Here is a 144,179-nt window from a genome sequence, read left to right as displayed (position 1 = left end):
GCCTGGTTTGGACCATCTTCCTTGAATGTTTACTTCTCTTCAAAGCCTGCCACGGGCCGTGGCCAGCAATGTCCTCTCCGAAAGGGTGCGCAGAGCCAGGATAACCTTTACCCCGTGGGCCCCAGTCTGAGAAATCTACCCTCCGCCCCATGCACAGGCCTTGTGCCTGTGGGGTCGTCCTGCGGGCCTTGGCCGGGCCCTGGCTCCAGGTGGTGGCCTCGTGATCTGATCGTTCCAGGCTCCAGGGATCAGAATAGGCCGCCAGAATGGGGCCAGTGTGCTGATTTGAAGTGACCCTGAGTCACGCTGGGCACAGGAGGGGTTTAATGCTGTGCCGGGGGCTTAAGCCGCGCGTGTGGCCCAGGCGTCCCCACAGCCTACAAGAGGGTGGGGATGGTGCACGCGCCCTTAGCCAGTGCTCCCCGCCTGTGGGCCCCATCGGTCACTGATCCCTCCGCAGGCGTCTCACCACCTCAGGCAGTCATGGGGGTGGCCGTTTACCTCCTCTGAGGGGCCCTGGGCGGGCTTTCCTCTCTCTCCCCGAGTGGTAATGACGGCGTGAGCTCGCACGTGGATTTTAAGCGGGGCGGGACTAGGGCCTGCTCCTCTCGGCCCCCCGCGGCCCTCTTCGCTGACCTGTGCGGTGAACCCGGAACTAGATCGGTCCTAGGCGTGCAGTAAGTGCCACCTGAAGCGTTCAGGAGAAGACCTGATTGGAAGAGGTCTGGTTCAGGTTAATGCTACGTAAGATTCCGAAGTGGAAACTTAGCAGCAGCAGAAAATTCATCAGCATTCACGTTTTCCTGCATACTCGGGGTAAGACTAGTATTTGTAGTCACATGATCTGGGCAGCGCTGTGATGACCCCTGAGAGCGTCATGGGAAGCCAGCCTTGCTGGGTACGATGGATGAGGCAGCTGACGAAGAGTGATGCAACCAGCACTAACTACAAGGTACTAGGGAGCTGCGATGACAAGGTGAGTATTGTTTCAGTACAGACAGGTTTTGAAGAGCCCTGGCACTGAGGCTTTTTCTTGCAGGAGATTTGACATTTTTCTTATAAATAGATAAATTATACTTCACATGGGTCCATGAATTTTGCCGTGCGTTTTTTAATTAGTTGTCTGTAGAGACACAGCCCATTGCCATTGAGCCGATAGCCCCGGTGGCACAATGGTTAAGAGCTCAGGTTCTTAACCATCCTGTCACTTATTAAATGTTCCACAAAAGCAGGAACTATTTGTCTTTTAGAAATAATAATTTCCTGTGATGTATGATAGGTATGGCGTGTGTTATGGATTGAATTGTGTTCCCCCAAAATATGTGTTGTAAACCCTAACCCCCATCCCTGTAGTTATAATCCACCAGCCGCTCCTTGGAAACCCTACCGGGCAGTTCCACTCTGTCCTATAGGACCGCTGAGTTGAAATGGATGCGATGGCAACGGGTTTGGTTTTATAAAGACGTGGACCTCACACAAAAATAGAGAGTCCCACACACTCCAGGGATGGCACTGCTTCAAGCAGCTTATGTCAAGGGTTTGGGATTAAAGGGTTGACAGGTAGTGTTATTTTGTTGTTGTTGTTTCGGTTTAACTTGCTGTTGATACACAGGATTACCACATTCGGCTTTCATTAGTCTAATCCCTTCCCAATTTTAGGGTTACTGCATCTATTCTTGGATAGTCTTTAAAAGTGTAAATATTTATTACGCTATTACCTTCTCTTCTGCCAAATGTAATAACTTAATATGGAGCAATGCCAGACACACATTGGGTGGTCAATAAATTATTTAGCAGTAATGAAATAGTGTGCCATATGCATTCACAAATACAAGAATGCCTAGTCTGTTAGTTTTAGCTTCTTCTACTTATATATTTTTTCTACATCATTGATGGTGATGGGAAGATGCTTCCTCTCCCTAAACAAACATATCTCAATACGTATCTGTTATGAATTGTGTGGTGTACCCCAAAAAGATATGTTGAAGTTCTAATACCCAGGACCTGTGAACATGACCTTGTTTAGAAATAAGGTCTTTAAAGATGTTATCAGTTAACATAAAGTCATATAGGAGTAAGGTAGTCCTTAATCCAATCTGAGTGCTGTCCTTATAAAAGAAAAGAAGAGACACAGAGAGACACACAGAGGGAAGAAGGCCATGTAAAGATGGAAGCAGAGATTGGAATGTCAAGAGTTGTCACAGTCACCAGAAGCTAGGAGAAAGGCATGGAACAGATTCTTCCTCAGAGTCCTCAGAAAGAATCCACACGGCCAACATCCTAATTTTTGACCACTAGCCTTCAGAGGTGTGAGACAATAAATTTCTGTTCTTATAACCCCCGCAGTTTGTGGTACTTTGTTGCCGCAGCTCTAGGAAACTAATACAACCCTATAACTCAATACTGTACATCTCTCTCTATTTTTTTTCTCCTTTTCCTCTGGATTCAAAAAAAAAAAAAAAAACCACAGTAAGAAGGCTAGTTTAAAATTCAGAGACACCAGTAATCTCAAGAGTTTCAATACCATTAGTGGAATGGGAAAGGAAAACTTCTGGGGATTAATTGATGCCAAAAAGATGTTCTACTTGGTTGATTTATCTGAGTTCACTAGTTTTTGCACCTGTTAAGCAGTCCATCTCAGTTTTAGCTCTGTTTAAAACTGAACGAATTTGGTATGAATTGCTACTCTTAAACTTGCATAGTCTGAATGCTTGATGACTTTGGAGAGTAGAGTAACTGTGAGTTATTTGGAGGGATTGCCTGGCATTATTGCAAGGGGACATATTTTCTGTAATTTGAATGTCAAAGCTTGTCACTGTGGATCCTGGAAATGGAAGTGGAATGCTCTAGAAACATCCTGCATGGTTGGCTATATGACTACATGACTCTATGTTTTAGACCCTGAGGGATGGAAATATTTCTCCTTGCCTCTGCTAAATATTCTGGGTCCTTGCCTTTCTGCCATCTCCCATAGGCCCAGCTCCAAGCAACATACTCGCTCATTGTATGTGTATTGTACGGAGTTTTTTCTATGACTATCCCTACACTTAGAATGCTCTCTGAAGTGCATATTCTCCATTCCCCACTCCAGTTCCACTTAGTCTCCCTGCTTTGTGCCCTAAGAGGCATCAGCGGACTCCTTGGCCTTGATTTCTGGTTGGGTTCTGCCAACAGGAGGCACCATCAGCAGATCAGAATGCAGAAGGGAGGCTGGGATGCTCATTATCTGGATACCTCCCCAGCAGGATGCTAGGGCTTCTGTCAAGAGTGACATGGTTACAGCCATCTCCAGTAACTGCTGTCCCCTTTGTCTTCAGACCTAGGAGTGGCCATGGCTTTGCACTATTGCTGTTTCAAGGTGCTTCATCAGCTCTTGTGGACTCTGCTTAATACCACATGGGTAGATAAGTAGCACTTTCCTTAAACTCTCTCAATCACCCTTTTTGAATGTGCCATCTCATTTGGGCTAGGACTCCTCCTTTGATTTCCCCCAATTCTTCAAGGTGCAGATGGTTTCTAACTCTTATAAAAGAGCAGGTCCTGGACTGGCCTCAGACTGCCACATGAATGCTTTTCTCTTGTCCACTTTCTTCATCTTATCCCTAGAGCATCCTATCACTGATTAAATGTTCCAAAAAAGCAGGAACTATTTGTCTTTTAGAAATAATAATTTCCTGTGATGTATGATACATATGGTAGGATTAGGTATGGCGTGTGTTATGGATTGAGTTGTGTTTCCCAAAAATATGTGTTGTAAATCCTAACCCCTATACCTGTAATTATAATCCTATTTGAGAATGGGTTCTCTTTGTTATGATAATTAGATAATAGTCATGTAAAATGTGTCTTAAAGTAGTCTGTTTTGGGATATGACAGAGCAGGTTAGGCATAGAGAAGCAGGCAGAGGTGGGGGAAGATAGATGCAAAGCCACATGAAGATCACCAAGGAACAAGGACCTTCCCCTAGAGCCGCCAGAAAGAGAAAGCCTTCTCCTAGAGCTGGCAGCCTGAATTCAGACTTCTAGCCTCCAAACTGTGACAAAATAAATTTCTGTTTGTTAAAGTCACCCACCTGTGGTTTTTCTGTTATAGCATTACTAGATTTGGGTTTTAGATAACTAAGACAGTGTATAATAGAAAAAGCTGTAATAATGTTTTCTTAAAAAAGATAAAAACTCATTTTTCTTTCACATGGAGGAAGTTGAAATGTAGATGCCCAAAGCAGTTATGGAGATCCCATGAAGGCATCAGGGACCCAGGCTCTTTTCTTTCACTACTCCACCAATCTGAGTAGCTCCAAAGTGACTGCTAAATTTCTGGGCAAAGTATCTGTCTCAAAGTGGAAGAAAGGGGAAAGGACAAGGTTGGGGCTTGTCCCTTCCCTATTTAGAAATCATCCTGGAGGTACCACAGAAGCTGATTACTTTCATTGCCAGAATTTAGTCACGTGGATAGAATTAGTTGCAAGGAAAGCTGGGAAATGTAGTCTAGCATTAGGCTCACCGTATGCTCATCTACTAACTAGAGTTTTGGTATTAAGGGAAGGATGGCTATTGGGAGACAATATTTAGTCTTGGTCAAAATGGCACCTGCCGTGGTCTAGTGAATTGGTGAGCCTTTTGACATCTTTCCTTGCTCCTGACTGTGCATATCAGATAGAGAGAAGAACTTTGGCGCTAGTGACTTCTTTGATTACTTGCTATTTCTTGTTTATTTAATTTGGACTGACTTGTCACTCTTCACTGACTCCTTTTCTTTCCTACAGATTTCTTTATTAGCCCTATAGAATGTTATTTTTTTATATTTATTTATTTTGAAGAGTAAATATATAACAAATATTTGCCATTGCAATGTTTTTATATGTACAAGTCAGTGATATTACTTTCATTATATTGTGCAACCACTGCCACTATGCATTTCCAATTTTTTTCTTCACCCCTAATAGAAGTTCAGTATCCCCAAGTAATGACTCCCCTTTTTCCCCCTCCCTGCTTCCCCTGGTAACCACTGATAGACTTTGTATAAACTGGCCTTTTTTAGATATTTCATGTAAGTGGGATCATATAATACTTATGTGACTGACTTACTTCACTCAGCATGAACAAGGTTCATCCATGTTGTGGCAGGTGTCAGGACTTCATTTCTCTTTATGGCAGAGGTAATACTCCATTGTATGTACATACTACATTTTTTTTTCCACTCACCTGTTAGTGGATGTTTGTTTCCACCTTTTGGCTATTGTGAATAGTAGTGCAGCAAACACTGGTGCACAAGAATCCATTTGTATTCCTGTTTTCAATTCTTTTGGATATATGCCTAGAGTGGAATTGGTGGATTATATAGTAATTCTATGTCTTGGAAGAACTACAGCCAGAATGTTTCTTGGAGGCAAGAATGGTGAGACCTCATCTCACATACTTTGAACATGTTGTCAGGAGGGACCAGTCCCTGGAGAAGGACATGATGCTTGCTAAAGTAGAGGGTCAGCGAAAAAGAGGAAGACCCTCAAAGAGATGGATTGATACAGTGGCTACAACACTGGGCTCAAGCATAAAAATGATTGTGAGGATGGCACAGGATCAGGCACTGTTCTGTTCTGTTGTACATAGGGTTGCTATGAGTCGGAACCAACTCGATGGCACCTAACAACAAAAACATGTTGGCAATGTGATTTTTATCCCTACAAAGTTATTTAATCGTTTACTGAAGATACCCGCTCACTTCCTTAGTATAAAATCTGGCATCTCTTTCTCTTTAACTCTGTTGCAACAGATACTGCTTCACTGATCAAATTCTGCCTCCCTAAGCCCTCTTCTCCCTCAGCTTCCGGCATGGAACGTTTTTCTCTGTGTCCACCGCCTCTCTAAGTGCACCTGTCCTCTCTTGGCTTCTCTTTCTGCTTCCATCTGCTAACTCTTTATTTCTCTAGTTTTAGGCCCCCATTCATTTCTAGCTTCATTCTTTGCCTGAATGATTAGATATCTTCTTACAGTTCAGCTACATCTTTTTAAAAAATATATAATTTTATTGTTTTGTTGAGAATATACACAGCAAAACGTACACCAATTCAACAATTTGTACACGTACCATTTAGTGACATTAATGATATTTTTCAAGCTGTGTAACCATTCTCACCCTCCTTTTCAGAGTTGTTCTCCCCCCATTTACATAAATTCACTGCCCCCTAAGGCTCCTATCTAATCTTTTGGGTTGTTGTTGTCACTTTGATCCCATACAGATAGCTCTTAAAAGAACATAATGCTCAAGGCAGACTTTTTTACTAGTTAAGCTAAACAATTTTTTGATCCTTAAGAAGGCTTCGGGGGATATTTTTTTGTTTAAGATTTAAAGATTATCTCAGGGCAATAGTTTCAGGGGTTCATCCAACCTTCATGGCTCCAGGAAGTCTGTAGTCCATGAAAATTTGAAATTCTGCCCTGCATTTTCCCTGTTTTGATCAGGATTAATGGCCCAGACTCCAATTTCGTATCTTTGAACTACTTAGAAGCAATTTCTCAACATTTCAAACATGATACCTGAAACCATAGTGCTCATCCTTCACAGATAATTTTCTTCTACAGCTTCTCTGTCTGTCAGCAGCACCACATTTATTCTAGTCACCTAGACACAAAACTTCTGACCTGTCCTTTATTGAGTCTTTTTCTTTGCTCCGTCATTAAGTCCGCTGGACACTTCCTTTGAAATCTCTCTTGGCTCCATCCTTTCAGCTGTCATCCAGATGTTAACACTGCATGTAAATTACTATAAACACTTTTTTGCTGACCTCCCGGAGTGCGGTTGTGTGTGTGTGTGTGAGAGAGAGAGAGAGGGCGCGAGAGAGTTGTCTAGCTAATCTGTATAATAATAGCCTAACATATACTGAGCACATGCGCCATGTTAGGGACCTGTTCCATACATTTCCAATTAGCAATAATCATGCCTTGGTTATGACACTGTCACTGCACAAGGGTTGTTCTACGCATTTTACATGTATTAACTCATTTAACTCTCAACCAAAGGAGAATGTACTGTTGATATTTCTGTTTTTACTGATGAAGAAACTGAGGCACTGAGAAATTAAGTAACTTGCCCAAACTCACAAAGCTAGCAAATGAAAACACTGGGATTCACACCAAGCAGTCTTGCTGCAGACTCTGTCTCTTCTTCTGCTTCTTGGTTAATCCACCATGCTATACAGCTGGATGACCCTCAGTCTACCTGTGACCTCAAGGATAAACTCATCAGTCATGTTTTCCTGGCTCTCTGTAATCCAGCCACACCCTATACACTCAACTCTATTTTATCACTGCAGTATATATATATAGAGAGAGAGAGAGAGAGAGAGAGAGGGAGAGGGAGAGAGGGAGTCTAGTCTGTCACTGGAAACCCTGGTGGTGTAGTGGTTAAGAGCTATGGCTAGCCAAAAAGTTGGCATTTTGAATCCACCAGGTGCTCCTTGGAAACCATATGGGGCAGTTCTATTCTGTCCTGTAGGGTTGCTATCTGTGAGTCACAATCGCCCCGATGGCGACTGGTTTTTTTTTTGGTTTAGTCTGTCACTTGTTTTATTTTCTCAGTTCTTAAAATTCCGCATCTTTTTTACCAAGCTAAAATGTACTTGCTTTCTCCTGGAATTTGTATCTTGGCAAAGAGTCTTCACTTTGGCTTGGCCCCAGAAATCATATATCTAAGGGCTGCCACTGCAGAACCTGTCCCCTTCCCTGGCTTCCCCTCCTCTAAGTATAGGACATTCAACTTGAGAGAAACAACATGCCCCAAAATATGGATGTGAGCCCTGCTTTGATGAGCTAGTCCTCTTGTTGTTGAGTTGGCTTTGACTCATGGCAACTCCACACACAACAGAATGAAATGTTGCCCAGTCCTGCATCATGTTCACAATGACTGGTATGCTCCAGTCCATTGTTGTGGCCAGTGTGTATTTTGAATGCCTTCCAACCTAGGGGATTTATCTTCCCGTACTATAGTGGACAATATTCTGTTGTGATCCATATCATAGGCTTTTCATTGGCTAATATTTTGAAGGAGATTGTCAGGCCCTTATTTCTTGTCTGTCTTAGTCTCCGCTGAAGCCTGTCCACCATAGGTGATCCTGTTGGTATTTGAAATACCAGCGGGATGGCTTCCAGCATCATAGGAACACATAAGCCACCACGGTTCAAGAAACTGACAGACAGGGGGTAGATTTAGTCTCAAAACAAAACAAAAAAGTCACCATCTAGTCGACTCCAACTCGTGGTGACCTCATGTGTGCGAGAGTAAAGCTGTGTTCCTCAGGATTTTCAGTGGTTGATCTTTCAGAAGTAGATTGCCAGACCTTTCTTCTGAGGCATCTCTGGGAGGACTCGAACCTTCAATTTTTCAGTTAGCATCCAAAAGTGTAAACTGTTTACACCATCCATACCCTTTAATCTGAACAGCAAATATTATTAAGAATCAGTCATTGGTAATAATCATTAAAACAGAAGATTGAGCAAAAATGTATGTGTGGTCAAAGGGCCCCCTTTGGAAACTGAGGTACACTTTATTTAAATAATTTACTAAGTTTTTACAGGTTATAGGTAGGAGAACAGAATAGCAACCTGTTTTTCTGACTCCCAAACCACTGTGCCCATGTATATTTCTAGGGATGCCCGGAAGTGCAGTGAGAGACAGACTGGGTGATTCCCTCTGGCTCCCCTCATTCTAATTTAATCCCTTTTTCCACTGGGCTTCTGTGGAAGCTTTCATTTGAATAACGAGATACTCAGCTAAAACAATTTCGAAACCCAGTGGGCTATACCAAGGGTTGGCAAACTACAATCTGTGGGCCAAATTGGGCCCACCACCTGGTTTCAGTTGCTAGCTGAGAATGGTTGTTACATTTTTAGATGGTTGAAAAAAAAATCAAAAGAAGAACATTGATTGTTTTTTAACATGATATGAAATTCAAATTTCAGTGTCTATAAATAAAGCTTTATGGAACATGCTACGCTCATTTGTTTATGTATTTCCTATGGCTGCTTTTAATGGCAGAGTTGAGTAATTAGGACAGCAACCGTATGGCCCAAAAACCTTAAAATATTTCTATCTGGCCCTTTTCAGAAGAAGTTTGCCACTCCTGTGTTATACCAAGTTGCAGAAACGTGTCTTACTGATTGCTTGGTTCTCTGAACTTCTATGCTATTTATAATTTATATCACAGACTTTATCTATCTTGTGTATGTTTGTGACCCTTTTAGAGGTTTTTTCGTTTGTTCGTTTTGTGTATTTTAATTTTGCCTTTTCTACAAGACTATAAAGCCCCTTGAGGGTAGGAATGGATTTCATACATCTTTCCCATTTGCAGAAATAGTTCTTAACACATACCAATGGAAAGGGCAGGTATATGGTTTGAGTGCATAACATATACTCCTGGAGATTAGTTGCATCAACTGTGTTATATTAGTTTCCTGCAGAGTCATGGGTAACAAGAGATAATCTTTTAGGGTTCTCCCTTTTTACCCGGATTATGATTATAAGAAAGAGGTAAGTACAAATGCATAGTGCAATAGTCTTATTGTCTGATTCAGCAATATTAGTTTTACATTTATACCTGACTTTGTATGTTATTATTACCGGCTCTAACCTGATCCTGATTGACTGAACGTTTCTCTTTCTCTTGCCTCCACTTTAGAATGCAAGGGCTTTAAATCTCTTTGGACAAATCATATAACATCACACAGTACACATTGGAAAACTTGACCAAAAAAAAAAAAAGAGTGTATAGTCTAAGAGCATTTTCAATACTTCCTAATACTGTTAGAACATTCTTCTCTAACTGTGATGGTTAAGATTGTGTGTCAACTTGGCTGGGCCATGATTCTCAGTGTTTATATGTCACCACTCCCATGATGGGATCTGTGAGTAGCCAATCAGTTGAAAGGGAGTTTCCTTAGGCCTGCATCCGAATATAAGTGAACTTTCTGACTTTTGCCTGCTTTGGATCCTGCAGCTGTTTTCTGTCATCTGACTTCTGATTCTTGGGACTTGAGCTAGTAGCTTACCTGTCGATCTTGGGATTCAATGATCTTCATAGCCTGTGAGCAAGAGCCCTGCTCTTCGATCTGCCCATCTTGGGTTCACCAGCCCCTGCAGCTACATGAGTCAGGAGAAATCTCTGTCCTGATCACGGACTTGGGGTGTTCCAGCCCCTACAATCAGTTGAGCCATTTGCGTTATATGACTCTCTCTCTATGTATATATTTATATGCTTTGCTGGTTTTGCTTCTCTAGAGAACCCAGCCTAAGATACTAACCTAGGATGGGAATTGGAAGTAGAGAATGTCAGAAGAAAAATATCCAAGCAGCCATCCTGTCATTGCCAACAGTTGTCAAAATCTCATTCTTATGGAACAATGATTTGAGGCTGTTCATAATCACCCACTGAATGCATTTGGGATCAACAATGTATTTTTCAAAAGGCCTGCTATGTGGTATGATAAAATATCTTAAACAAGAAAGACCCCACCTAATATCATAATTAATAGTCCTAGAGTTAGAAAGTTAAGGAACCTGTGTGGCACATGTGGTCTGCGATTGGCTGCTAACCTAAAGGTTGGTGGTTTGAACCCACTCAACGGGCTCTATAGAAGAAAGGTCTGGCGAACTGCTTCCGTAGATTGCAGCAAAAAAAAAAAAAAAAAAAAGCCCTATGGAGCAGTTCTACTCTGGTACATATGAGTCACTGTGAGCCTGGGGTTGACTTGACGGCAGCTAACAACAACAATGGTAGAATTGGAAAAACCACTGAAACACCCCCATTAAAGACAATCAGTCACACATACTAGGTGTTATGTGGTTCAACATTCAAACCACCCTTATGAGCTTCTTTGTGGTGATGGAAGAATTCTGTATTCCAACTGTGTGGCGGTTACACAAATCTAAGTGTCTTCTGTAGGGAGCAAACGTCGTATCTGACTTTGTCATGGAAAATTTGGAAATTATATAATTTTGTGAAGAATAATTACTGAAGAGTTTAAGGTGGGGAGAAATAGAGTTATTTTTTAAACTAAAAAGTGAAAAAATTGGCCTAACCTAAAGAACATATGGAAGAACACATTTCTGAGCTGCGTAGTGCTTAAAAAAAATCTTTTTCCAATTTCATCTTTTTTTTTCAACCACTGTTATGCCAATTCCAGTTCCAGATATGTAAATTTCCCCACTGAGGTATCAGAAAGTGAGGTTGTTCAACCAAAATCAAACCAAAGATTTCCGGTTGTTGCCAAGTTTTGATTTCCCCTGGTTCTGGATCTCTCTTCCAAGCCACTCCCAGCTGCTAATTGCTTGAGATGGTGGCAGTGAAGGTGGACCTGGAAGTAGATGTGTGTGTGTATGTGAGTGTGTGTATGTGAGTGTGTGTGCATGTATGTAAGTGTGTGTGTATGTGTGTAGAGAGTGTGATTTGTTTTGAAGAAAACATGAAAAGAACTAAAAAATTTTGAGAGCATCAAAATAGTATGGGATCATTTACCTAGAGGACCCTTGTTATGGATTGAATTGTGTTCCCTAAAGGATATGCTGAAGCCCTAATTCCTATCCCTATGAACCTGACCTTGTCTGGAAATAGGGTTGTTAGTTAACCTGAGGTCATGCTGAAGCAGGGTGGGTCCTAATCAAATCTGAGGTCCTTATAAAAGAAGAGACACAGACACAGAGGGAAAATGGCCATGTGACAACAGAGCTATGCTGTAGCTGCAAGCTGAGGGACACCTGGGATTATCAGAAGTGGAGAAAGACAAGAGGAATTTTCTTTGAGAGACTGAATTCAGAGAGAGGATGGCCCTGCTGACTTCCGGAATTCAGATTAGTAGTCTCCAGAACTGTGAGTCAATTCTGTTCTTATGAGCCACTTTGTTACGGCAGCCCTAGGAAATTAATACTACGCTAAACCTAATTTAAGGAGGGTGTGTGCTGAAATGGAAAAAAGCAGGGTCTTTGGAGATAGCAGGCCAGGCCTGCCACGTGCCAGCTGTTTGACCATGAGGAAATTAGGTACCTTCTCTGGTTACCTAATGTGCACAAGGATAACTTTTTCTACCACAAGCATGTGATTTTTTTTTTTTAGTTCTTTTTATTTTGAAACAAGTTTAGACTCACAAGAACTTGCAAAAAATAGTACAAAAATATTGAAAATAGTCCAACAATACTGCAAAAAGAGTTATAAAAAAAAGTGCATGTCTTGGGTGAATAGTTCCACAGAATTTTATCACATGCACAGATTTGTGTAACCACCATTTAATTGGCATGCAGAACTGTCTATTACCACAAAAAAATTCTTGAGGGTGGTTTGAATGTTAAATAACTGTAACACCTAGTATACTCAATGGACTTTTTTTAAGGCGGGTACTTTTGGGGTTTTTTTCAACTCTAAGCCTTTTGAGTTAGGTGAAATCTTTCTAGTTAGAAGACATTTTATCATAACACCTAGAAGGCCTTTTAAAAAATCAGATCTTTTTGGAAATGACAAAAGGATTTTTAAAAAAATTACTGAGCCTACTCTTTGTAATGAGAGTAATATTCAATAGACTGTACTAGAATAAGTGCTAAAGGTTAATGATGGGCTCTGACTAGCTGAGAAATTAGTGCTTGTCCAGCTACATCTTCCTCTGTGTGTCCTCCGTGTGTTCTGAGTGGTCAGATCTGGGAGGGCGGGCACCCTTCTTCACTTCAAGGCTAGTACTTTCTACGATAGATAGTTCTTAGCTTTGTTAACCCAAGCTAGGCTACATGCATTGGAAGTTCTGCCTCTCATGCTTTTGTTTGTTCGTTCACAGATATTTTGGTGGTGGTGTCAGCTTTCGTGGAGCTGCCTCTGGCTCAGGGTGACCCCTTGTATGACCGAATAAAATGCTGCCTGGTTCAGTGCCATCTCGTGATTAGTGTTATGCTCGAGTCCATTGTTGGGGCCGCTGTGTATTTTGAATGCCTTCCAACCTAAGGACTCGTCTTCCAGAAATATATCAGGCAATATTCTGTTGTGATTCATAGGGTTTTCATTGGCTCATCGGCAGAAGTAGATCCAGGCTTTTCTCCCTGCTCTTAATCTGGAAGCTCCACTGAAACGTGTCCCCTTGAGTGGACTTGCTGGTATTGGAATTCCCAGTGGTGTAACTTCCCGCATCACAGCAACATGCAAGCCACCACTGTACGAGAAACTGACAGACCCAGGTATTTACTGGGTGCCTGGTAGGTGACGAGAACGGAGCCAGGTGCTACTGATACAGATCCAGAGGGGTAGCCCTTCCCTCCTGGAGGCTGAAGCCTAGTTGGAGTGAGAGACAGGCAGATAAGCAATTAAAATACAGAAAGGTAAATGTTAGGGAAGCACAGAGTGGTCAGGAGACCACACAATGGGTATCTAACCTGAAACTGCAGGGCTCTACCCTGTCCCATAGGGTTGTTATGAGTCAGAATCGACTTGATGGCAGTGGGTTTGGTTTTGGTCTGCACTTTAGGAGTCCTGGTGTTGCAGTGGTTAAGCACTCGGCTGCTAACTGAAAGGCTGGCAGTTCGAACCCACAAGTCACTCTGTGGGAGAAAGATGTGGCAGCCTGCTTCAGTAAAGATTATAGTCATTATACTCTGTCCTACAGGGTTGCTATGAGTCAGAAGTGACTTGACGGCAAAGTCTGCACTTCATGAGGCAGGATTGGTTCACTGATGGAATTCTTACCTTCTATGCAGGAGACCCAGGTTCAATGCCAGCCTGTACCTCACGTGAAACCACCACCTGTCTGTCAGTGGAGGCTTGTCTGTTGCTCTGATGCTAAACAGGTTTCAGCAGAGCTTCCAGAGTAAGATGAACTAGGAAGAAAGGCCTGGCAATCTGCTTCCAAAAACCAGTGAAAACCTTAAGGATCACAAGGGTCTGATCCTGAGCCAATCACGCGGTTGGCACAGGGTTTGTGCATTAAGGTCTCTAGGAGTTGGGGATGACTCGACAGCAGCTAACAACAAGAACATGGTCTGTACTGTCTCTGCAGGCTGCTCTCCGAGTCCCTTGTGCTGTGCACGGAGATGAAGCAGAGCCTTGATTTGATAGAATCGTGACCACCTCTTGTACAACACCATTCACCGCCCGTGGTAGGCAGAGGGCAAAACAAGGCTCTGCTCCTTAATTCCACCATTACTGATCTGCGTGGCTCTGCTAGGGCACAGTAGGGGCTCCCGTTCTAGATTCTTCGGTTCTGTGTTATGTAACTTTCACCCTTGCTTTCCTTCATCTTTGGTTTGAATTCTTTTTACTTAAAGGAAGCTTTCAAAGTTGACATTATATTTATAATAACTGTATTTATTTCTGCTTTTTTTTAAAAAAAGAAATTTTATGTTCTTGTTTCTGCTTCTTTAAAACAAATTCAGCTTCAAACTCAGAAAGACAAAGTACCACGAACCAGTTTGCTTTTTCATTTAATGAAGCAAAGGTGGAAGAAGTGAGACAGGTTCAAAATATTCCAGTGGGATTTTCAGAAGAGAGCACAGGAAAATGTAGAATGCTTCAAAAAGAGTAGGTATTTCTAGAGGAGCAAGAGAAATGACAGCTTCGAAGAGTTCTCAGGACACAGACTTTATAAAGTCTAAAGGATACGGGCTCTGACACCAGTCAGCTACTATAATGACTGATTTTATTACAGCCTTTGAAAAGAAACCTACCCTCCCTGTGATTACACAGCAGCTGTAAAGATTTAACTTGGCCTCTCTCTGGCACCGGAGATTTTTCTTCTTGCTGATATGTCTTCTTATGGCTGTAGCTTTGACCTTCTTTATGGCCCTCTTCCAAAGAATCCTCTTAGCTCTGTCCTGAAGTTCTGATTTTGTAGTATTTTTCAAACAACTACGTCAGTTCAAGGTTACTAGTGGGGTTAAATGCCTGTGTGGCACTTAAAGACTTCAAAGAGCGTGCTTACCTACTTCTAGCGGCCATTTTGTTAGCATTTGTTCAGTATAATAACTCTCTCTGTGTGTGCCTACCAGCAAGAAGCGTACATCTAGCATCTTGTCCAAAAGTTCATCAAGGGCCTAATCTTGGCAGTTCTCTGAATTTATCAGTGCAGATGTTGTCAGGTTGTTCTAGAGAGCTCTGTGCGCTAGGTTTATCAAAAATTGCTTGGGTCAAATGCTCAGGGCATGTAATTTGCCTCATTGTCCTACTAACAAAGATATGCCCCAGAAGGGCCGCCAGGAATTCCCTTAATATTAGTTACCCTTTCTGGACCTTCTCCTTGTTGTCCTCCAGAAACACCACGGAGGAAACAAACAAGCTACTAAAATTCTGACATAAGTTAGAGGTATTTAACCCATAGGTGGTATAAACAGTAAACACACTCGACTGCTGACTGAAAGGTTGCGGGTTCAGGTTCATCCAGAGACATCTCAGAAGAAAGGCCTGGCAATCTGCTTCTGAAAAATCACCCATTGAAACCCTGTGGGCACAGTTCTACTCTGACACACATGGGGTCTCTATGAGTGGGAGCTGATGGGAAGACAACTTTTTTTTTTTTTAATTTAACCCATGGATAGGTACATAAAGCAAAAGCTTGAGCATTTCTTTATTTATTATGATTCAAGGCATACTAAATGGCAAACATCCAATCTATCACACTAATAGAATATAAGAATTAAAGTAAGATGACAATCTGTATGGCGCCAACTATGCCATCAATCCATTGAATTTGGCCAGAACTTCAGGTTAACTCTGATTAAATAAAATGCGTATATATGTGTGTGTGTATGTATATATGCCTGTGTATATATGTATATTTGTGCATGTGTGTATATATATATCAAATAGATAACATGGTTTCTTTGGAAAGAATAGTATGTATTTCAGAGGGGTCTCACCTTAGAAATGACTCATAATGTCTGTTTGGATGATCTGTTCACTAACAAATGATGCCTGTGGATCAAAAAATAAATGTAAGAGTTGCCAATTAATTTGATTGGCCAGAAAGTTGATGTGGCTCCCTCAGGCTCATAGTCCACCCCAGAGCCTGAGCTGGTGATCTGGGGCAGTTTCTGCACTGGGTGTCCACACCAATTCGTCAGAGAAACGCCAACTCAGTATTATCCGGAACAACCTATACGGGATGCCAGGAAATTAGACCGACTACTCAATGATTTTTTCCGGATTGATTTAACCTCGGTTATAGCCTTCATTGCTAAATGTTTTATTTTTATCTACTTTCGAGGGGAAGAAAAAAAAAAAACTACCAAACAAATCCAAAGCACTTTATTGTTTGATGAATTTCATGTATTATAGTGGAATAATTTCCAGTGGGAAGAAATATATGAAATTATAAGTAGATAAATGGAAATAAAATAATTCTTCTTCTTCTATGGTTGGTGTTTTCCCAAAGTTGAATTTCTTTCAATTACTTCAGTATTTGATAAAGGAAAATTGCTTAGCTGGCTGAAAATAACTCCAGCTAAAGTCTTGTAGAGCAACAAGTTTCCAAGCTTAAGACAAGACGAGGAGTAGGTTGTTTGTACCAGTTCCCATTCTTGTCACCATTGTCACTGTGAGAATGGATTCATGTTGTGCCATTTGCTGTTTCTTTGCCTTTTTTGTCCCCAGAACAAGACGTGAGAATCTCAATGGCCAGGGTTATCTATGAGAGACAGTAAACTATTCTGTTTTAACCTTTTATATAGACTCGTTTTGATTTACTAGCTATTCTACCTCTTTCTTCTAAGTTACCAATGCTGTCAAAAGAAAAGAGAAATGGCTGTCCAATCAAATGGGAGAACATTAAAAAGGTCAGGGCAGTAGACTCTGCTGCTGGCTTTCACAGCATGGATGGAAAAATTTTTTAAAGGAAAATCTTATTCTCGTGACAAAGATTGCAATAAGAATAGAAAATGTCAGATCAAGAACCTATTCATGTGACAAAGATGGTGATGGGAATGAAAACAGTGAATACTTCACCCTTTCTCTCTGCAGTCAAAGGAAAGGAACTTCACGTGGTGCTGCTTGGGAGCCCAACTTGAGAATTCTGAAACTAGGGGGAAAATCAAAAGGAATAGTGAGGCATAATGTAAGAAGAATCAACATTTAAGTGACCACCCAAGGTATGGACGTGTTTCAATTACAGAATGTGGGTGGCTTTCGCTCAAGGTCTGGTAAAACTGGTCTAGAGATTAACCACACGTGGTTAAACAGGATTCATATCTCAATACTTAAATTCCTTTTGAAATCTCCAACTGTGAACCTTTCTTTATTATGTAAATAATAAAACTTACTTGTAAGTCCATGTAAACTGGTAAGTAGCTCATTAAAAAAAAAAAAAAAAAACACTAGAGAAACCAGGTGGTTTTGGAGCCCTGGTTTAACACCAGTGGTTAAGAACTTAGCTGCTAACCAAAAGGTCAGGAGTTTGAATTCACCAGCCATTCCTGGGAAACCCTATGGGGCAATTCTACTCTGTCCTATAGGGTCACTATGAGTCAGAATCAACTCAATGGCAACAGGTTTTTTTTTTTTTGAGGTAGTTTTTGTTTTTCTGGCTACACGTGACACACCAAAAACCTGCTGCTGCTAAGTCGATTCCGACACAGAGCGAACCAATAGGACAGAGTAGAACTGCCCCATAAAGTTTCCAAGAAGCTCCTGGTGGGTTCGCAACTGCTGACCTTTTAGCTAGCAGCTGTAGCTCTTAACCACTACACCACCAGGGTTTCTACAAGTGACACATCACCCAAATATTACCAGATTCTCCACACAAATTTAAGGTGAGACTTTCAGTGCTTTCAAATAAGCACCTGTTATATCAAACTGAACTGAGATTTTTTTACACTGATAAGAAATAGTATTGGGAAGCAGTAGCACATTTTGAGATTAAAGTGAATTTGAATGACTTATTTCAGTATATACAACAGGTAAGATGTTATAACTGTGATGCTTGTAAGATTACAAAATCAAGTGATATATCAAGATTGATACACATTTACTGAGAAACACTTGTTTTTGTTGTTAGGTGCTATCGACTTGGTCCCTACTCATAGTGACCCTATGTGCAACAGAACAAAATATTGCGGGTCCTACGCCCATTTTTGCAGCCACTGTGTCAATCCATCTTGTTGAGGGTCTTCCTCATTTTCGCTGACCCTCTGCTTTACCAAGAATGATGTTCTTCTCCAGGGACTGGTCCAGCCCGATAACACGTCCAAAGTACATGAGATGAAGTCTCACCATCCTAACTGCTAAGAAGAATTCTGGCTTTACTTCTTCTAAGATAGGTTTGATTGTTTTTCTGGCAGTCCATATTATATTCAGTATTCTTCTCCAGTATCATAATTCAAAGGCATCAAATCTCTGATCTTCCTTATTCATTGTTAAGATTTCCCATGCATATGAGGAGATTGAAAATACCGTGGCTTGGGTCAGGTGTACCTTAGTACTTAAAGTGACAGCTTTGTTTTTTAACAGTTTAAAGAGGTCTTTTGCAGCAGATTTTCCCAATGCATTATGTCATTTGATTTCTTGACTGCTACTTCCATGGGCATTGATTGTGGATCCATGTAAAATGAAATCCTTGACAACTTCAATCATTTCTCCGTTTATCATGATGTTACTTATCGGTCCAGTTGTGAGGATTTTTGTCTTCTTTAGGTTGAGGTGTAATCCATACTGAAGTCTGTGGTCTCTGATCCTCATCAGTAAGTGCATCAAGTCCTCTTCACTTTCGGCAAGCAAGGCTGTGTCATCTGCATATTGTAGGTTGTTAATGAGTCTTCCTCCAATCCTGATGCCATTTTCTTATTCATGTACTCCAGTTTCTTGGATTATTTGCTCAGCATATATATTGAATAAGTGTGGTGATAGGATATAACCCAGGTGCACACCTGTCCTGATTTTAAACCACCCAGTATCCCCTTTTTCTGTTCCAGTGACTGCCTCTTGACCTACATATAGGTTCCTCATGAGCACAATTAAGTGTTCTGGAATTTCCATTCGTTGCAATGTTATCCATAATCTGTTATGAACCATGCAGTTTAAAGCCTTTGCATAGTCAACAAAACACAGGTAAACATCTATTGCCTGGTATTCTCTGCTCTCAGCCAAGATCCATCTGACATCAGCAGTGATATCCCTAGTTTCATGCCCTCTTCTGAATCTGGCTTGAATTTCCGGCAGTTCCCTGCCAATGTACTGCTGCAACCATTTTTAAATGATCTTCAGCAAAATTTTACTTGCATGTGATATTAATGATATCGTTCAATAAGTTCTGCATTCTGTTGAATTGCCTTTCTTTGGAATAGGCACAAATATGGATTTCTTCCTGTCGCTTGTCCAGGTAGCTGCCTTCCAAATTTCTTGGCACAGATGAGTGAACACCTCCAGACTGCATCTGTTTGTTGAAACATCTCAATTGGTATTCCGTAAATTTCTGGAGCCTTGTTTTTTGCCAGAGCTTTCAGTTCAGCTTGGGGTTTTTCCTTGTATACCATCAGTTCTTGATCACATGCTACCTCCTGAAATGATTGAACATTGACCAGTTCTTTTTGGTATAGTGACTCTGTGTATTCCTTCTATCTTCTTTTGATGCTTCCTACATTGTTCAATATTTTGCCCATAGAATCCTTCACCATTGAGATACACTACCAAGTAATAAAAGCAAATCATATCATCTTGCTCTCTAACTTGATAATTCATATGATTAAATATTTAGTATGTATGTAATTGCAAACAGAGCTATTGCCCCTGAACCCTATGCTCCACCCTCATTAACTGACTCTTTGCCCAAGCCGTGTAAAAAAAAAAAATTAAGGAATCATATATATTTATACTTTTATTTATGGTTTATTGGCTTTATACATATTGGGGAGGAGTAGTCAATAGCAAACTGTGATGTTCAGACTTCGGAAGACTAGGATTTGTTTAATTTTTTTTTTTTATGATTCCAAATGCGTATTTTGAATGGAGAGCAGCAGATTTACCATCCATAACCTGAAACAACTTAATTTACATATCCCAGGGAATTTGAGGTTTGTTTTTCATTTGCGGGAAGATCCTCAAAGCTCAAGGTTGAGTGTTAGCTGTAAGCATAAACCTTAGTTCCAAAATGGTTGCCTGTGTGCTGTATTGGTATTTACATTGAATGATGTTATATAGCAAAAACAGCAAACCCTGGAAGTTCTGGAACACACGTAGTTGGAAAAAGAAACATTCAAGTTCAGTTCAAGCATCTGCATGCATTATAACGTCAAGTTTGTCATCACAGCATAACTAAAGAGGAAAATGTTCTTTGGCTGGAGTTCAGACTGTTAGCTCCTTGTGGGAAGGGACTATGTCTTGTTTGCCCCCAGCACAGTGTCTGCAATCTAGTGGGTAGTCAGTTAATATCTCATGAAGGGATGAATACATGCCTGGGTTAATGAGATAATCCTGGTTTTTAGGCTAGGAAGGCCCTAGCATCTCACACACGCAAATATGGTGGGGAATGTCCAGTTACAATTTTTCAAGGAGAGCTGCCGTGATACTAATAGTCAATGAAGCCATTTTAGTAATGCTCATTTCAGAGTCGGTATAACATAACTCCCAACAGGGAAATAGCAGAAGTTGCTGTTATTTGGAAAATAGGAATTCCTGGCAGGTTTCTGCATATGGTTTTGATTTTAGGAATTTTGGAAGACCTTTGTCCACAAATTGCTATCCCCCTCCCTCAGGCTGACCCCAAAATTCCACAGGAAAGCCTGAGAACTAAGGCTCTGAGCATGTTAAAATTCAAGTGTATCTGGAGGGCTAACCCCCAATATCCTAAACATCATTATGTGCTCAGTTGGGAACATAACGTTTGGGGAGGAAAACCAAGCCAAACCAGCTGCCATTGAGCCGACTCTGACTTATGGTGACCCCACGTGTGTCAGAGTAGAATTGTCCTGCATGGGTTTTCAAAGGCCGATTTTTTGGAGTATGTTGCCAGGTCTTTCCTCTAGGTGCCTCTGAGTAGACTTGAACCACCAACCTTTTGGTTAGCAGCCAAGTGCTTAACTGTTTGCATCACCCAGGGGCTTTTGGGGCAGCAGAGAATGAAAAAGGAATTTTATTAGAATTATTAGAGCTGATGCAGATAACTTTCTATTATGAACTTTTATCTGGGATTCGATGCCAATACTTTCTAAAATAGAATTTTATTTTCTGCTTCTTGGCTTGCGATCTCTTTCTGCCTGGACTGATCTCCTTCCCTGAAACATCTCAAGCACTAAGGAGTCAGCTACTAACACAGAGGTGTTCAAAAACAGGAAAATCTAATGTGGGTTTTCATTTATCATTTTAATTCTTTTTGCTCTACGAGGGAGAAACATTTTTTTCTCTTAGCCTTTATGACGGTTGAAAAAATCATTTATATTTTTAATTTATGTTCTGAAAGCATGTCAGTTTTTGTCTTTGTCACTTAGAAACCATTATTCACAAACGTAGTTGAGTGCATTAACTGCCTCGCTGGAGATGACTGTTGGGCGGCCCTTGGTTTGATGTAAAAGCAGAAGTGCACAAAACATTTTGGGGGAAAGCAAAATGTTTTTAAAACTACACCAGAGGGTTTTTGGTATGATCTGGAATTCGTTGGGTAACTGGAAGCCAAATTATATTCCAAATCCTAAAAGTCAGTGCAGCTGATCTATTTCTTTAGCAGAATGCCATTAGTTTTCATCTACTGCCTAATTTAATGTAAATATTCAAATTGACCCCTATTTTTCCAGTCTTATGGATTGTCCTTGAAATATAATGTCAAAGGATCTCTTTTATTGGATAGCTTTTTATTACAGTAATTCTTGCTTTTAAAGTATCCAATTTTATTATAAAGTGTAAAGTCACTTTCTATAGATTTAACCGTACATTAGTGAACCTTGATCAAAAGATAAAAGAGTGGAAGAGTAAGACCACATTAGGTGTAATGATGGGGGAAAAAGTGATTGATAGAAGAAGGGAAGGGTGATCTTCCTTTCATGACCATGTTGTTGTTGTTGCTAGGTGCCGTCCAGTCAGTTCTGACTCATAGCGACACCGTGCACAGCAGAACAAAACACTGCCGGGTCCTGCACCATCCTCACAATCATTGCTATGCTTGAGCCCATTGTTGCAGCCACTGTGTCAATACATCTTGTTGAGGGTCTCCCTTTTTTCACTGAGCATCTGCTTTACCAAGCATGATGTTCTTCTCCAGGGACTGGTCCCTCCTGATAACATGTCCAAATACGTAAGAGGAAGTTTTGGCATCCTTGCTTCTGAGGAGCATTCTGGCTGTACTTCCAAGACAGATTTCTTCTTTTTTTCTGGCAGTCTGTGGTATATTCAATATTCTTCACCAACATCATAATTCAAAGACATCAGTTCTTCTCTGGTCTTCCTTATTCATTGTTCATCTTTCACGTGCAGGTGATTGAAAGCACCATGGCTTAGGTCAGGTGCACCTTAGTCCTTAAAGTGACATCTTTGCTTTTTAGCACTTTAGAGAGGTCTTTTGCACCAGATTTGCCCAGTGCAATGCATCATTTGATTTCTTGGCCGCTGCTTCCGTGGGCATTGATTGTGAATCCAGTCCATTGCAACTTCAATATTTTCTCTGTTTATCATGATGTGGCTTATTGGTCTAATTTTGATGATTTTGATCTTCTTTTTGTTGAGGTGTAATCCATATTGAAGGCTGTGATCTTTGATCTTCATCAGTAAGATGCTTCAAGTCCTCTTCGTTTTCAGCAAGCAAGGTTGTGTCATCTGCATAAGGCAGATCATTAATGAGTTTTCCTCTAATCCTGATGCCACCTTCTTCTTCATATAGTCCAGCTTCTCGGATTATTTGCTTAGCATACAGATTGAATAGGTATGGTGAAATGATACAATCCTGACGCATGCCTTTCCTGACTTTAAACCACACAGTATCTCCTTGTTCTGTTTGAATGACTGCCTACATACAAGTTCTTCATGAATACAATTACGTGTTCTGGAATTCCCATTATTCACAATGTTATAAATAATTTGTTATAATTCATGCAGTCGAATGCCTTTGCATAATCAATAAAACACAGGTAAACGGTATTCTCTGCTTTCAGCCAACATCCATCTGACATCAGCAGTGATACCCCTTGTTTCATGCCCTCTTTTGAATTTGGCTTGAATTTCTGAAGTTTCCTCTCAATATACTGCTGCAACTGCTTTGAATGATCTTCACTATTGCAACTCGAGGATTGGATTTTTTCTTCAATTCTTTCAGCTTGAGAAATGCTGAGCGTGTTCTTCCCTTTTGGTTTTCTCTCTTCAGGTCTTTGCACATATTTTACGTTGTCTTCTTGAGCCACCCTTTGAAATCTTCAGTTCAGCTCTTTTACTTCATCATTTCTTCCTTTTGATTTAGCTACTCTACATTCAAGAGCGAGTTTTAGAGTCTCTTCTGACATCCATTTTGGCCTTTTCTTTCTTTCCTGCTTTTTAATGACCTCTTGCTTTCTTCATGTATCATGTCCTTGATGTCATTCTACAACTTGTCTGGTCTTCGGTCATTAGTTTTCAATGCCTCAAATCTATTCTTGAGATGGTCTCTAAATTCAGATGGGGATATACTCAAGGTCCTATTTTGGTTCTTATGGACGTGTTTTAATTTTTTTTCAGTTTTATCTTGAGATTGCATATGAGCAATTGGTCTGTTCCACATTGGGCCCCTGGCCTTGTTCTGACTGATGATATTGAGCTTTTCAGTTGTCTCTTTCTACAGATGTAGTCTATTTGATTCCTGTGTATTCCATCGAGTAAGGTCTATGTGTATAGTCACCGTTTATGTTGTTGAGAAAAAGGTATTTGCAATGAAGAAGTCATTGGTCTTGCAGTATTCTATCATGTGATCTACTGTGTCGTTTCTATTACCAAGGACAAATTTTCCAACTACCAATCCTTCTTCTTTGTTTCCAACTTTTGCATTCCAATCACCAGTAGTTATCAATGCAGTTTGATTGCATGTTTGATCAATTTCAAACTGTACCAGTTGGTAAAAACCTTCAATGTCTTCATCTTTTGCTTAGTGTTCGATGCATAAATTTGAAAAATAGTCATATTAACTGGTCTTCCTTATAGGCACATGGATTTTATCCTACCACTGACAGTGTTGTACTTCAGGATAGATCTTGAAATGTTCTTTTAGACAGTGAATGTGACGCCAGTCCTCTTTAATTTGTCACGGTTTTGAGAATTTTGGAACTGGATATAAGTTAATTGACTTGCATTATCTTTGGAAGGAGGGAGAATATTAATTTTAACCCCTCCAGAACAAAGTGGAAAAGATATTTTCTACCTACCATCTGCTGCCTTCAATTCAGCAAAAGAATTCCCCTTGTCATTCTTTTGGCTGCAAGGTGGCTGGGAGGTAATGCACTCTTAGAATCAGAGAGTCTTTGATTTGCTAGGGAATATAGACATCAGGTAAATGGTCCAGGAGTAGAAATCCATGTTGCAAAACCATGGCAGTTGGCCATGCAGCCTGTGCTTATACATGGTCAGTGATATGACGTTATTTACTTCTCTAGAAAATCCAGTTTATTTTTCAATAGTTCTGATTGTAAGAATTTTTTTTTTCTTTTAATACACACAGGAAATCAAATTTATTGATGGGAACAGGTCAGGCGGGGGCAGTGCTGCCAAAGCCCTCATGAGTGCAGGGCCTGCCACTTGTCTAAAGGGCCAAGACTGGGGATGTATTTGACTCCACAACCATCCAGGATGAGGCACTTCTCAGACATCGTGTCTTCAGACTCATTAGTGTTAAACCTGATGAAGCCCAGCTTCTTGGAGATGTGAATCTTTTGGTGGTCAGGAAACTTGAATTTGTCTTCCCCTGAATAGGCTCTCAATCACATGTCCTGGTATTGAGTTTGTTGCAAATGGACATGAGGACTTGGCCGTTGTGGATACTGGAAACTGCACCCTGGGGCTTTCCAAAGGCACCACGCATACCAGCCTGGAGCCTGTCAGCTCAGTGCAGGACAACATCTTGTTAATGTGGGTGACATGGGAGGGATGAAGGCCAACTTTTCACCACTTGTTTGTTGACACACGTTCTGGCTACCTCTAGGGCTTCTGACGAGAGCTACTCGTATTCATCTGACACCATGTGGCCACTAAGTGGGAACTTATCTACTTTTGTCTTTTTCTGACCCACGTCAGAGATGTAGATCTTGGCATCAAGGACACCTCGGCAGAAGCGGGACTTTGGGTATGGTTTGTAAGAACTTGTAACACCATGCAGGGTGGCCCTTGTCAACACGCTGACGGGAAAGAGTAGAATATTCTTTTTTATCAAACTTAGATCCGCTTCCCTGTAATTTCCAACTCTTAGGCCTGGTTCTTCTTTTTGAGTGCCATGGAATAATTTGAATTTCACATGGAGACTGTTTATGTATGTGGTCTGCAAGGTTTCCAGATCAAATCTTCCAAACTTCTTCCACTGCTCCTTACATGTTCTTGTTTAAGAAACTTTTTTTTTTTGGCACTTCTTTAGAGTCACTCTAGATGGTCAGTGTCTTTCCTAAGGTACTCTAGTCAAAACGAAACATCCGTGTCCAAATGTCATCTGGATATTGAAGAGTGTAATGGATCTTTTAGGTCCTTTCATCTGGAAACTATGTTTCTTATGATGTAGCCCAGAAAACCTTGTCATTTTTAGCACTTGTTATTTAACCTCATGATAATCTAAAACCCCAAATGTTTTCCATTCAGAACTCTTGAACCATCAACCTTTCTTCCTTCTATATTAGTGCTTGTAATTGAAATGAAAATAATTATATCAAAGGTATTGTTAATATAATGTAGGATGATAAAATCATAGTATTTTGGAATTGCGTTTACCTTTAGAGGTCATCTAGTATGGTCTTGAAATTTTGTAGAGGAGAAATTTGAAAGTCCAGGGAAATAAGTGCCTTGGTTAAACAGTCCATGGCAGTGTACATTGGGGCAGGGTCCTCAGACTTTTTGTCATTGTTGTCAGGTACTGCCGAGTTGCTTCTGACTCATAGCCACCCCCTGTACAACAGAGTGAAACACTGCCCAGTCCTGTGCTGTCCTCACAATCATTGCTATGCTTGAGCCCATTGTTGCAACCACTGTGTCAATCCATCTCTTTGAGGGTCTTCTTCTTTTGCTGACCCTCTACTTTACCAAGCACGATATCCTTCTTCAGGAACTGGTCCTTCCTGATAACATTTCCAAAATACATAAGATGAAGTCTCATAATCCATGCTTCCAAGGAGCGTTCTGGCTGTACTGCTTCCAGGACATGTTTGTTTGTTCTTTTGGCAGTCCATGGTTCTTCAGACTTTAGATTTGATGATATTAGATTTGATAACATTATTATTAATGTTTTTAATAATAATGTTAATTAAATATTATTTAATAAAATATTTTTTAAAAATCGTACTTTTAATAACTCCCTTATTAAGGCAGAAAATGGACAGACTATTGAATGGTCATAAAGCAAATTGGTTGGGCCCACTGGCTAATTTTAATAATCACTGTCCTGAAATTAATTTAGATAAGCTATATCCAGCTAGAGCTTGCATGGCAAAAAACAAGTTGACATTTCTTTTGCGTAAAAATGTAAAAATGATTTTATTGTCTTTTAAGTGCTTTACACCTGATCGCTTTAGGGTCTCAACAGGATTATGTTACTATGTCTTTTTTTTTTTTTTTTTTTTGCCTCTTTTACTTCATTCAAGCAGCAAGGGGACAGAGTAGCAGAAAAAGATGCAGTAGAACTAGGAACAGGAAACCACAGCAAAGAGACTGTTTCTTTATCTTGCTCCCTGGCAGTTATTCCTCTTTTAGCCGTGAGAGAGGGAGAGAAGCGCGTTTCTGTCAGATAAGCGGCAAGAGACACTTTGATGATGAGTTAATGTGAAGGTTGAGTACAAACTCCTGCACACTTTGAATTCATTTTAAAGGAAAATAAAGAAAACTTCAGGATTAGTGAGAAAGCTATAGGATTGTGCCACAAGTTAGTTGTCATTAGCGGGAGACAGAAAAGTACAGCACCATTGCTTGCAAGCCAGTCCGCATAGCCAAATTGCCTGTGGAACTGGAGCTGCTTAGATGCTAGTTCTGTGAGCAAGGAGAAGTTCCATTTCCTTAAAAATGCTTTCCAAGTTACTCTGATGTAAGGTCAAGGTTAAAAACCACTGATAATGATGTTAAGAGATTGGACTGTGCAATTCTTTGTTTATTTCAATCTAAGCTGATCTCTTATTAGTTATAAGTTTTTGAACAAATTAATTATTCCCTCTAAACTCAATTTCTTCATATGTAAAATGGCAATGTTAATGAGAATAATATTGTTGTTATGGATCAACTTCATAAAGTTGATTAGGAGGATTAAATAAAATATTAGTTATAAAGTGATTATTGTAGCAACAGGCACACAGTAAGCATTCCATGTATATTGTCTATCTTGAGTATTTCTTTAAAAGTTTGTCTTAAGTGTCATCTTATAAATATGATAATGTTCAGATATTATGCTGAAGTTAAAGATAAATACACAGATGTTAGATGCCATCGAGTCACTTCTGACTCATAGAGACCCCACGTACCACCCAACAAAACACTGCCCATCCTGTGCCATCCTCACAATCATTGTTATGCTTGAGCCCCCTGTGTCCATCCATCTTGTTGAGGGTCTTCCTATTCTTCACTGACGCTTTACTTTGCCAAGCATGATGCCCTTCTGCAGGGACTAGCTCCTCCTCATAACATGTCCAAATTGTGTGAGACGAAGTCTTGCCATCCTGGCTTCTAGGGAACTTTCTGGTTGTACTTTTTCCAAGATAGATATGTTCATTCTTTTGGCAGTCATTCTTTGGCAACACCATAATTCAAAGGCGTTGATTCTTCTTGGGTCTTCATTATTCATTGCCCATCTTTCGCATGCATATGAGGCATTTGAAAATACTGTGGCTTGGGTCAGGTGCACCTTAGTCTTTAAAGTGACGTCTTTGCTTTTTAACACTTTAAAGAGGCCTTTTGCAGCAGATTTGCCCAATGCAATATGTCATTCAATTTCTTGACTGCTGCTTCCGTGGGTGTTGATTTTGGATCCAAGTAAAATGAAATCCGTTACACCTTCAGTATTTTCTCTGTTTATCATGATATTGCTTGTTGGTCCAATTGTGAGGATTTTTGTTTTCTTTATGTTTAGGTGCAATCCATACTGAAGGCTGTAGTTTCTGATTTTCATCAGTAAGTGCTTCAAGTTTTCTTCATTTTCAGCAAGAAAGGTTGTGTCATCTGCATATCTCAGGCTGTTAATGAGTCTTCCTCCAATCTTGATGCCACATTCTTCTTCGTTTAGTCTGACATCTTAGATTATTTACTCAGCATACAGACTGAATAAGTATGCTGAAAGAATACAACCCTGACACACATCTGTCCTGACTTTAAAGCACCCAGTATCCCCTTGTTCTGTTCGAAGGACTGCCTCTTGGTCTATATACAGGTTTCTCATGAGTACCATTAAATGTTCTGAAATTCCCATTCTTTGCAATGTTATCCATAATTTGCTGTGATTCACACAGTCAGATTCCTTTGCATAGTCAACAGAACACAGATAAACATCTTTCTGGTATTCTTTGCTTTCAACCAAGATCCATCTGACTTCAGCAGCGATAGCTCTCATTCCATGCCCTCTTCTGAATCCTACTTGAATTTCTGGCAGTGTCTGTCAATGTACTGCTGCAACTGCTTCTGAATGATCTTCAGCAAAATTTTATTTGCGTGTGATATTAATTATATTGTCTGATAATTTCTACATCTGTTGGCTCGCCTTTCTTGGGAATGGGCACAAATATGAATCTCTTCTAGTCAATTGGCCAGGTAGCTGTCTTCCAAATTTCTTGGCATAAATGAGTGAGCACTTCCAGCTCTGCATCCATTTGTTGAAACACCTCAATTGGTAGTCAAACATATCTATGTTTGATTTAAAAATACAGGTATTGAAATGTGCACAACAAAATGTGAGAACTGGCTGAAGGGCTGGTTTTTATGGGCTGGCACACAAGATGTAATGCATCAAAGGAGGAGAAAGGGCTGATGTATACTCCTTATTGTTAAAGAACAGTCTAAGATACTACGTAAAGTACTGGATTAAAGGATTAAGCATTCCTGGAGGTTAGCATATTGAATGCCTATTATGTCCCATTGTTTCATTTACTCTTCAGAAGCAGTTTATGGAGTCATTTCTAATATTCCATTTTCAAACACAGGAATTGAGACTTACAAGGTTAACAAACTTATGAGATATGTTGTTAATAACAGATGGAACTTCTCAGGCAAACACACGTATGCTAGTTGCCATCTAGACCACAAAACGATGACTTAAGAACATGTGCCACCTAGTGGTGGTGTTGTCGTTGTTAGGTGCCTTCTAGTCCGTTCCGACTTATAGCGACCCTATGTACAAGAGAACGAAACACTGTCTGGTCCTGTGCCATCCTCACGATTGTTGTTATGCTTGAGCCCATTGTTACAACCACTGTGTCAATCTACCTTATTGAGGGTCTTCCTCTTTTTTGATGACTGTCTACTTCACGGTCTCCTTCTCCAGGGACTGGTCCCTCCATATAACATGTCCAAAGTACGTGAGATGTAGTCTTGCCATCCTTGCTTCTAAGGAGCATTCTGGCTGTATTTCTTCCAAGACAGATTTGTTGATTCTTTTGGCAGTCCATGGTATATTCAGTATTCTTCACCAACACCACAATTCAAAGGCGTCAGTTCTTCCTTGGTCTTCCTTATTTGTTGTCTGGCTTTCTCATTCATATGAGGCGATTGAAAACACCATGATTTGGGGTCAGGCACACCTTAGTCTTCAAGGAGACATCTTTTCTTTTTAACGCTTTAAAGAGGTCTTTTGCAGCAGATTTGCTCAGTGCAATGTATCATTTGATTTCTTGACTGCTGCTTCCATGGGCATTGATTGTGGATCCATGTAAAATGAAATCCTTGACAACTTCTATCTTTTCTCTGTTTATCATGGTTGTTGCTTAGTGGTCCAGTTGTGAAGATTTTCTTTTCTTTATGTTGAGGTGTAATCCACACTGAAGGCTGTAGTCTACCGAAATTGTAGGCTTTGTTTATTTGTGGGGTGAATAAATATTATATTTAAAGTTTTAGCTGAAATGTAAGATTCTGAAGGAAATGAAGGGAGTTCGATTCAATATTTGTCATTACACTCACCAACAAATTCGTCTAGGATAGCATATTATAGAAGACATAACATGGTCTTGTAGAAAGAAAATTTGGGTTGAAATTTTATCAAATTGTTATCTTGGGCAATTTTTAACCTCTGTGAGTGAGCTTTATTTCCTCTGAAATAAAGTGGTATACTTTTCAGATTTTTTATTTTTTTGTGGATTAGAGATAATACACATCTAAAACATTTAGCATAACTCCTGGCACATACTAGATGCCCAGTAAATGATAATATAGTTGCTTCACACGCTCATTTAATTTATCTAAAAAAAACTATACAGAGAGGGAGAGAGAGTGACAAAGAGACAGAGACATCTACCCCAGGGGAAGGAATGCCTATGCCAAAAGCAGAGAGACAGAAAGAAACTTATTAACTGTTTGATTAGAGTTCCTGGGTGTTTATTCCTAGACATTAAAGTGGAAGTTAAGAGATTTTTTAGGAGTAATTTTGACTTAATTTTCTCCCTATACATGGAGTAAAAAAAACTAAAAGTGGACCGTGCTCCACTGTATGGATATGATAGAGGTAGTAATGTAATAGTATACCAAACCAAAAACCAAACCCATCACCATCGAGGTGATTCTGACTCACAGAGACCCTACAGGACAGAGTAAAACTGCCCCATAGCGTTTCCAAGGAGTGGCTGGTGGGTTTGAACTACCGATCTTTTGGTTAGCAGCCAAGCTCTTAACTACTGTGCCATCAGGGCTCCATGTAATAATATAATAACACTTTATATATAAAATGACATAGTAAATAATTATATATTCTATGTTAACCCTATGTGCCATCGAATTGGTTCTGACTCATAGCCACCCTATGCACAACAGAACAAAATAATGCCTGGTCCTGTACCATCCTCACAATTGTTTTTATGCTTAAGCCCATTGTTGCAGCCACTGTGTCAATGCATCTCATTGAAGGTCTTCTTCTTTTTCCATGACCCTCTACTTTACCAAACATGATCTCCTTCTCCAGGGACTGATCCCTCCTGATAACATGTCCAAAGTATGTGAGACATAGTCTTGCCATCCTTGCTTCTAAGGAGCATTCTGGCTGTACTTCTTCCAAGACAGATTTTTTTGTTCCTTTGGCAGTCCATGGTGTAGTCAATATTCTTTGCCAGCACCACAATTCAAAGGTATCAACTCTTCTTTGGTCTTCTTTATTCATCATCCAGCTTTCACACGGATAGGAGGTGATTGAAAACACCATAGCTTGGGTCAGGCACACCTTAATCTTAAGGTGACATCTTTGCTTTTCAACACTTTAAAGAGGCCTTTTGCAGCAGCTTTGCCTAATGAAATGCATCATTTGGTTCCTCGACTGCTGCTTCCATCGGTGGTGATTGTGGAGCCAAGTAAAATGAAATCCTTGACAACTTCAACCTTTTCTCCATTTATCATGATGCTGCTTATGGGTCCAGTTGTGAGGATTTTTGTTTTCTTTATGTTGAGGTATAATCCATGCTGAAGGCTGTGGTCTTTGATCTTCATCAGTAAGTGCTTAATTTCCTCTTCATTTTCAGTATCCAGGTTGTGTCATCTGTATATCGCAGGTTGTTAATGAGTCTTCCTCCAATCCTGATGCCTTGTTCTTCTTCATAGACTCCAGCTTCACAGATTATTTGCTCAGCATACAGATTGAATAGGTATGGTGAAAGAATACAACACTGATGCACAACTTTCCTGACTTTAAACCATGAGGTACCCCCTTGTTCTGCTCAAATGACTGACTCATGATCTATGTACAGGTTCCTCATGAGCACAATTAAGTGTTCCAGAATTCCCATTCTCTGCAATGTTATCCGTAATTTGTTATGATCCACACAGTCGGATGCCTTTGCATAGCCAATAAAACACAGGTAAACATTTCTCTGGTATTCTCTGCTTTCAGCCAGGATCCGTCTGACATCAGCAATGATATCCCTGGTTCTGCTTCCTCTTGTGAATTCAGCTTGAATTTGTGGCAGTTCCCTGTCGATATATTGCTGCAGTTGGTTTTGAATGATCTTCAGCAAAATTTTACCTGCATGTGATATTAATCATATTGTTCTATAATTTCTACATTCGGTGGAATCACCTTTCTTGGGAATAGGTGTTAATATAGATCTCATCCAGTTGGTTGGCCAGGTAGCTGTCTTCCAAATTTCTTGCCATAGACGAGTGAATACTTCCAGGGCTGCATCAGTTTGTTGAAATGTCTCAGTTGGTATTCCATCAATTCCTGGAGCCTTGTTTTTCACCAATGCCTTCAGTGCAGCTTGGACTTCATTTTTCAGGCCCATTGGTTCCTGCTCGTATCGTACCTCCTGAAATGTTTGAATGTCGACAAATTCTTTTTGGTAATTCCATACTCTCTGTATTTTAAAATTATTGCTAAAAATTAAATTAGGTAAGGTCTACGGTACAAATGCCTGGTCAATAATTGGTGCTGTAAAGTGTGAGTTCTCCTCTTTGTCGTTGTTGGCAGAATCCCTCCAAATTTCATCCAAGTGTCACTCACCTTTCAGAATCTTCAAGTGGGCCACTGAATTATTAGTTAGAAAAATAAGGTTTTTTTCCCCCACCACAAAATGTTGAGAACTTTCTTTGAAATGAATTGATTATTTGCTTTAACTGAGCATCAAAACTAATTATTTTCTTCATGATTATGGACTTAATTTGGAAACATATGGGTTTTGTAATTTATGTTGAAATATAGGAAAGTTTACATTTCTTAAATTTTTTCAAATATAAAATTCATGCTATTCTTTGTTTTTGTGTACCTTTGTCATCTAAGTTTGTCTTTGACTTCCTAAATTTTGTAATCTAGGTATGTTCTTGAAATATGTTAATCAGACACTTTACAATAAAAATGCATCCACATATATATAACAGATCCATTTAAAAGTTCAGTTCAATGGTACGCTAACAAGCTCCTAGCTCTCCTGGGAAATTCTAGCATGCCCAAGGCATCTCAATCCAGGAGGATGAATTGTCAATCCTGAGTTGTCAACTGTGAAATTTTCCATCCTCAGCTCTTCTAGAGGAGATCAAAGGCAACAGACAGCATAGCTTTTATTGAACTTGACAGTCACTTATCTCATGTGGCTTATTGCAAGTATTCCTTTCAACTCTTATCCAGGCATTCCTTAAAATCAATCAAACAAACAGTGCAAGAAGCAACCCAAACTCTTCCTTGGTCACATGATATTGAGTTGATAAACAAACTTGCTGCCCAGTTGATTAGGACTCATGGTGATTTCTTGTGTGTCGAAGTTGAACTGTGCTTCTTAGGGTTTTCGGTGGCTGGTTTTTTGGAAGTAGATTGCCAGGCCTTTCTTCTGAGGTGCCCCTGGGTAGACTCAAACCTCCAACCTTTCAGTTAGCAAGCAAATGTTTTGCACCACACAGAGAATCCTTAAGTTGATAGTGTCATTGAAATCATCATTTTTATCTCATTGTCCCTATCATCAACATTTAATAAAGGAGAACTCCTACTTGAGTTGCATTGCAATATGGTAGCTATGCAGACTCAGTTTCAGCATTCATCTACCTAAGGAGGCTACATTCAGACATACCTACCATGGCCACGGCATGGAGATGCTAAAATTATCAGTGAATCCACAGAGTTGCTGGTATCACAGGAGATGAACCCATCAGGAGGCATTATCCAGGTTCATGGCTGACTGGCAACATGCTGAAATGCCTTCTCCATATGCACCTATTGAAATTAGTCTCTTCTCTTATTCTAAAGCTCAAATGACACTCCTTCTAAGAATTCTGCATGAGATCCTTCAGGTAAAACTAATTGTTCCCTGTGCCAAATTCTTTAGCACTTATCAGAGTCAGTGTGGTATTTATTTAGCTCCGTGTATCTACTGGATCCACCATAGGAACTAGTGTGCTGCACAGGGTAATCATGGGGAAAGAAGCTCTTTCCAGTCCAAGTCTTTTATTGCCTTCTGTAGTCTTCAAGGATTTGTCACTGTCCTTCTCTCCTTGAGTTGTCCACCACACATTGTACCTGCTATGTTCTACCTGGGAAAGGGATCAAAAGCTCCCATCTCTTCTTCCTTGCTGGCTCCCAAACAAGCACACCAGCACCTTGGTTGTAAGGGTTATCTGCTAATCATTTAAGAGAAGCAGACAGGAGATAGTAAGAAGAAAGTATTCAGAAGGATGGTATAGGTGCCCCATGCCAGGGAATCCTAGCCATAACTCCATGCTGGTTAACAGATTCTGACTAGCTTTTCTTTTTGTTTATTTTTATGTCTTTTTCTTTTTTCCTTCTTTTTGCTCATACACAGATTCCTGCTGTTCTCTATTTCTAAGCATGTGTTACTCATCACATTTCCCTTTCTCTTGCCATTGCCTTCTTTCATTAGGCCTTTTGTAGGTTTTTTTTTTTCCCATGGAGGAAACCACAATTGAGAACTAACAGTCATTTACATATCTATTTGTCTCAAAGGATTAATTATCATGTCCGAAACTCAGTGTTGTCCCCATATCCATATTCTTTTCCTGATCTAACCTCATTTATTTAGTCATTTGTTTGTCTGTTCATCTGTTCACTGAACAAATATTTATTAAGAGCTTCCAAGATATTTCAAAAGATAAATAAGACATGGTTCTTCTCGTTCAATAACTTGTACTGGGGTAAAATTCTACATTCAAAATACTGCAAGGCTTTGTTAGACGTTCCAAAAGCAAGGTGTGTTTGGTGTAATTTGTGCAAGTAGACAGGGGATAGTCTTTTCAACAAATGCTGCTGAAACAATTGGATACCCACATATACAAACGCAAAAAGAAGTTTGAGCCATACCTTGCCTCATGTATAAAGATGAATTCAAAATGCATCATAGGCCCAGAACTATAAAGTGTATAGAAGAAAAGATAGGAAAAAATCTTTATGAGTTTGGTAGGCAAAAACTTCTTAAACACCAAAAGCATAAACCTTAAAAGAAACAATGGATAAATTGGACCTCATCAAAATTAAAAATGAAACTTAAAAAAAAAAAAAGACAAAACATAGACTGGGAGAAAATACTTTAAAATTATATATTTAATAAACGACTTGTATCCAGAATTCATAAAGAACTCCTAAAACTCAATAATAAGAAAATGAGTAACTAAAAAAAAAAAAAAAAAAAGGGAAAAAGATTTGGATAGTTCACCAAAGGAAGATATATGTATGCAAATAAACACATGAAAATAGGCTCAACCTCACTAACTGGAAAATGCAAGTCAAAACAAAAAAATGCAAGGCTACTTCCCACTCGCTACGATTACTGTGATCAAAAAGATAAAACAAGGGTTGACAAGTATAGAGAAATGAGAACTCTCACATGCTGTTGGTAGAAATACAAAGTTATGCAGCTACTTTGGAAAACAATTTTGTAGTTCTTTAGAAGCTAAATATATAAATACCATATGATCTAAACATTCCACTCTTATGTGTTTACCTAAGAGAAATAAAAGCAAATGTAAGCACAAAGACTTGCACTCAAATGTTTTTAGTAGCTTTCTTTTAATAGCCCCAAAGTGGAAACAACCCAAATGTCTATCAATAGCGGAATGATAAACAAATTTCCGTACACCCATAGGATGGAATATTCCTCAGCAAGAAAAAGGAATGGACGATTGACAACATGAATGAATCTCAAAAAGATTATGAAGAGTGAGAGAAGCCAGATGAAAGGAGTATATACTATATCAGTATCATTCCCTTAATATAAAGTTCTAGTACATGCAAACTGATGTAGAGTCACAGAAAGCAGAGAGTGGTTGCCTGAGGTTGGGCGAGAACTAGAAGGGATGGGTTACAAAACTGCAGGAGGGGTGATAGGCATGGTCATTATCTTGATCGTGGTTTCCAGGGTGTAAACACATGTTGGAACTTATCAAATTGTGCACTTTCACTATGTGCATTTTATTTTAGCTCAATAAGACTGTTTTTAAAAATGAGATGTATGTATTGACAACAGTCATCATGTGGAGAAGAAAGTGAAAACGCTGGGTTAAAGCTTGAGCAAGGAGAGAGAGTTAGCCAGATAGATTGGATTGGGAAGAGATGGGGGAAGCGAGTTTGGATATTATAAGAAAAAGGAAGAGTATGGCCTATTATGGGACTGTACATAGGTTGGTGAGCACAAGTGAACAATATAAAGAGACTGGGGAGGTAGGCAGGGGCCAGAGGAGGAGGGCCTTGGATGCCAGGCTAACTTGTTTGGGCTTTAATTAAGCAGGCAAGAAGATAAGAAAACACTGAAAGGTTTCAAGCAAGGGTGTGAAATATCTGCAATTTAGGGATATAATTCTAGCTGTTGTGTGAACAGTTTTAAGAGGGGTGTGTGTGTGTGCCTGTGTGTATGTGTGTGTGAGAGACAGAGAAGGAGGGAAGGGGAGGGGAGGAGAGTGGAGGAGAGGGCAGGGGAGGGATAGAATAGATACTGGAGGCAGGGAGATCAGTGCAAAGACAATTGCAGTTGTCTAAGAGATAGTGAGTCCTGCAAATCAAGTACAGGACAGATTTTGGCTGGACAGGACAGAGCTATCCTCCTGGCTTTGGAGGATAAAGAAGACAGTAACCAAGATAGATAATGAAGGTGAGCAGGTTTGGGACATCCCACAATTTGAGGTGCATTTGAGGCTTCTAGGTAGACATATCCAGTAGAGGGTTGAATACAAAAATATAAAAATCAGGGGAGGCCAGTGCAATACAGATGGTGAGATAAATCATGAAAAATGCACATCACACAGGAAAAAACAGCACCCCAAACTGGGGCCACTATTTGTGTGAGAGATGAAATTCCCCGTCTCAGGGAAACAGGATTTAAGGTTTGGAAATTCATAGTGAAAAGGGAGATCATAATTACCCTCTTTATGTCCCCCTCCATTCCTGGAGTGACATTTTCGGTGGTTAGTTCTGGAAGGTATAGCTTGGGTTGGGTGAGAGCTGGATGGGGCCCTATGAAATGGATCAAGGAGAGGGACATGGTAAAGACCAGGGACAAAGAGATGCTTAAAGTCTTACACCTTGGTATCTAGTCTTACACCTGGAGGGGAAGCAGAGAAGGGCTGGTCAAAGATGGCAGGTGTCTCCATGAAGATTGCTAGACCCTAACAGTAGACATGAGGTGAGCGCAGTATCCACTACCCCACCAAAGGACTCCTAACTAGTTGCCCTCCAGGCAACTCCAACTCATGACAACTCCATGCATGTGAGAATAGAATTGTGCTCCACTGGGTTTTCAGAGGCTGAATTTTAGAAGTAAATCTCAGGCTTTTCTTCCAAGAAGCCTCTGGGTGGACTTGGTAAGCAGCTGAGCACGTTTCACCCCCTGGAGACTCCCAGTAAATACTTTTTGAATTAATGAAGGAACTCACAGTAAGCACTCAGTACTACTGATGGTGATAAGGATAAATTTGGAGTGAGAGGAGAGTATTTCCTGGCACAGAACCATCCTTCAGCTCCCATGGCAGACCTGTAGGAGTTTTCCTCATGCTATGTCCCAGGATGGTTAGGGTGTCTTCTTATACTCTAAATCTCTCCTTTGTAGCACAACCCAGGGACTTAATTGTCCTTTGACTCCTCTTACAGTGGCCTCAAGCCTTTGGATTTTGTGCATACTCCCCAGCCTGGCTCTGGTGAAGGGTACAGTCTCCCCAGCTCACTGTTTCCTTCCTGATGCTGAAGACAGATACACGAACCATTGATGTTTGTAGGTTGTTGCTGCTAATCACCATGGAGAATTTAGAGAGGATAACAAATACACAAAACGTGAGAACAACACCATGGTTACCAAACCCTACAAAACCTTTTTGTGCTGATCTTGTTCTAACCTTGTACTAGCTGGTATCTGGACACTGTTCACGTCTTCTCATCTATTTTTGTTCCCGAGAATGAGGCTCACCAAACCTCCTCTTTCGGAGTGCTCTTTGCTAGTCTCTAAAAAAAAAGGACAAATCTAGTCTCTTAAAAAAAAGGACAAAAAAGAATGAACAAGTATGTCTTAGAAGAAGTACAGCCAGAATGCTCCTTAGAAGCAAGGGTGGCGAGACTACATCTCACATGCTTTGGACATGTTATCAGGAGGGATCAGTTCCTGGAGGAGGACATGATGCTTGGTGAAGTAGAGGGTCAGTGAAAAAAAGGAAGACCGTCAACGAGATGGATTGACGCAGTGGCTGCAACAATGGGCTCAGGCATAGCAGTGATTGTGAGGATGGCACAGTAACAGTAAGTGTCTCGTTCTGTTGTACATTGGGTCGATATGAGTCGGAAATAGCACCTGACAACAACAACAAAAGTTCACTTTCAAAAATATTCAAAGAGATTAAAGTAACACATGCCCCACCCTCACCTGGCCTCAAGCAGACCAATTGTGTATACCCCTAAGGTCCTGGATGACACCCAGCCCAGGATATTTCTTCAGATTCCTAAGTAAAATGATTACCCATTTCTACTTCTTTTGTTTTTATTCTTAACTGCTCATCTTTCTTTTTTTTAATTATAAAGACAATGTATATTATTGAAATTAAGAAAACTGGAAAAAGCACAAAGAAGAAAACAAAACAAAACAAAAAACCACACAAAGACAAATAGTTTGGTACATTTATGTATGTATGTATGCAGCCTGCACTCAGAATAAGACCCTATGCATAACTTTATATTGTTTGTTCCACTTAACATTGTAAGTATTCTGCTATTCTACTAAATGATTTGGAACATATAACTATAGTAGCTGCCAGCTAGTCCACTCTATGGATTAACTACATTTCCTACTCTTGGTTCCAATTATTTGGTTCCAGTCATTTAAGTTGGTTCCAATTAGTCGATCTTATAAAGAATTCAATGAAAATCTTTGTACATCTTTCTCCTGATTTCTGATTATGAACTTTAGTTAAGTACCCAGAAGTGGAGTTTCTAAGTCAACTAGTCAAGTGACATTTAAAAAAAAAAATGTTACAAAATCATCATTCGGAAAATTTATATCAGTTTAATTCTTGTCATACTCACCCTTGCCTACTTCGAATCCTGGCTTCCAGTTCTGAATTTTAACAAACACTCTAGACCAGGACATATGCAAGACAATTCGTTGGGTTAAGGCAAGAAAACATTAGAACTTCTCTTTCCACATCTTAAAGGCCTCATTATTTTTAGCATTTTAAGAAACTTTTTATTTTGAATATTTAGGACTTGTGAAAAAGTTGCAAGAGGAGTATAAAGAATTCTTGCAAACTCTTTACTCCAGTTCTCAAAATGTTAGCACACTACATAATCATTAATATAGTTATCCAAACCAGGAAACTGACGTTGATACAACAATATGGACTCAGAAGCCCTATTCAAATTTTGTAAATTGTCTCAATAGTGTCCTTTTTCTGGTCCAGGACCCAGTCCAAGATCCCACATTGCACTTATTTGCCGTGTCTCCTGATTCCTCTCTAAAATAAGACAGAGCGTGACTCTGTCTTTCATGACCCTGACATTTTTGAATGTCATACGGGCTGGATATTTTATAGAATGTCCGTTAAGTTTGTGTGATGTTTCCTCATGATTAAATTCAGGGTCTGCATTTTTTTTTTAAATGGAAGAGCAGTACTATTTTCTCCTTCCCAAGGCATCTTGTCAGGCGGCACGTGATGTTGGTATACATCATTAGTGGCAATGTTAACTCTGGTCATTTTTTAAGGTGGTATCTGCCAGGTTCATCCACTATAAACTTAGAATTTTATACTTTGTAATTAGTAAGTATCTTATGAGGAGATGCTTTGGAATCTCAACATTTTAAAATTTTAATTGTGTACATGGCTTATTATGTATATGCATTAGTGCAATAGTGTATGTATACAGGGATAGTTTGGGGGTATTGTGGATTTGTTTCCATACCGCCACAATAAAGCAAATATTGCAATAAAGTAATTCGCATGATTTTTTTTGTTTCCTCATGCATATAGAAGTTATGTTTACACTATACTGTAGTCTAGTAAGTGTACAGTAGCATTATGTCTAAGAAAACAGTATACATACCTTAATTAAAACATACTTTATTGCTAAAAAATGCTAACCATCATCTAAGCCTTTAGCGAGTCATAATCTTCTTGCTGGTGGAGGGTCTTGCCTTGATGCTGATGGCTGCTGACTGATTGATTGCTGAAGGCTGGGGTGGCTGTGGCAATTTCTTAAAAGAAGACAACAATGAAGTTTGCCTCATCGATTGACTCTTCCTTTCACAAAAGATTTCTCTATAGCATTCCATGCTTTTTGATAGCATTTTACCCACAGTAGAATGTCTATCAAAATTGAAATCAATCCTCTCAAACCCTGACACTACTTTATCAACTAAGTTTATGTAATTTCTAAATTCTTTGTTGTCATTTCAACAATCTTTGCAGCATCTTCACCAGGAGTAGATTGCATCTTAAGAAACCATTTTCTTTGCTCATCCATGAGAAACAACTCCTCATCCCTTAAAATTTTATCATGAGATTGCAGCAATTCAGTCACATCTTCAGACTCCACTTCTAATTCTAGTTCTCTTGCTATTTCTGCCACATCTGCAGTTACTTCCTCTACTGAAGCCTTGAACCCCTCAAAGTCATCCCTGATGGTTGAAATCAACTTTTTCCAAACTCCTATTAATGTCGATATTTTGATCTTCTTCCATGAATCATGAATGTTCTTAATGGCATCTAGAATGGTGAATCCTTTCCAGAAAATCTTCAATTTAATTTGTCCAGATTTACCAGAGGAATCACTACCTATGGTAGCTATAGCCTTACAAAATGTATTTCTTCAATAATAAGACTTGAAAGTCAGAATTACTCCTTGATCCATGGGCTGCAGAATGGATGTTGTGTTAGTAGGCATGAAAACAACATTAATCTCCTTGTATATCTCCATCAAAGTTCTTGGGTGACCAGGTGCATTGTCAATGAGTGGTAATACTTTGAAAGGAAATATTCTTTTTTCTGTGCAGTGGGTCTCAACAGCGGGCTTAAAGTGTTCAGTAAACCATGCTATAGACATTGAGGGTCAGTGAAAAAGAGGAAAATCCTCAGCGAGCTGGATTGACACAGTGGCTACAACAATGGGCTCAAGCATAGCAATGATTGTGAGGATGGCACAGGACTAGGCAGTGTTTTGTTCTGTTGTACATAGAGTTACTATGAGTTGGAACCAACTCAATGGCACCTAAAAACAACAACAAATGTAAACAGATATGCTGTCATCCAAGTTTCATTGTTCCATTTAAAGAGCACAGGCAGAGTAGATTTAGCACAATTCTTAAGGGCCCTAGGATTTTTGGAATAGTAAATGAACATTGGCTTCAACTTAAAGCGCATTAGTACCTAACAAGGGAGTCAGCCTGTCCTTTGAAGATTTGAAGCCAGGCATTGACTTCTCTCTAGCTACGAAAGTCCTAGATGGCGTCTTCTTTCAATATAAGGCTGTTTCTCTACATTGAAAATCTGTTGCTCAGTGTAGTCACCTTCATCAGTTGTCGTAGCTAGATCTTCTGGACGAGTTGTTGCAGCTTCTTCATCAGCATTGCTCCTTCACTTTGCACTTTCGTGTTATGGAGACGGCTTCTTTCCTTATACCTCATGAACCAACTTCTACGAGCTTCAGACTTTTCTTCTGCAGCTTCCTCACTTCTCTCAGCCTTCATAAATTGACTAGAGTTGGGTCCTTGCTCTGGATTAGGCTTTGGTTTAAGGGAATGTTGTGGCTGGTTTGCTCTTCTATCCAGACCACAAAAACTTCCTTCTTCTTATCATTTGTGTGTTCCCTGGAGTAGCACTTAATTTCCTTCAAGAACTTTTCTTTTGCGTTCACAACTTGACTAACTGTTTGGCACAAGAGGCCTAGCTTTCAGTCTGTCTCAGCTTTCGACATGCCTTCCTCACTAAGCTTAATCATTCCTGGCTTTCGATTTAAAGTGAGAGACGTCTGACCTTTCCTTTCACTTGAACACTTAGAGGCCATTGTAGGGTTATTAATTTCAATATTGTCATGTCTCAGGGAATGGGGAGGCCCGGGGAGAGGGAGAGAGATGGGGGACTGGCCGGTTGGTGGAACAGTCAGAACATATACAACAGAGTCATAGATTAAGTTTGCTGTCTTATATAGGTGCAGTTCGTGGCTCCCCAAAACAATTACAATAGTAACATCAAAGACCACTGACCACAGATCACTATAACAAATATAACAATAATAATTTAAAAAGGTTGAAATATTGTGAGAACTACAAAATTGTGACAGAAAGACACAAAGTGAGCACACGCTGCTGGAAAGGGGCACCGATAGACTTGCTTGACGCAAGGTTGCCACAAACCTTCAATTTGTAAAAAACAGAGTATCTGTGAAGTGCAATAAAATGAAGTATGCCTGTATAAATAAATAACTTACTGATACACATATTGAGGGTGGATGCTCATTTTCTATTGGTAGGCTTCTCTGACCAGAAACATTTTAGAAACCCTGGTTCCAGACCAATTCATGTTCTTTCCTTACTCTTAAAGCATGACTTGCCCGTTGCTTCTTTCATGAAATAGTCTGTGATTGAGCCTGCCCTGTTGTCATTGTCTACATTTTATACTGTCTTCCAGTTGTCCATATTTTAACAGTCTGCTTTGTTTCTCTGCCTGTTTTTAAGCACTCCTCATTTTTGCCCATGCTTCAGTGCCCTGCACACCTCTCTAGATTCAACGGTAGTCGGAGACAGGGACTATGTACGTTGCATTCTTTTTTTTTCAATTGTGCTTTAGGTGAAAATTTACAAGTCAAGTTAATTTCTCACTTAAAAGTTTATACACACATTGTTATGTGACATTGGTTACAGTCCCCACAATGTGACAGCACACTCCTCCTTTCCACCCCCAGTTCCCTGTGTCCATTCGTTTGTTCCTGTCCCTTCCTGCCTTCTCACCCTGCTGACATTGTATTCTTTACTATGCTAAATCCTTTAAGGTTAGTGTCTGTGCCTCATTTCTGTACCTTCCATAATGGTGACATAATACCTTGTACATAAAAGGCCCACCGATGATTTTTGTCTTTCTTTATTGACCAAGTGAGTGTAAACATCTGGTACAATGTTTGCGTACCGAGGAAATGCGATTCCTTTGTTCAGTGACTGGCAGACACTATTTCCAACTTCTTTCTAGCCAACTTCCAGTTCCAGTTAGTGCTGGGCATATAATTTAGTTTTAGTTAATGAGAGATAAAGGGAAGTCTTATGAGCAGTTCTGGGAAAAGATTTTGCTTTTCTGATACAGGCGCTGAAATTTTGCCTTCTTCCTGATCCTTGCCTGGAGTGTAGAGGTGATGGCTGGGCTGCGACAGCCATTGTATGGACTGTGAACACTAGAACAAGAGAAAGGCAATGTCATGGATTGAATTATGTCCCCCCAAAAATGTGTGTATCAACTGGGCTGAGCCATGATTCCCAGTAATGTGTGATTTTCCCATATGTTGTAAATCCTGCCTCCATGATGTTAATGAAGGAGGATGGGCATCAGTTGTGTTAGTGAGGCAGAACTCAACCTATAGGATTGGATTATGTCTTGAGGCAATTTCTTGAGATATAAAAGGTAGAAGCAAGCAGAGAGACAGGGAGACCTCATACCACCAAGAAAGCAGCACCAGGAACAGAGACCATCCTTTGGACACGGGGTCCTTGTACCTGAGAAGCTCCTTGACCAGGGGAAGATTGAGGACAAAGGCCTTCCTCCAGAGCCGACACAGACAGAAAGCCTTCCCCTGGAGCTGACGCCCTGAGTTTGGACTTGTAACCCACTAGACTGTGAGAAAATAAATTTGTCTTTGTTAAAGCCATCCACTTGTGGTATTTCCGTTATGGCAGCACTAGATGACTAAGACAGGCAGTAACATTGGTCCTAACATTTTAAAGCTGAAGAAGCAAATCCAAGAACTATTATCTGCTTTTGAACATCTTGCTATATAAGAAAATAAATCCATATTGGTGAAAGATGTTGTAGCTGGATTTCCTCCTAGTTGTTTATCTGAAACATTTCTGACATACTCCAGTAGACTGCAGAAGCAAGGATTACTGTTTGATTAATTCAAGACCGCTTCATTGAGAAGGGGGATTTCATGATTATTTTGATAACACAGAAATGACTAAGGGTACTTGAATTAGAATAAATAGAAACTTCTGTAGATGTGGTAGTGTTTCGGATGAGATCCAGAGGCGGGCAGAGATGGGATAGCAAACTGAGGGGGGCTCATTTCTGGGATATGTCGATAGAGTGGGTATAAATAGCAGGATGAGGACAGTGACACACACCACCGTGAGGGCACTGAGAGCCATCAGTGTGGCAAAGTTCATAATGGGACAGGGTGACATGGGAATTATGGTAAAGCTATTGCAGCTGGCAGAACAGAAACAGGGCTGTGCCAAGGAAGAAAGTCAACAAGTACACAGGCCACCTGAGATCATATAAAATGTGGGCCTTCATGGCAGAGTAGAGTGCTTAGGGCATGTGGAGCCAGAGGCTGGAGTTTGGACTGTGGTTCCGCTGCCACTGGCTCAGCAACGTGGCCGATTCATGCTCTTCCTGAAGCTAGCTTTCTCGTCTCTGAAGTAATAATAACCAGTTGCCCTGTGGTTAGTTGCACTGGAGTTGATTCCAGCTTTGGCAACTCCACGTGTGTCAGAGCAGAACCGTACTCCATCAGATTTTCAATGGCTGATCTTTCAGAAGTAGATTGCCAGGCCTTGCTTCCGAGGTGCTTCTGGGTAGACTTGAACCTCCAACCTCTCCAACCTAGCAGCTGAATGCATTAACCGTTTTCACTACCCAGGGACTTGGAATAACAATGAAAAAGGTTTTGTTACCTTTTGTGGGGTATATACCTCAAGAGAGATATGAAGCAGTTACTCAAATGGGGAACGCTGGAAAGGACTAAACAAATGACGTTTGTTAATACCAAACTGTAGTGTAATCTGAAGGTGATTTATGCTACATGTTCCATGTAAAGGCAGAAGAGAATCCTTTGAGATGAATTTTCCATTTGACTGAGGCTCAACCAGAAGAAGGAATGGATTCTAACATGAGGAAGTATCTATCTCAAGTCCCAGGGTCACTCGTGCGCTTGGGTTTTCAATATTGCTGAAGAAAAACTTCTAAATTCTTCACAATTTCAAAGACAATGACAGGAAAGTTCAGTGCGAATGATTTCACCACTTTTAAACCTCTAATAGTTCTCAAGCCAAAAGTAGTTGATGAACGCTACATATTTGTTTTTTTTCACCTGTTTTAATCAAAGAACCTTCTGTAAGATTCTATTTTCTGTTCCAGCACACTCACTAGGAAGGGTTACTAGTCAAAGCCAAACCGATTCAGCCAACAGCTCTAAAAATACTCTTGGTTTCTGCCAGTCAATTTTCTTCTATTTTCACAATTAGTGGTTCTGCCTGGAAACTGCCAACATGCAAATCTCATCCAAGGGCTGATGGAAATTTGAGAATGTGCTAAGCCATGGAAGGTCTAAGAGCAACATTATTCATTCACTATTTGAAATATTTAAACAAATGTAAATCAAAAAGAAAAAAAAAGAGAGATGAAATCTCATTATAAGAAATGAATGGCTGCTTTCCACTCTTTCTACAATATAGTCTTAATACCCATTTACATACCATTTGTAATATTAATATTATTGCAGTGAAATAAATCACACCCTTCAGTTTTACATTTTTAATTACATCTTACTGCATTTGTTCTTTTGTTTATCGTTAGCTAATAAAATATTTATTACCTCTTACATATATAATGGTGTGTCTGTATTTTAATCAGATTTTACACATAATCTTTTCTCCCCCTTTTAGTATCTTTTTTATGACCCTACACGCCACAGGATGTTGTTTTGTGGAAAACCTCATTATTTTTTAATGCATGACTATTTATTAATGTATTGTGTGTATAACACACTATGCATTTCTTTGAATTGATGAATACATTTACATCCACTTGAGAATAAAAATTCCCTTAAGGGCCAATCTCACATTTCTCTGGCTGTGTTGCCAGAAGCCCATACTGATTATTATTTTTTTGTTTGGTTTTGTTTTGTTGTGGAGTGGAGAGCAAAAAGGAGGAAGAGAAAAAGCGAGAAAAGAGATACCTGGAACAGTTATTATTATTTTTTTTACTGTATTTTCATTTTCTGAGAAACCTCTCTCCTGAGGTAAAAAATGAATGCTTCATTGTCAGATGGAACTTCCAGGGCATGCAAATTAATTTACCCTTTGCAAAATCTTGTATTTGCTATGCAGTTTATGTTGAGCCCTTGGCTTGCTGTTTTTCAGGTTCTTTTTCGTTGTATTTGCCGAAGTACTTCCTCTATTGCCCCACAATGTTGCACTTAGAGGATTAGATACTAATTGATTGATGAGTGAAGAACACAGTTAACTACAATAGCAGGTACTATTGAGTATAATTTTACAGCTACGAAGAAACAAAATACTTTCTCTCATTTAAAATCTTGCTACAAACCGTGAGCCTAGCTCCTGGCAAGTTGGAGAGTCTGTGTCATCTGGCAGAGTGAGCTAGAGGGAAACATTCCTTCTCTCTTAGGTATGAGCCACTGGACCTAGCTGGCCAGTTAGCTTATCTCCTCTTGGCCTGACATGAGAGCTTTTCTGGAGCTTGCTGGGGATGGGATCTGGCCATTTCTGTTGCTAGGCATTCACCCCTGTGACCTTCGTACCCCTTCAGGGAGACTTTTCTGGGTTCTTCTGGAATAGCACAGAACAGTGTTGAGCATAAGTAGCTGAGAAGACCAGGGTCCAGAGATTTCTTCTTTGCTGTAGTGACCATGAGCTGGTTTAAGTGGACAATGCATGTAAGGGAAGGTTCTCGCTGGCAGGTAGTCTTTTTCTCTTCCATTCTCTAGAGAAAGCCTAGAGAAGAAACATGGCCCCGAGACGGAAATGTCCCCTGTTACTTTCTCCCTTCTCCTCCTTGTACAATGTTGTCTGGCACCCTCAATTAACTGTGTCCTTGCAGTATTTCTGTGACGGTTCCTTCTGTTTCACTTGCTTCTCTGTTTCTAAGAAGTATGTTTACTTTTCATAAGGAATAAATGGAGAACTGAACGGGAAAGTTATTGTGATCTTCGATTTCAATAAATAAATGTGTCCATTGTGATTGTATACATAGCAAGTAGAAACACAAAATGTTTCCCTGGAAAGAATATACTAGAGGAGGTGAAGAAGAAACATCAGGGTGCAACTATCAGGTGTCACTGTTTTCTAAATCAACTGGGCTTTCATGTGTACTGTTCCTGGTGGGCTGTATGCAGGACCTCTTCCTATTTTGCACTCTTGCTACCTTCATACACCAATCGGAGAGCCCAGGAACATTCAGGTATCTGCGGCTTCCCAGGCACTGCCCAGGCAAGGATGCACTCAGAAGTCTCAGTACGGAAGACAGTTGTCACCTCAGTGATCTCCCAGGACCTGAGCTACTGGAAGCTAGCTTTAAAAAAATGATTAGAAAACATATTTAAGGATAAGTAGCAGGAATCTTCTGAAAGAATCTAGCCATGTCTAAAGATTTTGAAAGGTGTGAATCAAATGATATTGTTCATTGCCTGTTCAGAAACACTTAAATTCTCACAGCCTCAGTTTCCTCATCACTAAAATGGGACTAGTCATAATAAAGGCTTCAGAAATGTTACTTAGCCCTAAATCTTCTGAGAATTCACATCGTTATTCAGTGTTTTCTTCTCTCTTTTCCTTGTCCTTTCCATTTGTCCTCCTCACTTGCCTTATCCATATGCTCTAGTATCCTACATAAATGGCCCATTTGGGTCAGCTTCTTACATCTCTTCTTTCCTTTCATGAAATTTCAAGTTTTTGGAAGAAGAGCCTAAGCTGTGGTTCTCACCTGCACTTCACCTGTGGTAACCTCAGTGGCCTAGAACACCTAGAGCTAGTGCTGGGAGCAAAATGTTGTTTGTTGCTGTTGAGTCAAGTCCAACTCATGGTGATCTTATGTATAACAGAGCACACCATTGCCTGGTCCTGTGCTATCCTCACAATTATTGCAACTATTGCCTCAGTCCATCTTATGGAGGGTTTCCCTCATTTTCACTGACTCTCTACTTTACCAAACATGATGTCCTTTTCTAGTGATTGTTTTTTCCTGATGACATGTCCAAAGAAAGCAAGAGAAATTCTTGCCACCCTCGATTCTATGGAGCATCCTAGCCAGGATACTTCCTCCAAAACTGATTTGTTTGTTCTTCTGGCAGTTCATGGTATGTTCAATATTCAGAGCCAACACCACAGTTCAAATGCTTCAAGTCTTCTTTGATCTTCCTCGTCATTGTCCAGGTTTCCCATGCTATAAGGCGATTGAAAAGACCATGGCTGGGTTGGGAACACCTTAGTGGTCCAAGTGACATCTCTGCTTTTGAACACTTGAAGGAGATGTTTTGCCTTGGATTTTCCCAGTGCAGAATGAACCCAAAACCAAACCAAACCCAGTGCTGCCGTCAAGTCGATTCCGACTCATAGCGACCTTATAGGACAGAGTAGAACTGCCTGATAGAATTTCCAAGGAGCACCTGGTGGATTCGAACTGCCGACCTCTTGGTTAGCAGCCGTAGCAATTAACCACTACGCCAGCAGGGTTTCCCAATGCAAAATAGGCCCTCAGTAATTTCCTTCCTGTATCTTTTTTCTCTCCTGTACCCTGAAAATTAATTTTTACTTCCTAAATTGGTGGCATCCTAGTATTTTGCACACTTAACTCTGGAGCGTTTGGCACGTTGGTGGGCCTGGTTTCCTAATACACTTCTACTGTGGGATCCTTAACTCACGTTCATTCTTACTTCTTCCCTTGCACACAGTTAAATGACTCCTTATCAGAGAAGCCTTAGCTCAGAACAGAAACCCCGTGGGACACACCATTCTTTTCTGATAAGGCTTTGTAAATAATTTGTAAGTATTTATCTTTTTGTTTAATTGTTTAATGCTTTGTTTCTAGGGGCCCTATTTTTGTTGTTGTTCACCACCAGAAGCTAACCTTTTCACCACCCATTCAACCATTTTGTCCTCATGGGCTTAAATTGCAGAGTATCATTCTGACACATAATAAGTGCCTAATGACTGAATGAATGAATGACATATATATATATACATTGTTGTTACCGGTATGATTTTGAGAATTACTATTGTGAATCTTATCCTCTTTTGCTGGGACTATTGAAAGATTGCTCAATGGTTTTTAGTCTCTCACAGAAAGCCTGTTATTCATATTGGCTGTTTCAACATCATCTGAAAGTTGTTGCTAGCTGCCATTGAGTCAACTCTGATTCATGTTGACCTTATGTACAACAGAACAAAACGTTGCCCATTCTGCATATTTCTCACAGTCGTCAACATGTTTGAGTCCATCGTTGCAGCTATTGTACCAGTCATTTGGACAGAGGTTCTCCCAGGACCTCGTCGGCCCTCTAATTCACCAAACACGATGTCCTTGCCTAGCAATTGATCCCTCCTCATGATGTGTCCAAAGCAGACGAGTCAGTGCTCTGCTGCGATCCTAAGGTTTTCATTGGCTAATTTTCAGACGTGGATCACCAGGCCTTTCTTCTTAGTCTATCTTAGGCTGAAAGCTCTGCTGGAACCTGTCCCCCATGGGTGACCCTGCTGGTATTTGAAATGCCAGGGCATAGCATCCAGCATCATAGAAATATGCAAGCCACCACAGCACGGCAAACTGACAGACGAGTGGTGGCAATAAAATTAGACCATGCGATTTTCCTGCTCGATAACTTATGAAGCCTCGTTCCACTGCTTTCACACTAAAGTACTCAGTCCCGAACATAATCTCTTGATTTCTCACCAACAGACTCCTCCCACCTTCTCAGGGGCTTCGCCACAGGTCACCACCACTCAGTGGCTCTTCGCCTGCTGGGTTCAAGCTCCAGAGGAGCCTTGGCGTGTGGTTCCACCTTGTGTGCATCTGTTCCTGGTGTTTCCCATACCCCAGGCTTGTGCTGTCCTTCTCCCACCCCCTTTCCACTCACCCTTTGGAACACTGCTGCTGGATTTCACTTCCTCCATGAGCCTTTTCCCTCAGCCCCTCTGCTCTGATAAGACTTTCTTTAGACTTTTGTTATTTAACGTTTGTCTCAAATGTCTTCTCTCATGGTCAGTGCTGCAAAACTCAGTGTCCGCTACCAGAGAGGAATCACCACCAAGGCATAGGCTGGCCCCCATTAGTCCTTGACACAAGTATTATGGACATTCAAGTCGGTTGAATTATTACAGAACCTAGGAACGCCTGCTTCAAACTTTTGACTGCACTGCCTTCCAGTACATACGTTGCAGTGCCCCTAATAGTGGCATTTGACCTGCTTCTTATTGCCTCTGGGTAAAATGAACAGATAATAGCGGAGCCAACTGCGACATCTGACATCATGTAGAATTCATACTATATTGAATTCATTAAATGAATTTTTGTGTTTAGAAATTGCCTATAGTCTGACCAGTACTTGCATAATTCTTTAAATAGGAGAAAAACATATTTGTGATCTTTAAGGTTGTGCGTCAACTTGGCCGGGCCATGATTCTCAGTGATTTGGCTGTTATGATGTAGTTTGGTAGTCATAAAATGATGCAGTCACTTCTATAGTGAAATCTGGTATAATGTCATCACCTCCATGATGAGATCTGCTGTGAGTAGCCAGTCAGTTGAATGGGAATTTCCTTGGGGGTGTGGCCTGCATCCAATATAGGTGAGCTTTCTGGCAAGGCTTGCTGGTTTTTGCTTGCTCTGGATCCTACAGTTGGCTTCTGTTCATCTGACCTCCAGTTCTTGGGACTTGAGCTGGCAGCTTACCTACTGATCTTGGGGTTTGTCAGCCTCCACTGTCTGGATCTTGGTTTTGCCAGCCCCTGCAGCTATCTGACTTGGGAGAAGCCTTCAGGCTGACCTACCGATTTGGGACTTTCCAGACTTTACAACCACTTGAGCCATTTCCTTGATATATATCTTTCTCTCTCTCTGCATATATGTATACACAGACACTTCACTGATTTTGCTTCTCTAGAGAATGCAGCCTAAGACATTATTTTTAATGGTGAAAAAAATAATGGCCTGGTACTGATATAAGGGACCCAATTCTACAACTGCCCAAGCAATTGGTTTAAAGCCCCCTAGGCTTTTAATACCTGTGACCAATTCTGCTCTTCTTTGTTCCCAACTGAACCACCAAGAATGTCTTAGAGCTGAATTACAAACAATTTATACATGCAGAGGTCTTTGCCATTACAGAGAGAGCTTTTGAAGCAGGTAAGCCTTTTAAGCCTTATTTGATGATGTTGTATTTTTTCCCACTTTTAAAATGTGTGAGAGCATGGCTGTATTTAAGCAAAACCATCAAAAGCTGACTAAAAGTAAATAATTTGGTCAACTTGGTTTTTATTTTCATAATAATAAATAGTGGTTATAGCAATCTCTTCTCTGACGTATATGCTGAAACGTGATACCAAAATAACTCTTACCACTCTACTTTTAGGTATTCAGCATTGACTGTTTGGCTACATCAGTTTAACTGGTAGACACCAAAGGTTGGCACGCAGACACACAGGTGTACTCTGTTATCTTCTTCCTCCTGCGTGGGTGTGTTTTAGAAGGATCTAGCTACTACTGTTAAGTAGAAGCTCCAGAATTTCTGATTCCCTTTTGCCCTCTTTACCAACTCAATCATTTGCCCAAATGTGAGGAGTAAGAAAATCAAGTTCAAAACTGTGTCATTGGTAATAAAGAAATATCAAAAGTAATAAAGGAAGAAGTAAAGTCTATTTTTTCCTAGCGATTTTAATCTTAAGTCATGATGAATGAACTATAGATTCATCTAGATGTAATCTTTAAAAATATGTCTTGAATTATATGTGCAAATAGCAGCCAACTTAAGACACATTATTTCAAGGAAAAAAAAATTAAAAATCCAAAATATATACCAATGGAAGTGAAATAATTCATTATTTTTACTATTCCAGCCTAAGTGCCCTTTCAATGAGTTCTCCTTACCTGTCTGGCAAATAATTAAATGTATCTGCCCTGGGTGGGAAGAGGTAACAGCTGTTACCCTGCTTACATCCTGCATTGACAAATTCCATGGACAGAAGAACAGTATCATTTCCCTCACTTGTATATTGTATGTTCTGCAGAATAAAAATTACAGATAGCCAATAAATGAATAATTTTTTTTTTTTAAAGGATCAACATAAAGCTGGTTCCTAATATCCCAAATGTCCAGCTTCTCCAAAGTGTTGTATCACTCTATCATCTCTAACATCAACTACTGCCCCTCCCCTCAGTACTCTTCCTTCCATCTTTGGGTTCTGTAATTTGCTGCAGTGACTCACAGAACTCACAAATCGTATCAAGGAAATGGCCCACGTGGTTGTGGAGACTGGCAACGTGAGTCAGGCATAGGCTTTTTCTGAGTCATGTGGCCACTAGGCTGATGAACGGAAATTGGCAGGTCAGGCCACAGACTATTGGTTCACAAGGCTGCAGAAGCTGGCAAATCAGGTCAGACGATAGGCTGCCAGCCTATGGGGCTGTGGAATCTGGCGAACCCCAGAATCAGCAGGTCAGATAACAGGCCACTCGCTCGAGTCCCTAGAACCAGAGGTCTGACACTGATAAGCCAGACACAGGATCCAGATGCACAGAGAAAGAGAGATAGAGAGAGAGAGAGAGAGGGCCTTGCCAGAGCAACTACATATATAAATTGGATGCAGGCCACACCCCAGGGAAGGGCATGACTTGAGTAAAGGTGGGACTTGAGTCATGCCCTCCTGCAAGGCTGTGACTCAAGGTACACCCACACCAACCCTGCCTCATTAACTATATGCTAGAATTTACAGCACATAAAATGGAGGATAATTATATCACAAAATGGAGGACAGCCACACAATGCTGGGAATCATGGCCTGACCAAGGCTACACATAACCCCAGACATCACAGGTTCTACACACTCAGTCATTGTGTGTAAGTCAAAAGACTGTGGCTAGAAGGGCCGTGTTAAGTAGTTCATTGCACCGCTGTCAAGGAGGGGAGGCTTTTCTCCTTTGGGTTCAGGTGGGTGGTGTGTCATTTGAGGGAAGAAACACAAAATCAAGTTCATTGTATTTTTAAGTTTTGAAACTTCTGGGTAAGTTATATGTATAAGTGGAGCCCTGTTCCGCAACTCGAATCCACCAGCTGCTCCTTGGAAACCCTATGGGGCAGTTCTACTGTGTTCTGTAAGGTTGCTAGCAGTCAGAAACCACTTGACAGCAAAACTTTTTTTTTTTTTTTAAATATATATAAGCATATACAGAACCAATTGAAAGGGCACTTAGGCTGGAATAGTAAAAATAATTCATTATATCAAGTGATATCAAGTTGTTCTTTCTAACTAAAAGATCAATAAACAAAAGATCGATAAAGGAAGCTAAAGCATAAATTCTTGGTGCTGATTCACTTTGCGATATTAAGTTTATGCTATTAATTTTGTTTTGTGACTGTTTAAATATCCTTAAGGTGATTTTTGTATTTGTAACTTTAGGTTATTTCTGTGGTTGAGTCTAAGGAATAAATAAAAAAAAGCGAAAGCTTCAAAGAAATCACTAAAATGTGTGTACACACACATATTTTTATCCATATACTTATATATCTGTATATAACGTAGATATAAATATAAATGTCTATCTGTCTATCCATCCATTTACCTGTTTTCTATCAACACACACACACACACATACACACACACCTTGGACAGCCAATCAAAGAATAATCATTTATCAAATAATTCTTGATTAACTTTCTGATCTCATCTCTTCCCATTCTCACCCATTCTCCTTCATTCACACAGGCCTCTTTGACTATTGCTCAGTCATGCCAAACGTTCTTCTGCCACAGGGCCTTTGCACTTGTTTGGAGCATCTTTCCCCTAATATCCACATGCCTTACTTCCTTCAAATCTCTCCTCAAATGTCACTTAACAACCATATAAAAGGGTAAGCCCCATCCCCTCCTCTTCAGCACTTCCTGTTCCCCTCACCTTGTTTCTTATTCCTCTATAGCGTTTTTCTTCATCTGACAGCTAGATGTTTATTTTATAATTGTTTTACTGTTTATTTACCTCTCCTGGAATATAAGTGTGGAAAGGCAGAGACTTTGTGTCTTTTGTTCCTGTTGTACCCCCGTAGGATAAAATAGTAGCACACAGTAAGTGCTCAATAATATTTGTTGATTCAATGAATCAAACCATTATCATTACATTATAGATAAATTACTTAGAAGAAACAGAACTTAAAAGTGATCACGTGTATAAAATTCCATTTTACAGTAAAGCCAGAGGAGCCTTGGTGGTGCAGCGGTTAAGAACTTGGCTACTAGCCAAAAGGTCAGCAGTTCGAATCCACCAGCCCCTTCTTAGAAACCCTATGGGGCAGTTCGACTCTGTCCTGTAGGGTAGCTGTGAGTTGGAATTCACTTGATGGCAACCGGTGTTTGGTTTTATCCTTTAAGAAGCTCCAAGCTCCTATGATTTCCCCTTTAATGTTCAGTTCCAGCAAACATGATCCCACTCCCCCGTCTTACACATGTTTGAAACAACTGCCTTTTCTGATAGAGAAAGAGACAATTCATATTATCATGGAAGGATACGTAGTGATGATGAACGTGAGGTCACATACTTCTCTGAAGGCAGGCGCATGCCTCCTCACTTACCTGGTTTTGCCATGTCCCGCCCAATTCCTGGTGTGCGTCGAGTGCTGAGTAAGTTCTTTTTAAACCGCACAAATGGGTGAAGGAAATGTTCATTTTGCTTTCATGCTGTTACAGTTTAGAATCTAATCAAGTAAAAACTACAGAGGAATTATGATTATGTATTGCTTGAAGAAAATTGCCTTCAGAAATTTTATTGTTTAAATACAAGGATTCTTGATTTTTTATAATTTTCTCAAATCGTCACCTCCAAAGGCATTTTGGGGAGTAATTTTTCATTAATTTTGACGTGAATTCAAGAAAGCCATATTATAAATTCATATCCTTTTTGGTATAAGAATTATATTTAATAAGAACTTATTAGCTTGATCCTCATAAAAATATAAAACCAACAGATATTATCATTGTTAGATGTGCCCCTATGGAAGTATGTAAAGTCGTAAGGTACGTAAAATAAAATAAAGTCATACACATTTCCAGTAAGGAAGTGAGTTACCTGGATGCTTTAGTTTTTCAACCTAATTCATTGATTTGAGCAGTTAAGTATATTACTAAATTTAGATTTATGTTTTCATTAAACTCTAGGTTAAAGGAAACTATCCAGTTGTTGCAAGATACCTACGTTTTCCCCAACTCACATGCCGTTGCCAAGTATTCATAAATCTCATAATACAAAAAAAAATTTGCATTTCATATTTCATCTTTCTAAGGCTTGCCAGACTAAATATTTTAAAGATATCTCAGAAGCACTTCCTGTGATACTTGGCAACATATTGGATGATCAGGAAGGGAAAGAGGAGTCAGAAACGAATAGAGTTAAGTTGCTTGGAAGCATGAAGTAGCACTAATAGAGATCACAAAGCCAGAAGAAAGAGCTTACCTTGCATAAAATATGGCCAGTTTTTTCAGAAGTAGACCACCAGGTGCTTCTTCCTAGTCTGCCTTAGTCTGGAAGCTCGGCTGAAACCTGTCCACCATGGGTGACCCTGTTAGTATTTGAAATACTGGTGACATAGCTTCCAGCAGCACAGCAACAAGTGAGCCACTCCGTACAGTATGACAAACTGGCTGACGAGTGGTGCGGGTGTAGGATGGTAACTTTGAAGATGAGTATGAAGACAGAAAAAGGGCCAAATCCAGAAGTTTGTAGTATCTGAAACACTACCCCCATCCATTTTTTTAAAACTTGGTGTTATATTGGGCCATATTATAGAATTCAGTTAGAAAATAATAGCCTCATACAGAGATATACAGGAATCTTAAAAAAAAAACAACAGTTCTCAACCTCAAGAATATTGCATGGCATAAGGTAATGCATAAAAAAGTCCATCAATTACCAAATAGGTAAATAATTAGGGAAATACGCATCAATGTAAGCCATTACTTGTTTTGGAAATGTTTCTTATGTTCTGACTCTCAACTATGTGTACACCACCAAACCCATTGCTGTCAAGTTGATTCCGACTCATAGTGACCCTATGGGACAGAGTAGAACTGCCCCGTAGGGTTTCCAAGGAGCACCTGGTGGATTCGAACTGCTGACCATTTTGGTTAGCAGCTGTAGCACTTAACAACTAAGCCACCAGCATTTCCACAAGTAGACCACTAGAGGCCTGGTTTGAGATGGGAGATTAAATTTGGAATTTGTTTCAATAAACAGGTGAAGGTTTAATGATTTTGTTGAATTTTAGTGCTGATTTAATGGGAAGAGTTTTGAGGATCTGTTGTTAAGACAAATATAAAAAATGAGTCTGAGCTGTAACTTTCTAGTCAAATAATAGACATATTTATGCTCTTCATAATGATTTCCTTTCTAATTAGTTCTAAACCATATTTTACCTGTAAAAGAAATTCAAATATCATAAAATAAAAAATAATTACACCTCGATGATATCAGAGTGGCATATCCTAAAGTTTATGAGTAGAGTAGGGTAACATATTACCATTGTTCTGATGCTTCTAGATTCGTAAGGCTTCGTGTCTGTCTGCACTGGATTACTTGAAGACCTCCTCTAACTTCTTCTAGGACTTTGTGTCCATGGAGCCCACTCTCACATCGCCTAAAGGCAATCAGTGATTGGTTAGGAGATTAGCAAGTGACTCCATTAGACCCAAGGAGAAGTAAGGAGACTTTGGCCAGATTTTCTGGGCAAGATACCCTTGTTCTTTCTCTTGGGTTTGAATGTGAAAAAAGGTACAGAGTGAAGGTGCTCTGTGAACTTGAGCCTTTGAGGGGAGAGTTTGCTGAGACTAAAGCCATGAGGGATAAGGGATACATGAAGGGGAATAGGGACCTGGCTGCAAAATTTAACCCTTGCATGAAGTTGTCCCTGAGGCCAGCTCTGTCTTTGATTTTTTCAGTTATGGTGGCTAGTTCTTTCTTGATCCTAATATCAATTTGGAATGAGTTTCTTGTCACTGTAAATGTCCCAACTGATAGAATCATTCTCATATTGGTGACTTGTTTTCTTTTAAAAAAATTCTTAAATATAAAACCAAGTAGAAAGTCACATCTTAAACTTTAGTGTCTGGTCCAGGCTATGACTATGTCTTACCAACTTCTAGTAAGTCCTCTGGGTCAATCTGGCCCTACCACAGCTCTAAACTAGATTATGTCCTTTCCATGCTCAAACAGAGCTTTATTCTCGTCTGTGTCTTCAGTGCGACACCCTGGTGGAGTAGTGATTAAGTGCTACGCCTACTAACCAAGAGGTCGGCAGTTCAAATCCACCAGGGGCTCCTTGGAAACTCTACAGGGCAGTTCTACTCTGTCCTATAGGGTCACTATGAGTCAGAATCGATTCAACAGGAGTGGGTTTGGATTTTTTTGTGTGTTCAGTGGTTAAGCGTTCGGCTCTTAACCAAAAGGCCGGCAGTTCGAATCCACCAGCTGCTCCTTAGAAACCCATAGGGGTGGTTCTACTCTATCTTATAGGGTCACTAAGAGTTGGAATAGACTCAGCAGCAACAGGTTGGCGCCTTCAGTTTGAACTTTTACCTGGGACTGCATATGGTGGCAACTGAAACACCATTGCCAGGTGTATTCTGAGTTTTAGCTACATCAGTCTAAGCGATGCTGCATGGCCCAGTGACTGGACATTTTTGTAACATATGATGGGATGTCTGTTGACCAAACGTATGCATGGCTGAATCATTATAATTTCTCAGAGATAACACAGACTGTGCTTCTCTCTCTCTCTCTCTTTTTTTTTTCTTTCCTTTTTTCAAGAATGAAGACTAAATGTAGACTGGGTGTAAAACCCTACATTCTTTGTACTAATTTTAAGGCAAAAGCAGGTACATCTTTGTGCAGCCCAATATTGTACAAGCTGTTTGTGAGTGTGGCCCCAAACCCTGAGACAAAGTTCCAGTTTGTGTCCAAGAAGATATGCTGTACTTTATATTGTTGGACAGCACTTGATTGTAGACTAAGTGTTGACATGCTTAAAATCTATCATATCAAGTAAATATTCATGGCCTTGATTTATACATGGGGCTACTGAATGCCAGAGAAGTTGTGACTGGAGGACAGAAACTTTAACATCAAGGCCAAAGCTCCTACCATTGTTCACTACTATACGCCTTTGGTCACCAGATTACCCAGAACAGAAAACTAGAGCCTTTGGTCTCCAGACCCAAAGACCCACTTTGCCTTCTTCAGATGGGATTAAGTGTCAGGGAGAACGATCAAATACCCTGCCTATGCTGTCCCATACACCTTTTCCCTTCCTTTGACTTTGTCCCTCTGCTAGAACATGCATGCACACACGCACCCCCACACATGCAACACACACACAAGCACACAACCTCTCAGGCCATCCTTCTCTTTGCACTAGTCGTATTTGCTGTGTCTTTCTAACTGGGACTTGCCAAGAGACTAGTTTCCAACCAGTGCAAAGATTATTATCAGTTTTCGGCCATGATCAAGCATAAATCCTCCTGGAAAACCCTTTGTTTCTTCCTTTTCATATGAAGAAAGTAGAAGACAGTAGTTGGCTGCTTAAACATATCAGAGTCTGTTATTAGTTAATAAAATATGTGCATGTTTACTGTTATTTGTGGAAATGCATCATGCCACCCCAAATATTTTGTAGGAATTCCAGACTGTCAAGAAAGAAAAATTCCAAAGGATATTTTTAATGTGATTTTTAAGTTTTGTGTAATTAGCTCGTTTCTGGACTTGAACTAGAACAACACAGCATCAGATCTTTTGCCAAAGCTAGTCTCCCATGCGTGCCCTGCGGCCAGTCTCCTTTGCCTGTGGTGGCCAGGTGATAGTTAAGAGAGGCCTTCAAAAGCCATTTCTGCTTGCTTGTGCTGCCACAATGCGATTTCCTCTGAGCACTGGATCAGAGATTTGGAAATTGGTCATAAATGAATCTTGATCACTTTGAGGAAGGAAAATCTTCCCTGACACTATCTCAGCCTTGCCTCCTGTTCATCTTCTAGAACAACTCCAAAACATGACCACATTTTCCAGGGCGTGTATAATATTGCATTGCACAGAGAAATATCTAACAAAATTCTCACTTCTCATTTCTCAATCTCTAGAATTCCATTCTTGGTAAATATTAAAGATATTTAAACCTTGATTTTATCTTTTGAAACATTTTTCCAAAATATGTCCTCTACGAAGTAGTGACTATTAGAACAAAAACTCCTTGGGTAGTTTTGTACAAAGGCTTGAATTTCTAGGGGGAGAAGAGAAGTATGCTGGTGGTTAAAGTAGGGCGAGTTTCTATTTGTAGCTCAAACTTTATCTTCTCACAAAGTGATCAGACTGGTACTTTATTTTCTTGGAGTATAGCACCACAACACTTATACCAACAATTTATAACAAGTTGTAAGGCTGTGAAGAAACCTGTGAATGTCTTTATGCCCCTGCGTATGTATTGTATTGTTACATGATTCTGCTGGAAAACTCAAAGTTGTTTGTTGTTTCTTCAGAGATACTTTCTCTGTAATACCTATGTCTTACCAAGCATGCTTTTGAGGAAATATTAGCTCCATAAAAGCATATCACCAAAAGGTTGTAACAAACACACGCTTGATTGTTTGAAGAATTCTTTCAAAATGTCTGTGGTGAAAACTTAGAAAAGAGAAAAACAAGCAAACAATGATTTTACTCTTGGTTGTCATTCAACAGCATCTACCTAGAGAGGATGCTATACTTCTGAAGATTAAAATAAAAAAAAAACTCGTTGCCATTGAGTCGATTCCAACTCACAGTGACCCTATAGGACAGAGTAGAACTGCCCCATAAGGTTTCCAAGGAGTGGCTGGTGGATTTTGAACTTATGGTAGATTTAATCCACTTCCTTGTATTCAACCATCATCTAATGATTACCAGTTACTGTCAAGTTAATTCCGACTCATGGTGAGCCTATGTGTCAGAGCACAACTATGCTCCATAGGGTTTTGAATGGCTGATTTTTGGGGAAGTAGATCATCAGACCTTTCTTTCTTGGTGTCTCGGGTAGACTCAAACCTCCATCCTTTCAGTTAGCAGCTGAGCACATTAAATGTTTGCACTACTCAGGAACCCCGTCTAATGATTCACAAATTTATATTTTCTGACTATATTTTTCTCAAACTACAGTTCTGAATCCAACTTGAAATCTTTGTCTTGGTATTCTACAAGCCCCTCCCACTCAGAGTATCTCAGAATTACCTCATCATTTCTCCCCAGACCTGATCTTCCCCTTGTAAACCCTAGCAATTGGCAAGTACCACCACTCATCCAGCTAGGTTACCACCTCCTGTAAAAACTACCTCCTAAATATCTTTCAGAATTCTCTTCTTCACCCTAGCCTTCCTGTCACTATAATTTAGAGCACTGTCTACTTATTCTTGAGTTATTCTAACCATCTTTAACTAGTCCTATCTCCAGCTTTGATTTTTTTCTAATTCATTGTCACCTTGCACCCAAAGTAATACTTCCAAAATTCAAATTCCAATATGTCTCTCCTGGCTTATAATCTTTTAGTGTTATGAGGCCCTGTGTTGTGCACAGCATTCAAGGCCTCTTATGAAAGAATCTCTCCTGATTCTACTTTCCCCAAGTCACCTATTTCCCTTCACCTGTGTGTATCCTGGCTCTCCTAGGAAGCTATTTGTCCTTCTCTGAGTATACCCTAGCTGTTTGTATTGCCACGGCTTTGACCTTGCTCATCATGTCTGAAACAACTTTTCCCATTTTGTCTGACTTGTGACACCTTTTGGACTCTTAGGAGCCCTGTTGGCCAGTGGCCAACAGCTCGACTGCTAATCAAAAGGCTGGTAGTTTGAATTGATCAGCCGCTCCTTGGAAACCCAATGGGGCAATTCTGCTTTCTCCTATAGGGTCACTAAGAGTCGGAATCAACTCAATGGCAATTGTGTTGTTTTTGTTATTGGAGTCTTACAGACTCAATTCAAATGTTGTATTTACTGTCCTAACCTTTTTATAGAGTTAGATACCTCTTCCTCTGTGCTCCTGTAAGTCCTTAAATGTATCACTATGTATTTAAACACATCACTACTCTGTTCAAGTGACTGCCTCCTACAGTGAGCATGATTTATTAATGTTTTTATCCCCTGTCTCTGTCAAAGTGCCTGAAAAATAGTAGAGATCAACAAGGTAAATATTTATTTAATGAATAAATGAATGAGTGAGTGAATGAATCATGGGGAGCTTTGCTTTGGGCAACTCGATTATCAGAAAATGGAATTGAAAGGTAGGAGAGGTAGATATATAAGGCAGGTATTTGCAATAGATTAAAAAAGGTTTTTTATTGTTGTTGTTAATTGACCAAAAAATTATAGTTTTGGGTAAAGACAAATAACATTCAATATTTTAGACAAACCCATCATCAACTTGGCACCACACTTCCACACCTTCCCACCTGATCACCCCTGATCATCCTTTCCTCTACCCTGATCACCCTTACTTGGGATATTTGACTTCTGTTTTTTCTGGACATCGCTCTTCATTTATCCCACCAGCAAGCTGCTGCTTTTCTTCTAGTCTTATGCTGTTTTTTACCTTCTCATGACTCTTGCCGCTTTGCTCGATCTGATACTCAACCACAATACTGATCTAGATTGAAGAGGAAAGATCTATCCTTTGTGGATATCATGCTGTAATTGAGATCTAGGGGAACTGAGATTCAATTTGGATTTTCTATGCTATTGCATTTTTTATGTATAAGGAGATTTGTGTTCCTTTAAGCATACTATAATGTTTGTTGCTGTTTTTAATTCACAAGGCTAAATTTTCAGAGGCTCTTTTATCCAGGGCCTTGCCTAAAATTCTGGTAATTGATTCCAGATGAAGAGTGGGCCTGGGAATATCTCCACGGCCTGAATTGTGAGACTTCATGTAACTGTGAATAAATAAAATGGAATTAAATGCAAGAATCATTCAGTTATGCCCTTAAATTAAGAAAATTTATTAAAACAATAAAGCATAGAAAATACTCAGTTTCCATTTGTAATTTTAAAATGAATAAGGCACAATTTAGAGAAATATTTTTAAAATGTAAGTAGGTATTATCTCAATCTCTGTTATGAAAATCAATGGTCAAACAATACTGTTTATTCTAAACATTTATTTACTTAATCGCATTTCTATCTTTAAAACTAAATAAAGAAGTTTCTCCTGCAATGTTCATGAATGACAATAAAACTTATCATTTATCGAGTGTTACTATGTGTTTTATCTATATCATTTAATTTAAACCTCACAGAGAGTTATAAGGTAGGCATTGTTCTCTCTACTTTGCTCATGGGAACATGAACCCTCAAAGAAGTAGAGGTGACATGCCCAGCAAAAGCAGGTCTCCAGTGAAGTGAGTAGTTGAGTCCCCGTTCCAGATCTGTGTGACTGGGAAGCTGTGCTCGTAGCCACAGGCCTAGCCTTCCTCCCATCCACACAAAGTTCTGTTGTTCTGGAGTTCTGCTACATCTCAGCCTTAAAATCCTCTGTAGGTCAGCTCATGTATTCATTCACTAGATGCAAAGGCTGCAGGAAGAGATAAAGCCTGTTTTGTCTTAATGTTCAGTTTCCAGGCTCATCATTCTGCTCACCTTGTGACAAGCAGAGAGGACATTAAATTGTACCTGAGGTTTTCCTTTAAGCAGTCTACCTGAGACTTTGTGGGGCAGAAGAATTGCCCGGAGAGCCAGTGAAAATACAGGTTCCTAGGCTTCATCCCATGAGATGAGGGATATAAACCCTTCTCTGCTCTGCTTTAGGGGAGTCCTTATGTGGAGCAAACAGTTGAGCACTTGACTACTAATCAAAAGGTTGGTCACTGGAATTCACTCATAGAAGCCTTGGAAAAAAGGCCTGAAGACCTATGTGGGACACCTAGCTTGGTTTTGCCTTTTGACTCTGGTTTCTGAAAGTGGCACAAGAAATTAAGGTGCTCTTTGTTTTTCTAAAATATCCAGGCAACACTTAAATATGTCCAAATGAGTTTGGAGTCTTCAACTCATCACCTTGGCAACAGGCATCAGGCAGGAAGTGGCCCTTGATGAGACCTTGGAACAAAACCACCTCCCACCACTCTTCATACAATCCAGCTTCTCGGATTATTTGCCCAGCATACAGATTGAATAGGTATGGTGAAAGGAAACAACCCTGGCGCACACCTTTCCTGACTTTAAACCGTGACTGGTTCTTCGTCTGTGCACAGGTACCTCACGAACACAATTAAGCGTTCTGGAATTCCCATTCTTCACAATGCTATCCATAATTTCTTATGATACACACAGTCGAATGTCTTAGCATAGTCAATAAAACACAGGTAAACATCTTTCTGGTATTCTCTGCTTTCAGCCAGGATCCGTCTGACATCAGCAATGATATCCCTTGTTCCACTTCCTCTTCTGAATCCAGCTTGAATTTCCGGCAGTTCCCTGTGGATGTACTGCTGCAGCTGCTTTTGAATGATTTTCAGCAAAATTTTGCTTGCCTGTGATATTAATGATATTGCGTGATAATTTCCACATTTGGGGGGATCACCTTTCTTGGGAATAGGCATAAATGTAGATCTCTTCTGGTTGGTTGGCCAGATAGCTGTCTTCCAAATTTCTTAGCACAGACGAATGAGTACTTCCAGCACTGCATCTATTTGTCGAAACATTTCAATGGGTATTCCGCCAATTCCTGGAGAGTTGTTTTTTGCCAATGCCTTCAGCGCAGCTTGGACTTCCTCCTTCAGTATCCATTGGTTCCTGCTCATATGCTACCTCCTGAAATGGCTAAACGTCAACCAATTCTTTTTGGTATTGTGACTCTGTGTAGTCCTTCCATCTCCCATCTTCTTTTGACTTTGTTTGAGTCTCACGTTATGGGGATGCTTAAAAACAGACCCATATTTGTTCTGGTGTACTGTCTGCTTGTAGTAAGTAATAAAAGCTACTTCCCATGTGCTAAGGCTCTGGGAGCCTTTAGTGTGTTCAGGCTCTGATAGGAAGGACATGATATTCATCCAGGAGTCACTATTAGTTATTGGTCCCCTATTTCTAATGGCCTTTTTCTGGTTATTCGGAAATCTGGGACAACCTGTGAGTGTCTTAAAGAAGAAAGACCTGATGGTCTACTTCCGAAAGGTCACAGCCATTGGAAACCCAACGGAGTGCAGCTCTACTCTAGAACGCATGAGTTTGTCATGTGTCATAACGGACCCCCCCAGCAATGGGGAGCCCCACTTTAACTACCACCATAAAGGACAAGTCTGGGATGGCCCCAAACCAAAAAAACCAAACCCATTGCCGTCGAGTCAATTACGACTTATAGCAACCCTAAAGGACAGAGGAGAACTGCCCCATAGGATTTCCAAGTAGTGGCTGGTGGGTTTGAACTGCCAACCTTTTGGTTAGCAGCTGAGCTCTTAACCATTGAGCCACCAGGGATCTGTATCAGGCACCTCTGGTCATTCTGATGTAGGTGGTATCTGAACAGAGTTTCAGAAACATTGCTTAGACTCTAGGACAGCACTGTCCAAAAAAAATATAATGTGGGTCATGAATGTAAGCCATACATGTCATTTTAAATGGTGGATATACCACGGACTGCCAGAAGAACGAACAAATCTGTCTTGGAAGAAGTACAACCAGAATGCTCCTTAGAAGCAAGGATGGTGAGACTGCATCTTACATACTTTGGACATGTTGTCAGGAGGGATCAGTCCCTAGAGAAGGACATCATGCTTGGCAAAGTACAGGGTCAGCAGAAAAGAGGAGAACCGTCAACGAGGTGGACTGACACAGTGGCTACAACAATTAGCTTAAGCATAACAACGATTGTAAAGATGGCGCAGGACCGGGCAGTGTTTCGCTCTGTTGTGCCTGGGGTCGCTATAAGTCGGAATCTACTCAAGGGCACCTAACAACAACAGTGGACACATTTAAAAAGTTGAAATGAAACAGGTAAAAATTAATGTTAACAATTTTTTTTAATTATCCACTTTGAGTCAGAATCAACTCGAAGGCAACGGATTTGGTTTGTTTATTTTTTAATGCATTAAAAAAGGAGCCCTGGTGGTGCAGTGGTTAAAGCGATTGGCCACTAACCGAAAGGTCGGCAGTTGGAACCTACCAGTTGCTCCATGGGAGAAAGATGTGGCAGTCTGCTTCTGGAAAAGATTTACAGCCTTGGAAACCCTATGAGGCAGTTCTACTCTGTCCTATAGGGTTGCTATGAGTCAGAATAGAGTCAACAGCAATGGGTTTGGTTTGGTTATGTATTCAAAATATTAGTTAATGTTGGAATGATATAAAAATGATAAATGAGATATTTTGCAGTTTTTTCATACTGAGTCTTTGAAGTTCTGAGCGCATTTGACATTTACAGCATGTTTTAGTTATCTAGTGCTGCTATAACAATACCACAAGTGGATGGCTTTAACAAAGAGAAATTTTTTCTCTCACAGTCTAGTAGGTTACAAATCCAAATTCAGGGCTCCGGCTCCAGGGGAAGCCTTTCTCTCTCTGGTGGCTCTGGAGTAAGGTCCTTGTCATCAGTCTTCCCTTGGTCTGGGAGAATCTCAGTGCAGGAACCTCAGACTCAAAGGATGCACTTTGCTCCTGGCATTGCTTTCTTGGTGGTTTGAGGTCCCCAACCCGCTGCTTGCTTCCCTTTCCTTTTTATCCCTCGAGAGATAAAAGGTGGTGCAGACCACGTGCCTTTACACTGAATCAGGAATGTGACCTGGGTAACAGTGTTACAGTTCCACCCTAATCCTCCTTAACATAAAATTACAATCACAAAATGGAGGACAACCACACAATACTGGGAATCATGGCCCAGCCAAATTAATACACACATTTTTGGGGGGACATAATTCAGCCCATGACACAGCACATCTCAATTCGGATCAGCTACATTTCTAGTACTCCAAAGCCACGTGGGACTAGTGGCTCCCATATAGGACAGGTCACTCCAGAACTAGAGAGAGGGACACAGTCAGGGCTTGGTTTCCCAGCGCAAATCATAACTGAGGGTCAGATGAGTAGCTGAGTAGATCTTCATATCAATTGCTCCCTTAGACATGTTATGCAAACTGGGACTGGGAATTAAAATGTGTTGATTAGAATCTAGACATGCCCACTCGGAGGGGATTGAGAGAGATGAAGGAACAAGGAGCCTCTTGGGTTAGGTGAGGGTGAGTCTCTTAGTCCCTGAGGGCAGGACTTGGGGTCTCTCATACCTCTTGTGGTGTACTTCTGAAGGGGGGAGGAGGGGCTTGGAGGTGCTTATGTAGGGCTGTGCTACATACAGTTTAGTTATCTGTAAAATAAAGATAACAGAAAAGATCATCTCTAAATCCCTCTCATCACTAAATCTAGATGATTCTGAGTCTATGAGGGTCATGCTGTGTATAATCTGGTTTATATCCATATCTATTCCTAATCCTTAAAGGGCCAAACCTCTTTCCTTGAATGGCAGTTTTAAACTTCACTTAAGCAGAAAGTACCACAGCTTGGATAGAAAAATACACGGTTGGTGTCTTAGTTATCTAGTGCTGCTATAACAGAAATATCATAAGTGGATGGCTTTAATAAACAGAAGTTTATTCTCTCAGCATCTAGTAGCTAGAAGGCCAAATTCCGGGCACCAGCTCCAGGGGAAGGCGTTCTCTCTCAGCTGGCTCTGGAGGAAGGTTCTTGCCATTAATCTTTCCCTGATCTAGGAGCTTCTCAGCACGGGGACCCTGGGTCCAAAGGATAGGCTCTGCTCCTGGCACTACTTTCTTGGTGGTATGAGGTCCCCCTGACTCTCTGCTTGTTTCTCTCTTTTATATCTCAGAAGAGATTGACTAACATAATCTTGTAGATTGAGTCCTGCCTCATTAATATTACAACCACTAATCCTGCCTCTTTAACATCACAGAAGCAGGATTTACAACACAGAGGAAAATAATATGAAATGACAAAATGGTGGACAATCACACAATACTGGGAACCATGGCTTAGCCATATCAACACACATTCTGGGGGGACGCAATTCTGTCCATAACAGTTGGTTATTCACAAATTGTCCAGTGGCATGACTTTCGAATTGCATGAAATGGCTTTACTGTGTTGTCTGTTTGAGGTATATATGGAGTGTTTAAAAAACAAAATATAGACTTTATTGGCATAGCATTTTGCAACTTGTAATTTATTGAAATTTGAATTCAGAATTAGATTATAGTTCAGTTTGCTAAAGGTTACTGGTATTTGTAGTCACATGTATCAACACATCCTAATGGTTCAACTACCTACTATCTTACGCATACACACAAATGGTTCCTGGGTGGCACAATCGGTTTGCACTTGACTACTAACCTAAAGGTTGGTGGTTCAAGCCCCTCAATGGCCTATGGAAGAAAGGCTTCTGAAAAGATTATAGCCAAGAAAACTATGGAACAGTTCTATTATGTAACACACGGGGTCGCCCTGAGTTGGATTCGACTTGATGGCAATAGGTTACACATATACACGGATACAGATACACAGATACGTAATCCGTCTGTAGTTAGTGAGCTTGTATTTAAAAACACTACACCAGGAACATGGGCCAAAGTGGGGTCAAGTAAAGATATCAGATATGGTTCTCACATACTATTAGGAGATATGAAACACAAGTAATACAAAGGCATATTTGCCAAGGGCCTGGTAAATGGTATAAGAAGTGCATGAATAGTTCAGATGAGGGAGAGGTTATTATGGGCTAGGTTAGTAGAGGCAGGATCCTCGAAACCAGTAAACTTCGAATTGGGCTTTGCTGCTGAGTTTAAGGTCCATTGTATGATCCAGTATGGTCAACTTCAGTGGTGGATGGGCTGCTAACGTCCCAGTAGCTGCATCCCAGTATAGCTTCTCTTTAGCATGTGGTGAATTTCAGCTGGCAGGGGAGTTTCCCTCTTCTAGCTCTGGTAGGCATGAACCATTGACTGAAGGCTTATAATAGCCCATGGAGATTTCTCCACACCCAAAAGGGGCAGAGTGGGTAAGCTCCTTTACACAAAGGAAGGATGTGGGCTAGCATGTTCTGCACCAGCAGAGATAGTGGAAGGAAGAAGAGGGGAAAGTATAGATTAGAAACCCAAGTTCCACTTTTTTGTTGACACAACTGCAAATTTGTATATGGTAATACTAATCTTCACGAGCAGTCAGCTCTAGCCTTCTCAATTTTAATTGGTCCCTTGGACAATAAAAATACAAACTTTACTAATTTTTTCACAATGATAATGCTAATTAAGATGCTTTGCATTTTATTTTGGAGCTTTACACAAGCAATGGATCAGAGAAGTGTAACTATAAATGTCTATAGACACTGCTTTGAAATACTGTTCTTAAAATGATATTCTACCATTGAAATCAGAGCAGAAAGCTGAAATCTTGGCTGTATTACATCATGCTCACTCCCAGAGCATGTCCTAAATAATCTTCAAAGAGTCCCAAGTTATGGCAAACAAGGTTCTAAGGCTTTTAGACAGCTAGAGTGAGAATCACTGCTGCAAGTCATTCAGAACTAGTTGTAAATGATTAAGGTGTAAGTTCAAGTGAGGGTGAGAAATTGAGAGATAGATATAGAAAGAGATAAAGAGATTGAGAGGTGGACATAGAGATAGGGAGAGAGACAGACAGACACACACAAGGTTCGTGTATGCGCTCACATTGGGTGCAATCGGCAGACAAAGCCTTGTTTAGCACCATTTGGAATTTACATTTAATCTGCCCAGACACCAAGTTTACATTCCCTAACGCCATGACTGTATTAAAGAACAAACTCTTCAAAACTTTCAAAAAGTGGAGGTCTCCATTAGACTCATAACTCTGTAGCGGTCAAACTTGGTCATGTATCAAAGCACCTTAAGGCACTTGTTAAAAATAAGGACCCCCGAGTCTTATACCAAGAGATTAAAAAAAAAAATACCCTTCAGTAAATTTAGAGTCATTCTGATGCAGCTAGCTGGGGGCCTACCTTTGGCAATCGCTCTTTTAGCCCTTTACTTTTTCCTCTTCTCATACTCAAAGTGCAAGATATGGCCAATCCAAGCTGCAAATAATTTTATATTATTCTTAACACATTTCTACAGAAGCTGATTGAATATGTAAAAATCATCAGTTGTGAAACAGCTGTGTGTAAAAAACCTGTTTGAATAACATGTGGAATATTTGTCTCAGCAACCCAAACTTGTAATTTTCAAGGTGTCAACCAGAATTCTGTGCTATGTGGTAAACCATCTTAAGTCTGAAAGTTGATTTTTTTTGTCCCTCTTTGACTACAAGAAAGTAGAGCTCATGCTTCCTGATGTGTATTTATTCTGGTGTGCAAAGTTCAGAGATGTGAACTCTATCGTAGTATACACAGATACGTAAAGATAAAACATTGTAAAGATGTAACCAGATACTAAGGCATGGTCTTTGGGAGGAAATATCTAAATATCGAGACAAATTATATACAGCACATTAGGGAACAGGTTGTGGACTGGAGGGCATAGTAAATTCAGTTTACAAAACAGGCTTTTGGAAGTAGTATTCCTGAGGGTGGCAGGAATTAGAGTAGCCACAGTCTTAGCCCTATCAGAGGCTGCTTTGTTTGTTTTTCCCACTATAGCCAATTGAATACAAAGGAATAAAAACTTTAACTTAAGGGAATCCAAAATTTTTGTCTTAGTCATATCCATATTTCTGTCCATACCCACACCTATATCTGTATCAGTACACTTTGGCTTACAGAAACAAAAATCAAACTCAAAATGCTTTTGACAATAAGAACATATATCACATAGCAAGAACTCCAAAACTAGGCTGGTACATGATTGGTTAATTAAGTGGTTTAAAGATATGACCAAAGACCCCCGTTCCTTCCATATTTTCACCCTGCATGCTCACATTGGCTCTGTCCTTGGCTAAGCCCCCTTAGGGGTCACACGCAGATAGGATGATGTCCAGTGGAAGAAGAGACGCTCTTTCTTCTGTATAACTCTTTATTAAGCAAAGAAAACATTCCCCCAATCTCCCTGTCAAATTTCCCCTCTGGTTGGCCAGAGTTGCATCTGTTCACACCCAAACCATTTACTGGCAAGGTGAACAGGGCCATGATAACTGAAGTAGACCAATCAGGAGTTAACTGTTAGAATCAAGGTTAGGGTCATCCTGCCCCCAGGAACAAAATGTGGGCTGTAGCAACTATATTAAATTAATAATGTCCCTTCTCCCCCATAAAAATATATAATATTAAAATCTATAGGAAATTTATATATATTAAACATTAGATATATAAAGGCAGTGTAGTAGGGGGAATAGTGTTCCCCAAAGATATCAGGTCATCCTCCCTGGAACCTGTGCATGTCATCTTGTATAGCAAAATCTTTGCAGAGGTGATTGAATTAAGGATTTTGAGATGGGGAGATCATCCTGGATTACCTGGGCGGTCCCTCAGTGCGATCGCAAATGTTCTTCCAAAGAAGAGGCAGAGGGAGAGTTGACACAGACAGAAGAGGAGAAAGCAAAGTGAATAGGAGCCAGAGACTGAGTTGATGCAGCCACAAGCCAAGGAGTGTCGGCAGCCACAAGAAGCTGGAAGAGGCAAGGAATAGATTCTTCCCTTTAGGGAAGTGTGGCCCTGCCAACACCTTGATTTCTGTCCAGTGAAACTAATTTTGGACTTCTGGCCTCCAGAACTCTAAGAGAATAAATATGTGTTGTTTTAAGTTGGGAAGATGGTGATAATTAGTTATGGCACCTATAAAAAAAAAAATTAGTTATGGCACCCATAGGAAACTAATAAGACCATATGTTGGCAGAAAGGGCTGACAGGCTAAACTAAGCCTAGAGCCAAAGGAATGGAATCAAAATCCATGAAGGAGAAAAACCAGGAAGTGAATGGAGTTACTGTCCATGGGATGTGGAAGAAGGGGATGCTCTCCTGGATGGCTTCTTGGCTTCTGTCTCAAGAGCCTGTTATTTCTAAGTACAGAGATGACAGGAGGAGAAACTGGTTGGGAGAATTCCATCCTGGGTTGAGTTTTAGGTTTACACTTTTTGATCTTCCCATGGGGACTCACGTTGAGGTGTCTGGTTCCACGACCAAAATGCTAAAAGGGAAAACTGTAGCTATGGATTAGTTACTTATGTCATGATCTCCCTGCATCCACATTCTTTCTTTATAATGTTTTATGAATTTATTAAAGTCCATCAGTGTGTAGCCCCGGTCATGGTGCTGGACCCTTTGCCTTGGGATAGGTGAGAGGCCAGTTGGCCGTATACCCTGCTTTGCCCGCCATGCCAGCTTATGCCTCTTGTCAGGTTTGTTTATCCTTAGACTCTCAGAAGGGAAACGTAGCAGACCGCACATCATGTGGTCATCTAAACAGTTGGTCTCTTTTTCATCTTACACATCTCTGTCTAAGAGCAAAGCAAAATGGTGTGCTAAACTGGCTTTCTTCTTTAAGATGTTTTATTTAGCCTTTCGCTGGGGGAGGGGAGACAAAATTCATGCTTGACTATTGGATATTGGCCCCAGAACCCTTCTTTAGTCAGCAGGAGTAAGAGTAAGAAACCGTAGCTTCAATGGGGAAGGTTTGGGCAATTAAGTGCAGAGTAAGGCTATGGAGGGGAAAAAAAAAACTGTTGTTTTCAGAGGCTTGGTGAAATAAGTATGGGGATTAAAGACTGGGCTTTTTTTTTTTTTTTTTTTACTGCGGCTACCTGAGATGTTTTTCATTTCCCAGACATTTGCTATTATCTCGTCAATGTTTGCATCTCCATTCGTGGTTACTCAGTGTTCACTTTCAAGTGAGCCAGCAGGCGTTCCACCGGATGGCCTGCTGGCCTGTGCGTTTTCTGTTCCCCGCCACACAGTAACACACCTGAACGAGCCCCGCAGTGTTCAGAAAAGCCGAGGCTGGTGCATGAAGCATGGGCTTGGAAGATGTCACCACGTCATTACACTGTCAATTAAATGTGACACTGTGGAATAGTGGGTCCCTGCAAAGGTGCCTTTGTTCTGTAACACGATGTCCACAGTAGAGAAGCTGACAACCATTGTGTCGCTGGGGCCTACTGGTGCAATATGGGCTAGGACACTGTGGGACATGGAGTCCCGGCTCCCCTCCTAGGATGGCAAGTGTGTGCTTCATGCTCCATGAACGAACACTGAATGGAAAGCTGTTGTACCATCTTAGTCACATGTGCCAAGCGGTCTAAAATTTATTGAGTGCCAGGCACTACCAGTCACCTCACAAAGATAATCCATTTAATCGTGGTAACAAGCCTGTAAGATAAACTCCAACACCTGGCGACCTCATGTGTATCAGAGTAGAACTGTACTACCTAGGGCTTTCTGTGCCTGTTTTTTGGGAAGTAGATTGCCGGGCCTTTCTTTGAGGTGCTTGTGGGTGGACTTGAACTTTTCAACCTTTTGGTTAGCAGGGAAGAAGGTTAACCATTTGTATCACCCATAGATGAGGAAATAGAAGTTGGGAGGGCTAAGTTAGCTACCTCAGGTTACCACGGAGGTGAAAGGCAGAGACAAGGCTTGAACTCAGACCTTTTTTCCCCCAGTCTGTTCTTGTTTTAGTAAAGTGTAAACACGAATACGCCAACTAAATAATGGACCCCCCCCCAAATTTATATCTGTATATGTTCAAGGACTTTTTAAATAAAGTAGATTAGCATTCTCACAGCTTGTATCTACTTTCTGTGGCTGATATTTGTACTACCACGGAAATAAAATTCTACCCAGATTTGGAACACAAGTGTTCAGTAACGTCACGCTGCCACTTGTTTTAAATATTATCTAATGGCTAAAAATTCTCCTAGAGTTTAGCTGTTACCTCTTGCCTGTCCAAATGCTTTTTCAGTCTCTTTAATCCTCTCAGAGTGGATGAAGAAATTAATCATTACATTTTAATGGTAATTTGTATTTAAAGTTAAATTGGGGCTTGAAGCCAGTATAGGACTAGCATGCCGTCCAACAGCCAGGATTCTTTATTGCTCTATTACAAGCCTTATTTCATGTCCTGCTGTTGAAGTCTACCCTCTTTTCAGAGCTCAGAGCAAGTCATGCAAAGTGCTTTGTCATCCATGATATATGCTAAAACCACAGGTGGGGAGGTGTGAAGAACTTTTATTCTCACCATCTTTGTGATGTTAATGATTCTCTCGCCCAAAACTACTTCATTTTATGTAAAATTAAAAATTCATAACCTGTGAAATCCATCAAGACTTTGCGGCCCGTTGACTACCCATGAAGTAAGTATAGTCGATTTTGTTTGTACTGTTCTAGATAAACAGAAAAAAAAAAAAAAAGAAAGAAAACTTGAAAAATTCTTTGACCCTGCTTTTTTGCCATCTGAACGGTCATGGTTGAGTGTAAAATCAATGAAGTGCTGTGAGGATTGCACCTCCGTGTTGCCGACAAGCCACACAAAAATCCAACTTTTCACATGAGATGAAGATTGCCTTTGCTTCATTTACTCTCTTAAGACACATTAAAATCAAAGCTATCACCCCATTTGGCCATCTGTCAATTCTCACTACACAGCAAGTGGGTGGACTTTGTTCCTGGATCACCAGAATAGGAGGAGGTTTTGTTGTTGTAATAAATGGGTTTCGGCTTAAGAGACAGAAATAAATCAATGCGATGTATGAAGTTGGGGTGAAAGTGTTAGATGCAGTTTTCTAATCTGCAGAGAATTAAGTATGGATGAGTTGCAATACATAAAGCCTAGTTTAGCAGTATACAAAAATAAATGATAAAGATGAAATAAATTAACGTATAGTCTTTTATTTGGATTTTTTTTTTTGCCTTCATTAAATGCATACAACAGTCCTTTGCTCATTGAATTGTAAATTTCCTGTTTGAATTTAATATGGTAAATAATGTCTCTCAGTTTTCCTCCTAGAGTTTAATTTCCAAAGTTTTGTTTAGAGTGAACCAAAAACTTGAAAATCTTGTTTCTGGAGGTTCTCAAACAATTGTTCTCCCATTTGTTAACAATGTACTGTCTTGTAACAGTGGTTTGGATTTGCAGGTTGAACGTGCTGAATCCAGTCTGCTGACCCTGAACTTGGTTACCCGGGGTGCTTGCTCTGTAGGGGCAGATTAATGGAACTTGTGTGGCCATCACTGTCAGAGCTGTTCCAGGGAACGGGGCACCCTAGGCCCCGCCGACGGGCACACAGAGGCTCTTGTTCTTCTCACAACCGAACTCCGACGTTTACTGCCTTGGTTTACCATCTGCAGTTGATGAGGCTCTTTCGCTCATGCTGGTGGTTTTACCAGGTGTGATGAACAGCAAGAGGCAAGCAACTGTCAAGAACCAGCCAGTCATAGATTCTTCTAAACATGGTTTTATGCAGAAATTTGTGATTTAATTCATTGGAAAAATAAGCAAAATTAAGAAACCATGATAATGTGTTCTTTTTGAAAAAAAAAAACAAAAACAAATAATACCAAAATCCATCTGAAATGATTTCCACTCAATAAGGCCACATTTTACTTCAAGGCTGAATTTGTTTTGGTGACAATCTCATTGATTCTAATAGTATCGCCGTATTCCTACAAAAAGTAATGTAATAATAACAACAATAAAATAGTGTTCCCAGAAATGTGTTCTGTGGAACACTAGATTCACTAATAGGTGTTCAGGTTTAGGCAATACTTTGTATCAGAAATCTCTCTTGGGGAGTCACAATGCTCGTTGAAATTAAAAAAAAAAAAAAAAAGCAGGTAGAAAATCCTACAATAAAGAAATGTAGTTAACTTTTTCAACTCTGCTTTTCCCAAACCTATTTCAAGGCAGAATCTCTTTTTTGCCTTAATGTTTACTTTTATGCTACAAAACCAATTTTTTAAGAACTCACTTTGGAAAATGCAACCCGTGATGACTGAAGTAACCTTTCAGAGGTCATTCTGGTCTCAGCATCACTTTCAAGAATGCCTTCACCTCTACCTCTTACTTGTAAATGTTGGTTTAGTGAATACTTCCCCTGCCTTTTTTTCTGTCTTTCCCTCGCCATTTTCCAGAAGAAAGCTGTATAATCTTGATAAATTGCTTTTCATTTATTTCTAATACTTTGCAACAAGAAGAAGTTGGCAGTAACTTCTGTGTCTGTCCATAGAGGAGGGACAGATAAAATGTAGCATGTGCGGGGGACGGAATGTGCTTTTGGATTCAGAAATGAGAGCTAACTTGATACGTGGTAGCACATAAATTCTCAAAGATGCAATATTCAGTCGGATAAAGTGTGGGAAAGACCAAGATTTATAGCACACGCTGTTTAAATGAAAAGCAAAAATTTTCAATAATATGCATATGTTATTATATAATTAATGTTGCAAATACTATGTATGTATTGGATAAATAGACCTAAATAAGCAAAAATACCAACAGATCTAAATAAACATATGGAAGGTAAATTGAAAAGACATGTATTAAATATGCCAGAGTTGAGTGCCTAGGGTGGGAAGCAAATGAGGTGGTAGGTAAAGGAGATGATGGGAAAATAGAAAATAAATAAATGAAATAAAACAAAATAAAGTAAGGTCCTTCTTTGGACCAATGATGATAATCATCTCCCTTGACTCAATTCTGGGCACTTGAGGTGAGTAAGGAAGGAAGAAAGGAAAGAGGGAGGGAGGAAGGGAGGGAAGGAAAAAAGGAAGGAAAGAAGGTAGAAAGAAAGATGAAGGCTCACAGGTGACTCTGAGTACATGGCCTGTGTTTCACATGAGGAGTTGCCCTGGGTGAAAAGCATTCGGACCCTCCTGGCAGTAAAAGCCTTGATCCCTAGTACATGATCACCATTCTTTGCAGTTCTTCTTACTTAAACTGCTGGAATCTAAATAAAGCTGCTATTCCCAACTGTTTGTGAAAAGTCTAATTTTATTCCCAATTAAGCAGACACTTTTGCATCAGCCAGCTGTACCTGGTGCCTTAGAGTGTTTTCCTTCAGTTTTCTCCCAGTTGATTATTTGGGTTCATTGTTGTTATGGATTGAATTGTGTTCCCTCAAAATATATATTGGAGTCCTAACCTCTGTACCTGTGAAAGTAACCTTGTTTGGAAAAAGGGTTATTCTTTTGTTATGTTAACGAGGGCCATACCAGACTAGGGTGGGTCCTAAACCTAATCCCTTCTGAGTAGTGTCTCATAAAAAAGAGTAGAGACACAGGGAGACAAACACCGGGGACAACGCCACGTGAGGATCAGTCTACAAGTCAAGAAGGGCCAAGAAGCACCCAGGGCTATAGTCACAGAAAGACACTCCACTACAGCCAACGCAGAGGGAACATAGCCCTGCCGACATCCTGAATTTGTACTTCTAGGCTTCACAACTGTGAGAAAATTAAATTCTGTCTTTTAAAGCCACCCATTTATGGTATTTTGTTATTGCAGCAGTAGGAAACCAAGACAATTGTGAAATGCTACAACAAAATGTAGGTGCTTCTTTTACTTATATAAACTTTGTTCAGAATTTAATTTGAATTAACAGACTCCCATATTGTCCATCTCGCAAGAAGAAATGAAAGAACTCTCCTCAGGTTTTTGCATCTAGCCCTACCTTGGCTTTCTTAACTTACCAAAGGGCCAGGAATGGTCAAGCATAACGGAAAATCAAAGGTCGTTGCGCTAGTAGATTAGTGGCCCTGTACCTAATTAACTAAAGACCTCCCAACTTATGCCCCCCTTATGTGACCCCTGCTGATGCAAAATCAGTCAACTGTGGATACTTCCTTACATGAAGCTAGTGGTACTCAACATGCACAGAGGAGACTCTTGGCCTTGTCTGACTACCCAATTCTGTTTCCTTTTATTAAATCCATGCTTCTTATGAGATGTGATTTGAAAGGAAGGCATTCATCTGGATGCATTGCTTCTAAATATCTACCACGATATCCAACATGTTACAATTTTTCTCTTATTTCTTCAGGTCCTGCTTGCTTTCTCTTGTCTAAGAGTGCCCAGAACCAAAGCTGGCTGCCTAGCTGCAGGTGATTAAGGTTTGCATTCTCCAGGTGCATCCCAGCCCAAGAACCATTAGAGTTGGGCCTGGAAGTCTACAGGGCTCCTTTCTTGATGGAGGGCACATTCTGGAAGCAGTCAGACGCCCTGAAGCCCATTGTCCACGTGAGTAGGGACCCCATGTGTGGTCAGTCTGCTTGAACGTCCAGATCCTTAGTTCCGAACTTGTTTTCTGAATAGGATTTAAATGTGGTGTTGAGTTCCAACTCTGTTGGTTGGGGCCCAGTTTCTCCTGCCTAATTCCTCAGTGATTTGAACCATACTTCTGTATCTTTTTGATCACTTGGCCAGGCTTCACTGGTTTGTGCTCATACACTTGGTTGAGTCTTAAAACGACCACCTACAATTTCTTTGGCAATATCACGTCCACTCACTAGTATATTGGCACCAGCCTTCCTTGGGCTGGAGTTCACTCTACTTTCTTGGACTTGGTGAGCCTTTTGTGACATCTGTTCCCAGCCACTCTGAAATGGGCAGCAAGACTCTTTCTCTTGTCGTTGAAAAAGTCAGGCGTGTTTATAATAAAAATGACTTCCTTCCATTTTTCTGGATTGAGGGTCTGTATTGTGAATGTGAATTATTCATCTAGAGTACAATACTGGGTACATTTTTGGTGTTTGAGGTCCTTAGAATGTTGAAAAATAAAATTCCTGAAGAAGGAAAATTAGGTTAGAAGATATATTTTGAGGCTTTTAGTACATTTAGAATGAATGTAGGTATTCCTGGTCTTTGGATTGGAAAACCGATGGAAGTTCTTCTCAAGGTGAAAGACACAGCGTGAGGAAAAGAATCAGCTGTTCTTTGTCTCCTTTGTGTGGAGACATGAATCAGAAGAAAAGGAGAAGCAACAGAGGGCAGTAGGATCATTAATGCCTTTCACACAGGCAGAGTGAAAAGAAAGATGGCCGCCCTCCGGCAAACATTCATGAGCCTGGGGTAACTTTCATTTCATTCACTCTGCTGCTTGATAAGTTGACATTATAATAATGAAAAACACGTCAGGTTGGTGAGACTTAAACTGAATGTGCACATTTGTAAGCATTTCTGGCTGCATGGGTACTTTTGTTGATGAAGTGCTCTATAATATTAAATCATTATTTCATGCCACTTGTATTCATGTTCTGAAGGGCATTGAGAATGATATTGTCCTTTTTTGTAGTTGATTAACATCATGGAGCTGATTGGGTTCTGTTTCTGTTGTAAGATACTGGGAATCTTTTTAGAGGAAAAGAAAAACATTCTTTACAACATATTTTTTCACTCAGATTTTCCACTGCACCTTCATCAAACAGGTTAGTGCGGATAAAAACATAAAGATAGAACAGAGGTACAAGAGAATTGGAGACCCCATGGGTTTCCCAGGCAGAATTTTCTTCCCCTTGCCTTTTCCTATGTACAACTTGGGCCCTTTTAGAAAGGCCATGCATTGAAACAGAGAAGGAGGAAAGAAAGAGCCTGGTAAAGATAATAAGTGAAAAAAAAGATTACGATAATTGCTCAGGAGGCCTCCAGAACAGACAAGGTTTCTTATTGCCCCTCCAGCTTATATAATATATAAATAAATATATAATAATGGATTTTATATGACTTTATATTCTAAGGAGCCCTGGTGGTGCAGTGGTTAAAGCACTCAACTTCTAACCTAAAGGTCAAAACTTGAGCCTACCAGCTGCTCCACAGTTGAAAGATGTGGCAGTCTGCTTCTGTAAAAGATTTACAGCCTTGGAAATGCTATGGGTCCGTTCTACTCTGTCCTATAGGGTTGCTATGAGTCAGAATCACCTTGACAGCTGTTTTTTTTTTTTTTTTAATTCCTATTCTAGGAATCCCCAGGTGGTGCAAATGGTTAAGCACTCCACTACTAGCTGAAAGGTTGGTGGTTCAAAGCCACTCAGGGGTGCCTCAGAAGAAAGGCTTGGCTATCTGCTTCTGAAAGGTCACAGCCTTGAAAACCGTATGGGGCAGTCCTATTCTATACACATCTATACACATGGGTAAGAAGCCACTGGATGGCAGCTAACAACAGTATTAAGTTCTCAATAAATAGTTACCAAAAAAAAAAAAGATAAAAAATTAAAAAAAACCCAGCATTATACAGGAATCAGCACAGTGAAATGAGCTTGTGATGGTCACGTACCACATTTTCCTCCAGAGGATGCTAACTGTAGAAGAGCTGGGCAGTAGCCGGGCTGATGCAAGACTGGGCAGTGTTTTGTTCTGTTGTGCATGGAGTCACCATGAGTTGGGGGCTGACTTGACAGCACCTAACAACAACAACAGGGGCTGACTTGACAGCACCTAACAACAACAACATAGATATCGTAAGCATTTAGTCGGATGTTATTAGGGCCACTAAAGGTAGTTCATGTGTATGAACGGGCTCTCCAGATATTTCCTGCATCCTTAGAGGCAGCCAGAGCCAATGGCTGGGGATGGTCACCCAGCACATTTTACCTTCTTAATCTAAAAAACCTTCGAAGTTAGATAGTAGCAGCCATCACAAAGGGGAGCAGCAATTAAACATCATTGAAAGGGACTTTAACTTTGCTTTTCTTTAATCATTGGCTGCATTGACCCACATGTTTAGATTTTCTTTGACAAAGTAGATGTGTATTGCTAACTGTATTTTTATGGGCAGTCATTAACAATATTATTTTTTAGAAAATAGCCATAATATATGTTTGGTCAAGCAATGTGCTAAGGACTGAAGACATTTCACCTGTGGACATTTAATAGTTATTAATATTTATTGAGCACACATACTGTCCCAGACACTATTCTAAGCCCTTTATGTGTGTTAACTCATTTCAAGCTCATTACAACCCTGTGAGGTAGTTCTTAGGAAACTGAAGCACAGAGAAGATAGAAGTTATTAGTTGCCCAAAGTCCCTCAACCGGTAGGTGGAAGAGAGCAGAGATTTTGAGCCAGGCAGTCTGGCTTCAGAGCTCAGGCACTTGGGTCATATGTTCTTCTATCCCTATATTTTGTGAAACTGGTAGAGGAGAGCCCTGGTGGCATAGTAGTTAAGCACTTGGCTGCCAACCAAAAGAAGGCAGTTCAAATCCACCAGCTGCTCCCTGGAAGCCCTATAGGGCAGTTCTACTCTGTCCTGTAGGGTCACTATGAGTCAGAACAGGCTCGATGGCAATGAGTGGTAGAAAAGAAGATGGTAGTAATATCTGACCTTGGTTATTGCTGTCTTGTAGAGGATCTGATAGTAAAAGAGTTTATGAAATGATCGTATCATATTGATCTATCTGTCACTGACTCATTATCTTTCTCTGGAAAACCAATCTCAACAACCTAAGCTAACTTTCTCTTTTCACTTTCTGTTGAAGGCATCTTTGTAGTAACACTTATTCAAAACATGAGATACCACACTCTTTGTCTATCTGCCAAATTCCTTTTCCTCTTTCAAGATTTAACTAAAGAATTACTCATCCTCTGATGCTCTCCTCGCTTCTTAGACTTTTGTTACCTTGGGTATTCCCTTGGACTGGCTTCTCTTGGTTCCCCAATGCTGCTGTCTACATCAGCTACCTCAGAATCACCCAGGAGCTGGAGATCTTGGACCAACCCTGAGAAATGCAGGTTTAGCATGCCTGCCCCAAAATACATTTTGAAAAAAGCTCTCAAGTGATTATGATGCTTGGTCAGGTTTGGAAGCTTCCTAGGACTGAACACCCTCCCCCTCTTCCCTGTACAGGCCCTTGAACGTCCATTCCTGGAACCCGGCCCTATACCAGGCACAAAGTAGACACTCAGCAAATGCAGTTGAAGTAACGAAAGTAAGAAATGACTCAGACCAAGTTGACACCCGGAAGATTTTCAGAAAAGTAAATTCTAAAGCATATGTTGGCATCATCCCAACTTAACTCTAATTGTTCTCTCACTTGTTATTTACAAGAATGACCAAAATTCAGTAGGGAGCAATTTTATTATACCCTGTAAATTCTACTGTCAGAGCAGATAATTTTGTAGTACAATTAGTGAAGATTTTGATTATCAGATGAGCAGTATTTTACATTTATGACACGGAGGGAGCTAAGTTAGTTATTTAGGAGACACAGATTTCTAGAATGACACTCCCCAGAGCTCGTGATAACTGAAGCTCATCGTACTAAAATTACCCACGAGATTGAAGAATTGCGTTGGATATATAGAAATAACTGTTAGCTTATGAAAACAAATAATAACTTTTAACCCACTAAAAAAAAAAAACCCACTTAGGCACTGTTAATTTTAAAAGTCTTTGAACGTATTGAAAAGTAAACAGTTAAAAAAACAAAAAACACCAAATCTGTCATTGTTTACCTTTCTCATACTTGCTGAACCATTTCAAAATACAATAAATAATTGCATCAGGACACTTCTCCCTAAATGCTTCAGCATACAGCTCCAAAGAAGCATTACCATTATTCTGCATAACACGATGCCATTATCACAGCTAACAATGTTAATAGTGATTCAAGAATAACATCTAATGCTGAGTCTTTATTAAAATTTCAGCAATGGCTGTCACAATACCTTTAATAGCCATTTATTTTTTAAAAAACGTAAGACAGAACCACTCAAGGGTGAGGTCCTGCCTTCTTTTGTTAGCCTCTTAAGTTTCTTTTGTGCCTCCATAGTCCATTGGCGGGAAACACTGGTGGCGTAGCAGTTAAGTGCTATGGCTGCTAACCAACAGGTTGGCAGTTCGAATCCACCAGGTGCTCATTGGAAACTCTATGGGGCAATTCTACTCTGTCCTATAGGGTCGCTATGAGTCAGAATCAACTCGATGGCACTGGGTTTGGTTTTTTTTTTTTTTTGGTTAGTCCAGTGGCTCTCAGGCCAACTGTCTTCGAGAATGTTTCACATTTTGGTTTGTCCCACAGTTTCCTCATAATTTTGTTTAATTTGTTCCTCTTTTCCCTATGTTTCCTGTAATCTGGAAGTTAGACCTAAAGGCTTGATTAAATTCACACGAAACCTTTTTGGCAGGAATGCTTCCCAGGCGAAGCTCTGGAATTCATGCTTCATTGTACCAGCAGGTACACAATACCTTGTTGTCTTCCATATAATCCTATCTGCAGTCTATGCTGCAGACTCAGTGTTACTAGAGGGCAGCCACTGTGATAGCTTTGTTCTGAGAAAACCTTAAATGTCCTGTTTTCCCAAAGAGAAGACTTTCATTGTTTCTGCCATAATTTATGGCATTTCAACATTATTAACCTTTGTTTTTACTGGGCTAATTGGAAGCCCTTAATAGGGCTAATCTATTAAACCACTCTCTGCCATTTATTCATTATCTTGAACCATATTATTGGATTATACAGCTATTGATCCAGCAGAGTCCTTGGGGGAACAGCAGAGACACCTATGTCTTAATGGGAAAGAGAAGTACACGAAAGTGGGCGTTAGATAGTACCAGTTAGCTGATACTACAAGGGTCTCTTACAGGTTCTTACAAGTTACTTTTCTGTGGGATGGACAGGGCAATTGATTTGTGGGTAGGGGGTGAAGGGCGAGGGGTAAAAAAAAAATGCCAAAAAAATTGAAGACTAGGAGGATTCTTATGAACCCCAACCTGTTACCATGTAATGCTGTCAGTTCCAACTCAGAGTAGAACTGCCCCAAGGGGTTTCCAAGGATGTGCTGGTGGATTAGAACAACATTTTGGTTACCAGCTGAGCTCTTAACCACTGCACCAGCAGGGCTCCAGCATGTGATAGGAGTGCTGAGTTTTCCAGATGGAGTTGTTCCAGTCCCACTGCCACAGTTTACTTTTACCGTATCACCTTCTCCATTTGTGTGTCTTTGAGTTTACTGATGAAAACAGGAGACAGAGAATACTTACAAAAAGGAACTAACAACTCTGATACACTTTTCATTTTTTTTCTTTTTCTAACCCAAGCTACATCCTTTGAATGCATTCGCTTATTTGTCCCCATCTTCTGGATGAGGGCAGAGACTTTGCCGGCCTCGGCTACTCTTGTATTTTCAGTGCCTAGAAAGGTTAAAAAAAAAAAAAATTTTTTTAGAAAGGTTCAGTAAATACTTTTATTGAGTAAACAAACAAATGAACAAGCTGGAGAGGGGCTGGAATCTTTGTTTTCTGTTGTGAGCAACTATTTTCCTTGTTAATCCTATTAAGGGTTTTTAATGGAGGTGATTGGATGATGACGTACTGGCTGAAACAATATGGAACCTGTTTTCCCAGTGTCAGCTCCGTACAGTTCTAAAGAAACTACCTTTTCTCATTTACTTGAGGGACTGTCTCTAGCTTTCTCTTGAATTATTTTAGGAGTATTTTCTCTGATCATGCACTTTGGATATAAGGAAGGAGCAAGAGCTTAAGCTTTTTTTTTTTTTTTCCCTGTGATGTTTGGTTCCTCTGGTAATAGTATATATCAAATTGAAGGGATCGTTGGCATATACAGAAACTCAGAGCAACCATTTTTTTATTGGTTAGATGAAATGCTGGTCCACTCTAAAAATAGTCTTCCTGGGTTTCTCTCATGAGAAAATAGTAAATGAGAAAAGAATAAAGAGTTATAGATGCTGACCTTTGAAACTCTCCCCAAAGCTGCGTGAGTACCGATGGGAAGACATGAAAAGTCATTTCACTTATAATGAGATAGCAAGCAGCCCTGTCTTCTTTTAAAACCTGGCATTTAAAAACACGTTTACTTCTATTATGTACTGGCCTAACCTGCACAGACTATTGCATATGACATATTACCTGAGCAGATGTTTTAGACAACATGCTGGCAGCAATGCAAGTAAAGGATAAAGTTTATAGTTTTGTTGCTTCCGTCTCAGAGTCACACAGTTGAAGAAAGCTTTTTCATCAGGCAATTTATTGCAAATGCTGTGTAAACTGCCTGTTAATTTTATGCCTACTGTGCGTCAGAATTCTTTAATATGAAGAAATGAGGGAAAGAGACAACCAGATTGTTTTCTTCCACCGGGCGTCTTCCCACCCTAGCAAAATCTTTCACAGCCGATTTGCCTCTGACCTTAGATTGGCAGTTCGAATCCACTAGGTGCTCCTTGGAAACCCCATGGGACAGTTCTACTCTGACCTATAGGGTAGCTATGAGTCAGAATCGACTCGACGGCAATGGGTAGTAGTAGTAGTAGTTATGGGTGAGGAGGGAGATTAGAAGGGCACCCAGATATTTAAGGAATCCTATTTCTCTTTACAGAGGAAAAAAGGGAGAGAGTCGAAAAGAAAGAAGTGATAACAGGAATTTTTCATTTTACTCCTCAGTTATAGAAGAATTAGGTGTCGTTAGGCTTCAGAAAAACTCTTCCAAGGAAACCATTGTATTCATTTTCCTGTCATGACCTCTACTACAATTTATGTTATGAACTCAAAATAAGCCTGCTTAATATTTCATTAAAATGGATAAAGTATAAACACATAGCACTATGTTACATAATGCATTTGCAAGTTTATATTCAGATGTGGACGACTTCTGTATTCATGAAGGAATGACCTTCATACCTCAGTGGAGGATCACCATTTTTGCAATCGTATTACATTTTTATTTTATTTATATGCTGTATGAAAATATGACATTCATACCATCATCTCTAACAAATGTATTATCAGTCAGAGAGGGCACAGAACCATCTCTGCTTTTGCTAGGTTGCTGGCACAAGCATTTGCCCCTGATGACTTACTTGGCAGTGCCACCTGGAGCCACGCATATGTTCAAGAATTTACACGTGTATTTCTGAAACATGCCTTTCCTTACCCAAATATGCAGAGAAATAAGAAAAACAAAACACAATTTTCATGCAGGGGGTATTCCTAAATGACAAAGAAGTAGGAATTTGAAGAACTAAAACCAAACAAAACCCATTGCTCTCCATTCAATTCCAACTTACAGCGACCCCATGTGTTACAGAGTAGAACTGCTCTATAAGGTTTTCAATGGCTGTGATTTTTATGGAAGCAGATCTCCAGGCCTTTCTTCAGTGGAGCCAGTAGGTGGGTTCAAATTGTCAACATTTAGGTTCCACCAAAACCAAAACCAAACCTGTTGCCTCTGAGTCGATTCCTACTCAGTGACTCCATAGGACAGAGGAGAAGAGCCCCACAGGGTTTCTAAGACTATAGAATCTCTATGGAAGCAGACTGCCACATCTTTCTCCAGCAGAGCAGCTGGTGGGTTCCAACCTTTGACCTTTCGCTTAGCAGCCAAGAGCTTAACCATTGTTCCACCAGGGCTCAGTGCAGCCCAAACCATTTGAGAGCCAACCAGGGATCTAAGGCAAAATTAATTAATGCTAAATCAATTAATAAAATGCCACCACTATCATAATGTTGTTGTTGTAATCAGTATTTTTTGAACAATTTCTGAGTTTTACACGGAGCATTCATCAAGATAAACAGCTCATTTGATACTCTAGTTTTCCTTCTGGAGCAGGACTCATTCTGTCCAGACCAATGTTTTGGCATCAAATTCCTAACCAATAGGAGGCACTGAAGAAGCCACCCATTTACATAAACTGGCTGCTTCTTCACGTAAAACTTCACGTAGCGGGACAAAAATTGCTTATTTGGATTTAGGAAATATGTAAATATAGGTTATATGAAAAAAGTCAATGCTCTAAAATTTCTTAGGGGTTTTGACTCTGTGGGCCCTTGTTGTTGTTGTTAGGTGCCATCGAGTCTAATATTTAAGAAAAATTATTTAAGACATTATTTAAGAAATTAAAAGTACATACACTATGACAGCTCCCATAAGTAGCAGCACTTTTTAGAATGACACTTTAATCTCAGCATTTTCTCTTTTTTTGTTCAACAAAAGTGAAAATTTTTTTGTTGTTGTTTTTAACCAAAAAGAGAAGTCAAATGGTGATTCTACACCTACAAATACAGTACAGAAAACTGCCACAAGTTAACATGTTTTTTATTTTCTAAATTAGTAGCAGGAAAACAGCAAAAGAATTGCATCTGATTTCTGATTCCTAATCTGAAGGTTTTATGTTTTTTTTTTTCTACTGCTAGTTCACCTTTCGGAAATCTGGCAGATTAAATACAGCTAAATATTAAGCTAGCAAATTTAAAAGTCCGCCCCCTTACTTTTTTTCTCCAATCTTTTTTCGGGCACCTGACAATTGAGACAATGAATAAGGTATTCTGTATTACTGACAGGAGATGAGCCTTAATACTGTTGGTTATTACTAGAGAGAAAAATATTTCATACAAATATGGAAAGGTCTTTGTCAGATTTTTCTAATTCCTAATATTATACTAGAAACACCTACAAAAAAATAATAAATTATATGCATTTAAATCAACTCAATAGCACCTAACAAAAACAGCACTTTTTTTTTTAAGAAGGCTGAGAGGCACGAGCGGTTTGCATTTGGCTACTAACTCAGAGATTGAAAGTTCAAACCCACCTAGAAGCTCTGTGAAAGGTAGGACTGACAAACTGCTTCTGTAAAGATTACAACCAAGAAGACCCTATGGAGCACTTCTACTGTTTAACACATAGGGTTGCCATGAGCCAGGGGCTGACTCCATGGTACCCAGTAACAGCAGCAACGACAACATTTTTTTTTTAATTATATAAATTAGAAAATAGAAATATGATCTAATTAATTAATTGCCCTGGTGGCACAGTGGTTAAGCATTTGGCAGCTAACCAAAAGGTTGGCAGTTTGAATCCACCAGCTGCTCCTTGGAAACTCTGCAAGACAGTTCAACTCTGTTCTATAGGGTCACTATGAGTTGGAATCAACTTGATGACAACAGGTTTGTTTTTTTTTTTTTGGTTTGGTTTACTCACCACCACTTCTCTGTCATCAGGAGAGGTCAGTTGCTAAAGGGGGACCTTATGTTTGGTGAAGTAGAGGGCCGTGAAGATACGGGAAACCACATGGACTGGCACAACAGCCACAAAGATGAACTCGATCATGGTGATTGTGAGGATGATGTGGGACCAGACAGTACTTCATTCTATTATACATAAGGTATGGATTACACTTCAACATAAAGAAAACAAAAACTCTGACAACTGGGCCAATAAGCAACACCGTGATAAACGGAGAAATGATTGAAGTTGTCAAGGATTTCATCATACTTGGATCCCAATCAACACCCATGGAAGCAGCAGTCGAGAAATCAAATGGCAAAAGACCTCTTTAAAGTGTTAAAAAGCAAAGATGTCACTTTCTTTAAGGACTAAGATGCGCCTGACCCAAGCCATTGTGTTTTCCATCACCTTATATGCATGTGAAAGCTGAACAATGAATAATGAATAACGAAGAAGAATTGGTGCCTTTGAATTATGGTGTTGGAAAGAATATTGAATACACCATGGACTGCCAGAAGAACAAACAAATCTGTTTTGGAAGAAGTACAACCAAAATGCTCATTAGAAGCGAGGATGGAGAGACTTCGTCTCACACACTTTGGACGTGTTATCAGGAGGGACCAGTCCCTGGAGAAGCACATCATGCTTGGTAAAGTAAAGGGTCAGCGAAAAAGAGGAAGACCCTCACTGAGATGGATGACACAGTGGCTGCAGCGATGGGCTCATGCACAGCAACGATTGTGAGGGTGGCGCAGGGCTGGGCAGTGTTGCTTTCTGTTGAATATAGGGTTGTCAGTGGCACCGAACAACAGTGCATAAGGTCACCATGAGGCGGAACCCATTGGAAGGCACCAAACAGTAACAATTAGAACACCAAATCGTGCAGCTTCCAATCCAGGTTGCCCCGTACTCTCCCTAGAGTTGATGGAAGTTATAGTCTACTCTTTTAAAAGAGTTTTTTTTTTTTTTTAATTTTGTAGTTGATTTTGACTTCAAGTAAACAGCTTTTCTCTTTTTTTATTAAAAAGCAAGCAAAACTAAATGAAACAAACTATTTTCTTTTGATGGTCTTACTAAATTATTCCTCAGAAAATTGGATCCACCCAATTTTCTTTAGAAATAGATTATCAGACACAACTACAAATACATGAGCAACAGAAGACAAATTAGAAAACTTGTTGTTAGGTGCCGTCAAGTTGGTTTCAACTCATAGGGACCTTTCGTATCACAGAACGAAACACTGCCTGATCTTGTGCCATCCTTAAAATCGTTATGCTTCAGCCCATTGTTGCAGCCACTGTGTCAATCCATCTCATGGAGGGTCTTCCTCTTTTCTGCTGACCCTGTACTTTACCAAGCGTGGTGTCCTTTTCCAGGGACTAATCCCACCTGACAACATGTCCAAAGTATGTAAGGCGCAATCTTGCCATCCTTGCTTCAAAGGAGAATTCTGGTTGTACATCTTCCAAGACAGATTTGTTCCTTCTTTTGGCAGCCATGGTATATTCAATATTCTTCGTCAACACCACAATTCAAAGGCGTCAATTCTTCTGTGGTCTTCCTTATTCATTGTCCAGGTTTCACATGCAGAAGATGTGATTGGAAATACCGTGGCTTGGGTCAGGCACACCTTAATCTTCAAGGTGACATCTTCGCTTTTCAATGCTTTAAAGGGTCCTTTGCAGCAAATTAGCCCAATGCAATGCATCTTTTGATTTCTTGACTGCTGCTTCCATGGGTGTGGATGCAAGTAAAATGAAATCCTTGGCAATGTCAGTTTTTTCTCTGTTTCATTTATCATGATGTTGTTTACTGGTCCAGTTGTGAGAATTTTTGTTTTCTTTATGTGGTGGTGTAATCTATACTGAAGGCTGTGGTCTTCGAGCTTCATCAGTACATGCTTCAAATCCTCTTCACTTTTAGCAAGCAAGGTTGTGTCATCTGCATAATGCAGGTTATTAATGAGTCTTCCTCTAATCCTGATGCTCTGTTCTTCTTCATATAGTCCAGCTTCTTGTATTATTTGCTCAGCATACAGATTGAATAGGTATGGTGAAAGGATACAACCCTGATGCACACCTTGCCTAACTTTAAAGCACTCAGTATCCCCTTGTTTTGTCCAAACAAGAAAACTGGGGCTTACTAAAAATTAAATACCTATGCTCATCAAAGGAAGCCCTGGTGGCACAGTGGTTAAGAGCTACAGTTTCTAACCAAAAGGTTGTCAGGTGAAATCCACCGGGTCCTCCTTGGAAACCCTATGGGGCAGTTCTACTCTTTCCTATAGGAATTGAATGATGGCAATGGGTTTTTTTTTTGTTTGTTTGTTTTAGTTTTATGCTCATCAAAAGACTTCATCAAAAGGGTAAAAATAGATCCTACAGACTAGAAAAAAAATCTTTGGGGACAACATATCTGATAAAGATCTAATGTCAAAACTATATAAAAAAGTTCAGAATACTGAGTGGCGGGGCCAAGATGGCAGACTAGGTAGACGCCACCGCGGATCCCTCTTGCAACAAAGACTTGGAAAAACAAGTGAATCGATCACATACATAACAATCCACAAACCCTGAACAACAAACACAGATTTAGAGACGGAGAATGAACAAATACGGGGAAGCAGCGACTGTTTTTGGAGCCTGGAGCCAGCGTCCCAGTCAGGTAACCTTGGCACCGGGCTTAGGTCTGGGCCCAGGGGAGCTGAACTCATAAATCTTGTGATGGCGCAAACAAGGGGTGCAGCCCTACCCCCTGAACTGACCTCGAGAGGGGGCCCAGCTGGTCTGCGCAGGCGGCGTGGCGACGTGGCTGGTGGGAGAAGTCCCTGGGAGGCAGTGACTGGTTTTGGAGCCAGGAGTGCAGCGTCCCAGCCGGGGAACCTTGGAGCCGGGCTTTTGACTGGGCGCTATCACGGCGCAAGCACGGGCGCAGCCCTACTCCCCTGAACTAACCCCGGGAGGGGGCCCAGCCGGTCTGCGGGGGCGGCGCGGAGACGCGGCTGGCAGGACGAGAAGTCCCCGGGAGGCAGCGAGTGATTTTGGAGCCAGGAGTGCAGCATCCCAGCAGGGGAACCTTGACGCTGGGCTTTGGACTGGCAGCAGCGGATCTGACCGCGGCTTCAGCGGGCCAGACCCCCGGGGGCAATCTCTACACAGCCAGCACACATAGGCGACACGCCCCTCAGGAATCTCAGATAAAATAGTCATTCCAAGCAAGACAAGCAACTTTGGCTATATTCCGAGGTGCTACTCTCCTATTTCTCTGAACCCTCCCCCACCCTTCCCAGGCGGCTTCATTAACATTGGAATTTCCTGAGCCAGAGGGAGAGTGGCTCCGGCTCCATGGCAGCTTTGCTTTCCTCCCCCCACTTTTTTTTTTTTTTTTTTGGTCTTTTCCTAACCCATTCTTCTGGCCTGAGAGAAGGAACCACAAAAAACCCAGGGACCAAAAATCCATCCCTAATTGGACTAAAAACACAGAACCAGCTACAGCTAAGCATATATGATCCAAATCTCGGACTTTCATCTTTACAGGGAACAAGGTGGTGGTTATAATCCAAAGGCAGTTCTGATAGGGATCTGACTGCATTTTTTTTTAGTGGATTTTCTGGAAAAACAGGTTTCCTAGGTCTGATATCTTTGCTTATTCAACAGAGCCCTAACTGACCCACAACAGGGAACTGAGGGCTGAAGCTCCCCCCAGACCACCTAGCCTCTTGCCTTAGGGGTCTAAGGAGGGTGACACCTACCAATAAGTAGAGGTACTTGCATTGGGGGCCTAAGGTACAGCTGCAGTGCCCTCCCACCAAGGTGCTATAGGAATAGAGACACACCTACCTCACTGACACTTGGGGAAAGCCTGTCAGCATCCTGCCCCCCCCGGAGGGTGAACCCCAGCTGCTAATAGAATCTGGTGCACACAACTATCACCACTACTTCTCGACATGGATAGGTGTTAGGGTGCAGCACACACTTGATGACCCAAAATCAGATTCTACTCAAGAATAGTGAATAGACTCAGGCATGTATATCTGGCAACAGCCCAAACCAGCTGGTAATAGGTCATAAGTAAGTCAAGGGCTACAACAAACAAGACAGCACAATCTAGTAGCCCATCCACGTATATTGAAAGAAAACAAAACAAGATAAGACTCAGTGAGCAATTATAGAATAAACCACTACTATATCTAAAAAAAAAAAAAATGGCTTGGAGACAGCAGTCGATATCAAACCACATAAAGAAGCAGACCATGACAGCTTCTACAACCCCCCAAACAAAAGAATCAAAATCTTTCCCAAATGAAGATACAATCCTGCAATTATCAGATACAGAATATAAAAAAATAATTTACGGAATGCTTCAAGACATCAGAAACGAAATAAGGCAAACTGCAGAAAAAGCCAAGGAACACACTGATAAAACAGTTGAAGGACTCAAAAAGATTATTCAAGAACATAGTGGAAAAATTAATAAGTTGCAAGAATCCATAGAGAGACAGCCTGTAGAAATCCAAAAGATTAACAATAAAATTACAGAATTAGACAACGCAATAGGAAGTCAGAGGAGTAGACTCGAGCAATTAGAATGCATAGTGGGAAATCTGGAGGACCAGGGAATCAACACCAACATAGCTGAAAAAAAAATCAGAGAAAAGAATTTAAAAAAATGAAGAAACCCTAAGAATCATGTGGGACTCTATCAAGAAGGATAACTTGCATGTGATTGGAGTCCCAGAACAGGGAGGGAGGACAGAAAACACAGAGAAAATAGTTGAAGATCTGCTGACAGAAAATTTCCCTGACATCATGAAAGACGAAAGGATATCTATCCAAGATGCTCATCGAACCCCATTTCAGATTGATCCAAAAAGAAAAACGCCAAGACATATTATCATCAAACTTGCAAAACCAAAGATAAAGAGAAAATTTTAAAAGCAGCCAGGGAGAAAAGAAAGGTCTCCTTCAAGGGAGAATCAATAAGAATAAGTTCAGACTACTCAGCAGAAACCATGCAGGCAAGAAGGCAATGGGATGACATATACAGAGCACTGAAGGAGAAAAACTGCCAGGCAAGGATCATATATCCAGCAAAACTCTCTCTGAAATATGAAGGCGGAATTAAGATATTTACAGATAAACACAAGCTTAGAGAATTTGCAAAAACCAAACCAAAGCTACAAGAAATACTAAAGGAAATTGTTTGGTCAGAAAACCAATAATGTCAGATACCAGCACAACACAAGGTCACAAAACAGAACATCCTGATATCAACTCAAATAGGGAAATCACAAAAACAAATCAAGATTAATTAAAAAAAAATGCTCATAACAGGGAATCATTGAAGTCAATATGTAAAAGATCACAATAATCAAAAAGAGGGACTAAATATAGGTGGCATAAAACTGCCATATGGAGAGTGATACAAGGTGATATAGGACACTACAAGTTGGGTTTTTACTTAGAAAAATAGGGGTAAATATTAAGGTAACCACAAAGAGGTATAACAACTCCATAACTCAAGATAAAAGCCAAGAAAAACGTAACAACTCAACAAACATAAAGTCAAACACTATGAAAATGAGGATCTCACAATTTACAAAGAAAAAGTCTCAGCACAAAAAAGTAAGTGGAAAAATGAAATTGTCAACAACACACATAAAAAGGCATCAAAATGACAACACTAAACACTTATTTGTCTATAATTACGCTGAAAGTAAATGGACTAAATGCACCAATAAAGAAACAGAGAGTCTCGGACTGGATAAAGAAACACGATCCGTCTATATGCTGCCTACAAGAGACACACCTTAGACTTAGAGACACAAACAAACTGAAACTCAAAGGATGGAAAAAAATATATCAAGCAAACAATAAGCAAAAAAGAAGAGGAGTAGCAATATTAATTTCTGACAAAATAGATTTTAGACTTAAATCCACCACAAAGGATAAAGAAGGACACTACATAATGATAAAAGGGACAATTGATCAGGAAGATATAACCATATTAAATATTTATGCACGCAATGACAGGGCTGCAAGATACATAAATCAAATTTTAACAGAACTGAAAAGTGAGATAGACACCTCCACAATTATAGTAGGAGACTTCCACACACCACTTTCGGAGAAGGACAGGACATCCAGTAAGAAGCTCAACAGAGACATGGAAGACCTAATTACAACAATCAACCAACTTGACCTCATTGACTTATACAGAACTCTCCACCCAACTGCTGCAAAGTATACTTTTTTTTCTAGCGCACATGGAACATTCTCTAGAATAGACCACATATTAGGTCATAAAACAAACCTTTACAGAATCCAAAACATCGAAATATTACAAAGCATCTTCTCAGACCACAAGGCAATGAAGCTAGAAATCAATAACAGAAAAACTAGGGAAAAGAAATCAAATACTTGGAAACTGAACAATACCCTCCTGAAAAAAGACTGGGTTATAGAAGACATCAAGGAGGGAATAAGGAAATTCATAGAATGCAACGAGAATGAAAATACTTCCTATCAAAACCTCTGGGACACAGCAAAAGCCGTGCTCAGAGGCCAGTTTATATCGATAAATGCACACATACAAAAAGAAGAAAGAGCCAAAATCAGAGAACTGTCCCTACAACTTCAACAAATAGAAAGTGAGCAACAAAAGAATCCAGCAGGCACCAGAAGAAAACAAATAATAAAAATTAGAGCTGAACTAAATGAATTAGAGAACAGAAAAACAATTGAAAGAATTAACAAAGCCAAAAGCTGGTTCTTTGAAAAAATTAACAAAATTAATAAACCATTGGCTAGACTGACTAAAGAAATACAGGAAAGGAAACAAATAACCCGAATAAGAAACAAGAAGGACCACATCACAACAGAACCAACTGAAATTAAAAGAATCATATCAGATTATTACAAAAAATTGTACTCTAACAAATTTGCAAACCTAGAAGAAATGGATGAATTCCTGGAAAAACACTACCTACCTAAACTAACACATTCAGAAGTAGAACAACTAAATAGACCCATAACAAAAAAAGAGATTGAAACGGTAATCAAAAAACTCCCCCCCCAAAAAAAGCCCTGGCCCGGACGGCTTCACTGCAGAGTTCTACCAAACTTTCAGAGAAGAGTTAACACCACTACTACTAAAGGTATTTCAAAGCATAGAAAATGATGGAATACTACCCAACTCACTCTGTGAAGCCACCATCTCCCTGATACCAAAACCAGGTAAAGACATTACAAAAAAAGAAAATTATAGACCTATATCCCTCATGAACATAGATGCAAAAATCCTCAACAAAATTCTAGCCAATAGAATTCAACAACATATCAAAAAAATAATTCACCACGACCAAGTGGGATTTATACCAGGTATGCAAGGCTGGTTTAATATTAGAAAAACCATTAATGTAATCTACCATATAAATAAAAGACAAAAAACACATGATCTTATCGATTGATGCAGAAAAGGCATTTGATAAAGTCCAACACCCATTCATGATAAAAACTCTTACCAAAATAGGAATTGAAGGAAAATTCCTCAACATAATAAAGGGCATCTATGCAAAGCCAACAGCCAACATCACTCTAAATGGAGAGAACCTGAAAGCATTTCCCTTGAGAACGGGAACCAGACAAGGATGCCCTTTATCACTGCTCTTATTCAACATTGTGCTAGAAGTCCTAGCCAGAGCAATTAGGCTAGACAAAGAAATAAAGGGCATCCGGATTGGCAAGCAGGAAGTAAAATTATCTCTATTTGCAGATGACATGATCTTATACACAGAAAACCCTAAGGAATCCACCAGAAAACTACTGAAACTAATAGAAGAGTTTGGCAGAGTCTCAGGTTATAAAATAAACATACAAAAATCACTTGGATTCCTCTACATCAACAAAAAGAACATCGAAGAGGAAATAACCAAATCAATACCATTCACAGTAGCCACCAAGAAAGTAAAATACTTAGGAATAAATCTTACCAAGGATGTAAAAGACCTATACAAAGAAAACTACAAAGCTCTACTACAAGAAATTCAAAAGGACATACTTAAGTGGAAAAACATACCTTGCTCGTGGATAGGAAGACTTAACATAGTAAAAATGTCTATTCTACCAAAAGCCATCTATACATACAATGCACTTCGATCCAAATTCCAATGTCATTTTTTAAGGTGATAGAGAAACAAACCACCAACTTCATATGGAAGGGAAAGAAGCCTCGGATAAGTAAAACATTACTGAAAAAGAAGAAGAAAGTGGGAGGCCTCACTCTACCTGATTTCAGAACCTGTCATACAGCCACAGTAGTCAAAACAGCCTGGTATTGGTACAACAACAGGCACATAGACCAGTGGAACAGAATTGAGAACCCAGATATAAATCCATCCACATATGAGCAGCTGATATTTGACAAAGGCCCAGTGTCAGTTAACTGGGGAAAAGATAGTCTTTTTAACAAATGGTGCTGGCATAACTGGATATCCATTTGCAAAAAAATGAAACAGGACCCATACCTCACACCAAGCACAAAAAACTAACTCCAAGTGGATCAAAGACCTAAACATAAAGACTGAAACGATAAAGATCATGGAAGAAAAAATAGGGACAACCTTAGGCGCCCTAATACAAGGCATAAACAGAATACAAAACATTACCAAAAATGATGAAGAGAAACCAGATAACTGGGAGCTCCTAAAAATCAAACACCTATGCTCATCTAAAGACTTCACCAAAAGAGTAAAAAGACCACCTACAGACTGGGAAAGAATTTTCAGCTATGATATCTCTGACCAGCGCCTGATATCTAGAATCTATATGATTCTGTCAAAACTCAACCACAAAAAGACAAACAACCCAATCAAGAAGTGGGCAAAGGATATGAACACACATTTCACTAAAGAAGATATTCAGGCAGCTAACAGATACATGAGAAAATGCTCTGGATCATTAGCCCATTAGAGAAATGCAAATTAAAACTACGATGAGATTCCATCTCACTCCAACAAGGCTGGCAATAATCCAAAAAACACAAAATAATAAATGTTGGAGAGGCTGCGGAGAGATTGGAACTCATACACTGCTGGTTGGATTGTAAAATGGTACAACCACTTTGGAAATCTATTTGATGTTATCTTAAACAGTTAGAAATAGAACTACCATACAACCCGGAAATCCCACTCCTCGGAATATACCCTAGAGAAACAAGAGCCTTCACACAAACAGATATATGCACACCCATGTTTATTGCAGCTCTGTTTACAATAGCAAAAAGCTGGAAGCAACCAAGGTGTCCATCAACGGGTGAATGGGTAAATAAATTGTGGTATATTCACACAATGTAATACTTTTTTTTAAAGAACAGTGAGGAAGCTGTGAAACATTTCATAACATGGAGGAACCTGGAAGGCATTATGCTGAGCGAAATGAGTCAGAGGCAAAAGGACAAATATTGTATAAGACCACTATTATAAGATCTTGAGAAATAGTATAAACTGAGAAGAACACATACTTTTGTGGTTACCAGCGGGGGAGAGGGGGAGGGAGGGAGAGGGTTTTTTTTTGATTAATTAGTAGATAAGAACTGCTTTAGGTGAAGGGAAGGACAACACTCAATACATGGAAGGTCAGCTCAATTGGACTGAACCAAAAGCAAAGAAGTTTCCAGGATAAAATGAATGCTTCAAAGGTCAGCGGAGCAAGGGCGGGGGTTTGGGAACCATGGTTTAAGGGGACTTCTAAGTCAATTGGCAAAATAATTCTCTTATGAAAACATTCTGCATCCCACTTTGAAATGTGGCGTCTAGGGTCTTAAATGCTAACAAGCTGCCATCTAAGATGCATCAATTGGTCTCAACCCACCTGGAGCAAAGGAGAGTGAAGAACACCAAGGTCACACGACAACTAAGAGCCCAAGAGACAGAAAGGGCCACATGAACCAGAGACCTACATCATCCTGAGACCAGAAGAACTAGTTGGTGCCTGGCCACAATCGATGACTGCCCTGACAGGGAGCACAACAGAAAACCCCTGAGGGAGCAAGAGATCAGTGGGATGCAGACCCCAAATTCTCATAAAAAGACCATACTTAATGGTCTGACTGAGACTAGAGGAATCCCAGTGGTCATGGTCCCCAAACCTTCTGTTGGCACAGGACAGGAACCATCCCCGAAGACAACTCATCAGACATGAAAGGGACTGGACAGTGGGTAGGAGAGAGATGCTGATGAAGAGTGAGCTAATTATATCAGGTGGACACTTGAGACTGTGTTGGCATCTCCCGTCTGGAGGGGGGATGGGAGGATAGAGAGAGTTGGAAGCTGGCAAAATTGTCACGAAAGGAGAGACTGAAAGGGCTGACTCCCTAGGGGGAGAGCAAGTGGGAATACGGAGTAAGATGTATATAAACTTATATGTGACAGTCTGACTTGATTTGTAAACGTTCACTTGAAGCTCAATAAAAGTTAATAAAAAAAAAAGTTCAACAACTCAATTGTAAAAAGACAAGCAATTCGATTAAAAAATGGGCAAAAGACATGAACAGACACTTCACCAAAGAGGACATTCAAATGACCAACAAACACATGAAAAGATGCTGATGATCGTTAGTTATTAAAAAAAAAAATTAGTTATTAGAGAGGTGCAAATTAAAAATATATGAGGTACCATCTTGCCCTGTAAAAATGGCACTGACCAAAAAAATAGAGAAGAGCAAATGCTGGTGAGGTTGTGGGGAGATTAGAACCCTGCTCCACTGCTGGTGGGATTGAAAATTGGTTCAACCACTATGGAAAATGGTATGGTGCTTCCTCAAAAAAAAAAAAAAAAACTAGAAAGAGAACTACTGTTATCCAGCAATCCCACTCCTAGGCATATACCCTAGAGATCTAATAGCAGTGACACAAATAGACATATATACACCTATGTGCATTACAGCATTATTCACAATAGCAAGAAGATGGGAACAACCTAAGTGCCCACCAACAGATGAATGGATAAACAAATTGTGCTACATACACACAATGGAGTGCTATGCAGCCGTAAGGAATAATGATGAGTTCTCAAAATACATTATAACATGGATGAATCTGGAAGACATTATGCTAAGTGAAATAAATCAATCACAAAAGGACAAATATTGTATGATCTCAGTATTATAAAAAGACAAGAATAGGTATACATATAGAAAGCAATGTTCTTCAGTGGTTACTAGGGATGGGAGGGGGAAGCAGAGGGAATCACTTTCTGGAAAGTAGACACTTGTTAGTTTTGATGATGGGAAAGGCAATACTGAATAAGGGTGAAGTCAGCAAAATTTAACCAAGATAATGACACTAAGAAGTACACAAGAATAAGGGACAATTTTGCAAATGCTTTAATATACACAATTTTGTAACAACATTCGTAACAACTAAGAAATATGCACGGTTATGTAAGTAGATATGTATGTATGTATAGTACGTATAGATATGATATGTATGTATGTATAGGAAGGCACATATGAAAATATGGCTGTGCATATATAGGTTTATCTGTAGGCATGTGTATATGCATGTTTATGCGTGCTGCATATGTATTCATATGTGAAATAAAGCACCTAGGGGCACGGTTACGGATGCTTTCTAGATATAACCAAACTCCTCGAGGGATTGGTTTCGTGGATTTAAGGACTAAGGACCATAGTCTCAAGGGGCAACTCAGTCAATTAGCACAATATAGTTCAAAAGATAATGTTCTACATCCTAGTTTGATGAGTAGGTTTGGGATCCTAAAACCTTGCAAATGGCCGGCTAAGATACAACTATTGGTCTCCAGTCACCTGGAGCAATAGAGAAAGAAGGAAACCAAAGACTCAAAGAAGGAACTTGTCTGTAGGACTAACAGTCTACATGAACCATAGCCTCACCTACCTTGAGACCAGAACTAGATGGTGCCCAGCTACCACTATATGGACCATTCCGACCAGGGAGACACAATAGATGGTCCTTGATAGAATGGGAGTAAAATGTAGAACAAAACTCAAATTCTGAAAAAAAAGGTCAGACTTAGTGGACTGATAGAAACTAGAGGACCCCCCCCCCGCCCCGAGACTACTGCCCTGGGATACCCTTTAAACTTGGAACTCAAACCACTCCTGGAGGTCACCTTTTAGCCAAATGACAGATTGGCTCATAAAAAAAAGTACCCATAAGTACTGTGCTCCTCAAACTAATCATCTAAATGAAATCAAATGGTAAACATCTACCCTTGTCCAAAGATAAAGGGGGACAGGGAAGCCAGATTAACAGAAATAGAACCACCAGAATGGAAATAATGAGAATACTGACACATCGTGGAAAATGTAACCTATGTCACTGAACGATATGTATAGAAATTGTTACATGAGAACCTAATTTGCTGTGTAAACTTTCACCAAAGCCACAATAAAATATTTTTGTTTTATAAAAAGAAAATTGGTTCAGTGTAGTGAAAGATCCCTGGTAAAGTTCAATGTGATTGTTTTAGAGAAGTATTATTTTAACAAACGATTATAAAGTACTCTGGGGGAAAAGCATAATTTAAATAGAATTAATCTGACTATCAGTAACTTGCAGCAAATACTGCAGAAGTAGTCTATCCAGATATTAGAGCTCCATTTTGTTAATAACCATTGTCATATATACACATATGTTTTTTTATTGTAGTAAATATAAATGTAACAAAAATTTGCCATTTCAACATTTTTGATGTAAATAATTCAGTGATATTAATTATGTTTACCATGTTATTCAATCATCACCTTATCCATTTCTGAATTTTTCCATCACCCTTAACAGAAGCTCAGTGTTCCCTAAGCAATGAGTCCCCTCCCTTTAGACTTTGGATGTCATGGTTGGGAAATAATAAAGTAAAATAAATACTCCAAGTAATTACAATCAATGAAAAGAAGAGTTTTAAACAAATGGAGTAGCCACAGGAAGCATAAGCCAGATGGACTGCCGACAACAGCAGCAGCAGGTGGGAGAAGGCACATGGAGCCCCTCTCCCCACACCCAGAGGAATTAATGAGATAGATGGCTCCCTCCCTAACTGCATCATAAGTGGTCCTGTCCCTGGAAGCTGGTTCCATCTGACAGTCTGTTAACTGGAATGCTGGAGGGAAGGAATGGCTGGGACCATTTAAGACATGCAAGTTTCATTGCTCCCAATATGTGTAGCCATTCAGAAAGCCTTTCTAAAGACCTAGAGTATTCGTCATTCAATTTGTAATCTCTACTCACTGGCGCTAATGTGTTGAGATTAATTTGCTTTTTGCGAGTGTCTTAGAAATCTTATACTATGGTTAGCCCCTCAAATTCAAACGTTTGTCACATTGTAGCCAAAGTTGTCTTTTTGAATTATAAGTAGTTCTCCACTGTCTTCGCATCACACTAAAAAACAAAAAATCCAAGTCCTCGACATGGCCCCCAGCCCTTAGTGGCCAACTCCAATTTCTGCCTCTTTCCCCTTTGCTCCCTTTAGTCTAGCCACGTGGCTCTTACTCCCACTCCTAGAACATACTAAGGGCCTTCCCATGTCCAGGCCCCTGCAAGGGTATCACTCTGCTTGGAATATTCCCTTCTACGTGTTTGTCTGGCTCGTCCCACACCTCTGAGATGACCTGATAGGAGCAGCCTTCCCTGTCGAGTCCGTTTAGAGTAGCGTGCGCCCATCCTTCTTTACACCTTTATAACCCAGTGCCATCGGATTGTTCTGACTCATGGAGACCCCGAGTGTTACAAAGCAGAATTCCGTGGAGTTTTCTTGTCTGAAGTCTTTACAAAGTTTGCCAGAGCTTTCTTCCGCAGAGCCACTGCGTGGGTTCTAACTGGCCACCCGGACTCCTTACCCCCTTATAGTGCCTTCCTGTTTCTTTATAACCCTCATCACTAAGAAAAAAAAAAAAAAAATCACTACCTGACATTAAATTGTGTACCTCTCTAATTTTTATTGTTTCTCTTCTCCATTACAACATAAACTCCTTGAAAGGAGGCACCTTTCTATTTTGTTCACTTAATCCATGGTGTCTAGAATAGAATCTGGCACATAGTAGATGTTCAAAACACTAGCCTGTGAACTTCCTGTTGTCACTTCATGACAAGATAAATACATTATGTAAAAATAAGCATTTGAAAACTTTTATAGCAACATGACATCAATGCAATATCCAAGTTTGGGATTTTGTAGATTATGAAAGCATCAGCCCATGATGAATAGGAGGAGAAAAAAAAAAGTTTGAGAAATATTGCCCTACTTGCCTTTGTAAGACACCTTTTAGTTCAATGGTGAAAGGTAGATTCCCGAAAAACACAGATTCCAGTGTTACGTAGTATGTAGGAATATCAGCTCTAAACGAAAGATATGTTGCTGAACCTTGCAGCATATGTCACTAAAACATAAACGCAAAGGTTGTGGTTTTCTTTGGATTTTGGAGAGAGCATATCCCATATCTGGGTGTGCTGCTCTGATCCATTGAACGAGTGTCCTGTAAGTCTGCCAGGGAAAGCTCTGCAGCAGGTTCAGGCTCCATAGAGGATCCAAGAGAAATATTGTGGCAAGTAGGAATCCTGTTTGGAGCCTCTGACAATTCCCATTTGGAGAATCACATCACAGAACCCTGGGGTTTTAGAATACAGTCATGCTCTAGTTTCCTAAAACCTAGTTTCCATCTGAGACACAGCTACTAACTTACTGCAGGATCCAAAGAGAAGGTGAACACATACCTTTGAGACATCAAGTAATCATGTAGCCAGAGCTACTCATGATGAAATGAGTGTTGCCCAATCCACCAAGTCATAATACTGGACATGCCCAACAGCAATATATCATTATTGGAAAGATTATATAAGAAATTGATCTTGAGCAAGACCAGAAGTCACAAATACATTGTATGAGCAAGTGACTGAGACTCCTATGATACCTACCACAGCTAGGTTGCCTCCTGTCTCTCAGTGCTTACCATGGGGGGATTCCCCAGAACCCCTTGGAAAGTGTCCTATGACCATTGATAGATGATGGCAAATACTGAGGCCTGGGAAACAGATGGTTGTGAACAACATGCTTGCACCAAAAAGAAGTAGATTCTTGCAGCATCGTAGCCCTACTCAGGAATGCACTTGAGAGCTGGTGGTGAAGGGAGATCCTTTCAGTGAATACAACATAAGCAGATCATTTCGTTGTCCAAAAGTAGAGATATACACACTGACTCATAGGAAGTGGATAACAAGGTTTTGCTGGCTGGTCAAGGATTTTGAAGAAAGAATATTAAAGATAAAAATAAGGAGGTCTGAGAAAGAGGCATGTGGATGGATCTGTTGGAATCAACAAAAAAAGTGAAGACACTTTTATCCCTTGTGAATTCCATCAAAAGTCATCCACTGGTGAGAAAAATCTTAAAGCTCCAGTAAACACGAAGCATGTTTCGTGGATGTTAGACATCCTAGTTCTGTGGTCAGAATGGTGCTCGAAAATGGACTCATGGCAGGAATAGAGTGGTCATAGTGGCAGGGATGGAGACTATATGTGGGCTCACCAAATTGACTTCCCGTAAACAAAGCCATTCTGTTAACCTCTCCACTGCTGAGTGCCTAACCTCAGAGCCCAGGCTGACCAATGCTGGTAACATTCCCTGTGGGAATAACCAGGCTCTGAGTGGCTGGTTAATTACATTAAACACTTCTCTCAATGGAAGGGGCAGTGATTGGTCCTTATGAGAAAAAGAACTATACCCAGCATATGGATTTGCCTTCTCCGTGCTCACTGTTTCTACCAGAACCTCCATCTGTGGTCCTACAGAATGCCACATATTCACCATCATGATATTCTGTACAATATTGCTTCTGATCACGAAACTTTTAAAAAAATTTTTTTTATTTATTGTACTTTAGATGAAGGTTTACAGAAAAAACTAGTTCCTCATTAAACAGTATATGTATTGTTTTTTGACATCGGTTAACTACCCCATGACATGTCAGTACTCTCCCTTCTCAACATTAGGTTCTCTTTTACCAACTTTCCTGTTTCCTTCTGCCTTCTAGTCCTTGCCCCAGGGCTGGTGTTCCCCTTTAGTCTCATTTTGTTTTATGGGTCTGTCCAATCTCTTTGGCTGAGTGGGAGAACCTCAGGAGTGACTTCATTACTGAGCTAAAAGTGTGTCCAGGGGCCATACCCTTGGGGTTTCTCTAGTCTCCGTCAGGCCAGCAAGTCTGGTCTTTCTTTCTGAGTTAGAATTTTCTTCTACATTTTTCTCCAGCTCTGTCCAGGACCCTCTATTGTGATCACAAAACTTTTTTACAGAAAAAAAAAAAAAAGAAATGCAGCAGTTGTCTCATGGCCATGGGAGTCATGGTCTGTTGTGGATCTCATCTTTCAGAAGCAGCTGGGCTGATATCATGGAAGAAGTAGCCTCCCCAAACTTACAGTACCAGTTGGGAAAAAAACATCCTGAATGGTTGGGAGTCTGTATCTTATGGTCCTTCAATTTTGGAATCTCTTGGTTTGCAGGTAATACTTCCAAAGGGAAAAATGTGCCCGCCAGGGCATATAAGAAATTGGGGTGTCACTTTGCTAATGTGGACTCCTTATACCACTTAACTAACCACCAGGCAAAGAAGAGGGTTAGGATACTGCCTGGGGTGACTGATGCTGATTATTATACAAGTGGAGCAGGAATGCTTTCAGTATTTCCATGTCCAGTATGAAAAGTTACTGCAAAAACTACACCAACCAGAAAAAGCCAAGATGGCTAAGAATTCACATCTGTCGAAATGCTGTTTTGGATCACTCCACCAGTTAAAGGACATGGACTACCTCAGGTGCTCTTTAAAGAAATGGATATGTAGAGTGTGTAACACAAGAAGGAAACTATAAATACGAATGCTTGCCTCAAAGCCAGTTATATAAATGAGCACCCTGTAACCTATCGGTCCTACCTATCCATATATGTGTAATATAAGTTTCCCTTTCTCTCTCTCCTCTTTTCCTCTTTTTACTTTATTTAAGAAAAGTTGATGGTGGTTAATTTGATAAATTATTCTTAAGGCTACAAAATATTCAAGTGGGACTGTGACTGAATTAAAGAAGTAATTGGCATCGCACAGAGATGGGTACTTTGAATGTCCCTCAGAGATGGTTACAATGGCTGTTGGAATTTTACGTAAGAGAACAGCATTTGTATGGAGCTCTGGTGACACAGTGGTTAGGAGTTCAGGCTGCTAACCAAAAGGTTGGCAGTTCTAGTCCACCAGCTGCTCCTTGGAAACCCTATGGGGCAGTTCTACTCTGTCCTATAGGGTCACTATGAGTCAGAAATGACTCGATGGCACACCACAAGAACAAGAATATGTAGGATAATTGTATACCTATCTTATTTCATGAAGGATAGGTGAAACTACATGATGGAATACTACACAGCACTGAAAAATAAACTCCTATTGCATAAAATAACATGGATGAATCTCAAAAACATAATGTTGGATGGAAGAAGCCAGACATAAAAGAATACAAATCACATGAATCCCTTCAAAAAACATTTGAACACAGGTGAAACCAATAAGTGGTATTAGAAAGCAAGAGAGGAGTTCCCTTTGGTGAGGCAGGAGGGGTTATGAAGGGGTCTCTGTAGTGCTGGTAATGTTCTTTTCTTCACTTCGGGGACAATTACATGGCGTGGTCATTTTGTGATAATACATTGAACTGTACATATGTGATTTGTATGCTTTAATATGTGTGTTATATTTTATACTTGAATAATATGTTTTTAATGAAAAGGAGAGACTTCTGTATACATTGTATATTGTTGCATATTGTTGTTGTTAGGTGCCATCGAGTCGGTTCTGACTCGTAGTGACCCTATGCACAACAGAATGAAACACTGCCCGGTCCTGCGCCACAGATTAGACAATATTAAAAGTTCTTTCTGGGAAATAGAACATTATCACAGATATGCTCTTTAACTTGGTTAAGAAGAGATCATGGCAATTCTATTTGACTAGCTCCTTTTCAAGCCTATTTCAATACTTGTTATCAGTTGTTGTTAGGTGCCATTGAGTTGGTTCTGACTCATAGAGACCCTATGTACAACAAAATGAAACACTGCCCAGTCCTATGCCATCCTCACAATTGTTGTTATGCTTATGCCCATTGTTTCAGCCACTATGTCAATAAAAAATTGAGGGTCTTTCTCTCTTTCACTGACCTTTTACTTCTCCAGGGACTGGTCCCTCCTGATAACATGTCCAAAGTATGTAAGAGATAGTCTCGCCATCCTTGCTTCTAAGGAGCATTCTGGCTGTACTTCTTCCAAGACAGATTTGTTTGTTCTTCTGGAAGTCCAAGGTATATTCAATATTCTTCACCAACACCATAATTATTTCAATACTTAGCAATAGTTATTTAAAACCATAAAAAAAAAAAAAAACTGATACCATTGAGTTGATTCTGACTCGTGACAATCCTATAGGACAGAGCAGAGCTGCCCCATAGGGCTTCCAAGGAGCAGCTGGTGGATTGAACTGCCGATCCTTTGTTTGGCAGCCGGGTTTTTAACCATTGTGCCACCAGGGATTTAAAAAACACTATTAACAGTCCCTTATTACTTGTGCCATTCAAGAAGTATGGTTATTTTTTAGACTTGTTTTATGACTGTAAGCTGTTACAGGTTGTGAATTCTTTCCATTTCACACACTTATTATATGTGCAGATCTTCATTATTCTCTTGTGTTTGCACAGAAAATAATCATTAATGGTGCCCTGCTCAATCTAAGCTGTGATATTATATTTGAATTAATTCAGATTTAAATATTTTATATTCATGCTTAATACAGTGGCATCATAATTCTAATCAATGGTAATTATTGGTATTACTTAAAATACTTAAAAAATTTTGCAAGCAAGCCAGCTATATTCTAACACTTTGCAAGATCTACAGCTAGGAGGTTAACTAGGTTGGTAAACTGAATTAAAATTGTTTTATAGTCTTGTAAAGCTATTTTCTACAGTAGAATGAAGGGTATTATCTCCAAAATTATTATTGAATTTATTTCTCTTTTTTAAATTTTAAGTATGACACCTTTAAAACGTTTGGTATTTTCATCCTAATTCCACGCCTCAAATTAAGAACATAAAACTTTTACATAAATTCTCCTATATTCAACTTTATAAATTTTATAGGGTATTTTGTTATCAGGGATAAAACTTGTTTTCTTCAAGACTAAATTTTTAAAATCTGAAGAGATTCTAAGCTTGATTTTGAGCAGTCCAGGATGAATTTGTGTTCAGCAACCCTTAAAACTGGCAAAAGTTAAGCAAGCCTTTAACAGAACGATTCTTTAGCGTTAATAGAAATGCCTCTTGGCTAAACCCGTTCTAAGTTACGAATTTTGAACATTTCCTTTGTTGGGGAACTCTGACCTCAGAGTATCTATCCCATTTTTAGATAGATCTTACCGTTAGGTCTTCATTTTCCAAACTCTAAATGTGAATAGCTTTCCTTCACTGATCCCAGGTTTACCTCTGGGACTCTTCCCCTGTATCCTGACAATATATCAAAGATAAAAAGGCAGCGTATGTGTCCACCACTCTTTTTCAGGCCAAACATGCACTGTTCTTTGTACTGTGGTTAGATGTTAACAGATAGCCTTCACAATCTTGGTTGCCCTCATTTTGAAATACAGGTGACCCTAATTTGGTGGTATAGGTAATTCTCTCATTACAGCTTAATTGGCAACTCCCATGGAATCTTTCATATCATAAAAATATCCCCAAATATCAGTGACTGATAAATGAGTTTATTGGCACTGTGCCAATGCAATCAAGAATGACAAGAATACATGAACTCTGATTCATGAGGTTGAAAAACTTTTCATTGCATGGAGGAACACATCCACATTTCTCTGAAATGAGCAATGATTTTTGCAAAGGCGCAGTTTTTTCTCATAATGCTAAAACCTAGATGTGGAGGCATGGAGACCCTAAAGAAGAGATTTTTCAGCATAAGCAAAGAGTGATCACTTCAAGAATGGCATTAGTTGACATAAGTGATATCAGAAATTGGGAGAAGCTGCAAGAATTGATCATTGATACATGATAATTGATAATCCACATAGATACTTAGAATAGCTTGACCTGTGAACAGGAACCATCAGATAATAAGCAAGGGATCCACACTGACCATGTTTTTCTTAGAATATGGCAAGAAAAATGAAATACAATACTCCAAGTGAGATCTGAATACTGTAATACTGTGGGATGGTTATCATTCCTCAAAAGAACACTCTGCCGATATTAATGGAACCTACGTTTCTGTTCAATATTTGGCAGTCCCTTGTCTCTCATGTTGAGCTTGGAGTCAGTTGAAACCCCTGTAACTTTATCACTCAAACTTTTGCTAAATTAGATAATCCACGTGTTATGTGTACAACAAATTTAATCAAACCAGAATGTAAGGTGTTTCCACTCATTACATTAAAAAAAAAAAAAATCTCTTTAATTGACCCATTTTTAAAACTTGGAGGAAATTTTGAACTGTGATTCTGACATCACACAGGATGGCTACCCCTCCTTACTTTGTATCTTTGCAAGTGTGATAAGCCATGTTCCTTAGGTATGGTTACTAGAGTGACTCAGGGATAATACTGGTGATGTGCTATTGGGGAACCACTTTCCAGCTCCAACTCCAAACATGAAGTAATTGCTCCTGCCAAAAAGATTGTAGAACAACCTCCTGCATTACCACAGTGTTTTGAGACTAATAGTGGCTAAGATGATATAGAGAATGAGAAGACAGGAATCCTGCGTTCAGGTTAGATAGACAAATCGCCCACCCTGACGGCGATTGCCATTGTATGGTAGAGCCAGCAGCGGTCCTTTCGCAGGGCGCACTGTAGATAAGCAAAGACCTTGCCAGAAAGATGCAGTTCTAAGGGATGAGAAGCGTGTGTGTGTAGCCTTAAAACCAAGTAGCCATGGTTGTAAAACTGAGACGTGACATCTGGGCGAGACCAGCTTGTGGTAAGTCCTGTGGGCACACTGCTGTGACTTGTCAGGACACCGAGGGCTCACCTGCACACATTGCTTAGTCAGGAGGAAGTGGGGAGTGCAGACGGATCTGGGGCCCACTCTGTAGTCTTCTCATTTTATTGTATAATTTTCACCCAAACATACACTGTTCACATTAAGAACATGATGTCCACAAATGTATTTTATTAGTAGAACTACCTATCGTTACCTATGACAACCAAGATTCTGGTACTCAGATCAGGAAAAAGCAGATAAGCAACAGTTTTTATAGATTTTTTTTTTTTAACTAAGGTTTATTTCTGTCTTAGTTTTATTTGTTTCACTTGTATTGAGGTCCTACCACAAATAAAACAAACGACAAGTAAACAAACACCAGACTAGCTGCCACTGAGCTGCTTCTGACACAGCGCAACCCCATGTGTCTCAGAGTAGGGTTGTGCTCTGTAGGATGTTCAGATCTTTTCAGAAGTTTATCACCAGGCCTTTCTTCTGAGGTACCTCTGGGTGGATTTGAAACACCAACCTTTCCATTAGTAGCTGAACGCTTAACTGTTTGTGCCGCCCAGGGACTCCTCACTGTGGCCTTAATACTTCTTCATACACAAACCCAGCGTGTCTTTTAGCAAGGATTTCTCTCTGTCCTAAGTAATCACAGTCGTTTGATGAATAGATTGTTCTAAGTTTTCAAGATATCTTTGATTTATTGATGATTAATATCTGGACGCCACATTTCCCTTCTTTTTCAAATGCGAAAACTATTTATCTTATTGCCCCGGCGCTGCTTTTGTTCTCCATTCTCAAAATTATTGGCAGTGATTTTGTAATCCCATTTGAGTTTTTTTTTTTTTAATAGCTCCAAAAAAAAAAAAACCTCAAACCCATCACCATGGAGTCAGTTCTGGCAGTAGAACTGCTCCATAGGGTTTCCAAGGAGCAGCTGGTGGATTTGAACTGCTGATCTTCCGGTTAGCTGTTAGTCTCTTTAACTACTTCACCACCCACAACCCAGTGCCGACGAGTCAATTCTGACTTCACCACCAGGACATTGGGATAAAATTCATCTGGAAAACCGAGTTCAGTTAAAGCAAGGAGTTAATTTCTTATAGCCTCTTTAGGTAATCACCTTGGTTTCAGTCTATACCTAAACCATTTTATCCAGTTTGAAATTTTTTCTCCCTGAAACAGAATAGAAAAGCAAAAGAGGTTTGCTCCTGTCACCCTTACCTAACAATCCCATTCTTATTCTTGTTCTGAAAAGAAAAGAACAAGCTCTAAGATTTAATTGTCTTCCTACTTGGACTGTATCCTCCTGCTGGACAAGAATGTCTTCGCATACAAAGACATTTATTTATTTTTTACATTACCCAGTGTTTAGCATTATGCTGAATATGTAAAGGATTCTCAGTAATTACTTAATGGTTTGTCTTGTCACTCACAACATTACTAAAGCCACTGTACGGGAAATGTCGGGAAAATGTCAGTTGTCTTTGGCTTGTCATCTCACCATCTGCTCTTCACTTTCAAATTCTTTTTGAAACTTTGCCTGGGCACATAGATTATTCACTTTCTTTCCCATCGTGTTGATGACATTTCCCCAAGTGCTAAACCTCATGCTTGTGATTAATCAATTCTTGGATCATCTCATCGTTCAGCCTGATGATTCTTGCTATAGAATCCATTTGTCCTTTGTGGAGGCTGTAGATTGTGGTCCTGAGGGTATTGCAAATACTTCTGACATTGGCTCACTGTGAGGGGTTAGAGTTTCCTAGTTTTTGTATTGAAGTGAAAGGGCCCAGTCAATCAGAACATTGCCTTTTATCTTTCCTTGAGCTAACCTACTACTGTTAGACCCTCTTGAATAGTTAAATCTTTTTCAGGGTTTTATGAGACTTACAAGAAAAATCAACTAATGTTATGGCTAGGGTTTGAAACCTGGTTGAGAATTTGCATTTCTAACAAGTTCCCTGCGAGAATTTGCATTTCCACCCCAGATATACTGAATCAGAATCTACATTTTAACGAGATTTCCAGGGGATTCTTATGCATAACTTCTGGGAACTTGTTGGAAATGCAAATTCTCAGCAGGGGAATGAACTGGTTGTGAGCCCTGGTATGCTGAGCACTCAGAAGGCCAAAATTCTCAGCAAGCTTTCGTAAGCCGTAATTCTTTCTAAAAATTCTGATGAATGGAAAACTCTAGAGAGCATTCCACACTGTCTGAATGAAATAACTAAATGTTGGAGTTGGACGGGAACTTTAAGATAATTTAGTACATCTCCTTCATTTTGCTTGTGGAAAAAAATGAAACCCAGAGAGATTGAGTGGTATGCTGAAAGCAGTTCAGTAAGTTTTCAGATGAGAACAAAAGCCAACTCTTCTGATATCAATCCCAGCGTTCTTTCTATGGAACCCTAGCATTCATTCAGGCTTCCTTTGACAAGATGGCTTGTAAGAGTTGAAGAAGTTTCAGGATAAAGTAAGAGAATGAATAAGTAGGTCCTGGCTGCAATATGGACTTTCGTAAGTGAGATACCTTATGGCCTCAGCAAAGAAATTTTGCATATGTCTTGTAAGTGTTGAGCCCAGAGGTTTGGTAGGCTTTGCAGGAGATGGCGATTGATGTGGTTGACTAGGGTAGGAATGGAAGGACCGGAAAATGGTAAAGCTAATGCCGGCAGAATGTGACGGAGCTCTGAGTTATTAGTTTAGAAAATTTATCTCTTTTGTCAATGAGAGAGTGTATCTTCTTTTTCCAATCATGGTAAATTTACAGCCAAGAAGTTGCAAAAAAAAAAAAAAAAAAAGGATTGTTTCAAAGGGCATCTTCTGTGGAAACATCTTTATGTCTCAAAAGAGGACTAATTTTAGACAGCATCTCTTGGTCCTAGGTTGAATCAAATATTTGCTCCATATGGTTTCCTGACATGGTGCTCCACATATGTTCCTACTTGGCAGGTGTATGTCTGGGCAATTGTTCCTTTTGTGACAGCACAATTACATGTAGAATAAATATTTTGGTCCTTGCTGATTTGGTCCTGCTTCTCAGAGCTCATCTCTTGAAGACGTGACGTGAGTGTTACTGACTTGTGTAATATTGAATCATTTCAGATTGGCTTTGCTTTTGTACAGGTTAGCTAGATTGTACACCTTTTTCAATCTATGTCAGTTGTCACACCTGCTACCATATTATTATTTCTCTAGCAACTAAAACGTTCGCCTTCCTATTTTGTAAACCTGCTACTCCACAAACGCAGGGGCCTTTGTTGGAACAGCACGCAGCAAGTTTCAGAAGTTTAATTCTTCCTCGAACATGCGTAACAAATCAGCAGCTTTCAGAGACTGTGCCTTGAAAAAGAAACAACAACAACAACAAAAAGATTACTTTTAATGAAAAGAACTACATTCACCATCTATTACAAAAATTCAGACACACAGAGCTTGGGGCAAAAAGACGGGACAGAATAAACCAGCATTGTGTTGCATCATAAAAATGTTAGGAGAACAAAGACACAAAAGATGCCATATTGAAGAAGGCTATAAGGTCACAGAGGAGAAAAAAGCCAACTACAGTGATGAGAGGAGGTGGAATGCAATTGTCTGTGTACCCGGGGGGTGGGCACACAGAGACCTAAAACTCATAATGGCTAACTATAGTCTCTTGAGGAACATAAATAAATACCTCGGTCTCTAACACTGAAAGTCAGAAAATCAGAGAAAGGTAAAGGAAGTAAATTTGTACTGCTGAATATCTGCTGAATAACGATATGTACTGTGTTGTAAAAGGAATCATTTCTCAACTGGGAAAATATCTAGTTTTGAAATAAAATGAAAAAATCTGGTAGAGAATATATTTTTTAATTGTCTCAAAGCCATAAAAAAAGAAAAATCATTGTTATCTTTTTATATGGCGGCTAAGTATAGCTTTTTCTTCTATCAAGTACAGCCAAGACTTCTCCTTTTTGGAATCATTCAATCATTTGCTCAATCCATGTCAGGCCCTTTAATTGCTAAATTATGCATGTATTCTGTAGGAGCCATTTTATAACCTTGGTGCTATGTAGTAAGAAGAATTCAGTCTAACTCCAGTAGGAGATTTTTGTCTTTTTTTTTTTTTTTTTTCATTGATTTGAAACAATTCTATAAATAGTTGTGAGTTGTTTGTAATATGGAGTCCTATTCGTAAGTTGGTATAATTTTTTTTTTTTTATATATAAGTTGTAAGAGTTGGTCTGTGGTAGAGGTTGCAGTTTAGTGGAGAACACAGAAAAAAAGGTTAAAAACAAGAAAATTATGATATTTGGGGTAGTTTCCTAGTGAGTAACGTGTAATGGAATTGCGTATGTTAAATTTGACTTTCAACTCTTTTCTGCCCCTCTGTCTAAGAAGGTATATATACTTTTTAATTCCTCTTCTAGTCCAGATGTTAACCATGCGTCCATCTAGTTTTCTCACATCTCAATTGTCATGGAAATTCTTTTAGTGGGTCAGCATTTATGCCATCTCCCTGCCTTCCCAGGTGGCTGAGAAGAGGACTTCATGGAGCTTGTGAAAAACTAGTTGCTGAGCTTCCTCAGGAAACTCTGGTGGCGTAGGGGTTAAGTGCTGTGGCTGCTAACCAAAAGGTCAACAGTTCAAATCCACCAGGCACTCCTTGGAAACTCTATGGGGCAGTTCTACTCTGTTCTATAGGGTCGCTATGAGTCAGAATAGACTCGATGGCAATGGGTTTGGAGTTTGCTCAAGGGCTTCTCCACATGTGATCGATTCCTGAATGAATTTAATGTCAGAAAAAAAAAAACATGTCTCTGTAGGTTAATTTGGCTGTGTTCTGTTTTGGGGGAAAGTGTATAACCAGATACATTTCTCTTGATAAAATTATTGTGCTTAATGTCATGTCCAAGTGTTAATAATCTGTTTGATTTGGTCACCTGAAAAAAAAAAAAAAACACCTATTCCTTCTGCTTTCTTCGGATGGTATCTGTTCTGGTTTTTCCTGAAATACATGTTCATAAGTGAGTAGGAAACAATTACGTAATTATATATGGTCTCCCAAGTGCAAGTGTACATTGTTTTTATCACCATGAAAAGTGTTCCTGAGGCAAACCCTTTTCTTGTGCTGGATATACCATATGTTGTTGTTGCCATCAGTGGGCTGCAACTCATGGCAACCTTGGGTGTAACAGAAGGAAATGTTGCAGTCCTGCGCCATCTTCCAGCCCTATATTGGACAGTATTCTGTGGTGATCCATAAGGTTTCCGTTGGCTAATTTTTGAAAACACGTTGCCAGGCTTTTTTTCTTAATATGTCTTAGTCTGGAAGCTCTGCTGAAACCTGTCCACCATGGGTGACCCTGCTGGTATTTGAAATATTGGTGGAGTAAGCTTTCACCATCACAGTGACACACAAGCCACCACAGTATGACAAACTGAAAGATGGGTGGTGGGATGCCATATATTTTTTATATTTATCAAGTTTGCTATGTAACTATTCAGCTTCCTTCTTTTGCAGGAGTGCTTTTTGTCTTTCTGTCAAGTTTTTGTGTCAGCATACAGTTATGCTCTACCATCTCTTCTATTAAAACAAGACAAAACAAGGCTTCATCTCACCACCTCCTTCCCTCCTCCAATTAACATCTCACCTGTCTCTTCATAGAAAACTCCTTTACTTCACATTTCCTTCTCCTTTAGCTCCAACTGGGCGTCTGTCCCCACTGCTCTACTTAGATCATCTCCACAAGGGCCCCATTGCCCCTGTGCTGCCAGATCTGAGCCACTCTTCTCATTTTCTGTTACTTGACATCTCAGTAGCCCTTCATACAGGCCACGAGGAGCTCTACTTTGAAAACCTTTCTTTGCTTGACTTTCATGACCCCACATTTTGTTGGTTTTCCTTCTATCTCATGGCCATTTCTTATATCTAAAATACAGTTTACTAATGTATAACTTACATACAAAATTTTGCTTCTTTTAGATGTAAACTTTGATGGTTTTGTCATATTCCTTTGTAGTCAACTCTTTCCTACCTCTCCGAGCCCCTGGCAACCACTGATCCAGTTTCTCTTCCTTTAGCTCTCTCATTTCCATAATGTCTTCTAAGGAAATGCTACTGTTTGTAGCCTTTTGAGTGTGCATTTTTTTTGCTTAGCATAATGCTTTTGAGAATTAACCTTGTCGTTGCATATATCAATAATTCATTCCTGTTTATTTCAGGAAAATCATAGTTCATCTTATGGATGTACAACAATTTATCCATTCACCAGTTGACAGACATTTGGATTATAACTAGTTTTTTGTGATTGTGAATAAATTGTCTACAAAAATTGCCATATAATTCTTTGTGAAGGGGGGATTGTTGGGTTATATAATAAGCATATGTTTAATTTTATAAGATATGGCTAGATCATTTTCCATTCCCTCCAGCAACATATGAGAGGTCTAGTTGCTCCACATCGTCACCAGGACTCAGTATTATCAAATTTTAAAGTTTCAGCCATTTTAACAAATACTTAACAGTATTATTTCATAGTGGTTTTAATTAATTTTTCCCTTAAGATTAATGATATTGATCAGTTTTTCGTATCTTTATTTGCCACACGTATCTCTTCTTTGGTGAATTGTTTGCTCAAATATTTTATTCACTTTTTAAATTTTTTTCTTATTGAGTTGTCAGAATTCTTTAAATATTCTGGATACAAGTTTTTTTTTTATCATATGTGTGTTTTGACAATATTTTCTGTGAGTTCATAGCTAGATATTTATTTAACAGTGTTTTGAAAGCAGTTTTCAAATTTAATTAATTTCAGTGTATCAGTTTTATCTTTTATAGTTGGTGCTGTTTTGTGTTCTATTTAATAAATCTTTTCTGAGCTCGAGGCCATAAAGATATTCTTAGATTCTCTTAGAAGCTTTCTAATTAAGGTTTTATGTTTGGCCTATGATCCATTTCAAGTTGATTTTTGTATATAGTGTGAGGTGAGGGTTGAGGTGTAGTTATTTTTTAAATATATGAATGAGCAGTTGTTCCAGCACCATTTGTTTAAAAAGTATATATATATTTTTCCCTCCTCTGAATTACCTTGGTCACTTAGTTGAAAATCAGTGTATGTACATATGTATTTTTGGACTTCATATGCTGTTCTATAGATCTTTGTGTATGTCCCTACCTCAGTACCACATTGTTTCCATTCGCTTGGCTTTAATTAATCAGGTAGTGTGAGTATCTAACTTTGTTGTTCTACTGTCAAAATTGCTTTAGCTATTCTAACTCCTTTGCTGATCCATACACACTTTAGAATCACTTGATAATTAATTCAAAAAAAGCACCTATGACTTCGATTGTATTAAATCTATAGGTCATTTTGGAGAGCTGTCATCTTAATCCTGAGCTCCTCTGATTGTAGGAAAACAGCTCTGCCATGGCACCCAGGCAGCCTCACCATGTTGGCCACATAGGTAAGGCTCAACTGCAGGCTGACCTAAGTCTTGGTGGAACTCCCTGTGATCCTCCCACTAACACGACAGGATAGACAGTCTTGTGAGGAGCTGCTTCTCACCCACCTCCCTATCTTGAGGGAGTCTGCTGTGAGGCAGTTTCTCATTTGCCTTCCTGGTTCTCATGAGGCATGGGTCTTTCTGTGCGTCCCCCCCCCCGCCCACCCCCAGTTTGGAAGCAGTTGCAGGCTATAAAACTGCTTATTTTCAGTCTAGACTTGGCTTCTCTCAATAACAGAGCAACCCAGTACTCATGTAAGCCATCATCCAACCCCTTTGATTCCTCCCAATACCATGATAATCTTGTGTATGCTCTCTGCGTAGGTAATAAACTGTCTTAATCCATTTGGGCTAATTGTCTCCTTACTGGTTGAATCTATAACAGAGTGGCAAACCAAATCTAGCATCTCCTGCTGCTTAGAGGCTGCTTGGCAGTAATCAAGGAACATGGTATATCTCATCATTTCTTTAGGCCTTTTAAATTTTCTCTCATTTAAGTTTTATAATATCCAGCATACCAATACTGCATACGTTTCATTAGATTAATCCATATCTCAAAATTGAATAATATTATAAATCATACCTTTTAAATTTCATTTTGCAATTATCCCTTTTTTTTTTTTAGTATATAGAAATGCAACTCATTTGTGTATATTAACCTAGTTTCCTGAAACATTGCTAAAGTCACTTATGAGCTCCAGTAGGTCTTTGGTATATTCCTCAGGATGATCTTGATAATCAAGCAATCTGCAAATAAGGTCATTATTATTTCTTTCATTTAATTCTGTAAGCCTTTTATTTCTTTTTTTCTTGCCTTTCTGCACTCGAGTGCAACAAGGTTCAGTACATTATTAAATAGGAGTAGTGAGAGTGGACTTTCTTAAATTATTCCTGATTTTAAGGGAACAGTATTCAGTATTTGACCATTTTGTATAATAGCAGCTATAGGTTGTTTATAGATATCCTTTATCAGGAAAGAAACTCTTCTTTTATTTCTAGATTGCAGAGATTTTTAAATATCCTAAGTGTAGGTTGCCTTTTTAAAAACGCTTGCTCTGCATCTGCTGTAATTCTGTGGTTTTTCATTTTGGTCTACTGATGTAATTAATTATATTCCTTTATTTCTAAAAGTTAAAACAAACTTCATTGCTGAGAAAAACAACAATTGTTCATGATCTAGTATGTATTACTAGATTCAATTTGCTAATATTTTCTTCATAATTTTTGCATCTATTATTCATCACTCTGTAGTATGCTTTTTTATCTTTGGTAATGTTCATTTTTTCTGAAGCCTGTATTGTCTCCCAAGCCTCAGTTTCCTGGATGATATGTCCCCCTTTTTCTTGATTCATCTATGGTTTAGTGTATATGTTTTAACAGCTTCCTGAAAAAGAATGCAAGATAAGTAATTAAAAAAAAAAAAAAGTGCATTAGGTTAAAATTTACAGAGCAAATTAGTTTCCCATTTGATAATTTGTAAACAAAGTGTTTCATGACATTGGTTTCATTTGCACAATGTGTCAGCACTCTCCCCATTTCTGCCCTGGTTTCTCCATTTTCTTTCGTCCTGATTTTCTACCACTTCCTGCCTTCTCATCTTTGTTTTTTGGCAGATAATGCTCTTTTGATGTCTTATAATTGATTATTCTGAGGAGTATGTTCCTCTTGGGTGTTACTGTTTATCTCATGTGCTTGTCTATTCTTTGGCTTCTAGGTGGCCTCTTTAGTTCCAGATCAGAAGGGTGTCTTAGGGCTAAAGTCTTGGGGGTTCCTTCAGTCTCTGTCAGACTGGTAAGTTCGATCTTTTTTGTCAATTTGATTTTTTATTCTATGATTTTCTTCCACTCTGTCCGGGATCCTCTGTTTTACTTTATGGTCAGAGAAGTCGGTAGTGGTGGCCAGGCACCATCTAATTCTTCTGCTTTCAGGGTCTCGTAGGCTGTGGTTCATGTGGTGCTTTAGTTGTTTGGGCTCATTTCTCCCTTGAGTTCCTTGATTTTCTTCCCTCTCCTTTTAGTTTATCTTCAATAGCCACTCGTAAGCTTTTAAGACCCCAGACGCTACTCACCAAAGTAAGCTGCAGAACGTTGTCTTTATGTACTATGTTGTTCCAATTGACATATATGCTCCCCCCTCCCACCTCCAGTCTATGGTCCTTTGTCTTTTAGCCTAGGAGCTTCATCCCATGAGGTGGTTGGTTATGTCTAAGAAGTTTCCCTGACTGTACTCTATATGAGCCACACCTACAGTCATGTATGTAGAGCTATCCACCACCAAACCTGTATTTGCTGGTGGGGTGTGTTCCCTTACATTCTTCCACACTTCTTGGTGTATCTATCTACCTCTTGGTCCATTTGTAAATTATTGTTTGCTAATACTATTGCCGCAGGATTGTCTAAGCTATAGTAGTTACCGTGCGTACTAGCCCTTTATTCTTTTTTAATAATTAATTTCTTATGTATGTATGCATATATAAAAAACAAAAAAAACCTGAACCTGTTGCCATTGAGTTGGTTCCAACTCATAGTGACCCTATAGGACGGAGTAGAACTGCCCCATAGGGTTTCCAAGGAGCAGCTGGTGGATTAGAATGGCCAGTCTTTGGGTTAGCAGCTGAGCTCTTAACCACTATGCCACCAGGGCTCTTATATGTATATATAAAACAAAAATTTTGCCATTGGAACAATTTTACGTGTACAATTCAGTGACATGAATTGCTTTCATCATGTTGTGCAACCACCACCACTATTCCTTTCCAATTTTTTTCCATCACCCTTAACAAATACTCAGTGCTTCCCAAGCAATGACCACCCCCCCACCTTCCCCACCCCCCCACTCCAGTCTATCCGTGGTTGCCCTTTGTTCTTACATTCCTCTCAGTATTTTCTCTCATCTTGGTCCTCTTGTGCTGACTTCCCCCATATTATGTATTGCCTTTCCATTCACCAATATTACCTTGTATGTTTTTTATGTTCTATCTACTTGGTACTTTTTCCCTTCCTCCCCCTACCATCCCTGGTAACCAGCAAAGAATATTTTTTTCTTTTTTTTTCCTGTGTGTGAGGCTTTTGTTTTACTTTATAGTAGTGGTCTTATACAATATTTGTCCTTTCATGATTGACTAATTTCACTCAGCATAATGTCCTCCAAATTCACCCATGTTGTGAGATGTTTCACGGATTTGTTATTATCCTTTATTGTTGAATAGTATTCCATTGTGTGTATGTGCCACAGTTTGTTAATCCATTCATCTATTGATAGGCACTTAGGTTGTTTCCATCTTTTTGGTGTTGTGAATAATGTTGCAATGAACATGGGTGTGCATAAGTCTATCCATGCCACGGCTCTTATTTCTTTAGAGTATATTTTATATACCTAGGAATGGGACTGCTGGATCATATGATATTTCTAGCTTTTTGAGGAGGCACCATACCATTTTTCAAAGTGGGTGTACTATTGCGCATTCCCACCAACGGTGTATAAGAGTTCCAGTCTCCCTACAGTCTCAACAGTTGTTATTTATTTATTTATTATTAGTGCCGGTAATGTCAGGATGAGATAGTATCTCATTGTAGTTTTGATTTGCATCTTTCACTGGTGGCTCATTGGTTAAGTGTAAAAATGTTCAGTATGGTACAGCAAGTAATAAAAGCAAGAACAGGAACTTGAGAAGTAGATGTAAACTCTTCAGTTAGTAAAACCATGTTCAGTTGTAACTTGCTAATACATAGAGCTTTTAATGGTCTCCCAATCTGCTTTTGAACTTTGTTTCTCCAAACTAAGTTGTTGCCCCTTGATGCATCTAGCTAATTTGGCAACTGTCCATAAAGTTGGCTGGGACTACCCCAAATTTTTTCCCAACAAGCATTTTTACGAGGGCTTATTGGCTTCTGATCCAATCTTGCTGTGAGATTATTTCATGAACCATTTTGATGAGCCAGATTACAAACAGAATCTATTTCCTGTAAGCATCATGGCTAGGAGACCATCTCATAAACCCATCTTCCAGTTAAATGCTCCAAATCGCTGGTTAATTGCTCTAGCCTGATGCAACTGGCTTATACATCTTCCAAATTCTAAATTAGAAGGAGATAACACCTGTAACTGCAAATTATCCAGTGGCTTTGAAAACCTTTATCTAGCTAATCAAATATTGAACGTATTTAGCATTTACCCAAATATACTTACATAGACAAAACCCACATCCTCAGAATGGCATATTTTTTCTCATTAAGCAGCATATACAGTGATTTATAGGCCCCAATTAGAAGTCAACATTTTAATTGCTAGTGTACTTGGATGTTTCTAATAAAATTGGGCTTTATTCAATTTATTTTGCATATCATAATGTAGTTAATGAAAGAGAACACACCTGTGTTATCAATTATAAAGGAAATATGTGTGCAGCACTAAGTGGAGAAAATTGGTTGCAGATTGCTGGTGGCCAAATCGCTATCTGAGTCTTAAAATGACTATATCATAAAAATAATATTTTAAGCCTAATCATCTAGGGCATTTTAAAAAATGTCTTTAGGTGCCTTATGCAGACTTGGAAATGAATGTAAAACTGCCTTGTTAAATAACAGTATAACTATAGCATCAACGAAATTGAACAAAAAAAAAGACTTTTGAATGACAATAGGCCACTCATGCAGAATAATTCTTGCACAATACTCCAATTCCAGTCAGAGCCTGATTTCCTACTGATGTTAATGAAGTGCCAAGAAGAGGGTAATAGGATGAAATTCCTTTGTAGCAATTTCCAAGAGAAAAAAAAATTTTTTTCGTTTTTTTTTGTAATAGAACTTTCTTAGAAATTTCAATTGGAGCCTTTTTTTTGGGGGGGGGGTGGGAGGGTTTGATTGAAAAGACAGAGAGGAAAAATGAAGAGAAATAAGGGTGAGGGGAGAGAAACTTATTATCTTGCTTCTTTGTGAAGTAAAACATTTGTTTCATGTAGTATAAAAATTGGAATTGACTAAATGTACAAATGAAATGAAACCCTCTTGTACCTTTTTCAAGCTGAAGAAAATGCAAACAATAGAAACTGTATGGAATCAAGATTTTTTGCAAGTTTACCTAGTTTTAATGATCTTGTGAATATTTGATGTTTCTTAAAAACTAATTACTGTCTCGGATGTCACATCTTTAAACTGTAAAATTTAAGTCATAAGTAAAATAAAATTGCATTTACCCCGATGTAAAAAATGGGATTTTCCAAACGGATTATAACAACAACAACAAAAACACATCATTTCAAGGTATTGAACTTATTTAGTGGAAGTAGTGGTTCTAATCTTATTACCGTCTCTATTTCGGAATGGATTATATATGTGATGTTTCACATGTTCTAGGAAAACCTTAACCTTGCCTTATTTGATATAGTTGCTTGCTTGTTCCAACTGCACACTACTTACCATAACTTCCAGAAGGTTTAATCATTTGTAGGTATTTCAGAAGATGTTATGCTCATTAGAAAAATTGTATGGCTACCGAAAGATTTGAGAAATGATAGAGGGTTCACCTTTCACCCTCTTATTCCAACTTAGAAATCTAATCTGCAGAAAAAAGGGAACATATTTCTGTCCTCTGCCTTTTGTTTGGGACATCCCTTTCAGGGCCTGCCAGAGGATTTTAGGTTTTTAACTTCCCCCAGAACTACGAAGACTAGGACATTTTAAATTTTTTATCTTATTGTTATAAAAATGTGATGCAACATTTGCCAATTCAGCTATTCAATTTAGTGATATCGATTGCATTTATCATGTTGAGTAACCATCACCCATAATCGTTGCCAAATTTCCCATCACCATGAACAGAAACTCCCTGCTTCCTGAACAACGACTGCCCTTTCCCCCTCCCTCCTGCCCCTGGTAACCATTAATAAACATTGATCTCTATACATTTACCTATTCTTGTTATTTTATATAAGCTGTTGTTGTTAGGTGTGGTTGAGTCCATTCTGACTCACAGTGACCCTATGTACAACATAACGAAATGCCGCCCAGTCCTGTGCCAACCTCACAATCGTTGTTATGCTTGAGTCCATTATTGCAGCCACTGAGTCAGTCCATTTCCTCAAAGGTCTTCCTCTTTGTCCCTGATCTTCTACAGAGCACGATGTCCTTCTCCAGGGACTGGTGCCTCCTAATAACATGTTCGAAGTATGTAAGACGAAGTCTTGCCATCCTTGCTTCTAATGAGCATTCAGGCTGTTGTTCTTCCAAGACAGATTCATTCATTCTTCTGACAGTCTGTGGTATATTCAGTATTCTCTGTCAACACCATGATCCAAGGGCATCAATTCATCTTCAGTCTTCTTTATTTATTGTCCAGCATTTGCATGCATATGAGGAGATTGAAAATGCCATGGTTTGGGTCTGGTCCACGTTAGTTCTTAAAGTGACATCTTTGCCTTTTAAGACTTTAAACAGGTCTTTTTGCAGCAGATTTGTCCAGTGTAATGTGTCATTTGATTTCTTGACTATCACTTCCATGGGCACTGATTGTGGATGCAAGCAAAATGACAGGTCTGTCAGTTTGTCATACTTTGGTGGCTTGCGTATTGCTGTGATGCTAGAAGCTATGCCACTGGTATTTCAAATACCAGCAGAGTCATTTGAAATACCGGTGGTGGACAGGTTTCAAGTGAGCCTCCAGACTAAGACAGGCTAGGAAGAACCTGGTGGTCTACTTCTGAAAAAATTAACCAGCAAAAATCTTATGAATAAGGAGCATATAACTAAGATTATACAATTTTTGTCTTTTTGTGATTGACTTACTTCACTCAGCATAATGTTTTTAAGGTTTATCCATGTAGTGGCATATATCAGAATTTCATTGTAAGCTCCATAAAAAAAAAAAAAAAAAAAATTTTTTTTTTTTTTTTTAAAGCTCCATAGACACATTCAAATTCCCTGAGGGACTGAATTCCTGGGCTGAGGGTTGTGGGGACCATGGTCTTGGGGAACATCTAGCTCAATTGGCATAACATAGTTTATAAAGAAAATGTTCTACATCCTACTTTGGTGAGTAGTGTCTGGGGTCTTAAAATCCTGTGTGTGGCCTTCTAAGATACTCCACTGGTCTCACCCCATTGGATGAGGGAGAATGAGGAAACCTAAAACACAAGGGAAAGATTAGTCCAAAGAACTAATGGACCACAACTACCACAGCCTCTACCAGACGGAGTCTAGTACAACATTGACTGCTCTGACAGGGATCACAGTAGAGCGTCCTGGACAGAGCTGGAGAAAAAGGTAGAACAAAATTCTGTCTCACACACACACAAAAAAGACCAGACTCACTGGCCTGGTAGAGACTGGAGAGACCCCAAGAGCATGGGCCCCAGACACCCTTTTATCTCAGTAATGAAGTCACCCCTGAGGTTCACCCTTCGGCTGAAGATTAGACAGGCCCATAAAACAAGGCAAGACTAAAGGGGCACGCCAGCCCAGAGGCAAGGACTACAAGGCAGGAGGGGACAGGAAAGCTGGTAACCCGGAATCCAAGGTCTAGAAAGGAGAGTGTTGACATGTCGTGGGGACGGTAGCCAATGTACTAACTGTTTAATGAGAAGTCTTGTTCTGTAAACCTTCATCTGAAGTACAATAATAAAAAAAAAGAAGATTAAAAAAAAAAAGAATTTCATTTATGTTTATGGCAAAGTAGTATTCCATTGTATGTATATGTCACATTTTATGTCCATTCATCTGTTGATGGACATTGAGGTTGTTTCCATTTTTTGACTATTGTGAATAGTGCTGCAATGAATGAATTAATCTTTTGAAAATAAAAATGCCTCTTCTTTTTCCATAAAATTTTTTGAGGCTTGCTGCATTCAAGCATCCTCTTACTTGTGATATGAATATATGTAAATTATCAGTCTACTGTAAGTCTCCGCAGGTGTGAAATCTGCGATAGCTCCTCGCTGCCTAATGAATGAAGTTTAGACATGTTCGTTTGTCACACCATGTCCTTTAAAGCCTGCCCAAGTTCCTCGTGCCGTATTTTCCCTAATTTTCTACCTAAAAATGCTACTCTTGCCAGATTGGTTTGTTAAAAAAAAAAAAACACAACCTTTTTCTGTTTCTTGCCTTACTTATCAATCTGTCAACCCCTCTGGTTTCCTTCCATGGAAATTCTACCTGGTCCTATAGGTCTAGATCAAATGCCACTTCTTCCATGAAGGCTTTCCTCATTTCTTAGTAAGGAACAAGCACATTCTTCTCTGATCACCTACAGCATTATTTTTACCTTTCAAGTTACAATGATCAGTACGAAAGTTTTATCTCCAGAATTATAATAATCATATGTGAACCTGGAGCTATTGTGTGAATCTGAAGCATTTTATCATTGTAGTTAAGAGCATGGATTCTGGGACCAGACTCCCTGGGCTCAGATATTGGCTGAATTTTTTTAGCTGTGCAAATTTAAGCAAGTTACTTGAACACTCTGAAGTTCAGTTTTATCATATCCCAAAGATAATAGTTGCATTTTGAATAGACTATATTTTTTAAGCACATAGTTTAGCACCTTGCACACAGTCCAATATTACTCAAATGTTCAGTATTTTATTATCTTCTGGTTTTCCTAGCTCTTATAGCTTGAGTTCTAGAGGCAAGGACAATAAATTATGTATTCTTCTGTGTAGAACAATACAAACTCAAATAATATTTGCTGACTAAAGGTATGAATCCTAAATTCAGAAAATAAGTCTTTTTGTTTGAATTCTCTATGATGAATCTTGTTTCTATAAAGCTGTCAGTAGTCAAAATTATTTGGTTAGTTTATGCTTATTTACTCATTCATAAAATATTTACTGAGCACTTGTTAGATGGAAAATATTGTGGTAGAACCAGCAGAAGGGAAAATACCCACCCTTTGGCCTCAGAATTCACAGTCTTGGTTACTGACTTATGCCCTGTGGTGAAACAGTTCCTTTATGTGGCCTTTTGCTTTGATTGTTTGGAAAAATAGCTTGAGAGATTTTTTTTTTTCTCTAAGCCCTGAGGAGTTACCTTTACTTTATAGTTTTCTACCCCAAAGGTTTGTTACTTTTGTCTTGGTTGATTGACATTGACATTTTCTGGGCAAGCTGTAAACAGCCTGATGATTTGATACTTTTTGTCTGGCCCTGGGCTGCAACCTGCCCTGTGATTTGGTATGAACATTACAGGGATTGTTCAACATACTATGCAAATGAAGTGACTGTAGTGTACTATGCAAATGAAGTATCTGTGGCCTGCCAAGAGATGATTGGTCAGTTCATGGCCCTGGTGGGAAGGCCATGCCTTGACACTGACCAGGTATTTGCTTCTATGTGCAACCAACCCTACAGAGGTTTGCAGATAGAAAGAGAAGAAAGAAGGAAAGAAGAAAGGAGAGAAGCAAGAAGAGGCAGAGATAGAGGCGGCAAGGAACCTCTTAAAAGAGTTGTAACACAAGTCAAGGGCTTTAATACTCTAAAGATAGCTAGAGGCCTGGAAGAGGCCCTGTAGCAGAGCTGGTGGTGACAGGCCCGTAAGGGGCGCTTTGGCAGAGTAGGTGGTGACAGCAGAAACCTGCTGCTAGGAACGCAGCTAAAAGAGCCAAACAAAACTGCTACACTGGCAATGAGCTGGGTCAGTTAGCAGTGGAAAGGCCAATGGCAGGGAGGCCGAAAACAGACAGTCCTGTCCTCAGGGGGCTGAGGGGAGGCCTGTTCTGACGGGGCCAAAAGGAAGCCTGTCCTAAGGGGACCAAAAGGAAGCCTGTCCTGAGGGGGTCGAAAAGAAGCCTGTTCTGAGAGGGCTGAGAGATGCCTGAATGCCTAATAGTGGGTGTGCACAGCAGAAGAAGGGCCTTCTTGCTAGGACGACCAAGAGGAGCTGAGAGAGCAGCCCTGTATTGAAGAAGGGAGGGATATAGTCTGCACTTTGGGGAAGCCTTCCAGACTCTGACTACATGCTTCTTGATGCCGATCCTGAGTTGTATCCTGTAACTTCCTTAATAAACCACTTAACTGTAAGTATGGTTTGTGAGTTCCATGGGGCCATTGCAACAGAGTATCAAACCCAGCAGAGAAGTAGAGATTGCCATAGGGAAGGACGGCTGGTCTCAGAATTGGTAAAAAGATTGGAGTTGGAGGTATGCCTGACGTCCGCCTCACGGGAGTCACCTTTGTGCTGATGGTGATTCTCATTATCAGCCCTGAAGTTAGCCAGGTTCTGACACTACTACTGCCATTTCACAGCCATGAAAGCACCAAGGGTAACATAGTGCAAAGATCATATATGTTTTACTCAGAAAGTCCTGGATTCCAGTCTTAGTTCTGGTACTTCTAAGCTATAATTTAGAGCATTTTTAGTTTTCCCAAATAAAAAAACAGGAAACTTAAGAATTCCATATACCATAGTTTATAGTGTCTACAAAAATGAGGTAATATACTAAAAAAAAAAAAGCTTAACATATTATTTGACAGACAATACTACCAGGTGTTATTGGGTTGATTCCAACCCATGGTGACCCCATGTGTGTTTGAGTGGAACTGCATTCCACAGGGTTTTCAATAGTTGATTTTTCAGAGGTAGGTCTCCAGGACTTTCTTCCAAGGTGCCTCTTAGTGGATTCAAACCTCCGACTTTTGGATTAACAACTGAGCACGTTACTTGTTTGCACTACCCAGGGACTCCTGACATACAGTAGCCACTCAATAAACACTAATTTTCTTCCCCCAATTAAATCAGAAGGAATTTTTAAAAATTAGAATTAGAGATAAAAGTTTAAAAGATTAACTAGATGTTAAAAAAATTATCAAGGCCCATGTGAAGCATTTACCTGGGTGTTCATTTGTGCCTTCAACAAACAATAATTACATGTCTACTATGTGCAAGGTATGAAAGCAGGTGCTTTAGAGAAATATAGAAAAGATTGGGATGTGTTTTCTAACTCTTAATGGCTTGTACTGTAACAGGTAAGTTGAGACATTTAGGAATACTTATCTTGAATACTATATATTTGTAGTAACTATATATGTATAATTTAAGTAGCATGCTTTGAGATTCCTGATGAGTGAGGGTATATTTCTCTCTCTGAACATTATGGAAAGCTTTATGGAGCATGGTGCAAGCTGAGTTTAAAAGGTAGATGGGATTTTAACAGGTTGGGTTAGAAATTGTATATTTCAGTTTGAAAAATGCAATACTAATATGTGTAAATAGACAACAGAAAAAATAATAAAAAAAAGAAAAAAAAATCTTCGGAATATGGAAAACTGTTAGAGGAGTTCAACTGATGAATCAGGGAAAAAGAATCCATAGCTTAACTGGAGGGTCTGAAATTGAGAAGGAAGCCTATATTCTTTATAAAAGTTTTATATTATCTTTGTCTTAGAACTCAGTTATAATAAAGGAGAGAATGGGATATGGGACTTAAAACTGGTTTACACTGTATTTGTAAATTTGTAATCTTGTTTGTAAATTCGTAACCTGTTCCTTGAATTATATACTTATTTAAACTATCAACGTCATGTGAGGGAGCGTAGACCTTTTCACACTGGCAAGATTTACAAGGTTTACCTCCCACATATTTTAGGAAGTTACTTGAGGATGTGCATCAATAAATTGAATGGGAAAGGAGAAAGAAAGCCATAAGATTCAAGAAACAGTGACCCAGGAGAGCTATACGTAAAAAGCCTGATTGCCAGCAAAACTGGAGAAAACTAGACAGCCCCTATTCCAGATTTCAGCTGGAAGTTGGAGAAATCCGGCAGGAAAGCCTCAGATTTAACCCAAAATCCATCCCCGTCAAGTCAGTTCGCCCCATAGAGTTTCCAAGGCTGTACCCTTTACGGAAGCAGACTGCCACATCCTTCTCCTGCAGAACAGCTGGTGGGTCCGAACTGCCAACATTTGGGTTAATGGCTGAGTGCTTGACCACTGCACCACTAGACTTCTTCCTGGGTTTTAAAGGCTTTCAATATAATAACTACAGAAGGAGAGTTTAAAAAAAAATAAAAAAGGTTATGATAAAGACAGTAGTGCCCAATGGAGTCACATGAAGAATAAAGAAAGAGAGAAGGAAGGAACCCACAGTGCAATAAGATGACTAATGTCGATGGAAGCGAATGACTATTGGAGAAAACTGGGTTGTTAGTGGGAAGGAGGGCAGGCTCAGAGAAGAGCCTAGGCAGTGAGATATGAGTGAGAAACAAGAGAGCTTTTGGATAAACTTTAATATATTTGATTCAGAAATTATAAAGCTAAGAAAGAATAAAGTCACAATGTTTACACCAAGATATATTTTTAGACAGTGCCCTGGTGGTGCAGTGGTTAAAGGATATGGCTACTAACCAAAAGGTCAGCAGTTCAAATCCACCAGCCATTGATCCTTTGGGTGAAGGAAAAGTTGGGTTTGTGAGTACAACAATAATGCAAGTATAGGGAAATTACAACTGAGAACATTTATCCAAATGGAAATACTTTTATTAGAGTGCATGATAGCTGTTTTATTGAATATGAAGTTAAAGACGAGTAACAGTGACTTTTGTCATACATTTGTACCAATATAAGTATAATAAAAATTTTAATAGTAGAAAAGATTGACATTTTATGAGATGACTCTATGTTTTCCCCTAAACTTTCTACTATTCTTAAGAAAACATCAGAAAACAATATTTCAGGCAAAAGTAAATATTCCCACACAAATCCTGGAGCATCTTGAGCACCTCCAAATGCGATGGCCATAGTTAGTTGTTCTTAATAACAGCTTATTTATTGCCCAACACAAGTCACGTATTAAAGATAATTAAAGGTCTTCTACCTAGTAACCTCCAAGATACAATCAATTCGGTAAGGCAGCTAAACCTAACCTGATCCAGACAGGTGAACGCCCCTCTCTTCACGTCAACAAATGACCAGCCATCCTTTCCATACACGATTTCATCCAGATGTCCTTCAAGTTGAAGTCGGAGGTACTTATAGCGGATTATTTTTCTGTCAGGAGCTCTGCTTCCCTATTTCATGGCTTTCCCAACCTTACTGTTCATCTGTGATCACTGCGGCTCAACTCTTGCTTCTTGACTTTTGAATTCCGGCTTTGTAAGGTCTGCCACATTGCCTGAAATCGACCCTTTACAGCACTTCTAGAATCATCCCTGGGTGGTGCAAGTGGTTTGTGATTGACTACTAACCCAAAGTTTGGCAGCCAGAACCTACTCAGCGGCTCTGTGGAGGAAAGACCTGGTGAACTGCGTCCTTGAAGATTACAGCCAAGAAAAACTTATGGACACCAAACCAAACCTACTGTTGATGACCTTGATTTTAGCTCAGAGCAACCCTATAGGACAGAGTAGAACTGCCTCATAGTGTTTCCAAGACTGTAAATCTTTACAGAAGCAGACTGCCCTGTCTTTCTCCCACGGAGCAGCTGGTGGGTTTGAACCGCCGATCTTTCAGTTAGCAGCCCAGTGCTTCAACCACTGAGCCACCAGGGGTTCTCCTATGGAGCACAGTTCTCTATAACACATGGGGTTGCCATGAGCTGAAGTCGACTTGATGGCAATGGGTTTAGAATTATAAAACTCCTTATTTCTGGAAAATATACTTCCCAAAGGAAGGGTTAGAGATGATGTTCTTACCTTTAACAAACCACTTACTCAGGTAGGAGTAGTTATGTAAAGAATACATAAAAAAGAGGAAGGTTTTAGTGAGCGTCAGTGATTTGTATTCAAACGTATGAAAGTCTCTGCAGAAATATGCACTGTTTTATTTGAAGGTAACAGATGTTTTGAGTTAGATGATCGAAGTCATTTTGTTGATGTAGATTTTGTGTTTAGGAGGCAAAACCAGAGAATGGAAAGTTGTATGGATTGAGCTGAGAGAGATTTTGAAATATTTTTTCTGGGTCAGCAAATATTTAAGTTATGACTGGGAGAATTTGATTTTCTCCTCTCTTTCAGTATTGCCACTTCTCCTCCACCGATGCCAAAAGAAACTTACCTAGATAGCACACTAATCTTCATGTTGTATATAAAATGTGTATAAATCGACATGACACCAAGGCATCAGGGAGTATAGAAGTGAAAAGAACAACATTGAGTGTATCCTGACAGTCTTTCTAAGGAGAAATTTTAGTCAAACTAAGGAATTTATATGGTATGCTAAAATAATTCTTAATGATTTCTACTTTCCATTATTCATGCTCTTGTGTTCCCCCTCCCTTTAAGTGTGGGACAAACCTAGTGACTTGTTTTTTTCTTTTGCTGTTGTTGAGAATATGTACAGCAAAACATATACCAATTCAATCATTTCCACTTGTACAGTTCGGTGACATTGATTACATTATTTGAGTTGTGCATCCATTCTCACCCTCCTTTTCTGGGTTGTCCTTCCCCCCTCCTTAACATAAATGCACTGCTCCCTAAGGTTCCTATCTAATCTTCCAAGTTGCTGTTGTCACTTTGATCTGATATAGATAGTTCTTAAAAGAGTATAATGCTCAAGGCAGACATTTTTTATTAGTTAGGCTAGACTTTTTTTTTTATTGTCTGGTTTTAAGAAAACTTCAGGGAATATTTTTGGCTTAAGGTTTAATGATCATCTCAGGGTATAGTTTCAGGGGTTCATTCAGCTTCTGTGGCTCCAGAAAGTCTGTATTCCATGAGAATTTGAAATTCTGTTCTGTATTTTCTCCCTTTTGGTCATGATTCTTCTATAGAATCTTTGATCAAAATGTTCTATAGTGACAGCCAGGTATCATCCAATTCTTGTGGTCTCTTAGTAAAGGAGGCAGTTGTTCATGAAGGCAATTAGCCACAAATTCCACATCTTCATCCTAGTCCTGACTCTCCTTCTTACTCTGTTGCTCCAGGCAAATAGAGACAAATTGCCATGCCTTTGATGGCCACTTGCGAGCTTTTAAGACCCAGGCACTATGCAACAAACTAGGAGATAGAAGAGAAGCACTAAACAAGTTATTAGGCCAATCTTCTGGATTGAATTGTGTCCCCCCAAAATGTTTGTCAACTTGGCTAAGCCATGATTCCTGGTGTTGTGTGGTTGTCCACCATTTTGTGATCAATGCAATATCCTATATGTTGTAAATCCTAAGCTCTATGATGTTAATAAGGCAGGATCAGAGACAGTTATGTTAATGAGGCAGAACACAATCTGTAAGATTAGATTGTATCTTGAGTCAATCTCTTTTGAGATATAAAAGAGAGAAGTAAGCAGAGAGGAGAGGGACCTCATACCACCAAGAAAGAAGAGCCGGAACTGAGCATGTCCTTTGAACCCAGAGTCCCTGAGCTGAGAAACTTCTAGACTGGGGGAAGATTGATGATAAGGAAATTCCCCCAGAACCAACAGAGAGAGAAAGACTTGCACTAGAGCCTGTACCCTGAATTTGTATTTCTAGCCTTCTAAATTGTGAGAGAATAAACTTTTGCTTGTTAAAGCCATCCACTTTTGGTATTTCTGTTATAGCAGCACTAAGTAAGACAGCCAATTAACTGGACTATCCCGTGAAAATATGACGCTAAACCTCCAAACCAAGGGACCAAGTCCGATGAGGTTTTTGTTTGTACTTAAGCACCCTCAGCAGCTATTCTTTTTTTTTTCTTTCATTGTTGTAAATATATCTATCATACAACTTCTGCCAATTCATCTTTTTACAGGTGTACAACTTATTGACAACAATTACAATAATGGACCGTGCAACCATACCCTTATTCAATGCAATTTTTCCATCATCATTAATCCTCCCTTTCCCCTTCCCTCTGGCCCCTGGTAACCAGTGATAAACTTTGGTCTCCACATGTTTGCCTTTCCTTTTTTTATATAAGTGAGGTCATACAATATTTATCCTTTTGTGATTGATTTATTTCACTCAGCAAACTGTCTTCATGCTCCACCCATATTGTAGCATGTATCAAGATTTCATTTTTCCTGCTGGCTGAGTAGTATTCCATTGTATGTATGTACCACATTTTTGTTATCCATTCATCCGTTGATGGTCATTTAGATTGTTTCCACCTTTTGGCTATTGTGAAAAGTGCTGCAATGAACATTGATGTACAGGTCTCTGTTTGAGACTCTGCTTTCAAGTTTTGTCAGTATACATGTAGGAGTGGAACTGCGGGGTCATATGGTAATTCTATTTTTAGTTTTTCGAGGAATTGCATCACTGTTTTCCACAACAGCTGTACCATTTTGCATTCCCACCAGCAATGGATAAGAGTTCCAGTTTCCCCACATCCTTGCCAACACTTGTTATTTTCTGCATTTTTGTTTTTCAATCTTAGCCATCCTGGTGGGAGTGAAATGGTAACCAATTGTGGTTTTGATTTGCATCTCTCTGACAGCTAATAATGTTAAGCATCTTTTCATGTGTTTGGTGGCCACCTGAATATCCTCTTTAGGGAAATGTCTATTCAACTTCTTTGTCCCTTTTATGATTGGGCTATTTGTCATTTTTGTTAAGTTGCTGAAGTTTTATATATATTTTGGTTATTAGATTCTTATAGATTTTATGGCTTCCAAAGATATTCTACCAGTTGGTCACTTGTCATTTCACTTTTTTGGTAAAGCCTTTTGATGAACAAAAGTTTTTAATTTTTATGAGATCTTGTTTATTTATTTCCTCTTTTGCTTTGCTTTTGTTATTATATTAAAGAATCCATTGTTAAAAGCTAGACCCTAAAGCACTGCCCCAGCATTTTCTCCTAAGAATTTTATGGTTTTAAATTGCACATAATTAGGTCCTTCATCCATCTTGAATTTGTTTTGGTGTATGATGTGAGGTTTGAACTGTGTTTCATTTTTCTACATGCAGAAATTCAGTTTCCTCAGCACCATTTATTGAAGAGACTTTTCTTTCCCCATGGCAAAGTGATGGGGCACTATTTTCTTCATTAGGTTACAAAAATTTGTGACTTTTACCTTGCTGGATTCTCTCTATTGCTTTCTCATATTGAACACTTTAATGAAACAAGCTGCCGTGTTGGAAAGGCCCATGTGGCAAGGACGTCATGGCAGCTTCTGTCCAATAGCGAAGAAGACCAGAGGTCCTCAGTCCAACAGATCGTGAGGAAGTGAATCTTGCCAACAAGCATGTGAGTAAGATTGAATGTGGATCCTTCTCCAGTTGAGCCTTCAGATGAGATCATAACCACAGCCAACACTTTACAGTTGTGCGAGAGACCCGGAGACAGAAGACTCATATTCTTCACATTCAATCGCTTGACCCACAGAAACCGTGAAATAATAAATGTGTGTTTTTTTAAGCTGTTAATTTTGGGGACGACTTGTTTCACAACAATAAATACTAACACAGTTTATATTTGGTATTCTGAAATAAAAAATAATTGGCATGTTTCTATATTATTTTAGTCAATAGTGGAAACTTGTAGGTTTGATCCTCTTTGGATCACCAAACTTTTAATTTTGTGACATTTTTGCTGACTCTCCCTGAAGCGTCTTCGTTCATTCTCCCTAAACTTTCAACTACTCTTTCCTTAAGTGCAGGACTGGATGGATGAAGTTTAATTCTTTTGTACGTTAGGTCACAATGAGTTGGAGCTGACATGACAGCAACCAACAACAGCAACACTTGCCAAAAAATATTTATTGAATATTTTTTCAAATTCAGGAAACGACTCCAAATCATGTGGTGTTAATTAGAATATTCTTTCCTGAAATGAAAGGCTTTACACATAAATACAGTTTTACATCTGGTTGTGGGTGTGGAGTAGAGTAAGAACTATAATATGTTGCTGTTGTTGGTGGGTGCCATAGAGTTGATTCCAACTCATAGCAACCCCATGTGACAGAGTAGAACTGCTTTATAGGTTTTTACTGGCTGTAATCTTTACAGAAGCAGGTCGCTAGGTCTTTCTCCCATGGGGCTGCTGGGTGGGTTTGAACTGCCAACTTTTCTGTAAGCATCTGAGCCTTTAACCATTGCATTACCAGGGCTCCGAAAGACCTCTAATACAGACATCACAAGATAGCATTGGAAAAGTAAACCGCCAATAAGCAAACCAAAGCCATGCGTTACTTTGTGTGTCTGTGTGTTTCTGTCGTGTTTCATTTATTTTTTTCCCCGGGGTATCTACGATTGAAAGTTAGAAAGGAAGTGTTGGGGTGAAGGAAGGGGATCTAAATCATTTCAAGTGGAGATGAGGCAAGGAGTTTGATTTTCATTTTCAAAGAAAAAAATAATTGAAATATAAGGATCTATTTTTAAATTCTTGCACTGCCTCTTACTCTCTAAGGCAGGGTATTGCACACTGTATATACTGTTTTAAAAGTCATGTAAAAAATAATTGCCTTTCTCTAGAATTTCACCAGAGTGTAATGCAGCTCCACGACTTTTTTTTTCCTATTAAATGAAGGCATCTGTGGCACTGATGGGCCCTTTCCAATCTCAACCTTCCAGCATTTATGACGTTGACATTTCTTACAGCAACTTGGAAAGTGTTCTTATACCAGAAATGTTGTATCCCCTTAGGAAGCACCATTTCTGAGTGTGTTCTCTAGGTTGGAAAAAGTTTGGTCTATACACTGTTCATTCCACATGAGCACTGGTGCCTTGAAAGCAAGAACAGTGCATGTTTAGGGGCTAAGTTGTTGCTCCTCCTTCAGACTAAATCTCAAAGTTTCTTTCAAGAGGTACAAATTGTTCTGGCTGCATGATCTTGGAAATCTTTTGTGCCTGATATATTTTTAATTTTTCCTTTATATATCCCAATGTAATTTACAACCTTGTACATGACAGTTGATAGTTTTTTTTAAAAGAAAAAAACAAAACATTGCTGATGAAATTTCCTGTACAATGTGTAAAACAAACCACGAGTCTCTGTAAATTTGTGAATGTGTACATTTAAAACAGAATGGGGATTAGAAAATGTGGTTATTGTATTTATTTTTTCTCGCTCAGCTATATTGGGACTATCTTCTGATTAATACCAATAGGATCCTGGTTATTTAAAGAGAAAACATGCAGAATATCACTTAGCATGAAGGTCTCTATGTGATAGGGTAAATAAGCAAATCTGATTTCTAGAGAAAGAGAGAAAGGTGTTCATGTTTAATCAATGACAATTATGGAGGGCACAGTTCTGGACAAACAAGTATATATGGTAATAGACTAATATCTTTGTTGTTCAACCTCAATGATATGTTTTAGCACTCAACTGGCACCTATTCAACGTATGATTTGAGCCTGAAAGAGTATAAATTTACATCTAGTTGCCTTAGTTAACACAATGCCTTTGATGCTTTGCTTCAGTTCCTACGTAGCCTTCTACATAGGAATATTACTGCATTTATTCCACTTGCCAAGTGAAATGCCAGGAAGCTAAGAGTTATTAGAGCATTCTGATTGAAATTTTAAAACTAATTAGAATGTGTGTTCCTATTTAGGAGCTGCGGAACTAAACAGTCTGAAGCAAAAATAAATCACTGTATTTATACTGTAACTGTCATATATTCTTAAAATTAAATTGAAACATGAGACTTTTGATTTACAACGTAACTGAAAATATGTACCAAAGCACTTAAAACTTCTTTACGAAGTTGTGAAGATATTTTTGAAGCTAAATACAAATAAAATCTGCTTTTCCTGGGATATACTAACAAGTAAAATAGCAAGCAGTAAAAATTTAACAACATTATATGGAAAATATGGCAACACTGGCCAATATCAGCAGTTTCATTCACAAGAATTGCATGGGATTAAACTTTTGCAAAGAAAAACTTGGCAGGCAAAGTTGTCAAACTCTTCCCAGAATTCGACTGACAAAGAAAACACACACACACACCCACTGAGTCAAGAAAATTCTAGTATCAGTGGGCTATCCCCATACCTAAAATTGCAAAGATACAAGAGCCAAAAACCACTATTTGAGAATCTGTGATTATTTAAGCATATGCTAAAATATATTTTTAAAAATGATTGTATTTTACAACATAGTTTTCCCCTGGGAATTTCTTAGTTTGCAGATGCTCAACATTTGAGTAAAAGAGAAACCAAACCCCAAAATATGAGATATCACTGAACCTTTCCACACATAATATCTGAAGTTACTTGGGAAAAGATGCTTGAGCCTCTGCCTCAAAGCCACAGCCACCATCCGTCTATCGGGAAACCAACTATGGGCAGTGTCATTTCCTTTTGTATGTGTTCTAAGAAACATTCATTCAATCCATTCAGCAAATATATACTGAATGTGTAGTCTGTTGCAGGGACTATTCATTGAAGGAATCCTTAAAAATTCCTGACCTTGTGGAGCCCACACCAGAGTGGGAAGAGGGGGAGCAATATCTTTAAAGCTCAGTTGACATTAGCCATAGGCTTTCCAAACTGGCAGTTCGTTCATTCACCAAGGACATGCCAGACCTTGGAGTTACAGTTGGACTCTCCAATGGGTGAGGTAGACAATATGCAAGTGAAAAAGGAATATAATTAAGTAAAGGAGGCCCCCCCCCATATTTTGAAAATGGTGCAACCGCAGAGCTTTTTCATCACTACCCATATTCTTCAGTAGGAGTAGTGGTGGCTCAGTTGTACAATTCCCACCTACCATGCAGGAGACCCAGGCTCAATTTCCAGTCAATGCATCTCACATATAGCCCCCACCCATCTGGAGGCTTGGGTGTTGCTGTGGTGCTGATGTAAGCTGGGGCAGACTCAACAACAGCTATCAACATGTCCCAATAAGTATGTGAATTTCCATATTGTGCAGGAAAAGTGACATAAAGTCAGCTTGGGTAGCTCATAACATGGTATTTTGTCTTTAAAGAGGGTTTTGAGTTGTAAGTGAAATGCTTTTTAAAAGCAGGATTGTGGCATCACCGAAAAAACCAAAACCAAATCCATTGCCATTGAGTCGATTCTGACTCATAGCTACCCTATCAGACAGAGTAGAACTATCCCACAGGGTTTCCAAGGAGCGCCTGGTGGATTTGAACTGCCAGCCTTTGCTTAGCAGCTGTAACTCTTGACCAGTACACCACCAGGGTCACAGATCAATTGCCTGGGAAATCTGAAGGGCAAGAGTTGGCCTAAGTGGCCGCTGGTCAAGGAAACAAGGAGATGTGGCCATGGGGTCACCTGTACTCCTAGAGCTGTTGTGGTCAAGTGAGAGTTTTTTGGGTGGACAGGAAGACTCCTGGAAGGTTGAACAGATCTCTGGAGAAGCTGAAGGCATCATAGGATGTCTGACGACTGAGGGAAGCCGAGAAAGGAAATGGGGGAACATGAGTAACCCATCTAGAGAAGTGCAAGTAAGAGATTTCAGGAATGGGAGAGCCTTGAAGAGCCCAGCACAATGTCAGAGTGTCAGCAGGCAGGACAGCCCTGTAACTTTTCAGTCAGAACTAGTCTTTAACACCGTCTCCTCCCTTCCTACCCTCAAACCTCAAAATGTAGTAATGAAGGAAGGGAGAAAATAGAGAGGATCAGTGAGGAAAGAGAGCAAGTTGGCTGTACTCCCTTCCCTGAGTGTTGGCCACCCCATCTCCAGGAGGTCCAAACTCAGGGGATGGGTGTGTGTTTGGGGGGGTAGAGGCTTCAAGAATAAACCAAGGTCAAAGTTTTGACTGTTACCAGGCACTAGACATTTTAATTACTGACTAAACGATCTTAATGTATTTTTTGAGAAATGGGTCTTTTCTCTTCCATTCTCCTGAATATGTATCAACTCCCAGCACATCCGCAATCAACACACATGGAAGCAGCAGTCAAGAAATCAAAAGACACATTACATTGGGCAAATCTGCTGCAAAGGACCTTTTTAAGGTGTTGAAAAGCAAAGCTATCACCTTGAAGCCTAAGGTGTGCCTCACCCAAGCCATGATATTTTCAATCACATCATATGCATGTGAAAGCTGGACAATGAATAAGGAAGACTGAAGAAGACTTGATACCTTTGAATTGTGGTTTTGGCAAAGAATACTGAATATACTATGGACTGCCAAAAGAATGAACAAATCTGTCTTGGAAGAAGAACGACTAGACTGCTCCTTAGAAGCAAGGATGGCGAGACTGTGTCTTATATATTTTGGTCATGTCGACAGGAGGGATGAGTCCCTGGAGAAGGACTTCATGCTTGGTAAAGCACAGGGTCAGTGGAAAAGAGGAAGACCCTCAATGAGATGAATTGACAAAGTGGCTGCAACAATGGGCTCAAGCATAACAATGATTGTAAGGATGGCGCAGGACCTGGCAGTGTTTCATTCCGTTGTGCATAGGTTTGCTATGAGTCAGAACCGACTCGACGGCATCTAACAACAATAACCCAGCATACCATGGACTTTCTGACTTTATTCCCAATAGGTAGTAGCAGTCAGGTTATCTCAGTTCACATATTTCTCCTAGAAAGAAAGTGATATAGCTGCTGTCATTGCTACATTTGGCTAAACGATGCCCGAGTGGTCTGAAACAGTGACTGCGCCTTTGGAAATACCCAGTTTATACTCTGGCTGATGGTGGCTGTGTGCACATTCGGTTAGGAGCTGAACTGCTAATACGTGAATTCCGTATGTCTTCATGATTGATACTAATCATTTTAGCAAAACTGATCATATGGTAAACTGTATTGATCTAAAGGCGACCAGAAGAAAGATCTCGCAGGACCAAGTTTCCAGCATTTTCTCTACGTGGACATTGCCTGACCTTACTTCCATAAAGCTCAAAAAAGGCCATGGTGCACTTTCAGACCACAGTTATCTGTAAACATTCCAATAAGCATCATGCTTTAGGATACGCTATTTACATAAATTAAAGGATCAGTGTGAAGGTAGGACACTATGATTTCGTTGAAGCTGTGCTCTTGTGACTGACACATCTGTGTTTAAGTACCCCTGAGGTCTCATGGAGAATCCCAAATGAAGAATGTGGAGATATACCTTGGAGAGAATTGCCAGTGAAGCTCACTCACAGATTCCCAGATCTCCTGGCAAAGTACAACATGACTTTGAGTTGACCTTGAGATTTATGATCTGGGAAAAATAGTCATTACACCAGGCACAGCTTGTGCAATGCCTACATAGCGAACGGTACCCAGAAATGCACTGGAAATGGAAAGAAATGAAAATATCCAATTTAGTTTTAATTCCAAAGTGGACTGTCATTTTGTGAGGTAGTCACAAAGTTCAATGCCAAATCTAAGGGAAGTGGACAATGTTTGTGATCTTTTAAGTGTACTTAAAACGTGGACTAGAAACAGGCTGATTATGGCGAACAGCTGGTAAGCGTGATGCTAGTACACTCGCCTTCACTGCTCTGTGATTGTAAACTATGAATTGTTCCCTCTTTTCCTGTGTTCTGTGGGGCAGAGAGGAGCAAGCTCATGCTTATCTAGTACATGAATGAGACACCACGCCCTTTTATTGGCAGCATATCTAAATTGAAAGGCAGTTTACACGCATTACATAAAGTGTCATAAGATTTCAGCTGGACCCAGGGGAGCACAAGTTAATCTTTATCACAGGAGTTCACAGCAAATGCCCAGGCTACTATATATTTTAAGGAGCCCTGGTGATGCAGTGGTTAAGCACTTAGACGCTAACCAAGAGGTTGGTGTTTCGAACCCAACAGTTGCTCTGTGGGAGAAAGATGTGGCAGTCTGTTTCCGTAAAGATTGTTGTTATTGTTACGTGTCTACGAGTTGGTTCTGACTCATAGCGGCCTTGTGCACAACAGGATGAAACACTGTCTGGTCCTGCACCATCCTCATGATCGTTTCTATGCATGAGCCCATTGTCACAGCCACTGAGTCAATCCACCTCATTCAGGGTCTTCCTCTTTTTCACTGACCCTCTACTTTACCAAGCATGATGCCCTTCTCCAGGGACCGGTCCCTGCAGCCTTGGAAATCCTGTGGGGCAGTTCTGCCCTGTCCTGCAGAGTTGCTATGAGTCAGAATCAACTCAATGACAAGGGGTTTGGTTTGGGTTTTTATCATACAGTTCATTATTTGGTTAGTATGGATTTATTCTACATTATCTCATAATGCATATGAAAATTTGGTAAGTAAATGATCATGATTACATACAATCATGGAGCTTTATGGTTGTCTATATAACACAAATAATACATACTCCATATGTGAGCAAACTCTGCCAGCTGAAGCTGCCTCCCCCACAGTCCCAGTACAGGGATAGCATGGTCGTTATTTACCCAGAGTAGCAATTGACTCAACCAACAGTGTGTACCTAATGCATGGACAGTCATCTATGATTGGTGATGTGGCCCAGAAAGAAGAGTTGAGCTGGATCAGTGCAGATTTACTTTTTCTGACATTACAACTAGAACTGGGAAACAAATCTGACAGGTGGAAGCCGAGAGAGACAGAGAGTCATGGAAAGGCAGAGAGAAGCCAAGTCAGCCCATGCTGAAAATCTAGGGTGCGGATCCATGAGTTCCTCCTATTCAGGCCTCTACTAAAACACACACACACAAAAATTGCTCTTGAGTTGATTCCTACTTATGGCGACCCTGCATGTGTCAGAGTAGAACTATGCTCATAGGGTTTTCAATGGCTGATTTTGGGGAGGTAGATTGCCAGTCCTTTCTTCCAAAGTACCTCTGGGTGGACTTGAACCTCCAACCTTTTGATTAGCAGCTGAGCATGTTGGCATCACCCAGGGACTCCTCAGGTCTCCAGGGGCATTTTATGTCCAGGAGTTTCTTGTTTTCCACCTTTCTTATGGCTCAGCCCCGTCCTTGTATTCTTAAGACGTTTCTAAAGATCTTGGAGGAACTATTAGGAGAGAGTTTCCACCACAAAGCTAAGGGTAGAAAGTTATGGAAACAACTTTGATATTTGCCATTTGCACACTTGCAGAACTGCAGTTCTGTGTGAAGGAACCTGAGACTATCTGATCTAACATTTTCAAATTTAGGTCTACAAGCCTGGCTTCCCAAGAATCTATCCATAAAAGACAGATTGCCAAAACCCATCTTTCTAGATTCAGCACCTAGGTGGCTCCTAAACCAAACCAAACCAAACCAAACCCAGTGCCGTCGATTCGATTCCGACTCATAGGTGGCTCCTAGGACTATCTTTTTAGATAAACCAAAAGGGGGGGAAAAGAAACAAAAAACAACAAACCCACTGCCAGTGAGTCATTCCAACTAATAGCTCCAGGCAATTCAGTCATCTTTGTGTCCTGACACTGACGACTCTCTCAATTTGCAAACAAGAAGACAGACACAGTATCTTAAATTGTCAAGCCCTGAGCAGCACAATTAACATGTGGCAGAACCTGAATGGGACTAGCATTTTCTTGTTTCTAGTGCTTTTTCCAATCCATCAACTTGTTTTTGTTATGGATATTTGGAATACTTATTAGCAGAATAGACTTACATAGTGCTAAAGGACTAGTTGATTAGAACTTTCTTGTATCATTACTATATTTTTTTTCTAGTCCACTACGTTCCTGTTGTTGGGTGCCATCAAGTTGATTTTCCCCTTATTGCGATCTCACGTGACAGAGTTAAACTGCCCCATACAGTTTTCTAGGCTGTGATCTATGGGAGCAGGTCATCAGGTCTTTTGTCCTAGAGAGCTACTAGGCAGGTTCTAATGGCCAACCTTTCCGTTAGCGGCCAAATGTTTAACTGCTGCACCGCCAGGGCTCCTTACTATTATCCTACTCATCATCAAAGCTGAAAGTAAATGAAAAATCCAGGAGATACATTATTTCACATTAATACTAAAAATAAATGTACTATTGCCCTCAGTAAAGTTGATTTATGACACTGCGAAGACATAGAGAAGGATCTAGAATAGACTTAGAATGTGCCATGAATGTTGAATTATATGGTAGATTTATTTAAACATTCTAGATTTTAAAATACATCTGTAAAGAGAATATTGCTAATTGAATGTAAAGCTAATTATCAGACATCAATATTGTTATGAAATGGGCCAAAACCAAAGTTAAGCTATAAAGTTATTTTAAAAGCATAGTAAAATATTTATGATGGGAATATTCTTTACTGAGCTAGGATTTTCCCTTGCCAGCTAGATTTAAATGATTCAAATAGATGTAGTTTGGTTTCTGCTTTCCAGAGAACCTTGTCATGGGCTTATTGAAGCTTGGAGAAGAATGCAAGCTCAAATATAATTGTAAAAGTTTAAGATTGGCACGAGAAAGAAAAAGTATTGGTGTATCCATTGGAATTCTCTCTTACTGTACTTTGGGTACTCATCAAATAGTTTTTGCATATTCATTAGAAAGAGTTGCAAGTAAAGTAAATGGAAATAAAAATAAGCAAAATGCAGTAAAATTGTACCCAGCATCAGCTCTAACTTTGGTTGAGACGAGAGAATAATTAGTCCCAGTCCATAATTTCTGCAGAATGTGCATTCCGTTATACTTCCACACAAAGGTGGAAGTGTTGTAGAGAATACTTCAAGTTTTCTCTCCATCCCACTTACCAGTTCTTCAAGGACAACGGAGTGATTGCCTGGCTGGTTAGAGATTGATATTTACAGGGCAACATTTTTTTTCAATGGGTAGTTCATTACATGGAAAAGGAATGAAGGCAAGGGTCTCTCTAGTTCCACAGAACCATTCCTACTGGAACTTGGTGATGGAGTAACTTTTATCCCGGACTATCAGTGGCAAGTGACAAGCTCTTGTGTGTGGGACCGTACACAGTGCCAAGGGTCTGAAACTCACATACTAACTCAGGGAGATAGCCAAGTTTGAAGGAGCACAGACTCTGTTTTGGCAATGTTCTAAGTTTATTACAAAAATAAAATGATTTAATCCTCAACAATAACCCTATTATTACCTCTGTTTTACAGGTGAAGAAACTGAGGCACAGATAAAGAAACTAAGCCAAAGTGACTTGACCAAGGTTTTAGAGTTAGAGGATTGCCAAAGTGGGTATTGATACTAGGGAGTGGGGGACTTCTGGAAAGGCAGTGCGGGAGCTCCGTGACCACTCTCCCCAGAGAGACATTTTAAGCTGGTCTAAATTAGTAAAGGCAATTATTGCAAATCTCTAGAGTTTGATCCAAGGACTTACAACAAATCGTTGTTGTTCATTGCTGTTGAGGTGATTCTGACTCATGGCGACCACACGTCTTAAGAGATGTTCCATAGGGTTTTCAAGGCTGTGGCCTTTCCAAAGCAGATTGCCTTCTGGGTGGGTTTGAATTGCCAATCTTTCTGCTCATAATACAGCGTTTAAGTGTTTGTGCCACCCAGGGACTCCATAGTAGGAGGAATGTATCCATCAATAAAGGGAGGTGGTTAAGTGCTGGGCTGCTAACCACAAGGTCGGAGATTTGAACCCCCCAGCTGCTCTGAGGGAGAAAGCTGTGGCAGTCTGCCTCTGTAAAGATTACAGCCTTGGAAACCCAATGGGGCAGTTCTACTTTGTCCTATAGGGTTGCTGTAAGTCAGAATTGACTTGAAGGCAGCAGGTTTTTGGCTTGGTATTCATCAGTTTTGAAGGAACTCAACAAGAACAGAGATAGCCTCAGGATTCAGCTAGGGGTGTACCCCATGTCCCCTATCCCCATCTCTGGGTCACAGAAGAGCCATTCAAGGGGGCTTGGCAGCTGTCCTATACAGTGTTCTCTATGCACCTCTCCCCACCTCCTGCTCTGTGGAGAGGATCAGTCAGGACATCTGGGCAAGTGTGCAACACTCCATTTTCCCATAGTTGTGTGGGGGTAGAGCTGTTGTATTGGGCTTGGGAGTGGCAGCTCCCACCTCTCTAGTTTCCCAATGCAGGGAGCTATTCCTATGGAGTTGGCAGGCAGTGAACACCTGCACATTCTACCTCGGCTAGCTCTGGGGTGCAGAAGATCTGTATTGGGTTGCAGCACTCATTCCTGTTCCCCCACACCCTCAATCCAGCTTAGCTGCTGCTCCTTAGCACAGGGGCTTTGTCCACAGTCAATCAAACCTCAAAGGCTAGCAACACCCTGCTCCTGCCAAACTGGATTATTGAACTGAATGAAGTAAGTGGCTCTACTGGTAATTTTGGTTGAGTAGAAAAAGCCCATCTCAATCACACTTGGATTGAATTTTTTTTTTTTTTGAAGTATCCCCAGTGCCATTCCATCCATCAAGTCTACCTTGAAAATTATTCCCAGTGGGCCCTCCTATTTGTTAAAATCATGAGGGAAGATCACACTTACTGACTTCATATCCTAAAACTTAGCATATTCCTTATCTTAATATCAATTCACCATTAAAGCTTTCAGACACAGACAAGTGAAATAGTTATTTTATCCTAACTCACATAAGTAGGCGAGAGGTTCATAAAATGAAACAAGAAGGAAAAACATTGACTAGGAG

General features: G+C 39.8%; 1 pseudogene; it reads right to left on the bottom strand.

Moving 5' to 3' along the window:
• Positions 1 to 24,669: 24,669 nt before the first annotated feature.
• Positions 24,670 to 109,957, bottom strand: LOC126058684 (60S ribosomal protein L10-like; annotated as a pseudogene).
• Between the last annotated feature and the right edge of the window lie 34,222 nt (positions 109,958 to 144,179).

Source organism: Elephas maximus, chromosome 15, assembly GCF_024166365.1.
Source record: "Elephas maximus indicus isolate mEleMax1 chromosome 15, mEleMax1 primary haplotype, whole genome shotgun sequence".
NCBI classification, from domain to species: Eukaryota; Metazoa; Chordata; class Mammalia; order Proboscidea; family Elephantidae; genus Elephas; species Elephas maximus.
The sequence above is the reverse complement of the archived record's forward strand: the minus strand, read 5'-3'. Positions and strand labels throughout refer to the sequence as shown.